A 144,179-nucleotide genomic window follows, 5' to 3' on the forward strand; every position below is an offset into this window, starting at 1 on the left:
TTCCCTTTTAAAAAAAATCGAACTGAAAGGACTGTTGTTTGCTTTCTGGCCCTCGAACACCGAAGCACTGTTGTGCTCCTTAAAATTGTAAATTATGTCTGTTTAAGAAAATGTCAGTGTTTTTTAAAACAGAATAACAGTGCTGGAAAAGACTTGGCTGTGCTATTTGTTACCCAAATTTCATGCAAGAAAAATGATGCATTCATCATTATGAGCGCAGTCAAGGGGCCTAATGACTTGGGCACAATGCCGCTTCAGTTCTTTTAAGGAACATGATGGATTTTTTTTTCTCCACAGCAAGTTATCTGAGTAATGTAAAAGCTCATAAATTGAAATTCAGGGAGACTCTGTCAATAATGCGCTATACTTAACAACAATTAAAACGCAAAACACATCTCATATAATTAAATTGATTTTCTTTTTCCTGCCAGAAACAAGACTTTTTCAGGTGAGGATTGCTCTCGTTGTCTAAAATTGTATTTATTGAGGTGGAGGAGGAAGATATCTGTTGTTCCATTCAGACACCACTTCTTGTGTCTCTAAAATCAGATTCTTAAGGAGGCTGATAAGATGATTTTTGAGTAGAGAGTGTAAACAGCTATGGATAATCTGTGTAATCGGCGACGAATCACTGTGCTGGTAAGCGTATCATTTAGCGACACAGAATTTTAGCCCTGCAAGAGGACTCAGAGGTGTAGGAAGGCAGCAATGGAGGTGTCAGCCAAAGGACCAGGCCTCTGATTTTGATGGGTTCTCTGGATGATTGGGACCCTGAGCAAGGCTCTTTAGCCATGCATTCTCTGGTGTAAAATGGTCATATTTTTCTGTGTCTAAAATATGTTAAGGTCTGTAAAACAAGAGGCTTCCTATTTTACATTAAAAATTGCCTTTTAAGGGTAAATGTAACACCATCCCCCCAAAAGCACGTAGCTCCTTTTTGACCCCTGGATAACTCTACGAAATTGGGATATTTACCTGAACTTTCCTTACTTGGCCTTCGTTCATGTCAAACAGCTGTTGGAATAAATATAAAGGAACTTGCCTGACTTTCTAGTAAGAACCTGGGTTTTTTTTTTTTCCTGGTAGCTTGAAAGCATTATTTAGTGAATTGAGTTTTACCTTTTCCAGCAATGGGAGTGGCTGTTTTTCCATTACCTATTACAGAATTTAGTGGGGCTAGAGATATTAGAAGAGACCCTAGCCATATGGAAATTTCAAAAGAAAGAATGAAAGGAAGGAAGGAAGAAAGGAAGGGAAGAAAGTTTGTTATTTGTTGTTTGCTTTTCTTTTTATTTAATTTCTTAAAAGCCAGAAGTACCCCAGAGGAGAGCAGACAGGGGTTCTGTATGAGTGGGTGGAACATATTTGCTGTGAAATATGATGGAATTTTGACTGAGCTATTTTCCATGAGAATCAAAATGTTCCTGCTCACATCTCGTTTTCACAGCAGTGGCCTTTAAAAAAATGTTGCCTCAGTGACTGGTGGTCAGACGCCATGTGTTGCTTCCTTTGGAAGTAATGGCCCTAGACCGTGACCGGCTACACTCACGCTGTTGGGCAAAAGCACTGGGAGATACACTCCATTTCCGAGCCTGTGGGAGTCAAGTTCCATCTCTTTCCAGTATTTACTGGAGAAATGTCTAATGAGTTAGGGCGTGGGAGAACACTTATCCTAACAGTGCTTCCCTACCAGCAGGGTTAACTGTGTCACTGTGCCTGACTCTCAGCTTTGAGCCTCTGCTTTTGCTATCACTTGGCCCTGGCTGGATGAAGGAGAGTGGTGTGGTAGGTAGAAAATGGACTACAGAGGACCAAGGAGTAATGGCATGGAGCTGAACAAGTTCCTTATCCTCTTTGAGTTCCTACATTCTATATGATGAAAGCAATACCACCTAACCTCAGTAGGACAACTATTTGTAATAATTACATGCATAGGGAAAGGGATGAAATGTAATATAATGAAGTGTAGAAGTGGTTATGTTAGGTAGCAAGATTTAGGTCAATCTGTTTTTCTGGATTTTCTGTAACTTTTGCTACACGTGTGTCTGCACACATGAGCACACCAGTAACAGTAACAACAACAACAAAAGGCCTTTGGGCAGGTCTTTTACTATAGTTGATTCAGAATTTAGTTTTACTCTTCATATGAATCAATAATCTTTAACTTGTAAAATGAAATACATGAAAATAAATATATGCTCTAGCACACTACTTCATGGGTCATTTTGAAATTCAAATTAAATGATTGAGTGAAAGTGTTTAATATCTTCTGGCCTATTTTATAGTTGTTATTTTGAAATCAAATTCCTTTTAAATAGGAATGATAAATATCACCCCTATTCTCTAGTCCCCTTATTCTATCAGAAATGCACTTTGCACACTCATAATGAGTCTATGAGTTCGTTAATAGTTTCCACCTTATATAATGCAGGAAATCATGAATCAGAGAATTCAGCAAGGAAGTCCAGAGCCACACAAATGGAGGTGAGATCCAAATCAGGCTCTCCGACTCCTGAGCCCAAGATCTTATACTCGTTACTTATAGACTCACTGAGTCCAAAAAGTGGAATTAGCTCACTTTGACACCGGCTTAATTATTTTAATTATACGGCCATCTGAAGAATATAGTTTATCACAAATATATAATATATATATATATATATATATGCTTTTTCATCCTTTTGGAAATGGTAAAATTTAGTTTAATTTACTGAACTTTTACTTTTCAAATATCTATTATTGTTGCTGTGTTACAGTGAACCGTATCACTTCTTTTTCAAGATAAAAGATAACCACCTTCTTGACTATAATAACATAAAAAAACTCAGTGATAAATTATATGTAGTAATGATTTAAAGTAATGGTGTGCTTAGGTGTTTGATATTTCACAAACCCCAAAATGTGAACATTATTTTGAGTATCAAATTTGAATTCATTCCGGTGAGAGGTTGTTAATTCAAGCCTTTATTTTGGAAAGGTGAAGATGAATTCATTTGGAGGCTATTTTTTGGTAATTAAAAAGTGTTTTTCTTTTTAACAAAAAAAACCCAGACCTTTATGTTGTTTTAATTACTACTGCAGTTGATAAAAATTCCATGATGTCCCCCTGTGTCCACCATTTTCTCTCTTTAAAATTCACTTTAGGTAGCTGAGGTCCTTTTGGTTTCTTTCACTAGTAGTGGGTCCTGCATTAGAAAACCACCAACTTATTGTAGCCTTTAATAATTACAAAAAGATAACTTTGTCATTATTGACTTCAATCTTATAAAACAGTGAAATCAAGTATAGAACATTTTAAGTAAATTGCTTTTATAAGATTTTTATCTTCAAAATTGACTGTGACTCCATGGTTTGTTGTGATTAATTAAACCACGTTAGATTGAACTTTTCGTCGAATCAACTAAACTTGGTGAATTTATTTTGTTCCAAATTTGAACAAAAGTTTGTTATTATTGGCATAAACTAGATTTTAGGGACAGTAATAAAGACTGGTAAAAGTACTAAACAAGGAAGTATACTATTGTAGCTTTTCAATGTTAGAAATTGAAAGTACCTAAACAAACCAAAAGCAAGTAAACAAACACACAAAAGAAACAAAAGGAAAGAGCTAAATTCAAAGGTATGTAAACAAGCAGTACAATGTACCAGAAAGAACACTAGGTCAAAGTCAGGGGACAGAAGTTCCTATCTCAGCTTTGGAAATGCTTGTGTGGATTTACCTAAGTCTCCCCAGAGCCTTAGTGTCCTTTATGTAAATGGAGTTGATTGGGTCAAAACAGTGGATGGCTTTCTAACAGTTCTGTAGGAAATACTACTAGAAGAGACAATGTAAAGTTCAATTTGGAGTAGGGAGAGTGTTCTCTCTGAAAACCTCTCTATCTATATCTATCTTATATCTATCTATCTATCTATCTATCTATCTATCTATCTATCTATCTATCTATCTCCATCTAGTCCTCTCTAAACAATCACTGAGACAGACTGGCCTGTTCTAATATTATATGATTTAGGATACTCAGTGTAGCGAAATTCACATATCTGGAACAACGTGTAGAACAAAAGGTTGTGATAGTGAAAATGATTCATTAGTCAACAAGTATTTATTAGGTCTCCTACATGATAGAAAACTGGCCTAAAGAAATAGAAACTTGAAGAATAAGTTCTGAATTGGCATTAGGAGACCCAGAATCCAGCTGGGTCCAACACACACCAGCCATGCCACCTAAGGCAACTCAAATTTCTAGAATTAGATAATTCATAATCTGATTCTCCGAACATACATCTTGCCAAATTTTGCTCTGGATTCTAACTGCCCAGTTGGTACTTTCTCTTTTCACAGAACCCTGAGCACACTCATGCTTACTTCTGTAACGTAACTCTGACAATGCTACCTGCCTATTTTAGATTTAATTGTGCGATGCTTTTAGGTTTTACATTTCTGGGAGCTCTTTTTCAGAATATTTTCTTCTCCTGACTTGTGTTTGCTGTGCTGTACTATCGTCAAAACTTCATTTCTTTATTTTCAGTGTGGGGATCTCTGAGCTCCTTACAAATGTAATTTTGGGAGTGTTTGCACCCGCTAGCACTTTTGCATAAGTTATTTCAACAAATCATTCTCCATGGCAGGTAGGATTGAGCATGATGGGATGGAGTCCCAGATTGCCTAACTATGATAAAGAGAGGAAAAGGAAAAAAAAAAAAGTCTGACAAGTGAATGGCCACAGATAGGGAAGACGGGAAACTACCAAATACATCTACAACACAGATTCCCTGATGTTCACAGAGGAATTGAAGTTTCTGTCCTCAAGAAGCTTAAAAATTTTTAAAAAGACAAAGCATGGGGGCCGACCCCGTGGCTGAGTGGTTAAGTTCGCATGCTCTGCTTCGGGGGCCCAGGGTTTCACCAGCTGGGATCCTGGGCCCAGACATGGCACCACTCATCAGGCTATGCTGAAGCGGCATCCCACATGCCACAACTAGAAGGACCCACAACTAAAATATACAACTATGTACTGGGGGGCTTTGGGGAGAAAAAGGAAAAAATAAAATCTTAAAAAGACAAAGCATGGACAAAATGGGACTCTTAAATGATTATACAAGTATGTAGCAGTTCACTCTTGAAATTAGTGGATCATAGAGTACTATGAGGGTTCAAGCTTTGGAGTCATCTTTGCTGGATAATTTGTATATCAGTGGACACCCAAATGTAAAATCAAAAAGATTGCACTGAGCCGACATCATTTTCACATCCTGATTTTTATGAGAAATTATGATAAAATATCAAAATCGCAAATATTCCTATTCCAATTAACAGGATGGAACAACTCACATGGGAAAGATAGCGATGTCAGTCAATGCGTGGGAATGCATCATGGAGTTTAGGTCTCAAAGACAGATAGAAAAAGTGAGTTACCCTAATTCAGGTCGATGGCAGCGGCAGGTCCTGACCTGGCTAGTGGTCCTAGATTTAATCCACTCTCATTTCTGCAGCTTCTGTTAGTTTGTTTTTAATAAAAATGATCACCTCTTACACATTTATATTCAAATAGAGACTCAGCAGTCAATAAATGCACCTATTCATTCAGTCGAGAAAAGCAATCCAATTTTCCCAGTGTATGCACATGTGTTTGTGGTTTGCTAATATTTTTAAAAATCTTTTTAAGAAATACATATGCTATAGCTTCCAGAGTGGAAAATTTTACACAATTCTATAGTGAGGAAGTTTAATTGTAGCCCTTTTACTAATGTTTTTGGAGAAAATATATTTAAAAAAATTTAGATACTGCCTTAGCACCTAGGAACACAAATAAATAAATAAATACTGAATTTAAATCTGTCTCTTCCAGGCTTTTCCAAACAAGAATGTCAGGTCACCAGCTCTTTCTGTGCCTCATCTCGGGCTGTGTTAATTCTCCATAAATACATCCTAGAAAACAGCAAGGCCATACGCCAGTTATGACCTTGCAAATACGCGCCACTTCTCTGCATGCTAGAATATATTTAAAACAGTTTATATTTTCCCTCTGTGTCTCGGTTTTCACAGTTAATAAGGCAGGCATTTCCATGGCTGACTTGCTGTGTTCATGGGTAGTAAATATTCTGATTAGTATTCCAGATACCAAGTTTACCGAAGTTTCTCCAGAATAGAAGGTGCGATAGGCATTAAAGATTTTGCTTCTTGCTGTCTATATTGAAAACATCAGAATGATACTACTTGTATTGTTAAACATGTTATGATTGCTCTGGTAGCTGATGTTTCTAAGGAAATGTCCTTTGAACCAGAGTGTCTTGCGGGATTTTCATGTTAAGTAGAAGCTGGTGGGATTAAAAAAATAATCTCCTAGCATTAATCTCATATTCAAAACTGTAAAGTAAAACCTTGCCTGGCACTGGAGAGAAGCAGGAGATTCATAACATTGACTTAATGTTATGAGTTTCAGTTCTTATGATCTGAATTTCTTTGCTATTCTATCTTACACAGCCAACCTTTTAAAACTCCCACTGAGTGGAAAATAGTTGAAGGTAATGTTGTGTAAGCTGCTGGTAACTTTTTTCAATTATTCTTGTGAAATTAACAGAATCAGTGGAATTTTAGTACAAAATCTACTTAACTTCCTAACTTCTGCTTTCCCAGGGAAAATTGACCCAGTGTTTCCAAAAAGCAAAGCTCCGCCATTTTCCCACACCATTTCTTCATTTTGATTCATCCTTAGTCTTATGGTATTAAGGATGGCACCACAGTAAGTAAGATCAATAAAATTCAGTGAAGCGATCGGAAGGAAAATATAGCTACCACCTAGGGGGCGGTGATTGAAATGGACATGTCCAGAGGAAAAAATAATACCACAATGGGTGGGTCACATGAATTTCTGTGACAACTTCTCAAGATCAGCCAAAAACAATGAAATTAGTTTTTTATTCTAAGTATTATATTCTGCTTAAAAATATGGGATAATTTCACTGTTACACGGGCTTAAAAGTTTATTTGTGAGCCAACAAATTTTATTGTTAATTAGTTTAACTCTTATGTTTTGAGTTGAAAGCACTGTAAACTCCAGTTTGAGAGCACCTGTAACTAAAAGATTATCTGGAAGCTACGCTGACATCCTGTATGCCACTTGAACTATTTGTCAGATCTGATGAAGTTTTTCCCCATTGAGAATTTTCCAGAAAGATACTTATTTAATACAGTCTGCCATACAATGCCTAGCTTATTGGACAGCTAACACCTCCCAGTTATTGTTTAACCATGGGTGCTGGCTTCAGCAATCTTCATGGGTGTTGTTCTGTCTGGATTCTTATCTCAGGCTGGGTTATAGTTGGAAGACTCTAAAACTTCTGGAGAACTACTTACGCAGGACCTTCTCATGACTATAATTTTAGTTTAGATCCAGAGCAGAGAATCAACATGACATTATCTTCTTTTTCCAGAAGTGCAAGAAGTTGAAGAGAAGATAAATTACCATGAAGAAGAAAAGGCACCTTTTATCCTCTTTTTTTGGTGAGAACATTTCAGTTTTACTCTCTTAGCAAATTTTAGTTATACGATAAGGTATTGTCAACTATAGTCACCATGCTTTACATCAGATCCTCAGACCTTGTTCTCATAACTGAAAGCATGTACCCTGTCATCATCCTCTCCACATATCACCACTCCCCCGCCCCTGGCAACCACCATTCTACCCTCTGTTTCTGTGACTTCAACTTTCTTTTCTTTATATTCCACACTTAAGTAATACTGTGAAGTATTTGTCATTCTCTGTCTGGTTTGGCTTATTTCACTTAGCATAATGCCTTCCAATCTCATCTCTGTTGTCACAAATGGCAGAATTTCCTCCTCTTTTTAAGGAAATGCACATTTTTAAAAAGATATGCATCAGTTGGGATGCAATGGCCCAGTGTGCCTTCAAAAAATAAGTACTCTGTTCTCATAGGCAGAATCAGGGCCATTACCTAAGAATTTGTCTTCTTATGCTACACTAAAGAGGAAAGAAATAAAGATAGAAAGGAAGGAAGCAAGGAAGGAAGGAAAGAGAGAAGGAGAAAGGGAGGAAAAAAAGATGAAGAAAAAACATCCCAGAAGAAAGAAAGACAGAGAATAAGCTATTTTGGGGTCTGCCCTTTGGCGTTGTGATTAAGTCGTGTGCTCTGCTTTGGCAGCCGAGGGTTCATGGGATGGATCCCAGGCACAGACCTACATCAACCCACACTGTGGCAGTGTCCCACATGTAAAATAAAGGGAAGATGGACACAGATGTTAGCTCAGGGCCAATCTTCCTCACCAGAAAAAAAAAAAAGAAGCAGCTATTTTTCTGAAAGTTGTCCAAGTAGGTAAATTATAAAAGCAAAATGAAAGTCCAGATCTAGTTATATTTACATAAATTAGCATTTATTGTCCGTTCATTTGTTTGTTCTGTCATTCACTCATTCCGCCAGGCATGTGGAGAGAGCTTATGAGAAGGTGAGAGAAAAGACCCCTGCCATATAAGACAATGGTCTGAAACCACAGAAGAGAGCCTATCGTTAGCAGGCTTGGGAATATTTGACTCTCAGCAAAATGACCTCCACGAAGTGCCATCCACTATCTATTATCTGTACAGCTCTCCTGATGTTTCAGGGACTAATAGATTACGCCTGCTGTATTTAATATTTATAAATTGGTAAATGTCTCAGGCTTTGGACTACAAGCCATACAAGATAGGGCAAAGTATGAAAGAGGGTAGTCAGATTGAGAGAGAAAAGCAAAGAGAGAAACAGAGTCTCAACAGAGCTGTGGTTATTTTCTGTAAGCAACTGGCTCTCAGAAACAACTGACATCCTTAGTCAGATGCTGAGCATGTGACGTGGAAAGGCCCTGGCTGGCACCCTTCACAGAGCCTCGTGCGCCTCCACCGCGCAGGTGTTCTGGCTCCGGAGGCCTGCCAGCCAGCAATCTGATTCTCTGAAGGGATTATGCACAGTTGCCTCTTAGTTAAAACAGGACACTTATGCAAACACAGGATCCACTGTTGTGAATTTGAGTTGTTCTCATTACCTCCCATCCTCTGGTTTGGAAATGAGAGAAGCAGACGTAGGCAGTGCAAGCTTTATGATTCTTGTTTTTCTACTCGTTAAAATTGGCACCCACAGTTTCTATATAGTGACTACGCAACTCTGAAATGATGCATGAAATGTGAAAAAATGGAAACAATTTTTTTCTGAATGCACAGAAATTACAAATGATTCACGCAACAAATGGTGGTAAGTCTCCACTTAGCTTGGGTTAAGAGTTAAGCTGGCAGTGGTGGGTCATCCCAATAAACAGTGGACTGAGTCAAAGGCCAATAGGGACTTATGTCTATCTCCTTCTTTGATGCCACCTAATATGAACCTTCTCCTGCCGGTCTCTTCTTCCAACCCCATCTACCAGTTTTTATGTATCTATCACCTACATTGCTTCCTGACTTTTTGCTTTTACTTTTGCTGTCTGCCCTCTCCAAATATTAAGTCTTTTACTTGTGTGCACTCTTTTCTCCTTTCTATCTTTTTGCTCTCAGGTTCCTTACACTCAGCGGCTGCTCAGGAAGCATGTTGAAGGGAGGCAGAGTGGGAAGGTGGTCATGGAACTTAAATATTTCTTAAAAATATAGACATACCCAGGAGGCAAAGCCACCAAGTATTACCTATCTGTAGGTGCGAGTTCATGTATTCTAAAGAAAGAAAAACTATGCCAGGTCACCATAGTTATGACCATCAACCCATTGTCTGCTGGGCCATACTTGGGAAAGATCACTTTCCTACGCATTCCAGTCTCGCATGTCTGTACCCATAAAGGAGGACCAAGGTTACTCCCAGCTGTCTGTCTTTATCTCCATCTCTCTCTCTCCCACTCAAAAAAAGAGATCAAAATGCAAGAGTGGGAGTTGTATTAGAAGTATAACTTCGAAATTGATTTAAAATAAAATAGGAATTCACACTGCATTTTAAAGGCTATATTTCTCGGTAATTCTGCTGCTTCGATGTATAAATTAGGCTGAGGAAATTGGTTCAAATCCCCATCGCTTCTCTTTGTGAATCATTACTTGATTTTTAATAATTGCTGGGTTTTCCAGGAAAAGTACGGAACTTAACATCAGGATACTGGCAAAGAGTTCTGGCTGTGGCACCAACAGTTGTATGAACTGTCGAAGTTACTTAACCTTTCTAACCTCGTTTTCTTTTTTTTATATGGTAAAAGTGGTACAAATCCCTTTTGAGAATTTTGTGAATCAAATGAGATGGAGTATGTTCAAGACCTTAAAATTAAGCAACTGTGCACAGAGAAGGTTATTATCTGCTCTGTAATGCTAGCCCCTACTTCAATTTCAGATGGCTAAACTGTAGGAATATTGTTTTAACTTCTTCAACATTCATCATATTGACACATAACCAAGTATTTTCAAAGTGAGAATCTAAAATCAATGTAAAGGATCCATTGCACTCTGGATAGGAGCAGGAACTCTGCAGCACGTCTGAGTTTGGATCCCAGCCTTGCTATTTTTTTTTTTTTTTAAGATTTAAGGCTTGCTTTTTTTTTTGGTGAGGAAGATTGGCCCTGAGCAAACATCTGTTGTCAATCTTCCTCTTTTGTTTTTTTCTCCCCAAAGTCCCAGTACGTAGTTATATGCTCTAGTTGTAGGTCCTTCTAGTTCTTCTATGTGGGACTCCCCAACAGCATGGCTTGATGAGCGGTGTGTAGGTCCACGCCCAGGACCCAAACTGGTGAATCCTGGGCCGCCGAAGTGGAGCATGTGAACTTAACCACTACACCACCGGACCTGCCCCCCAGCCTTGCTATTTGACTTTGTTTCCCCATTTGGAAAATGTGCGTAATAAAACTGTCTACACCAGGGGATTGATATGGGGATTTTGTGATGCAGAATGGTGCTTGGCACATGTGATGTGCTCCATAAGCATTTGCTGAAATAAATAAGCTAAAATAAAATGCGCTCAACGCTTTTATTACCACGACTGTTCTCATTAGTATCCTAATCAAGCATGTAAGGCTATAAATATCATTTGATCTTAGAACTTTTTCACAGAGATCAGCAGTGCAAGTTTCTTATGGTTCCAATAAGATATTTGAATTCCTTCTATTCTGGCCTTCTCGTCCCCAACAAACCACTTCCCGTGATTCATTTTTATTGGCAATCAAACATGTACCGCTCTAATGGCATGTAGAATTTAATCAATTAATGGAGTTCAGCAGGCTATTTTCAGTTGCTGTGTCTTGAGAGGTTAATTTTGCAAACACATGAATACTTTGGAAGATTATGGAGTATCCTGAAGGTATAGCACATGCTTAATCTCAGGGGACGAAACAGAGAACGATCAATACCTCAGTGTAATCTTTTCTCTACCAAATGTCCTCGGACAAGATGTTAATTCCCTACTGATTCAGTATGTTTATTTTAAATTTACATTTCCAGGTTGTTTTCAAAAATAATTTTGCAGAACCATGATTCATGTCTCTGGTGATATTTATTATGTATACTGGCTTCTCTCTTTACCAAGTCCACTTCCTTGCTCACATCCCTGGGAATAAACAACTATTTATGACAAAAAATATTTATCATTCAAACATAAAATATTTTGAAAACAACCCCAAAAAACCCCAATGATGGTAACAACAAAAGATTAAAAAGAAATAGGGAAAAATGTGTGTGTGTGTATAGAGATGAGGATAAATGTTAATTAATTCTCACCCATTTTCGTATTATAGAGGCTAGTTTGTACTAATAGTCATAGAGCATGGTTAGAAAAACTGATCTTGTCATAACTAATATCATCTTAAAAATATGCGTTAACTGGGCTGGCCCCATGGCCTAGTGGTTAAGTTCAGCGTGCTCCACTTTGGTGGCCTGGGTTCGCAGCTTTGGATCCAGGGTGTGGACCTACACCACTTGTCAGCCATGCTGTGGTGGTGACCCACATACAAAATAGAGGAAAATTGGCACAGATGTTAGTTCAGGGCCAATCTTCTTCAGCCAAGAAATTAAAAAAAAATAATGATTAACTAATTCATATTAAGAGTTAACTAGTTGGTTATGCTTTAACATTTTCTACATATGACACAAATCCAATTTAATATGTTTCTTTTGCCCTTGAATTCTCAAACTTTTGTCTGTATCAGTATCACTTGGAAGGCTTGATAAACATAGATTTCTGGGCCTGTCCTCAGAATTTCTGGTTTGGTAGGTCTGAGGTGCAGCCCAAGAATTTGTGTTTGGAAAAAGCTTCCCAGTTATGCTGATGCTGCTGGTCTGGGGACCATGCTTTAAAAACCACTGTCCTATTGTTTCCTTGTAACAAAGGTAACTGAATTTTGTTGTGATAGACCGGTAACTTATTTTGCTCCCAGTGAATCACATTGCCCAGGATCAATTCCCTTCCATGAATGTGGGCTGGGCTTGTGACTTGTTTTAAACAACAGAATGAGGCAGAAATGATGCTCTGCCCGTTCTGGACCTGAGCCGTAAGATGGCCTGGCAGCTTTTCCTTCTGTGCTCTTGGAAACCAGCCACTATATAAGAAGTCTAACTACCCTGAGACCTTCGTGTTTGGGACAGTTCAAGATAAGCACGTGAGAATTAACATGAAAGAGGACGGAGGAACCCAGCCAGCAGAGAGAACTAAGGTCCCAGGCAGACAGCCTCAGCTGGGCTCCCAACAGCCAGCTAGCACCAACTTGTCTTACGAGGGAGGCCATTTTAACCCTGCTGGCCATCAGTCAACACTGGGTAAAGCGGAAAAACAGCCAGGTCAACTGCTGATCATGAGAACTAATAAGCTGTTGTTAAGTTTGGGGATGATTTTTTTAGGCAGCAATAGAAAATGAAAACAAAAATGGGAACCTGGAAGAAGAGTGTAGCTGTAACAAAAAGCTGAATCATGTGACGTTAATTGGTTTTGGGATTAGTTAGTAGACAGAAGTCTGAATGGCCTCAAGGAAACTTTTACCGTAGGCCTGGAAAATAGGGAGCAATTTGCTGTTGGTGGCTGGAGAAAATGGGATTGGCAGAAAAATGAGTGAGATGTCCATCTACGGTAAATTGGATGACGAAAGGGATACTGAATAAAATTGTGGATCTGGCTATGGAGATTTCCAGGCAGAATGTTGAAAGTGCAAATTTACTTTTTCCGATAAAGATAGGAAAAATGAGATATACTAAGAAAGAAATTTTAGTTTTCAAGTAAAATTTTAAAAAATATATAAAGGGGCTGGCCTGGTGGCAAAGCAGTTAAGTGTGCATGTTGCACTTCGTCAGCCTAGAGTTTGCCGGTTTGGATCCTGGATGTGGACATGGCACCGCTTAGCAAGCCATGCTGTGGTAGGCGTCCCACATATAAAGTGGAGGAAGATGGGCACAGATGTTATCTCAGGGCCAGTCTTCCTCAGGAAAAAGAGGAGGATTGGCAGCAGATGTTAGCTCAGGGTTAATCTTCCTCTTCTTCTTCAACAGAAAAAAAATATATATGTATATATACATATATATAAAGAAGCCAGGATCTGCTTCATTCAAATATAAAACTATTTTTCATTCTCAACTTTTTAAACTGTCAAATAATTCTCAAAATAATAAGTGGCCTGAGGGCAAAGATCAAATCAGATTGCTACCAGTGAAAAGTGGCATCTGGGTTACAGTCAGATCTTAAGACCCTTTGTCCTTCAAAAGATCCTTCAAAAGATTTGAGGTGATGTTTCCCACACCCTCTCTGCTAGACAATATGGTTTCTGAGAATCTTAAGTGTGGACCACATAGAGCTCCTCAGCTAGAGGAAGGACATCTAAGAATGATAAGACATCGTCCCATAGCCGAAATTAGAGAAATTAGAACTTAGAGAAGAGTTTGTTTTGAAGAGATTCGTTGTTGTGAATTTCATCCTATTTTATAGTAATAGGACGAACTCCAGTAAGATTCATTGGAAATCTACAAAGCCTCTAAGATAGTGGTATTAACAGAAGCACTGACAATTTGGATTAAAAATGACAGACACAGGGGCTGGCCCCGTGGCCGAGTGGTTAAGTTCGCGCGCTCCGCTGCAGGCGGCCCAGTGTTTCGTTGGTTCGAATCCTGGGCGCGGACATGGCACTGCTCATCAGACCACGCTGAGGCAGCGTCCCACATGCCACAACTAGAAGGACCCACAACGAAGAATACACAACTATGTACCGGGGGGCTTTGGGGAGAAAAAGGAAAAAATCAAATCTTAAAAAGGACAGACACAGTTCAAAATTAACAGAAACTTTTGGACCCTCAGCTTTCTACTGACAGGAAATAGGTTGAGAAAGCTACTCTTCTATGAATATGGATTATTTCTTATAGAAAAGGAAGGACAGATTAGAAGGTGGAGTCATGGAGGCGCCATTCCAGACCCTAAGTAAGGAATTTTATGTTTACCCTAATAGATTTCAGAATTTCTTTGGACCACTGGTTACTATGTGTCTCCCATATTTCCTATTTTTGAATGAGAGTGTCTATTATGATTTTCCTGTTCTTGGTTTACAATTGTTTGTTGGGGATATGAGGGATGAATAATTTGTCTCATTTGCTCACAGATCTTCAGATCAAGAGGAGTCCTGCCTGATGAATCTTACCTGCCCCTGGATCTGATTTAGGTGAGGAGAATATGGAATTCAAGCCTAAGACTATGCTACAATGAAATGAAGTTTTATGGGTCATAGGAGGGAGTAAATATATTTGCTTGTGGAAAGGACTTGAATTATTGAGGGCAGAGGACAGATAACCTAACATCAAGAAGAGGCCATGTGAGGAAGAACCAAGGCCCTTGCAGACAGTCCCTGACTTTCTAGCTGACAATTGGCATCAACTTGTCAGACAAGTGAGTGAATCATAATGGAAGTAGACCCTCTAGCCCCAGCTGAGCCACCCCAACTAACACCATGTCAAAGACAATTCAGCCCAAATTGCAGAATTAGGAGCGAATAAATTGTTGTTTTAACCCACCATGCTTTATTATACAGCAAGAAATATTTGATCTCTAGCACAAAGGCAGATTAGGGTCCATCACCCCATCCCTTTCCCCCTTGCCATCTGTATTGCAGACAATCTTGCCTCCTAGTATTCCAATTATCTTTTGCACATTTATGAGATAATTTCCAGATAATATCACCAATTTTCTTTATGCATTCATTTTTCCCCCTCTTCTGCTTTTTCTCATCACTTGTGTAACAATTAGTGGGCACATCTACAGTCACTGATTAACTTTTCTCTGCTTCTATGTACTATATCTGATATTTGACACCTAAATCTTATCCTCACAGAAACCGGTGAAATGGATCCTACTGAGAAGTGCTGGAAGCTGGTAGGGATGGAGTTGAGAAACTTCTCAGCCTCTGAGTTCTTTCTGCTTTCTTTCCTAGACTCAAAGCATGAATGGCACCAGGAGTGATTCTGCAGTACTTTTAAGGTAGAAGGACTTCGGATATCTGTCAAACCGTCTCGAGTCCCAGACAATTTGGAATTTATTTTATTCTCCTTACTTTATTTTCAAGTCTATTAAACTTCCAATTCTCTTTTAAGAGCGAGTGGTTGAATCAGTACTATTTTATCTGGGGGCACTAAATTTTACACCAAGACAGGAATTTTGTTTTGAGCAATTGTAAGTTGCTCAAAGGAGCAAGAGAAATTCTTGACCTTTGGAAAATTCCAGAACTAAATTAACATTCTACTTGCCTTCCAAATATGGCTCTATTTTATCTTCTAATGATAAACTTGAATAACTATTCAATATGAGATATATCTGTAGCATTAAAACTCCCTATGCTCTACTAAATTCAGCATCATTCATTCATTCATAAGTTCACTTATCTATCCATCCACCAAATTTATATGCTGCTTCTTTCTGATTAGCTCTATAATAAATATTGAAACAAACACACAAAATATAGAGTAATTTCCTGAGTCTGATGGATTTTTTTATCCATTCAGCTTCAAGAGACCTAGGAGATGTAGATTATTCTTGAACTTTATCACTGTAAATTTACCAGTTACTAAAGAGTTAGAAAAAAAAGAAGCAGACAAGAAAATAGTATTTCTGATGCATTGTAGAGTTCTTTGCAGGTTTGTTTAATTCTCCATGAATGAATAGATGAAATGACTAAGGGTAATATCATCTGGTTGCTCACTCTAAATCCAGGAAGATCAGAGTCTAGGGAAATTGTATTTTCTAGACTGGGACATGTTCTGCTGAGTTCAAGTCTGTTTTTCTTTCTCTCAATCTCACTTAGAGATTTTCAGATCAGTAAATTGTTCTTCTTTAACTAGAAGTCAAGAATAAGAGAAGAAACATGAAAAAGTATCTTTATTAGGGAAGAAAATACAGAGTTCCTCCAGATAAACACATGAACTCATTTTTCTTTTTTAAGCCCAGAAACTACTAAAGAGTTCTTCCCCCTCAATTTACACTAAACTGTCTCTTAGTGACTCTCAAACTAGAAGGCCAAGTAGAAGCTGGGAATGCAAGAAAAAGACAGGGTATTATAGTTGGAGAGGACCCTGTGTGTTATTAATTGTGAGAAATAAATTCTATTTAATGTTTTTAAATGCAAAAGGCAATAGATATATTTTGGTTATGAACTATTATGAACAAACTATCCTAAAACTTAATGGCTTATAAAACCACCACTCTTTTCTCATTTCTCACGATGGCACAGGGGAATGGTATGTGGCAGTGGCAGTATCCAAATGGATTTTCCACTCTCATGCCTCAGATATGTGTGTGGCTCAGAATGGCTCACCTGGGGTCATATGTCTGGGACTTCCCGTTTCTCTTTCAGGTGGGTTTATCAGTTTTTCTCCAGTAGTCTCAGAGTTTCTGCCCCTTTATCTTATCTTTACACATGGACTCAGTATGTAGTCTCTCGAGCAGGGTAGCCATACTTCTTATATGGAAGCTGGGACTCCCAGAAATTCAAACGTAGGAGCTCCTAGGGGCTGGTCCAGTGGCATAGTAGTTAAATTCTCACACTACTTTGGTGGCCTAGGATTTGTGGGTCTGGATCCCAGGTGTGGACCTACACGCTGCTCATCAAGCCATACTGTGGTGGCATCCATGTACAAAATAGAGAAAGATTGGCTCAGGTGTTAGCTCAGGGCCAATCTTCCTCACAAAAAAAAAAAAAAAAAAAAGAGTAAAAGCTGCTAGGCCTCAAATTGGGACAGCATCGCTTCCAGTGTATTCTGTTGGTTAAAGCAAGTTTCAGGCCCAACCCGGATTTAAGGAGAAGGCACTACACAAAAGTGTGAATACCAGAAGGCATGATCTATTGTGGCACGCCAATGTAACAGAATACAAAGTGCAATTTTTAAACTTTTCAACTGAAGTCACAAGTGTAAAAATAAAGTTGTAAAACAATCATTTGGCTCCTGCAAAATATACAAATAGTAAGAAGGGGCGATCACCATATAATATCTGATGCTAGTCCTCCCAAGGATGGACTAAGTAGGAAAAAAGCGCATTGGAGGAGAAAAGACTATTTCAGTTGTCATCCTGAACATTAATTGTCTGGATTGAAATCATCCTTTTCAATATCAGAGAACAAATGAATTTTACCATACTGCTACGAATTATACTCTAGAAAAATCAGCCTTTGAATGTAGAAATAATCTCTATTTCAGCAATGTGAGTGTTCCTGCAAAATTCTTATGCTTGCTGCTGATTTCTCATAAAAAATTCTAGAATAAAGGGGATGCTGTCCTAACTGGATCTCATGTATTTCAGCTGAGGGCTGCCACCTTCCAGGGGAAGACAGATATCTAAAGCAATCTTGTACATCAGAACACTACCATTTACGTCTTTTGTTCTCCTGTTTTCTTATGTATTGCGCAAAGTCCTACCTAAAAATGAATTAAAGGGCAACTGTCAAGATGATAGCTTAAAAATAATCTTTTCTGCATTGCTTCTTTGATGTTCAATTGCATAGTTTTAAAAGAAGACATGTTTAATCATCTCCTTATCCGATTAATTTACATTATTTCATTGTACGATATTAAAAGAATGACAGGGAAATTCATACTTTTAAAAAAATATATTTGTCTATCTATTGCTCTAGCACTAACTCAGTTTTGCAAATTAATCTTGGAAGAGGTAAGAAGGAACATTGCAGAGAAAAAGAAAAGCCTGAACAGACCTTAAGGTTCATTGGGGAATAATTTGTTTTGTTAGTTTTAAACTATACTTCATATATTATTTTAATCTTTCAAATCTGTGCCTAACCTTCCATGTAGTAAATCTTTTCAGATTCTCTCTATAATCCTACTTTCTATTCTTCCATCACATAGAATGGTATGGACTCAACACACATTTTTATGCAGCTCTGCAGCCGTGCATGAGATGAAATATTTGAATAGCAACTGATGCTGTGTGTGCTTTTCACCCCAGGAGATTTCTTTCAAGAACAAGCGGTGGCCGAGATGACTCTCAGTCTCTATCAGTATTCACACAGCTTTTATTTGTGGCTTCATTCTAATCCTCAAGTCTAAGAATTGGAGCCCTAAACATGCACTCTTTGTTTACATTTCACAAAATGGCCAAGGAAGAGGAAAAGAGCAAAAGAAGAGTGTAGAAATAAGATTTTTAAATATCATTGCTTCCCTGGTGTGAAGAAATTAGATGTGAAACCCTAGGCGAAATTAACATGTACGTGCACGTGTGTGAGTGCATGTGCGTGTAAGTAGCAACCTCTTTGTTGCATAACAATCAATTTCATTCTCAGAAAAGCTTACAGGCAAAAATTCCTATTCTACTTTGATACTTTAATGAGCTAATTCTTTTGAGTTTGTGGCCTTGGTGTGTATGGGTCTATGTCCTCATGATCATTTCTTATTAACGGGAATCTATTTGATTATGTTTCTTTGTTAATAAGGTGACTTTATTATTTGCCTGAAAACCACAAGATGTCACAACCACCTTCCCCACCCCCAACCCCCTTACCACCAGTTTCTCTGCACTCCTCTGAATAATCTAAAGCCCTATTCAGCTTGCAGCCAGATGTGAACAATCATTGCTTGACACGGGGTACAAATAACACCTACTCCAGCCATTACTCTTAAATTGGAGCTCTGCCCTTGATGGAGGCCGGAGATTGCTCTGGCTTTTGTAACTTGCACATGAACAGTAGTAGGCACAGAGTGAGAAGGAGGCCGGGATATTTAGGTTGCATGCTGGAGGCAGATCTGGACTTCTCTCAGATGAGAGGGGTCTGTTTTAAAGCGAAGTGAGGTCATAGGTCACCATTCAACCTGAAGAGCTAAGTGGACTAATGTGTTGGGCAGACACAGACCCGTTAAACCAAACCAAACCAAACCAAACACAAGATGAGAGAGAGTCCAAGTCAACTTTGAAACCTAAATGACCATTTGTTCTCATTCTTCAAAACTTTTCAGGGGGCTTCTAAACCATCCAAGGCTAAAACTGTTTATGGCTCACAGTGTTCGAGAAAATGGAGTTCTGACATCTGACCTTGTGTTAACCAGAGAGACAGAGCAGAAGGAAAGAGTCTGGCCAGGAAAAGCACTATTTCCTTAGCAAGCTGCTCTATTTGATGGTCGTGGTCAGAATTTACCTAGATCCTGAGATTGTGCTTGAAAAATAAAACTAACAACTCTTTTTAATTTCAAGTAGTATCAATTGGCTTGTTTTTGCTGCCTGAGTCTCTCTCTTTTTTAAGTTAGGCTGCAGTCATTTCTTCCTCCTGGATGTCTAGGATTTGTTGTGAAGAATAATAGCACGTTCCATCTGCAGAGAAGGCTCCTGTGGAGTTCATGTTCAAGTCTAAGGCATTAGTTATAAAAATCAGGAATACAGGTAGTCTTCCTTAATGCTTTCTTCCTGAATTATTTCTATTTTATTTACAGTTGCATTTTTCTTAAACATTGTTTCTGACAAAAGTGAGATTGCCCTCTCTTTATAATCTTTGTATTGAATTGATCCTCTCAGAAAAAAACATGAAATGATTGCACCCAACAGGGTAAAAATAAACATGGTCCACAAATTGTGATCAATACCAGTGAAGTTCATGGTTCAATGATTAGAAAAGCAAAGCAAAGGAGGGGCATAATACATTCTTTAGAAGAAACCTAGATTACTTAAGAAGGCATAAAATGCATAGAAATTTTCTCGTGTTAAGAATCATTTAGTGGAGCGACAAGAACTCTCATACATTGCTGGTGGGAGAGTAAATTGGTACAGCCACTTCAGAAAACAGTTTGGCAGTTTCTTCCAAAACTAAACATACTCTTACCTTACAATCCAGCAATCACGCTCCTTGATATTTACCCAAAGGAGTTGAAAACTTGTGTCCACGCAAAAACCTGTACGCAGATGCTTATAGCAGCTTTATTCATAATTCCTAAAACCTAGAAGGAACCAAGACATCCTTTAGTAGGTGAATGGAGAAATAAACTGTGGTACATCCGGATAATGGAATATTATTCAGTGCTAAAAAGAAATGAGCTATCAAACTATGAAAAGACGTGGAAGAATCTTAAATGCATCTTACTAAGTGAAAGAAACCAACCTGAAAAGGCTACATACTGTATGATTACAACTCTAGGACATTCTGGAAAAGGCAAAATTATGGAGACAATAAAAAGATCAGTGGTCGCCAGAGGTGGTGGGTAGCATATCGGGGGAGAGATGAATAGAAAGAGCACAGAGGATTTCTAGGGCAGTAAAAATATTCTGTATGATGTTGTAACGATGGATATATGTCATCATACATTTGTCCAAACCCATAGAATGTACAACATCGAGAGTGAAGTGTACTGTAAACCATGGAGTTTGGGTGATGACGATGTGTCGGTGTAGGTTCATCAGTTGTAACATGTGTACCTCTCTGGGGGGTGATGTTCTCAATGGGGGAAGCTGTGCATGTGTGGGCAGGGGGGTGTATGGGAAATCACTGTACCCTCTCTCAATTTTGTTATAAACTTAACACTGTTCTAAAAAAATGAAGTCTTTAAAAACAATTTTTTTGAAGGGAAAAGTGAGAATTGTAGGAAGAGAAAAATGCTGTCATGTTCATTAAATAGGAAAAGCAAAACTTTGAATGTCAACTCTGGTTCCATTGAGTACTTGCTGCTTCGATGCTGTCTGACATTGTTACTGGTGGTCCAGGTGCAGCCTCAGTAGAAATAACTCAAAGCCTTAATTGAAATTTTTGCCACCTTGGCTCTTAGAGCTGTGAACAGAATCACCCTCCCTCGTTTATTTGGCCTATGGGGAAAATCACCTCTTACAAGTACGCTTTGCGAGAAGGGTACTAGATTTCCTTTGAAAATAATATTTATGTCCCGAACTGTCTAAGAAAGGAAAAGTTGCTGAACATAGAGTAAACGATTTAAAAATTGATCAAATACAGTATTAATATTGAGAATGCTGATCAGAATAAATCTATATGCATGTTAGAAACATTAAAAATAAACTGCCTAATTTTGTTAGTTATATCATATATATTAAAGGACACATAATCTTTCTTTTTTTTTTTTGCTGAGGAAGATTCTCCCTGTGCTAACATCAATGCCAATCTTCCTCTATTTTTTGGTATGTGGGCTGCCAGCACAGCAAGTCTGTTAACAGAGTGATGTAGGTCGGCACCCAGGAATGAAACCCAGGCCGCCAAAGTGGAGCATGCCAAACTTAACCACTAGGCCACCAGGTTGGCCCTAAAGTGCACATATCTTAAATGAAGATCTTAATGAATTTTTACATATTGTATAAACTTCCTTAACCACCACACATATTAAGACATAGAACATTTCCAGCATTCTGGAATGCTTCCACCCCACTCTACAGTCAGCATGTACCCCAACAGGAGCCATGATTCTGTTTTACCTCTTTTTGAATGTCATATAAATGTATGTTTGTACCTGACTTCTCTCATTCATCATTATGTCTGTGGGATTCATCTAGATTATTATGTATATCATTACTTCATTCTTTTTATTGGCGTATAGGATTCTGTTATAGTTCTATACCACAATTTATTGAGTCATTTTACTGTTGATGAATATTTCTTTTTTCCACTATGGGGCTATTATGTGGTCACTATTGGGTACATCCTTTGGAGGACACAAGCATTCCTTTAGGATGGAAACGAACTCAGCAGGAGTTGCAGGTCACAGAATATGTAGATTTCGTAGGTGCTGCCAAATATTTTTCTAAAGTCATGGCACCAGTAGCAGTCCCCCCAACAAATCAAGAGAGTTTTCATTCTTCCCAACACTTTCTATTCTTAATTTCAGCTATTCTGCTCGCTGTTAGTGATATCTCATCTTAATTTGTATTTTTCTGATGAATAATTATATTGAGCATTTTTTCATATGTTTACTGCCCTAACCTTTTTAAAATATAAGATTTGGGAGTTCAGCTTAAAAAGTTACTCAAGAAACTTGTGTATAATGTCAGTTTCTTGGCAGTGAAAAAGAAAATGAGAAACGAGAACTACTGTTTACTTAGTGCTTATCACATTATGAGAACTTTACGTATGCCATCTCAATTAATTCTAACAGCCATGTGTGGCAGATATTTTTAATGGCTGATAAAGTTCGTATATTTATAAACAGAATTCATTCAATTTTCTATTCCTTCTTCTCTTCCTATATCCTGGTATGTCCTATTCTTTCTTTACCCCCAGGTCAGTTGGAAATTACTGTTTTTCCAGATTTATGGAGAATAATGGTTATTATTACTATGACTTCTTGTTGAGGTTTCTTTAACTCATTAACAACCTAGCATAATGTGGGATAGTCTTCTGTATGCCCTTTGGCATTTGAATATTTACAAGAAATCATTGTTACCATCATAATTTAAAAAACTGTAGAGGCCAGCCTGGTGGCATAGTGGTTAAGTTTGTGTGCTCTGTTTCGGTGGCCTGGGGTTTGCCGGCTCAGATCCCAGGCACGGACTTATGCACAGCTTATCAAGCCATGCTGTGGCAGGCGTCCCACATATAAAGTAGAGGAAGATGGGCATGAATGTTAGCTCAGGGCCAGTCTTCCTCAGCGAAAAGGGGAGGATTGGTGGCAGATGTTAGCTCAGGCCTAGTCTTCCTCAAAAAAAAAAGAAAGTGATTTCCATTTTGAAAAAAAAAAAAATCTATCCCTTCCTTCTGGCCAAATGACAGACAAGATCCTTGCCTTCTCAAGTTGTATTATGAGAGGTAATCAAAGACCTGTTTGCTTCATTACTTATTTTCAAAACCTTTTCAGATCCCAGCTTTAAATTAATAAATAGTCTTATCCCCACTCCCGAGGAATCAAATATTTACTCTCTTCTTTTAAGTTTCAGCAATTCTCCCTTATCTAGGATTTTCCTTTTACAAAAACATTCTCATATTTATACCTGGACTCACTGACACCATTAGCCTGCTTAAGAAAAAAGAGACTAGATGCAAAATGTTAACTTGAGAGGAAAACCAATAATTTTCTCAACCTCAGAAACAAATTTATATGGTACCTTAGTAGGGGGTGTTCAAGTTGACTGATGGCTTTAGTGACTTTGTTATTGGGTAAGAAGTTTCCTACAGTCCTACTCTCTTCCTCTCTCCTTACTAGTCCTGCAACCAAAAACAAAACAAAACTGAAAATCAAAAAGGAAGAAAAAAATTCACCGGAAGAAAATAAACTGGCATTTACCTATCTTAAAAAAGACAAAAATATACCTTAAATATTAACTAAGTCCCTTCCGGCATGGTTCTCAAGAATGAAGGTGAAGGTCAAGTGGAAAGGTCAACTCAACATATGAAGTTTATGCTTTAAGCATTTTACATAAGGCTGGGTACATAATAGACACTCATAACGTTTTTTGTTTGATTCGCCTTATTTTTCCTTGTCTAGATACTTATCAATGTCAGTGTTGTCTCAGTATGCCCTCTTGTATTGCACCTAAACAAGAGCCTGAACAGTTTGGTCTTAATTCCTTTTACTGCTAAAAACATCTTCCTTGAAATATCATCATAAACCACTTCAACTTCTGCAACATAGCAGGTCCCGATCAGTTTTTTATGTCTTCATTAAGGATGAATACATTATCCACAAGCGTCAACAGGAGCAAATGCATTAGCTTCTGATCCCTCTTGGATAATGCCAAATGACATGGCATCAGTCTAGCATGCCGTTATTATGCAATTTCTCAAGTTACCTTTATCTACATGTTCCTGTGCAGTATAATGTTCAGTGGTTAGCGCTGTTCATACAATTTCAAATCCACTTTTTGCCACACATTTGAGTAGATTCACACAATTGAGTTGGTTGAGAGATAGCCTATGGATTTGATACAAATGTGCTATCTGTGTTTGGCAATGACAATTCCATATTTGGATAGACAGGAGGGCTGGCTGTCAGCTCTCCACAGGGCTAGCAATTTCTCATGCCTTTTCCCAAGTCTGTTTATTTTGCCCTTAAAGTAACTTTATTAAGTTGATCTCTATTGTAGAATTCCAAAGACTTGGGTTCTTTTTTGGATCAACAATGCTTTTCTAAGAGAGTTCGGAATAATTCAACTCAGTTGCCTTCGTTCTCATCTTATTTGAAAAGATAGAGCTAGACCTTCATTAAGACAGACTGGGGAACTGGGAAACAAACAAACAAACAACCTAGAGGGCAGGAAAAATGTGGGTGAGACAGCAACCAGGTTTTTGGTTGGAGATGCTGCTCAAATTGTGGGGAATGATATTTCTAGGCTGTTATTGTGGATATATGTGAGTGGCTATTCTGAGATTTATGGATAGGCTGGACCGGATGTGTCTGGGTGTGTTGAAGATGTGGCTCCCCAGGAAAAGCAAACAAACCAGGAAAAGGTATGACAGAAATGTGTGACCTTCATTTAGGCGAAGCTTCCTGTATCCTTGTAGATTTGAAGTCCTAATCTATGAAGTTGTGTATATAAAGCCAAGGAAAAGGAAATGTGATTTTCACCGTTCTCTCTTGTTTAACTTTCATTTTCATTATATACAGTGGTGAGCCATGGGATGTTCCCCTGCAGACATGTCTCTCCATGGCAGCAAGTCCACAAGGATGGCTGCAGGCTGCAGAAACCAGAAGGAGGGAACAGAAGAGGAAGAACCATTCGGAATGAAATGCAGTTGGAAGGAGAATGGTCATGGCTCACATCTTATTAGCTTTGATATGACCAAAGGCTTAAAACAAAATACTAAAGTCTTTGAATATTTGAGAATCAATGATTAAAAATGAGAGCAAACCAGCCGGTAAATGATAAATAAATAATATATTGCCCTTCTCCTTGGATCCACAAAGCAGTTCCAATTTTTACTCCAGTCCATATTAGAGTGGTTCTGGAGATCCAGCTAGAAATACTTTCTCATTGTTATTTACTCACTTATTCAACAGATCTTGTTGACTATGTTAATATGTGAAAGTTTCACATTCTTTGAGTGTGAATTGTGAAGCAGGAAGATAGAAATTAAAGTGAAAAGACAAGCAGTGGTCAGATAGGGAAGGCCTGTAATTTCAAGCTAAAGACTTGGGATTTATCCTCTAGGACCTAAAAAAAATAGTAGACACAAAGGGAAATCATTAAAGAGCTGGAAACAGGGAAAATAATTGCGTTTAAGCACTATAAATACTCAACACTCACTTTTCTTTTGCTTTCTGTAATTAGCTTAAGGCCATGGCTCCCAAATTTATCTGCACATTAGAATCATCTTGGGATCTTTGGAAAATTCCAGAGCTCGGACCACATCCCACACCAATAAAATCACAGTCTCGGGGAATGTATGTTGGGAAACCTTGGTTTAGGAATAAAGAAAAAAAAAAGTGAGACTTATTTGGATAAAATTGAATTGGCTTGACATGGGTTGGGCCAATTTGTTTATTTATTTAACATTTGTTTTTTTCATGACTTTTTACTTCCTAATTTTTTTTTTTTTTTTGAGGAAGATTAGCCCTGAGCTAACATCTGCTGCCAATTCTCCTCTTTTTTGCTGAGGAAGACTGGCCCTGAGCTAACATCTGTGCCCATCTTCCTATACTTTATATGTGGGATGCCTACCACAGCATGGCTTTCCAAGCGGTGCCATGTCCGCAACCAGGATCTGAACTGGTGAACCCCAGGCTGCCAAAGTGGAATGAGGGCACTTAACCGCTGTGCCACCGGGCCAGCCCCTACTTCCTAATTTTTAAGGGATAGAGAATGGCATGATGAAACCGAGTCAGGAACTCTCACAGAAATAGAAATCTGTTCAGTTGTGTTTCTACTTAGCTACTTTGTATCCTGCTAGTAGAAGTAAGATCGGGAGACTATAGCCTTGGGTCCATAAATTTCCCTTCATTTCTCCCATAGAATCATGCCCCCATTGTAATATTTCCAATGTAACACAATATATTTGTACAATATTTGTATTTAGAGAACAAATGTATTTATTTTGCCAACAATATGTCTGAGCAGGCATGACCACACAGGTCAGTCACAGGGACACTATTTCCTTGTCATTCAATTCAGATAGGGATCACTTGACACACAAAAAGGACTTTTTTATTATGCCCTGAGTCATACCTCTTTACTTCTACTTTGGGTTCAAACCAGAGCTTTTCTCTTTGGCCTTCCTTGGATGTTGAGGAGGAGGTTTATTTTCCTTTTTAGCGACAAAATGCTATTTAGTTAAAACACACACACAGAAAATGCAATCTATGAACTCTTATTAGTCTAGCTGGTGACCTTAAACGAGAAAGTTCACTTGAGATGCAGTAGAAAGAAGTGGTTCCGAGGCCTGGCCCATGGCTGAGTAGTTAAAGTCCTGTGCACTCTAATTCGGTGGCCCAGGTTCGCGGGTTCAGATCCCGGGTGTGGATTTGCTCTACTTCTTGGCCATGATGTGGAGACACGCTACATACAAAATAGAGGAAGACTGATACAGAGGTTAGCTTAGGGTGAATCTTCCTCACCAAAAAAACCCCAAAAACCAAAAAGAAAGAGAGAGCGATTCTGCACCCCACCTCCAGATTTGGTAAATTTAACATGTTGCTCAGAAATCTGAATTTTAAACAACTGCCCTGATACTTCTGATATGTTGGTCTGCTGTCACTCCTAGAAACACTGACTTTGGCAATTGAGATATAAATAAGGGGGGAAAAGACTGCCTTGTCTATGTTTTGGGTCAAAACAATTTTTCGTGGCTTCCATATTTGTCATAGACCTTGATCTGAATCGGAATGATTTTTCTCCCAACACAAGGCCTACGAAAAACATCCAAGCTGGGTCCCCTTCCGTCTTTTAAACCGTCTCTCCTCCTCTTTTTCTAGCCTTTCACAATGTGTTTGCTTTTTTTTCACCACCCAGACTGTATTTGTTGGAGTTTTGAATTTGCCTCATCCCTTAGTTTTGTCCCCCATCCTTAATCCAGTTTTCTAACTTCTTTCTTCCTTTACTGTCATGGTGCTCAGCCATTAGGGGCTCCACATGGACAGCCCGGCCAATGCAGTCACTAGGGTCAGGAGGGCCTCTCTGGGCTTCCTTATCCCTTCAGGGGCAACTTTGCTCCTCAGCTGGGAGGGTGCAGTGGAATCCATGTTGAACTAGAAACCCCGTGATCTAGTCTTGCTTTCACATTTAGCAACAGGATGCTCTTGACCAAATTCCCCTTCTAAGGTATAGCTGCCTCTTTGGAGAGTTGGAGAAGCTAATACCTGCTCTGCCTTCTTAATGAAGTTATTATGAAAAACACTGAAACTGCTATATGTCAAAAGAATCTGTAGCTCTCGAAAGCCTCGAAAATGTCTCAGGCTGTGCTTCACAAAATTTAGCTTGCATCAGACCCACCTGGAGGGCTTGTTAAAACTCAGCTTCCTGGACCCCAGCCCCAGGATTTGTGATTTAGCAGGTCCAGAGTAGGTCCCAGGGGTTTGCTTTTCTAGTAAGGTTCCAGGTGATGTTGACATTGATGTTGCTGGTCCCAGGATTACACTGAGAATAGTGGTCCAAGGTGGAGTAATAAAACGGTCTAATCTCTCAGTTTACGTATACTTTCTATGGTTCCCTGTGGATGTAAAATCCTGGGATACCATTAGTGAAGTTCAAGCGTGCTAAGAGTAACTTAAAAATTGACCTGGAGTGTAGGTCTTTATAAAGTACCTACTAAGTGGGAGCTAGAAGCATTAGAAAACAGATCTCATATGGGGAAGCTCCACAAATCTCTAAGAAATTTTATTTTAAACCTGTGTTTTCTTGGATAACAAGTTAACTTTCTTTTCTGGGCGATGGAAATGGCCAGTAATATCTTTTAAATGAAGCCGAATATGCCCGATTCGGGCAACTGAGTGGGGGCGTCCCTCCTGTCTTCCTGCCGCCTGCATGTTTAATGCTGCAGGCCTGGGTTACTGTAATGAAGAGGAACGGGACGCTGTCAGCTTCAAAGCAATTTGCTGTGCTGTAAATGGCAAGGCAGAGAGCACACTAGACAATGTTAGCTGGAAAATTAAAATATGCCACGACATAGCTATAAAACTCTTTGCTACCAAGCCAATATCGTTCTGTCTTATGGCTAATGGACCTCACAAAAGGAGGTTAATTAATGAAGCAAACCTGGTGTAAAATGGTCTAAAGGAAATCTGATGGGTTGGGCCAAACTCTGAGGTGCCAAATGAGACTTACATCTACCTACACAGAGAGGGAGCTGGCTGGAAGGCAGTGCAACTCAGAATGCCTGCAGATTTGTCTAAGAATCTGGCTTCCACAGCATATCTATGTGTAGTATGTGTACATGACAAAGCATCCGAACAATCAGGCCCTGAAGGAATGGTGGGTGAGCCTAATTGGTCTTTCCCAAGCAGTTGCGCATAAAGTTAAATTAAAAAGAAAAGATGGGTCAGTTTAAAGCCATTCACATGACTCGGATTAGCTGTCATCGTCTTACAAAGGCCCCAGCTAAGGAATCCTTGCTCACGGTTCCTTTAGGGTACAAGGATGGATCTGGCCAGCAGCGTGGCTCTTGGTTGCCCTCTGCAGGGACAAACATCAGGAGCCTTGTTTGGGGAAAAGACTCAAGAGAATTGCAGGCCTTAGAAAGATATATATGCTTGTGGCAGTAAATTTCAAGGCATGTCTGGCTCTTTAAGGGCCTATCCAGTGTGTGTGACTTAACAGGCAGGCAATATTTTCAGGACCCGAGTTTAGTGCTTCAGATGTACGAGGCGTTTGCTGACTTGGGAGAACGGAGTCATTCGGGTCTGGGACTAGGGGAGAATGATGAGAATTATTTTTCCTCTTTGCCTTTCGTTGGAAGGCTACAGCTTTGTGAAGGTAATCTTAGGCTAAGACAAAGACAAAATGACACACCACACCACACACACACAACTCTTGTTTTTATATATTTAGTACTGAAGTCAGTGGAACTAATGAAAAGCATATTGGTCACAGCAACATGGAAAATCAATTCTCAAGCTCTTTCTTATTCAGGTTTTTGATAGGATATTGCTCTCATCTGATACGTGAGGGTCTCAACGTGATTTTCAAATGGGTTGTTCTTTAGAGTGGAAATGAAGACACTTGCCCCGGGTCACACACAATAATAAAAAGTGACCTCTTTCTTAAAATGGATTCTGTCCACGGCCTTCAATTTCAAGCCTGATAGGGAAGAACGTTTGTAATTCTTTTCTATGAGGCTTTTTCTGGGTAATAGAAATCATCAGCTGAGAAATAAGATATGTGCATTATACATGCATCGATAAATTAATATTGATCAACCGTTGGGATATTTTATGACTTCTTGGTGACCTAATGTTTTGTCATCTCCTCGCATGTTAGCAGGAGTTGAAACCAGTAAACCTGGCTGTGTAAACATGTATTCAAAGACAGATCAAAGACTGCAGTCTCTAGCCTATAGCCCAAGAGCACACAGTTCCTCCAGAAACACTGGCATCAACCTGTCTTTGGGAAGTACATAGAGGGGAGACATTTCAGGAGTAGGGTAGAAATGATTTCTAAACAGAAATCTGCACTTCTGCTGTTTTGCTTTGTTGAAGGGAGATGAAAGCGTGTTTCAGCCATTTTGAGTAAAGATGTGATAATAAGAAATATCTGTGAGGCAAAGGTGACACAAGCATGACGAAGATTGGTAAGATTTCAGAGGAGTAAAAATAAAAGTGATGAGAACTAGGCAAGTAACCACTTTGAGCCTTAGTTTCCTTGGGTAGAGTAATAAATTGGGGTGACATTAACATTTTCGAAGTATATTTCACTGGAACACAATTTTTATTAGATGTAAATACAGATGTCCCAAAAAGCTTCCATCACGAAACAGGTTCGAGAAAGACCTGGTCGGGTGAATGGGACAGTTTGGTTTACTGCTGGATTTTTCACTCTTTCATATTACCAATGAACTGTGGGAGTTTCCAAGAGGTGGCCCAGATATCCTGTTTCCCAAACTTCTAACCACACAAACTTTTTCTCCGCAGTACTATAAAATGCTGATTTTCATTACTGTTAGTGTCTTTTCCAGTTCTAGAGTTATATGAATACGTGTTGAGAAGATAGACTGTAAAAAGAGATAGTTGGGAATGGAAAATAGATACAATTAACCATGTAATTTGGACAACAATGACCTTGTTTGCATTGCCAGAACACTACGGTAAATTGTGGGTAAATTATGATTATTTTTTTCCTTAATTTTCCACACATTGCCTTGCCAGGATAAAGAAACTTAAGGTAGGAAAAAAAAAGTCACTAGTAAGAAGAGAAATGACCAGATATTTACATGGCAATAAAAGAGATCTTTGTGTCAAACTCATAGTAACTGAGCGCTGCCTCAGTAACGTGTTACTGTTTTTAAAGCCAGTACGATATCTGGACATAAAACCAAAGCTCTTCCCTATCTTCCATTTTCCACCCTGGTAATTCACACAATATGCCAACATCACAAAGGCTCACAGAACTGCGTCTATTCTGAACCTTCATAATTAAGAGAGAAAATATGGAGTATTCAAAGGTGAGCCACGAAGATTATTAAAGAGGTGGAAAACACACCCAATTTGAAAAGGTTAAATGAGACGGGATTTTTTTTTTAGCTTGGGGGAAAGTAAGTAGAGATGCCAGTTACTACTGATTTCTATTACGTGAAGTGTTATTAAACAGATGAAGGTGACTATTCTCCATTGTCAGTGAGGAAGGGACAAGAGAAAACATGCTTATGCTATAAGCATGAGGACTTATTTTAGATATGGGGAATGGATTTCTTATTCGATGGTTTGCACCATGATTGCAGTTACGATTTGACTAGATCAAAATGTAGTTTGCAAAAGGTACTTTACCAATGAATAACTAATAATGTTAACCTTTATTAAATTCTTATTATGAGGGGGGCTGGCCCAGTAGTGCAGCGGTTAAGTTCGCAGGTTCTGCTTCTTGGTGGCCCGGGGTTCACTGGTTCAGATCCCGGATGCCGACATGGCACTGCTTGGCAAAAGCCATGCTGTGGTAGGCGTCCCACATATAAAGTAGAGGAATATGGGTATGGATGTTAGCTTAGGGCCAGTCTTCCTCAGCAAAAAGAGGAGGATTGGCAGTAGTTAGCTCAGGGCTAATCTTCCTCAAAAAAAAGAAAAATTCTTATTATGAGCCATGTACCATACTGGGCACTTTATGTACATTGTGTCATTTAATTTTCATATGAACCTTTTGAGAAATGTATTTATATCCCAATTGTATAGATGTGAAACATAAGGCTTATAGATATTAACTACCATGACTATTTTGTGGAGTCATTCAGCAAACCGGGATCTGCCCGACTTCAAAAGCCACACCCCTGAGCACCACAATATACGATTTCCCCACTATCTCCTTGCGTAGGTCAGTTAATATTTCCTTGATTTTGTTCCTCAACAATAATATGTAAAACAGTTTTACTGTAATAAGTAAACCAAAGGAAATTTAAACAAATAACTTATTTTGCCTTTTTTGTTGACACGAGGAAATACATGTGATTTTATTGAAGAAGAACCCACTAGAGCGGTTCCATGAGGTTCTGGGTGTTGCAGAGTAGGTTCCCTGGAATCTTCACTACTGCCTTTCACTCTGCCTTACTTTTACTGATTCTACCATTAAAGACAAGAAGTGGAAGATGGGAACGTGTATCAGAAGCATGGGTCCTGAGCAACAGGGTCTGTACCCAAAGGGCCCTTGGATGCCTTATGAAAATGTATAAGAAGGAGAAGTTGCTCAGAAAGATACTGTATGAAGTCCCTGAAAGTCAGTTTCACCTCCCTGTACAAGACCTAAGTACATTCAAGCTGTACATAATGGTTGCTATGGAAATTTACGCAGGTTTGCGTGGCTATATCTGACTATTTTTGAGAATCTGATTAAAGGTAGGTAAATCAGTCATAAAAAGAGAGAGAAGAGGTGCAACGTTAGAAATGCTATCTAAATCTTCACTATTTCACCATAATTTATTTTTGGAAAGTACTAACCCTTTAAAATGTATGTTTACATAATGTGGACGACGACATTAATGAAGTTTGGAAACTCATGCAGACTTGGGATGGTTATTCACATTTGCTACTACTTTTATTGTTTTCTGATCACCCTCCTGGGAAGAACCCAGCAGGGCTGGAAGGGGGTTTTCCAGGGGCTTGGGCTCAGTGTAAGTTGGGCCACTTTGTACAGTGTACAGGAGTATACTTCATATTCTAGATTGTACTACCTTCCTCATCCTGAAGCTATGCCTTGCATCTGTGGTTGTGGTGCATGGAACCAGGGCAGCATTCTGCCAGAAATACAAGTCAAAGAATTAGGGCAAATAATGCAGAGCATCTTACCAAATCGAATGCAGGGTGCAAGATCAAGCAGCCAGTGCCAAAGAATGTTATGTGAGCATGTTTGAATAAATCTAAAGAAAAAGAGTCTACGGGAATGGTCCAAGAGCATATGCATCAACTGAATTCTTGCCAGACCCGTTTCATCACATCATGTAAAAGAGCTCTGCTCAGCTCTTCAACAGCATTTGAATCTTCATACATCTGATTTCCATTGGCTTACATGTGTTTTTCCTAATTTCCCGTTTATCTTCCCCCTGATCCACTTGGAAGAAAATATCCTGAAAAACGGAATCTACTAATCTAAATTTGCCATTACCTTGCTCATTTGGCAACCAATCTGAGAGGACGCCTGAATTGCTCTTGATCAGTAGTGCAGGTATGCAGATTGAACACCCGAATTATTTCATCAGTGTCTTTAATGTTATCCAGCAGAATTACTAATTATCCCTGATCAGCTGCCTCTTTAATTGTCCTTGTCACTACTGAAAAGTTGCACAGTTTTGAGTCTCTGCCTTCACGCTGGCTACCCTCTCTCTCTCAGCAGAACTGTATTTCATCCCATTTTATTTAATGTAAAAAAGACCCTCAAGCCTAAAGTCCTTCAACTTTGAGACTCTAAATCTGTATCTGCGCGGATCTTACCTCTTTTCTCCAAAGAAGAATGACCCTCATTCTCTCAAATGGATCACTCCACCTGGGCACCGAGTCCCATAACTGCCTTCCCCCTCAGAATCTTTGCTCCAGCAACTAACCTCATCTTTTCCTACATCTTCAACCCTCAAGCTCCATTTCTCTTTCCGGTGGTGTATAAACACGGTGAAATACCACTCATATTTTTAGAAAGAATTCCTTTTCATGGAACTACTCTTTATATCTCTTTCTGTTTTAGCTAAGCTTCCAAAAATTTTTTTATTACGTCCATTCTCTTCTCTTTCATTCTCTTCACCACAGCTCAACATATTCTGTGCTATTTCCTCATCAGCCCCCTCAAACTATTCTCTCTAAGATTATCAACATCTTCCTAGATGCTCAATCCGATGACTACTTATAAAGCTCACCTGACATGATTTCTCTCTAGTGTTTCACACTTCTTCCTTTTTGAAATGTGGTTTCCCTCATTCCATTTTCTCATTTGTTTCCAACAACTCTGCCTGTTCCTTATCAGTCGCTAATTTCAGGTCCTCTTTCTCTGCTTTACTCCTAGATTTTAGAGAATCTCAGAATTCTGTTTTTGGTCTCTTTCCTTCTCCTTTCTTTTTTACAGTGTGCTCAACCATCTTATCCAGTCTCTTGACCTCAATAGCCACAGGGCAAATCATGGCTCCCAAAACACCATCCACACCCTTGTTCTTGCTTCTGAGCTTCAGAAACAGATATCTGAGTGTCTACACAATCACCAATTGGGTATTTCACCCGAATTTCACAATCAATAAGTCATATTTTAAAGTTTAGAATGCTTCTTATATGGGAACAATGAGGTGAAGAGAAGTGGAGAGATATAAGAATATGATCATTCTAAGACCAAAATCAGAAGTTTGAATAAAGAATATAAATTTGAATTTGTGGTGGTTTGATCTAAAATGTTATAAATGAATCAATTATATTGCTACACAAAAGAAAAATAACAACTATGAATGAATTGAGTGCATGCTTGTGCAACACTTACCCATCAGACTCAAGTAAACTGTCGATGCAAGGTCAAAAGGTGGTGGATTCCCACGCTGTGTGAGCATTGGGAGAGTTGAAGGTAGCACTTATTCCCCACTCCTCGTATTTCCACAGAAAAGAGAGAATGCACACTGCACTCTCAGGAGAGAACAGTATGGGATAAATAGTTACTTTCTGTCCCTTAACAACAAATCCAGGTCTGGAAGAAGAGCTGATTTGATTGGTGAATTTTGGAGAAAGAACTGAACCTGGTGGTCTGCTCAGACCTCGCTCTCTCTCTCTGCCTTTTTTCTCCCTCCCTCTCTCTTACATCTGCCTACCTACAAGATGGGCAATGTCCTTCCCTTCCTTCTTCTTGCATCTGCCTGCCTGCAGAAGAGCAAAGTCTTACCTGGGCTGCTCACCTGAAGTTCTGGGGGATAAAGTCTGTTTAGAGGGATTATCAGGAAATCCCTTGAGGCTGTCCAACCCAGGTTATATTATTAATTAAACTGATGTTCTGAACTCCATATGTTTGATTTACATAGGACTATTATTTTTAAAGTTTGGAAAGAGAAGAAAGGAGTTTTGTTTATTTGTTTTCAAAATGCCAACACATTAGTAATGATTAAACGTGATCAGATGTCCTTAAACTTGTGGCATTGGAAATTTCTCAAGATACATTTCTCTTTAACCTCATTGAATCATAAACATTGATTCTTTGTTTTGATTCTCTAAAAAAGAATAATCTTCTAAATTCATTCATATGGGCTAGGTAAAATTTTTGTTGTGTTCCACATATTTATTATATCTTTTTGAAAGGATATATAATCATGTAAGGTATTACATGATAATTAAATGAAAAGACTCAAAATATTCAGCATTGTTCCATGGAAGGAGAATATTATCTATCATTGAAAGATTTTGAAAATTAGTATCTTTGATGTAACATAAACATTAATATGTATGGAAAAGACATCCTATGTTCATGGATTGGAAGACAAGATTATTATGATGGCAATACTCTCCAAGCAATCTATGGATTTAGTGGAATTCCTATCAAAATCGCAATGACCTTTTCTGCAGAAATGGAAAAGCTGATCCTAAAATTCATATAGAATTACAAGGGACCCTGAAGAGCCTAAACAATTTTGACCAAAGTTGGGAAACACACTTTCTGATTTTAAAACTTGCTATAAAGCTCTAGTAATAAAAAAAATGTAGTACTGGCATAAGGATAGACATATACATCAATGGAATAGAGTTGAGAATCAGAAATAAGCTCATATATCTATGGTCAATTAACTTTTTTTGTTTGTTTTGGTTTTTTTGCTGAGGAAGATTTGGCCTGAGCTAACATCTGTTGCCAATCTTCCTATACTTTTTATGTGGGTCACTGCTACAGCATAACCACTGACAAGCGGTGTAGGTCCATGCCTGGGAACCGAACCCACACCGCCAAAGTGGAGCATGCTGAACTTAACCACTAGGCCATGGGGCTGGCCCCCATGGTAAATGGATTTGTGATAAGGTTTCTGAGACCATTAAATGGGGAAAGAATAGTCTCTTTAACAAATGGTACTGGATACACACATGCAAAAAAATGAAGTTGAACCCTTACCTCATACCATATACATAAACTAACTCAAAATTGATTTAAGACCTTAAAAGTTAGAACTATACATCTCAGAGAAAAACATAAGGGGAAATCTTCACGACCTTATATTTGGCAATGGCTTCTTAGATATGATATTAAAAGCACAAGCAACAAAAGAAAAAGTGGATAAATTGAACTCCTTGAAAATTAATTTTTTTGTACATTAAGAGACACTATTAAGAGAATGAAAACACAAGCCACAGAATGGAGGAAAATATTTGCAAATCATATATCTGACAAGCATCTAGTATCCAGACTATATAAAGAACTCTGAAAACTCAATGACAAAAAGAAACAACGCGAGGACAAAATAGGCAGAGGGCTTAGGCATTTCTTCCCTAGGGAAGATGTACAAATGCCCAATTAGCTGGCGAAAAGATGCTCAACATTCATCATTAGAGAAATGCAAATCAAAACCAAATGAGATGCCACTTCACATCTGCTGAGTTGACTAGAATTAAAAAGAAGGCAAATAACAAGTATGGGTGATGATGTGGAGAAATTGGAATCCTGGTGTATTGCTGGTGGGAATGTGAAATTGTGCAACTGCTGTGGAAAACAGTTTGGTAGTTCCTCAAAAAGATAAACATAGAATTACCATGTGAGCCAACAATTCCCCTCCAAGGTATGTACAATAAAGAATTAAATAGATGTGTTCAAACAAGAAGGTGCACACAAATGTCAGCAGCAGCACTATTCACAATAGTCAAAAGGTGGAAACAATCTAAATGTCCGTCAGCAATGAATGGATAAACAACTTGTGGTATATCCATGCAATGGGATATTATTCAGCCATGAAAGAGAATTAAACTGATATATCTACAACATGGATGAACCTTGAAAATATTATGCTAACTGAAAGAAGCCAGACATGAGGCCACATACTGTATAATTTCATTTATATTAAATATCCAGAATAGGCAAATTGATAGAGACAGAAAGCTCATTAGTGGTTGCTAGGGGTTGTGGGGGGCGGGGAGGATGGAGATTCAATGGATATGGGTTTTCCTTTGTGGGATGATAAAAATATTCTGAAACTAGATAGTGATGATGGTTTCACAACATTCAATGCCATTGAACTTACCCTTTTAAACGGGTAAAATGCTCAATTTTATGTTATGTATGTTTTACTACAATAAAAAAATTGTGTGTGGACAGGATTTGATGATTCATATAATTAGAAAGAATGATAACTTTTTTTGTCTGGTTAAGGAAATATAATGAAAAGATGCTCAATCATTCTTAGGTAACACTGAACTCTTCACATTCTTGTTTCTTTTGCATGCTATAGTATACTAGTTGTTTTACAAACAGCTCCGGAAATGGGAGGGACCTAGAGTAGAGAAAATAAATATGTGTTCAAGTTTTACATCTTGAAATCACAGAAAAGACATTACAATATTGGAAAAAGTATGAATTGTCAGACTGTCTTTGAAGTGCACATGTTTAGCTAACTATTGTTTCAATACTTATGTTCTATTGTTGAAATGAAATCTTTAGTGATTTCCTAGGGCAAGGATTATGTATGTAAGCTTTGGAAGAAGGAGAGAAAAGGAGCTATTCAGAAACATATGTACAGTTTTAAAATATAGATTTACAAGCACAAGTGTTTTTGTATACATGAAAGACATCTTCTATGAAATGAACTTTTCATTTTCTTGTAAAGGAAGGCTTAAATGTTTCATTCCTTGTAAAACACATTGAGAAAACATTTGTTTCTGACTGACTGTTGATTAATTCCTGCATAACATGCTGACTATTTTTAGGGGAAGAAACTTTTTTAATGAACAAATTGAGTTCGTATTAATTAGGCTTCATCAGTGTGGCTTGCCCTCTCATCCAATTCTGCTCTTTTAAATTTCCCCAACTGCAGGTTCCCAATTACTAACTCCATCTTGTAAACACACAAGATGTCATATCTCAGCTGCTGTCATGAATGGAGTCTTTAGGAAAATTCTACTCTTGCAGAGATGTTTTTAATATTCCCGTTTCTACTTAGTGGACATAAAGGCTTGAGTTTTTACATGGAAGTAAGCTCTGTTCATCTGTTTAGATACCATTTATAAAAGAGAGGTGGGAAGCAAAGACTGCTTATCAGATTTACCTGATATAAATATCTATATTTTAATTGAAGATATCAGATGAACCTAGTGCAGATATCAATATTTAACAACACAATTTTTATATAGATGATAGAATGAAATATGCTCATATAGTATAGTATATGGCATATATATATTGAATACAGTGTATATATTTAATGAGGTGGAAAAAAAGATCTGATTCCTCTGTACTTTTGGGCAAACAGGAGGATTGTCCTAGTAATGGCCGTATTGTAATGGCCTTGCTTTAGCCAAGGAAATTTGAATGAACATGACATCTAGATGGAAGCATTTGAGAATGAGTGGGCAATTCTTCATCAGCCCTTTCCACTATGGTGCCAATCAGAAACGTTTTAGCTGGTGGAGTCTTCATCATCATGAGTTCTCATTTGAGGACAACATGGAACTGAGTTTCCACTGAACCAAAATGAACACGTTGTGTAAGTGAGTTTTAAACCATTAAGACCCAGGAATCGTTTGTTACAGCAGCATAGCCTCGCTTACACCAATACAATATATTATAGACTTAGGTTTAGCAGCATGTACCGTGTGATACATAACATGTAATATGTATGAGTTTATAAATGTACATGAAGTGCTATGATATATAATAATATATACATATTCCTATATTGTTCTTTCAATAGTAATTTTCTTCTCTCCAAGAAACTGGTGTAACCCTGTACTAGATTAGGGATGTGTTTACTCTGGTTCTTGTCTATATTCTCTTCTTTTGTCATCAAGTTCAGGACAATTCACAGCTCTATTTCTGTGCAGTCGATTCGACACTAATCAAAACGAGACATATTATTTCTTGGTATAAAAGCTGACATATGTATTACGGAGTGTTCTCATTAAGTCTGAAATTTTGGAAATTTAAATCTATAAATTATATCTTCAATAATCTATTTACATTACACTAGCTATTTTCTGTTTCTAATTAGTATTTTGGAAATTGAAAAATTCTGAAAATATGGCTCTGCTTGTGTTTCTAAAAGTCAGATGAAGATGCTTCCTAAAAGTCAGATGAACGATGCTTCACGTGATCTTTTTGCTGTCTCCTTAGGGTTTTCCTGTCTTCTTGGGATTTTTGCTGAAAGTTTCATTGTCATAGAACCCTGCAGTTTTCTTTCATTGAAACATCAAAGTAGTAATTATATATTTATATGTGCAATCTTTTTTTAATTGTCTCTTTCAAGAATTAGGCTGTCACTTGTAGAACTATCTGCTTTGTTTACTCCTTTGTCCCACAGAGGCCAGAACCAGGCCTGCCACGTAGTAGGTTATTAATAACTATTTAATGATAAATGACTGAAAGAACTTTCCAAAGTTGATTTCTTCTCAGCTGTGTATTGTTTTTTCTCCTCCCAGGACCACTTTTATTTACATGAGACTTTAGTGAAAAACCTACAGAAGAAAAAATTGCATGGTTAGTATAAATAAGGCCTCTGTTTTCCCTCCCTCCATCCCACCTGATTTCATCTGGTATATGATAGCAACGTAATTGAAGCATGCATGTGGTTCTGAATACAAATCACATAAGACCATGTAAACCACTTCATTTTGTAACTTTTTTATGATTGTGATTTATGGCAGAGGTGGTGAGACTGGGTGTCAGGAGGGAGTGTTACATTCGTAATTAGAAAGGGAAACAGATGTTGAAGGCTTCGTTTTAAATGATATTTCCATTTTAATAGTCCTTATTGCTCACTGATCATTTTCTGTTTCACCTATTGAAATCCTCCCTGAAAAGATCTGGGTCTCTAGACAATGCTCACCACGTGAGGGCTTCAGAGGAGCGGAGCACTGAAAAATTTTTGATTCATTACACTTATAAAACAAAACTCCCATAGATCCCATGTGTAAGGTCACAGAAACAGAAACAAATTAAAAAATTCTTTTTTTCTTTTTGGAGCCCCAACATTGGATGTATAATCATGTTTACACACTAACTTTTTGACTCTTAAGTTATTACAGAATTTACCCAGCTTATTATCTTGACCAACATCCACTTTGTCCAGCTGATCAAAGGAGAGAAGAGAGAAACCTGTGTCCTAAATCAACCTGACCCCGTTCAAAGGTAAACATTGCTGGGGTAATCCAGTCTGTTTCAGCACACGGAGTTATGCGATGAAAATACCATTTTTGCTCTCCCCACAGAGTCCCCCAAACAGAGCATGGGGCACACAGGCTGATCTGATGGGGCCTGAGCAGCTTTGGTGTACTTCTCTTTTGCTGACGCTGACACTTGGGCAGTGAAAGGATGATCCTGTTGATTTTAGTTCAGTTAGGATTTCTAAGTGAATGGTGTCATTGAATGGAAATTGATATGAAAATAGGGGAAATTTCAGAAATAACTTTAGGCCTATTCATCTCTCCCTCTGCTTCCTTCATGCTGCTCCCATCCCCAGCTTGAATATGGGGCAGTGTCGACATGTCTACCTGAAATTGGAAAGAACTTGAGTGACTACAAATATGTCTAAGTGGAGAGGCTGGAGAACAAGCAGATGCCTGTCTTACCACCTAGAATACATCATGAGGGCAGGCACTGTGTCTATTCTGTTTGTCACTATATCTGCAGTGCCTAATACAGTAACAGGTAGACGGTAGGTGTTCAGTACTTAATTAAGGATTATTAGGCCATCTAACACGTCGGTGACGTTACTCAGTAATAAATGGTCTTTTGCTAGTTGTGAGCAGTGAGTGAAGTAGACCCAGATTTTAGACTCAATAAAGCATTAAAAACGTCTAGATGCAAATCTGCGGGCAAGCTTCTCTTGCCTTAAGGAAGAAACACTTTTTTTGTCTGGTTTCATCAAAGGAAATGATTGTCCACATCTGAACCTGAAGGAGCCAGTCTGCTCCTCCTTCAAACAGAACGCTGTTCTTAGGAAAGAATAAACACCAGCCAGTGAGCAAATGGAGCCATATATGAGATAGGAACTTCAGGTAATGAATTACAGAGATGCCTTGAACAAATCTGCTTTGATGTGATATTCGAGTGCTGGTGGCAATAAGATGTTGGCTAAGCCCGTTTGATAAAGCACATGGAAAGACAAACTTAACCTTCTAGCATAAGAGCCTGTATAAATGCGTGTGTGTGTGCACATCACTCTTTGATCAGTTAATGGAATCCCCACTAAAACACATTTTCACCCCCAAATGGTTGTTAGTCAAGTTTCACCTTTTGCTTTGCATTCTTTCACAATGCCCCTTGACTTCACGGAGTCACTCTCCATTCTACTTCAAAGAGAGGTGTATGTTTATTTTCCCTACTGTGCACTGAAAAAGAAGAATAAAAAGCTTTCAAAGGGAGCATTGCAAATTTGCCTAGAATGTATATCATTGTGTAGAAGAATGACTGTGGACAAGAGCAGACCTGTAAACTCTCAGTCTTTTAAAGGGAGATGTTCTCAATTAGAGACACATCCCAAGCTCTATATCTTTCCATAGGGATGTGTATTGCTCTTCCTCTGAGTAAGGGGACATTTACCAGGTGACACATCAACTTTCAATTAATCAGCACTCCAATTTTTTAGAAAATGAGGGCTTCATTTTATTTCTATAAATAAACTTGAAGAATAAATCCCTAGTACATCGATGACTCAATGCCATAAACAAAATATTTCAGTGCCAACTACATGAAGTCAGTTTCAAACTTGAGAATATATCAAGGCTTCCTCAAATTAGGGTACTGATCTCATTCTTCCCAAGTACTGTCACTGTCACTTTATTTATATTTAGACGCTGTAATTGTAACTTGTGAATAGCTAACAAGAGTAAAGGATCCAGCATAAGAGTGTGGGGTGTTGTTGGAAGATGGTAAAGCTCAAGGTCTTAGTTTCCATATCCTTATCTTTGAATTAATAGAATGCAGATCAAAAAAGAGGCAGAGTGACTTGTCACTGGGGTTCTGAGGAAAAGCCCCTGCTTTTATCTATCACTTACGAAGAAAAAGCACAACTGAGTTATTGTTTAGAGATTTTTTTACTCTTCTTATTCCTATACGGTCATCTGAATTTTTAAAATAGATTTGGACAGGCAGTGTCATTTTTGCATGAGACAATCTGGTGTCTGTCTTGTTTGTCTCACCTGGTGGATCAAGGTCTCTCCATTAGCACCCACACCGCTGTGCAGGGTACAGTGTGTGGCGGCTGGGCATCTGCAGGTGATGGCTTCCAGGTGTTAGCCTACAGGAAATCGCTGAAGGTCGATGAAAACGTCAGAGCTCTAGACATTCAGCTGCAAAAGCTTTGCAGGCAAGGTCATGGTTTGGGTCCTTGTAGCAGAAACCCAAGAGAAACTCTGAAAGTACTGCCCGCATTGTCCCAGAAGGAGAACTGACAGAGTTTGCTCCACTGCAGAAATACAGTTCACACACATAAAATGCCCGCTGCTCCCCAAGGCAAAAAGTAGAGTTTCAAGCGCGAGTTTGAAGGAAAATAAAAACTACCTCTTGAGTGTTGCCTGAGAGCATCAGGTAAATGAGTCTTTTCTAAGAGAAGGCCCCTTTGTCTTTTGGCAAGTCAGCATTTATTCCTTCATGCTCAGTGACAAGAAGTTTCCCCCTTCCAAAATCCAAGCCATCTGTGCTATTAGCAACATAATCAATCCTAGCCAATAAATCACCCCACCCAATGTTCTTGACAACAGAAATTCTGTAGTATGTTAAAATATTATAATAAATGACAGCATAGTATGATCTATGAGGCCTCTTAGTGTTATCCACTTCATCCAGCTGGGAAAATTATGACCTCCAAAATCTCCATAATTTTGAGCACTTATGTTTGTTGAACAGACTTCTAAAAATGCATCAATTTTGTGGGACTTTAAAACCACTCACCCATGGAAGAAGGCCTCAGCTTTTCTTGAAAGAAGACATTGGGATCAAAATGTCTTTTTAATTCTTTCTATGGCCAAGCAGTCACAGAGTTAACAAAAATCAACAACTGGGAAGCTAGTTAATCATGCCAAATGGTATCTTTTAGCAGAAAATAAAAAGTATTTTTGGCATGGCTCATATCGTATATAGTTCTATTTCTTGAGGTCATGTTTTACAAATGAGATATGCTGTCCTTTACTATGAGACTATATATAGTAGCTTGCAAAAATTAAGCCATTAATATCCTCAGTCTCCTTACGGCAAACTAGCTGGGAGAATTCTATTTAAAAAATCCGGAATCAATGTACTGCATCCCCAACCCCCACAATGGCCACGATGATAATGTGTCTTGTGCAAAATGGCACCACATGACTCGTTATGAACCTTCTTGATTATTTCTTCACCAGGCAACTTTTCTTGAAAACTCACCAAACTTCTGTAATAAAAATAACGTATGGTGATACCCAAACCCAGAAATGATATCCTATGTACACTTATGAAAAACCCTAAGGAGACTAGAGGATTAACTCTTATCAGTAATAGAGGAGATATGAAATATTTAAAGGGAGATATAAATAGGAACCTGTAAGCCATCACTAGGCACATAATATTATAGATGGCTTGAAAATTTGTTTTAGTCCAACTCTGGTATTTCCCCTGCCATGGTGACAGAGTGTCAATTATGTTGTACAGGTATGTTGCGTCAGGAAAATATTATTCAAGAGAGAGCTAAAGTCCAACTAGTGTGAAAGATGTTGAAATAACAAACTATTTGGGGAGAAAATTTCAAAACTATAAAATATAGCACAGGTGGTAAAACTGAGAGGAAGCTGTGTTCTTCTGCAAGACTAGTAGATATTTACATACTGAAATCAATATAATTCGTATGTCATATATTATTTATTGTCTAAGTATACACAAATACTTAGCGATATCTACACAGAAAGTCATTCTGACAATCCAGAGCTCTGAAATACATTACATCATTCTAGAGATTTTTCTCTTGAGTGACAAACTGTCTAACTTTTAAAATATCTTCAAAGGATGTTTCTCAGAATAGTCCTGCTTTACTCCAGCATCCTTCATCACTTGTCAATCAATAAATCATTCATTCAATCAATCAATCAATCAATCAGAACTAGGTATTCTCATAAACAATCACTCCAGGACTTTTTCATTTCGTCAACCAGTGAAATTAAAAAAAATACAAATTGAGAATTGACACATATTATATTTTAACATCAAAAAAGAAACAGGGATATATTTCAGATTAAAATATCATCCTTTCCAAGAATGAAGAGCTGGGACCTTACGTTGAGATGTATGTTTACCCATGCACGCACACAGAGTTAGCAGGTCCTGGTGGTCTAGAGGTTAAGATGTGGCGCTGCCACTGCCCGGGATTGTTTCCTCCTGGGGAACCACACCACAGGTTTATTGGGACACACCTAGACCCACCCCTTATGTCTGAGGATGCTGGTGTCTTACTTCAGTGTAGAGTCGAGTAGTCGTGATGACCTTCAGAGATCAAACTATTTACCTTCTGGCCCTTTATACCAAGCATTTGCTGATTTCCGCCTTAGAGTTCTTTTTTACCCTTTCTGTTACTTAGTTAACAACTTCATATCTAGTTCACTGTTTCTTAAGAAATATTAAATTCTCTTTGTTCAAATAACTGGGTGACATTTCTGTTTTCAAACTGATACAATGTGAAACATTTGCAAATTAACAAGAAATTGGCAAGTAAGAGGACTGCAAAAGAGACACTGGAAGGAGGTAAACAGAAAACAATCATAGTTGAAAAGGACCTCCTGAAAGAAGCCAGCAAGTCGCCAGACTCTGGAATTACCATGTTCCTAAATGCTAAAGAAAACAAAATGGAAAGTTTTGTACCAAGGAGAAATGATAAACGGTCAGGAGAAACTTTTTAATTGTATTTACTAAAATCAGATAATCCTGCAACAAGAATATTTATGAACAATGCCATTGCCTTGGAGACAGACACCAACAACAGATCAAAAGAACAACTTTAAAATCAAACAATATTTTAATGAAAATGAACTATGAGTTTATTTAGCATTTCCCTTCACTCTGCTCTAATAATTTTAAATAGATCTCATCAAAGTTGAAAATATGGGCTCAGATTACATCTCCATACAATTTTATGTTCCTTTTCTTTCTATGGCCCTTTTTTTGCTTACAAAAAAATAAATAAAAAGCTGTGTAAGGATGAGAAAAGAAATGTAGGTGTCTACTCATTAGTTTTATTCCATCTTTTGACAGGAACCCATTAAGGATATAACTAGTGGGAATAGAATTTCAACGTGATATTCCATTAGGCAACTTACTTTTGGCTGCTTATTAAGAAGTGTTGTGTAATGTACTGTTTTAATGACTGAATCAGGTTTTTCCTACCTAGTACACAAGGAAAGCTTTCTTGGCTTTCAAAAGTAAATGTCAGTCACTATAGAGAGATCACAGTTTTTCTGCCGTCTCTGGAGATTTTATTAGCAACATTTCTTTTTATCAGAAGTCACTTTTGTAAGACATCAAAACCTTATTAATATTCTTAGCCTTTCAATATTAGAAAAGCCAGCTAGCTCATGAAGATTTTCCACCAGAATTTGTGGTTAAGTCTTCTATACTTTCTAACAGGATTTTACTTTATATGTACACACACACACAGAAAAGCACACATAATATACACACACACATACTTCTCAATGAAAAACAATTTTTCCCTTTTTATTCTGACGTTTCTTAACACACGCTCAATGTAAATTGGTAACTGCTTTGTATTTGAACCCTGACATAGTCTTTAATTAGGAAAAAATATATATGTGTGATAGAAATTTGCATTGAAAGGAAGTGTAACAACTGGAGGAAGCTTTGAACATGCCCTTGGTACTCAGACAATTGAAAAATGATCTGATTTAATGACAGTAAAATCCCAGAGAAAATATTTCTTATGGTATCCTTTTGTATCAAGGCTGCCTCTCTATCAAGGGTTGGACAAATATGGATGGTGGCCCAAATCTGGCCCACTGCCTGCTTTTGTAAATAAAGTTTTATTGGAACACAGCTAGGCCCATTTGTTTACATACTGTCTGTGGCTGCTTTCGCATTGTAAGAACAAATTTGAATAGTTGTAACAGAGACTAATAAGGCTTTCAAAGACTAAAATATTTACTATCTTGCCTTTTGCAGAAAGTTAGCTAACCCTGAACTATACAAATCCAGTATTTCTGATTATATTATTTGACCTCAAACTTTATCTGCCTTCTTTCATTAGTCGTCAAAGAATCAAAGGTTGGAAAATGTGAATTTATGCCTTCCCAAGTCTCAGCATTTCTAAAATGAGCACATTACCTTTGGAGTTCCAATACCTTTGGAATTTATTCCATTTCTGATTTTCTTCTGCTGCCTGTCTTGACGTCTAAGTAGACTCATTTCCTCCTTCTCTCTCATCATCCATATTCCTTGACGAGCAAGTCTTTCCCCTTCCACTCCTCGTGCACCTTCCTCTTCTCTCTATTCAAACTGGTACAATTTCAATTCCTTTTCTAGATTATTGTAGTAGCATCTACTACCCTCTCCTCCATGCTTTACCATCTTCAATCCATCCCCCTCATTATAAATAGAACAATATTTCCAGAATGCAAATTGAACCTGTCACTCTTTTTATACAATCCCTTTATTGCTTTTCATCATCTCTAAGAGTAGTTCTTAACCTTGTTCTCAAAGCACATTGATACGAGAAGAGCTGTTCTATTTTTGTTTTATCTAGATAAATAGATAGATAGAGCTCACTGGAATTAACTGAATTTTGAGATTATTTTTTGATAAACAAGAAAGGATTCTAGGTTATCCTTCTGTTTATCTTCACTCCTTGGTATTCAGAAGTGTTTCTTAAGCAAGAGAAAATGAGACAGGTTGTAGTTAGGTCACCTGAAATTATGCATTATAATGGATATGCCCATGGAAGGATGGGGCCCATGGGAATTCTTCTTATGAGAATTGGTGATCTATAGGAGAAGGCCCAGAATCTTAGCATGTAATGGACCCAGGACAACTTTCTCCATGGAATCTCCCATCAATTCATCACAAAGTCCTTCTACCTGTGATGATGATCTATCCCTGGTTCCTTTATCATCCTTTTGTCTTCATTACCTCTCTATACTTGACATGCTGCCTCCTCAGCCTACGATACTCCTTCTCATCTTGATGTTTGATGCACTCCTATTTATCCTTCAAGACTTGGCTTAAATAATCGCTATTCAAGAGCAGTCTTTTCTGGTCTCTCCAGCCAGAGTTATACATCTCTTTCCCTGTTCTCCCCAAATGACTGCTCTGATGACTGCCAGATGTTCCCCTTACAACCTGTGTGCACGATATTCAATTATTATATTGTCTTCCCTCTAGAGGACCTTAACTATGTTTTTTTCCTTTCTTCTTTACATCTACAGTGCCTGGGACCCTGTGATATAGTGGGTGCCAAAGAACTGCTTGTTAAACAAATGGATCTCTTACACTATTTTAAAAAATCAGAGAAAATATTCATGATTATTTCTGCAACTGTGCCCTAGTGTCTCCTCGCAAGGAGTAAAACAGGGAAGAAGCTTCACTCAGACCCAAGAGTTCTGAGTTGGTTGGATGCTTTTTCTTTGAAAGCATTGATAGGTGAATAACCTTAACTCAAACAAACGAATTCTCAAACGATATGATTTCAGTCTTCGGACGGGGACGTTTTTTGGGATAATGGCATTCCTGGCGTCATTGGCATTGAACTGTATCTTCCACCGACTGGGAAGTCCCTGCCCTCTATTCTGTATGGATAGAGTGGCAAATAGAGGGAGAGTCCTGGAGAACCCCATAAGATTACATGGCTGTATTTATATGAACTCCAAAGTGCAGTAGACACCAGATATCAACAGAAAAGTTTTTCAGGAAGAGTTTGAGATGTTGTCTAAAATAAAACACACCACCTCCATCTTTTTAATCATGCACACACCAGCTGCTGAAAATATAATGCTTAAAAAGCATATAACCAGTCTCAAGCCAGTATTTTGAACTTTCAGGAATTTTTTAAAAATCAGAAGTTTTGTTTCTCTATATAATTGTGAAGTCAACCAATTAATAATGAAAATTCCAGACAAGCAGGTTACATCTTGCAGTGTGATATAGCTACCTTTATGCATTTTTTAATTGAATTGACCAGCTATATTTTTCTCCTGAAGTCAGAGTTTAATTAGAGCTCACGGTCTAGTAACAAGAAAATAGCTGATTTTCACCCTGGAGTCACTGTCTGAAAAAAGGAGGGGAAATCCGTTATAGAAATAGTTTAAGAAATTTACCATGAGATAATTCAATCTGAACATGAATTCTTTCTTGTGAGTGAGAAGTTGATTTCTGGATTTTCAATAATGGCACAGGAAATAATTAAACTTGATCAGTGACAAGAATACTGTGAAACTGGCAATGTTAATGGGACTATTTTGCCCTCAAAAGTTCCCCTGAAAACAGAGGGTAATGCCATTAGTGCTGAATTTGCCCACCTGTAGCAAAATCATTTCCTTAGGGCAGAGTAAATGTGAATAGAAACCACAGTGTGATGAAGAAAAAGGCTGGGATGATTTATGTGTGTGGTCTGGCTTGAAAGTGGGTGGCAGAGGTAAGGGAAAAAAAATTAATGACCTTTCCAGGGCTCTTTCATTCCTCTAATTCTATAGAAAGAGCTGTGTTTCGCGGAACTAGAGTGATAAAATGAGGGCTGAAGGAAAGCATAACAGGGATTATTATTAAAATGTTCTCCCAGAGACAGATGACGAATACAAGACAGTACCATGATTTTCATTGGAATGGCATAGATAGTATGTGTTGACAGTTGGATAGGGGAAAAACAGGATAAGGAAAGTCAAATTCTAGGAGCATTTGCCAAAATCCAACAGTTGTAAAAAAAACCCAAATAAGTAAATCTTCTTTATTTTATTTAACTTTAGTCACTTAGTGCTTACTATGTATTAGACACTCTTCTAAGTGCTTTATGAATATCAACTCATAAAATCTCCACAATGATCCTACATGGTACTATTGTTACCTTCATTTTACTGGAGCCCAGAGAGATTAATTAACTTCTATAGAGGCACACAGCTAGTCAGCAGTGAGGCCAGGATTCAAACCAAGGCAGCCTGACTCCTGCTTTTAACCCCATGGATAGCGGACTTCTCCAGAGAGGAAAGGAGTAAGACAACCCCAGGCATGCACAGCATCACTTGTGCACGGTGCTGATATTAACTAAAGAAGCGCCAGATTAACTTTTATAGCGCTAGAGCTTGAAGTTCCTCCTCACTTCCTTCACTGGCCATCCACCACTGATTCTTCTCCAGGGCAAAGAAATAAAGGAAAAAAGGAAAAGAGAAGCAACGGCAAAGTGATCCAGACAATCTGGTGAAATTGCCCTTGACTGAGGCATTATTTATTAGCACAGTGACTCTACTAACAGTGTTGAAAAGAGAATTGCTTTAAATAATTTTCACATTTCATGAAGAAATATTTCTCCAATTTTTTTTTTTTGAGATGCCAACTGTGACTGCCCTTAAACCTTTATCTTACCAAAGGTCCAAGGAAAAGAGAGCTGATTTTCACCCTTTGGCTACGTCTGTATATCATTAAAATATTGTATGGCTCTCCTAACTATCTTATCTGTTCACAGGGCTGCAAAATTCTCTGCTATATAGACCAAGTCAACTTCTTTCAAATCAACTGGAATGGATGGAGCATTTGCTGTGTGTGGGTGGGGCAGAAACCTATATGATTTCACCAATATTCTCTTGGCCACAAACCAAGTGATTTCTTTGCCAGTGACTTAGATAACCCTCTTCCCTGTCCTCTTGCAGCTTCTCTAACATTTTATAAATGAGTTTTAGGAAACTGAACTGACTAATTTAACATACGATTGACTCTGTTCCAGGGCCTCCTTTGAACTTGAAAGATGATTGACTCCTATTGTCTCAGGCAAGTTTCCAGCAAGTCACATTTTTGAGCCAGTCTAGTCTCTATAGTCAGCTAGTCTTGTACTCAGCAACACCAAGTGTTGGTATGGTTCTCGTTCCTTGTCCCTGTAGATACTTCAACACTCAGATCAGCAACCTGTTGGATACATTGTATAGCAAAGCCACTGAAACATGAGGCAAAATAGACAGCAATCTCTGCTACACAGAATTCTAGCTCCTATTGCAAAGTCAAATGATTCTCAAGCAAGGCCTAGGACAAGTACCTTGTAAAGGAAGATGACTGCTCTGTCGGTTTCATTAGGTAAGGAGTACCAGTCAAAACTCATGCCTTCAATTCACTATTAAAATACACTTCTTCAAGGGCCAGGTAAAAGGACATTTTCTATGATGTCTTGCCTCGTCATGCCATTCTGGAATGATCTGTACTCTGTCATGAGTGATGCAAACCAACTGCTATAAGGGTGTAGTTATTGCATGCTAAATTTTATAGCCTGCCAGTGTGTATCAGATTCCCCTCTGAGAGCCAGCCCTGATGGCCTAGTGGTTAAAGTTCGGTATGCTCTGCTTTAGCAGCCTGGGTTCGGTTTGTGGGTGTGGAACAACAGCCAACACCACTTGTCTGTCAGTAGCCATGCTGTGGCAGCAGCTCACATAGACGAACTAGAAGAATCTACAACTAGAACATGCAACGGTGTACTGGGGCTTTGGAGAGGAAAAAAAGAAGATTGGCAACAGATGTTAGCTCAGGATGAATCTTTCCCAGAAAAAAACAAAAAATTCCCCTGAGTTTATAAACTCTGAGAGGACAAGTAAAATATTGAATATAACTTACATATTAAGCCCAGTGCCTATTACATAAAAGACCTAAATACATATTTATCAAATGCCTGATTGATCTACAAAGCTTGTCCTACTTCCAGGTATGTTTTTTGGCCCATAAGTGTACTGACATGCTCAGTGGCAATATTTAAGCTGTTTCCCTGGGTCAGACCAATGAACCATCTTGCCTGCTTCTGTCATTTGTAAAATAAGATATTTAAGGAGTATAAAGTTATAAACAGCTACGAAGGCTGTCTCTTGCTTATGACTCAGAGAAAATCACATCTTTAATAGTAGAGAAGATGCTCCAGGAGAGTTAGGTATCCTCTATTACCGCTCCTTTGTGACTCTAAAGAATTAAACCAAAGGTATTGAGAAATAAACCTTTCAGATCATTAAAGACATAATTTTAAAAGACACTAGAAATTTCTAGTATTTCCAAATCTCTCTGCCTCTCTCCCTCTCTCTCTTTGTTAATGTGGTTAATCATCTCCCAGCTGCATGGTGTAGTGCGAAAAAAGTGATCCTTAATGCTAACAGATCTGAATTTCCATTCCAATTCTCTCACTTGCTAGCTGTCTGAACTTAGGTAAGCTGCTTAATCAGGGGCTTAGATTTTATATCTGTAAATTTGGTATAAAAATGATTCATTAGCATGGATATTATAAGGAATAGATAATATATGTCTGATAATTTCTTCATATTACCTAACACATAGAAATGCAAAAGCCGTCAATTTGCCTTCCCTTTTTAGTTGTAAATGGCAAGTAGAAGCCCTACTCTGTAAAAAACAGTGGGGGTCTGATTTAAACAATGTGGCCATTCTGGAAAACCTGTCCCTAAAGAGAGCAAATTCAAGAGACCCAAGGACTGGAGCCAGCCCACTGTTGGCTCGTCCCTCTCACCTTTATTTTCTTATCTTTGATAATTGAGAGACCATGGTATTTGTCCTCAAAGGCAGGAAGTTTGTACATCTGCTGTACTTTGCACCCGGTCTTTATTGGATTATGCAGCATTAGCTAAATAAACAAGAACTTATCAAACACATCCTCCCCATTGAGTGCAAAGCCAACTGAGTCAGAATGTCATTTCTTTGTAGTTTGACACACCTTCAGGGAGATCAAATACAGAACCACCTTCCAGCTGCAGGTCCCTAAATAGGGCTGACTCTTAGGGTGTGGCCAATTGTGTGGTGTCTGAAAGACTCTTTGTTGAGTCAAATCTCTTACAGGCTGATGAAGGAATTAATGAAAATGAATGATCCGACACCTGCTCAGTTAGCAACAGTAAAAATATTTTAAATATATTTTTATATATTGATATTTATTACTACATAATTATATACTATATAATTTAAAATATAAGGTATAATATATAATAGCATCTATTTGATTATATAAATTATAAACAATTGTATATTAACATAGATTTTAAAGTGTCTACATGTTTATACACACATACACACATACATACTTTTGAGTAATATATATCCTGGTAAATTGGATGATAATACTTAGGAAGATCCAGTGTGGTAGTGTGGTTCGCCAGTAAAATATCTGCTTACACAATACTTCCCTATCTCAGAACACAAGTTTTGATTTTTCTTCTTCTTAACCTTTCTTCTTTCAGTCTATCATCAAGTTTTGAGGATTCTGTCTGTAAAATGTATCTCGTCAACGTGACCAGCACCTCGGTCAAGAAGCCTTAATTTCCCACCTAGTGCATCGCAGTAAATTTCCAGGGAGGTTACTTGCTTCCATGCTTGATTCTCTTCAGTCTATTCTCCACTTGTAAAATGACCTTTCCAAAAGTAAACCAGTTCAGAATAAGCAGGTCACAGGTTGCTTGACTCAAGTTAGGGAATTCACCATCCTCCAACAGAAACGTAAGTCCTCCAATATCTCAATGTCTCATATGCCCGAAGCAGAGGTGGGCCAAAACCCGGCCCTTCCTCACCATTTAAGGCTGACTCAACACACTGGAGGGGACACTTACAAATATAGCCAAGAAACATTTTCATCTCCACAAAAGCATCCTCACCATCATCAGCTGTCACTCTCCATCCTTCCTTATATGATCACTAATCTACTGTCTGTCTGTATATATTCTGTCTCCTATTTTGGGCACTTTATATAAATTGGATCCTATAATATGTGGTCTTTTGTGATTGATTTCTCTTACTTACTCTAATGTTTTCAAGGTTCATCCATGTTGTGGCCTGTATCAGTACTTCATTCCTTTTTATTGCCAAATAATATTCCATTGCCTGGGTATACCACATTTTATTTGTCCATTCTTCAGTTGATGGACATTTGGATTATTTCTACTTTTCAGCTATTACAAATAATGCTGCTATGAACATTCGTGTACAAGTTTTTCTGTGAACGCATGTTTTCATTTCTCTTGGGTGTATACCCAAGTGCAATTGCTGGGTCACATGGTGACTTTATGTTTAAATTTTAAGTAATGGTCAATTTTTTCCAAAGTGACTGCACCAGTTTACTTTCCCATCAGCAGTGTTATGAGGGTTCCAGTTTCTTCACATCTTAACCAATACTTGTTACTGACTGTCTAGTGGGTGTAATGCGGTATCTCTTTATAAGCTTCCCCTTCTTGCAAGGGAACAAACATTAAATAACTATCATTTGTTTTGCCACATGCAACCCAAATTGTCAACAATAACAATAGGTTAGTGGGTGAATTCTGCAGCAGATACTAGGGAAAAAAGACTCCTAGTTATGGTTGGTGGTTTTCCATTGAAGGAATATACGACGTGAAGAACTGAAATGACTAAATGGAAGGCACCTTATATTTTTGCCTGTTCTTTACAAATATTAAGAAGGAGCTCTTCAGCAGAGCCTGATGGATGGATAAATCCTTGTGTTCTTCTTGGTATGTACCTAGAACCTCGGGTCCTCATTATGAAAAGAATGAGTCACGTAAGGTCAGAAAGCAAAGCAACTTCTTTAATTCCTTCTCCCTTATTATACTCAGGAAAGCTGCAAATTTCGTGGACCACTGTGAAATCAACAGATAAAGATGCATGGAACTAAACCATTCCAGAGGAAATGTTCATAGCAATAGGCTGAGGTGAAGACTTCTGCTCAAAAACCATTGCAACTCTTGCATCACGGGTTTCATATTAGGCTAGGGTTGATAGTTGTCAGCAACGCCAACAATTTGACATGTTGCTCCACCTATGGACAATGTTATGCATGACAGGCTCTTTCAACAAAGAGCTGAATTAGTGGTGTCCACTTAAATTAGGGCATAATTCAAATCTCTTATTGAACCACTACTCAATGCAATTACCCAACGCCGGTAATTCCTCAGAGGATCCCATTCTTTGAATCTTCAAGAATAACCAAAATAGGCTTAGATCAATGGATAACACAGAGACAGTGAGTATTCTAGCTAGGCCACATTGGAATGTGTCTCAACATCTAGATGTGACACTTAGTAGACCCATATTTGAAATGGCCCACCACTCTTTCTTAGTCAATATCTTCTGGTGACAAGAAATCCACTCACAATTGTACCACTGAGGGAGGATATTATAATAATACAAAAAATATTGGAACTAAATTATATATGTCAGTTGTCATGGGAACTTAATATGAGAAGACGCTAGAACAACTAATTTTCTTGCCTTGTTTCCGTACTGCATATTTTGCTGTCTCCCTGCTCATTGGAGTTCTGATGTTTTCTTTCCACTCTGCATCTTCTATCCTCTCTCAATATGCAAGTGGGAAGAGACATTGATCCATGTGCAGACCAAAGGGAAGCCTACTGAAGTGTTAAACTGGGGGCAATGGACACTGAGAAGGAATCCAAGGACAAGAACTGCTAATAGTCTGATTAAGAGATAGAGTGAGCTACAACAGGGCCAGTTCTAGAGCAAAGTTACACAAGTATAGAAAGTCTATGGGGTTTTCCTTTCACATGTCGTCTGGTATGTTGTACTGAACCAGGAGTCAAGTCTTAAAGAGACTAATGTAACCCTAGAGATGCTTTCTCACTTTCAGATTTGACATTACTATTTAGGCATAAGTATTCTCGGCCTTTATGAAATCGCTGGATGTCACTTTTAAGTATTGGAGTGGAAATACATGACATCCCTCTTAACTTTTACGAAAATATGAGACTCTTCTGTAGCATAAAAAGATATTGTTTATCTAAGTGGGAAATGAGAGAGATTTAACCTAAATGAATACATATCTTTGCAGTTTTATTTAACGTTAAGATTCTATATGAGACAGAACTAAATGCTTTCTTCAGAATTAGAGCTCTTCTTGAGGGGGTGGATTCACTCAAGATACACATTAATACTCTCGAAACACATTGCCTGTCACTTCTTACTGCTTGCCGCTTAATTAAAAGGGATGTCAGACACTTCTGAAAAGGTTCTGGTAAATTGTCAAATTCAACAAAAGAAAGAAATTTTAGATAAAAAGCACCTTATGTAAATTATGCCTTCCTCCTAGCCCCATTTCTTTCTTTCTTTTAACCACTGTTACCATCATTTTAGGTGACTTTTGTCTGGCATTTGAAAATGAAATGCAATTCTCTTATTTGCTCCTTGGCGAGATTCCCTGAAATGTTCTGTTAAGTGTTTTCAATTATATACCAGTCCCAACAGGATCTCAGTAAGAGGTTTTAAAAAGATGTTTTATCTAGTACGTTATATTTTGCAGTTTGAATGCTATACAAGCTGCAATAAATATAGATAAAATAAGCAATGTTAAAAAATCTTATAGCTATAAATCAATAAATTTGTATACGGCTGGACAAGTATTCCAAAAAGTTTAAGATTTTAAAGGGTCGTTGCAAACACTTGCGTTAGAAATATCAACAAATTTGTAAGCAAGTAAATTGTAAAACATTAAAACTAAAATTACCACTGTAACAACTGGGCTTATGGTATTATTTGGCTATATGTATTTATTTGAAGTTACACAGAAAATAAGTTGCTTATTGGCATTTAACTTGTTAAAGTTATAAGTAGAAAACAAATTCTTACATAACTGGGGACCAATGTTATTTGGTGGAAATTGCACTAGAATAAGAAAGGGAAATCTTGGATCTTCGTGTAAGCTTCACAATTTTCTAAGATGTATGGACTCACAGAGTATTTAAGCATTCTGTTCTTCAATTTTTCCATCTTTTAAATGGGGATAGCAATATGTATCCTGCCTGTCTTATGGAAGTGTAGGAATATTTAAATGAGAAAGTGGATGCCAAAGGCTTTGTAAATTGTAATGTGCTGCATAAATGCAAAGCATCGTCATCATTTTCTCTTCCAGTTGTGATAGATCCATTTCCACTTTTTAACAAATGATAGATTTAAAACATCAGCATCTTCAGCTTTTTTCCAACTCTCTTTGTTACTAAAGTAAACAAAGGAGAATCCTATCAGTGTCTGATTTGGTTGGTTGTGATATTTTTAATTTGTTGTCATCTTTTAATGACTTCATAATGTATTTAGAGACTTATGACCGAAATAAAATAAGTGGGGAATGGAAACAAAAGGCTGATAATAGAAATCTAAGACTGAATTATGATATTTAGCATGAAATGAAGTAGAAAAGTGAAGAGTTTTGTAATTGCATGTCTATTTTAGTGATTCTTGAGATGTTTATAATATTAAGGCACAGTTATAGACTATTTAATAGAAACGTAAGTGAAAGTTACAAATGAACTTTTAGAAACTAAAATCAAGAATTTACAAATTATTACCGTAATTTGGAAAAACGTAAACGATCCAAACAAATCGACCTTTGTCAAATGCCTATTTTGATAGATTAACTAAACTGGGTGTGTTATTGCTGGGAAAACACTCTGCTTGGTTTATTTACAAAAAAAAAAAAAAAGGTAGACTCGTTTGTGATTTGCCATCAGGATAAATGCTGTAATAAGTAATTGTTCTCTGAGCAGTAGCTTCTCAAAAGTGTCATTTCATTCCTTTTTGCATGTTTCACAAATTTGAATATTCCCAAAAGACAGTAGTACGCCTTCAGCATGAATAAGATGATTATAGGATGACAGAATTTTTCTTGAGAGCCATTTCAAGAGTCATTATATATACTTTGTCAACTTGCAGTTGGATGCCAGATGCATTAGGCTATGAGACTACTATTTAAAATAAAACAAAATAAGATAATTATGGAAATTGACCAATTGCAAACTGAAAAGAGAAGTCTGCATGTTATGTTTTTAAAAATTTATTTTTGCATCCAAGAGCATGTGACTTAAGCTTCATGGCTATACCCAAGGAGTTTTCAGTTCTCCTTCAGGTCTCTCACTGATTTCCAAGTTATGAACACTGGGCAGCTACGATGCAATATTCAGGTTCAATCCTGCATAGGTCCCAATAATCAGGCCGTGATCTTTTTCCCCCCAGCTGGCTGTAATGAACAGAAAACTAATACTTACAATTTTCTGCTGTCCCATATTAATGGGGAAATTTCTTGAGGTATCATTAGAAAACTATGCCTGAGGACAGTCTGCTCTTTTGGAAAAAAAAAGTTAACTAACTGACTTGCATTTAGTGTTCAAGCTGTCCATAGACACAAACATTTTATCGCTTTGCACAATAAAATGGAATCATCAGGTGACAATGGATGTCTATCAATTATTTTTCGATGAACAGAAATGAAGCAGAACATTCTATACATATGATGTAACTCCCAAATCTGTTTGAAAGTGGCAAAAGAGATGGAGAATGTTGTTGATTATTTATTTGTTTGTTTATTTATTTATTTATTTATCCTTCTATGAGTTCTGGGCTGCCCATCTGCACTGCTTAGGTTTGGAACTAGAGATCTGGCAAAGCATGAAGATTATTTATTTATTCAACAAATCCTATATACCAGGCTCTGTTCTACACACAAGTGGCATTGGAGTTCATGAGCTAGTCAGAGTGCCAGAAGTCCCTGTTCTGATGGGTTTTATATTCTAGTATAATTGTACTAGAGAAAGCCTTCTCTGAAAAGGTGACTTTTGAGCTGAGTCTTGACCAGTGAGAAAGAAGAGCTGCTGGGCAGAGAGATCAGTAAGTACAAAGCCGAGAGGGAGGAAATGAGGTTGGTACATTTGAGGAACTGAAGGAAAACCAATATGGCCAAAGTTTAAGAGTAAAGGGGATAGTGCTATAAGATGAGGTCAGAGAGAAATTAGCATTAGTCTAGTTGTTTGTGTGAAACACAGTTTTTTTTCACTTTAAAAGTATAAGGGAAAATGTAGTCAAAATAAAATGCAACCGACAATTTTTGCCATCACTAGGATGTTCCCAGCATGCTTTGACTAGCTAGCCTGACATTACCAGCAGATGACAACAGCTATTGTATTAGTATCGCTCTGCCTCTTAGACAGTGCTCTGCCAGATGATTTATGAAATTAAAGGAAGGAAAGGTCACCTGATCTACAGGCCAAAGCTATTGCAGAAATTCTGACGTGAAGAGATATTAAAAATTTTATGTTCTTTCATATAGGAGAAATAAATGGTACCTGGAAATTCTGAGGATTTTCTTCTTAAGGAGAAATTACTCCATTCATCTAGATAATTTTCTATATTTGAAACAGAGTGTGAACCATCAATCTGTTCAGCATTTTTGTCCAGTTCTCTCTCTTAGGTAGAACAGGCTTCTGATTATGACATCATATGTTTCAAATATTCTAAAATAGTAAATGTTGCCAAACAACTTTTAGAACAAAATTTTTAACCTAGACTTTGAGAGTTGAGTGAAGCCTTTTAAAATGGTATGTCTAATTTTGTATATACCGATGTATATATGAGTGTAAGATACCTGAGTAGAGTGATTTTTGTATATACCGATGTATATATGAGTGTAAGATACCTGAGTAGAGTGAGCTATCAAGTCCGGTAGATTCTGGAGCCATGTTACTAGCGTTTAAAATCCCAGCTCTGCTGTTTATTAGTGTGTGACATTTGACAAGTTACTTATCTGTGCCTCTATCTCTTCATTTGAAAAATGGATATAATAGTATTACCTATCTGATAGAACTGTGTTGGTGTTTAAATAATTCAATGAGTAACCAGGATACAGCACAACGCCTAGAACATTATCAACTCTTCTTATGGTATGAATTTTTCTGGGAAGAGGGTGCATGCAAAACCCTCTCATCCCTCATCCCAAATAAAGTTAAGAACAATTGTCTGAATGCTTCAGGACAGATTATTTTTTAAAGTGGCATTAGGATAACATGTCGAGGTAATTAAAATATCAGTTTGTGCATGCTATTTCCTCTCTGAGGGTATACTCATTGTTCTGATCTTGTTTCAGAACCACTAAAGTTAACATCTTACTTTCTTTTATTATTAATTTCTCTCAGTGTCATATTAAAGATTTTATTCCAGTAAAAATAGTAAGAACTACTTAGCTTTGAAACCTCCTTCCAATATGGAATTATCTATCATGAAGGAGAAAAAATTATTGTTAGTTTAAATAGACTTTAGAAATAATCTTCAGTTAAAGCAATTATGGCTCCAAAAGAAAAAAAACTCTCTGTTTTTTCTTTAATAGCTCTCTCTCTTGAACTCCCCTCTGATAATCTTTGGCTAATTCTAATTAGCCACTCCCCACCAATGGTAACTGCCAGACTTGTGTACGTCAATGGTTGGTACACGCTGGAGAGAGGGTTTTCTAAAACTCTAAAGAGAGAAGTGTTCCTCTGAGTTGAATTTTCTTTCTCTCTTTGACACTTCCAGTGATGCCCAGGACCATGGCAGGGGTCATGAGTGTTTCCTAAGCCTTTGTGACCTGTCTCATTCCTGTTGAGTTGTGTCGTTGGGATAAAGCTAAAGAGTGCCTGCCTTGGTGCATGCAATAGGCAAAGTTTCATAGAAAAATAATGCAGTAAGTGTGGTCAGCTCTCAACAGTCATCTTTCAAAGTCTGTTGAACATATAACACAGCTGAAATAAAACTTGTGTGTGTATCTTTGTGTGCATCCTACAACAAAAGTCAGAAAACTACTTAAAATCAAATATGAAATACAATATTTAAATCATAGCCAGACTTAAAGAAGCATTTGTATGCTAGTCTATGAGTCTAACATTTATTCATTTCATTTCCTATGAATGAAGGCATTCTGTTATTGAAATCATCAACTTACTAATGAATGTTTAGGACACAAACTCTTTGTAAGCAGGATGAGGTCTTAATACAAATCTACATTTCTAGCAGGTACTTTCAGTGCTCTCTCTCCTTCCCTATGCCCAAATAGCCACCTCTCTTTTCTATATTGTTTTGGCTTCTGGCAAATCTTCCCATGGGTACATCACTTCATCTCTGATTAGTCTGACTGACAAAGTCTGGGACAACATCTGATCAATTTATCTACGTAGCATTGAATTAAGGCTAATATCAATAGGACTTCAAGCAACAGGATGAAGCCAATTCGGTATTGATTTCTACCATGAACCACAGTCCTGGGCCTGGACCCAACCAGCTGAACAATTCCCACAAACCATCAGAGTCTAACTTAGAAATCCAGATAGCTTTCTCCCTAAGTTTCTGCATTAACCTTTCCTTTAGATCCAAGGCAATAGTCTAGGTACAGTGGGATGCATGAGTGATTACACAGACTCTGCCTTCACCTGCAAGGAGGGAGTCTAGGCATCATTTATAAAAAGGCTGGTCAGTGGGTTGAGGCTAATCTGGATTCCTTCCAGGGCCAAGGTCATATCAGTGATCAATTTAACTAAAGTCAGCGAAAGACAGATTTTGTACTCACTTTTGCAAATGGATGACTCACATTGTAGTTGTGGGAAGGGAGGTAAATTAATGTCTGGCTTCTACACATGACATATAATCCTGAGGCCACACACGGCGGCTCTGGAACAAAAGTGTTGTTTACAATTGTTGGGGTGCCCCATATGGGACCCACATCATTCAGGGGACATGGGTTGACTGAGCCACCAAAGTAGTCTCCCAGATAACTAGTAAGCCTTAGGATTCCTGGTTCTATTCAAATAATTGAGTCTAGTCCTTCTTTGTTGAAAGCAGTCAGTCCAATCTGTTCTGTTTATCCACCTCACCACTCAGGCGGCATTCATCTGCCCCATGGGATGGCTGAGAATGATGAGGTGGGGCACAGGGAGACATCTGGAGGTGTTTGGCACAGGAGGAGCAGGAACTGAGGCCATTTGCTTTTTCCAATAGACTCTCCACGAGGTTAAAAGGAACCCCACTCAGACGACGGTCAAAATCTTCTGGTAGGGGATGAAAGACCCATAAGTCAACTAAATTTGAGGGACGTGCAACAGTTTGGAAGAGGCATATCAGGGCATCTTCCTTCATATTCTGAAAGATGAAAGACTGCTAATGGCTCTCTGTTCCCTTACCTCCCAGATCTGAGGGGTTCTCCTCCATGTTCCTGGGTTGTTGCTCTCCATCTATTGCCACAGAATTGGAGTGTTCCATTCCAGGGGCTGTAACATCCATCTTTTTTCTGATTATCTTCAAACTCTAACCCAAATCTTTCATCTGGAAGGTTCCTGATGAAAAGGGACAAAGGCAGCTTTATAAAACTTAACCAGGATAAAGTTTGAATCTCCTAGGCCCTTTTTGGCCAGGCTTCCACTTGGAGAATGTGTCAACCAGGCTGAGCTGGTGTTGCTCTTTGGGGAAAGAGACACACATTATGCCCAGGATGGTCAAGGAAGAAAATTATCTGAATTTTCAAAATAAGTCTATATAATCTCCAACCACTTTCATCCTGATCATTACCCAAGAAGCGGCCAAGAGAGGATGATCCCTTTCTGGGGACAGTTATATTCAGTGACCAAATTGCCTTACTACTGTGTAGGTTTCCAGGATGTGATGAGGGAGAAACAGAAAACTTTTCAAGTCAGTTTTTTTTTTTTTTTGCTGAGGAAGATTAGCCCTGAGCTAACATCTGTGCCAATCTTCCTCTATTTCATATGTGGGTTGTTGCCACAGCATGACTGATTAGTGGTAAAAGTCCATGCCTGGGATCCAAACCCACAAACCCAGACCGCTGAAGTGGAGTGCACCAATCTTAACCGCTATGCCATGGAGCCGGCCATTCAAATCAATTTTTGAGGAGGCTTTTACAATACTCAGTACTACCTGCAAACAGTAGATGCCTGTAAATAGTGGAGAGCATTGAAAGTCCATCATACACTTTGACTAGTAGCCCCAACGTTGAGTTGCTTTTTTGGTAAAAGGTGCATGGTTATCAGATTGTAAATGGCCCAGAAAGCCTAAAACACAACACACATTAGTTTCAGCAACCACAGTGGTGTAACTGAAGCTGACTAATTGGACTGGAACAGCAACATCGTAATCTGAAAAAGTGTCAACAGTGATGAAGCACCACTGATAGCCTTTAGGGGATCAAAGTCCAACCATAACCACTCTGCCTGGAGTGGGTATGAACAACCACTCACGGGATTTAGCCTCTATCACTGCAAGACAGAGGGGTCAACTTCCTGTAGTCACACATTTGGCGTCCAATGGTGGCCTCTGCATCAGAAATATAGGGTTCCTTACTTTGTGCTCAGTCTTCAGTGGTGACTGCATGTCATATCTGGTACCATGATGGGTCCAGGCTGCAATGGAGGCAATCTGAGGGTACAGGATTGATCAGCAGCTTGATTCCAGTTGATCTCTTCAGAGAATGGGACCTGTAGAGTTAGCAGCTTTTCATCAGTTGCAGAGAAGGGGATTAAATTTCTCTCGGAGGAATACCTGCCATATTTTCACAAAAAGCAAAGATGCCTCTGTGCGAGACCACTTATGTCTTTGAATACACCATTTCATTTGATGATCAAGGATCTTTGGCCATTACCACCTTGTTGGTCATGGAGTCTAAGTTGATCAAATCCCAAATGGGAATAAATAGTAGACTGGAGAGTCAAAAGACCATGATGGATCAGACATTCAGTTTCAACAGGACCCAGCAGCAAACCGAGAGTTGCTTTTTAAAAGCAATGTACCTGGTACACATGCTCTCAAGGGGCAACCTCCAGATGGAAACTGTATTTCTTTTCCAAAGGCTCCATTAGGAAAATTCATCAGTCACAGAGACCAGCTTCTTAAAGAGGTCATTAGGACCGTGGGGCCTCAAAGGTGGAGAGTATGCTACAGATAGCTGGACAGCTTCGAGTGCAGAGTGTTTGTTTGGTTCCCACTCAAAGAATGCTAATTTTGGGGTCAGCCAATATAAAGGACCAAGTAGAATGCACAAGTGAGGAATATACTGTGTAAAGGTTCCAATAAGATGCTGGCCGGCTCTATGGTGGTGAAGAGAGAAGACTTTGATTGCTGAAAGGATTGAACATTGTGATCCAACCATGTAACCTTGATATATTTTATGTAGTGAGTAGTCTCCTAAGTTTTTATAATAGTTGGCAGAGGTGTGATAACACTGTGTAGTCAAGACCATTGAGACTTCAGCTTCTGGCTTGCCTCCTAACAGGACAATATGTATGTAAAGAAAACTTTGGGAATCAGAGGATACAGGCATTTGAGCCAACCACTGGTGGCAAATGGCAGGCAAGTTTGTCCCACTCTGCTCTTCCAATCAGAAAGCTCTCCTTTGACACTTATGGGAGAAGGCTATAAAAGCATATAACTCATCAGTTATAACATTAAGATGTAGAAACAACAAAAAAGTACATTGAATTGGCACAAAGGACACACTCATAAGATTGCATTAACCTCTCAACTTCTCTGTAAACCGTTCTCAAACCACGTCAGGTAAATCCAGATCCCTCAGGGACCAGGTTAGATGGTGATTATGATTTTGGTGCCCCTATCCTGTGGATTCATAAAACCTTGAGTTTTCGCCCTGTGCAGAGTTCCCCAGCATACTCAGAATCATAGCATCTTTAATCCTCCTCATGGACAGGGAAAACTTGGCCCAACTCCTAATTATTTTTTTCCTTAAAGAACTAAGGTCAGGGAGCAGAGGAGAAAGTGATCGGGAGATACCGATGGAGAAAAAGCTCTCTGCCAGAAAGCAAGGCACAGTGGCTTCTCATGGCTCACTAAATGAACTTCTAATGCTTCCTGTCCACCCAAAGCCAAATATGAGTTTTGGGGACCACTTGACCCTCCCCTCTCCAGCTTGGAGTTAGCCTGCTACAGTTTTATGAATGTTGGCAGAAGACATGAGATTTCTGGGTCAGAGACAAAGAACTTTATTATTCATGACACAGCAGGCAGCATGAGCTTAATGTTCTCATCAATTTCTCATGCCCCTAGAGTCTCACAGGAGTAACTCAGAGGGGCGTAGGTGGATGCTGTGCTCACAGTGGATTTGTGTCACAGCTGAGGGACTCTGAGTAGGAAACCCCAATCTATTATAAAGGGCTGCAAGCAAAGCTGTGCAACCTTTGCTGCAGAGAGAGACATTATCTTTGTTATACTAGACAGGAAACAAAGTTATTCCCTGCTCCAAAAGGAAGACAGAGTCTCTGTCTTTTAAGGCTATTCTCTGTACAAACATCCTTGGAAAAATAGACCACAACGAAGGGCTGTCAGTGACGCTGATGGCAAGATGTGCAGATATGGGAGTGACTCATGGAGAACTGTCTCCCTACATACCTAATTCATCATGCTGTTGGGATGATTAAATGAGATAAGATGGCTTATAAAGCATTTAATGAATATTGGTTATCATTATTATGTTGTTATAATTCTTATAGAGGAAGGCTTATTTTTTTAATTAGAGTTAATTTACTTTAAAGACATTAATTTATTAAATTTTATAGTCTTCTGTGTAAGAAAAATACAACTATATACACATGTAATATTTTGAAAGCCAAAAGAACTATGTATGCCTAGAGAATGTAAAAATGATATTCAAGTTTTAGTATGCTGAAGATTCTAAAGATAGTATATATGAATAAAAAACAGTTCCTGAACTCTTATACTAAGTGGGTTTATGAATTTTAATATGGTTAGATTTTTCCACAGTTATAACAGTTCTAATTGAATGCTCTAAGTTAATAAACAGATAATTAATACATTATTAGCAAACGGTTTGCTTAAGAAAGCAGATAATTTTTGCATTTTTTCTAGAGCCCTAAGCGGTGGTGTTTACTGTCTTACGTGTATCTATAAATCTCTTTTATACATTATAAACTCCTGGTTTTTCAAAGTTGGGCAAATATTTGTCTAGACCATCTGCTTCTCCCTATCTTTAACCTAGTCATACAGCTTGGTCACAGGACTTAAGGTTTGCAGAAATTTTAGTGGGGAAAATAGTACCTGTTTTTGAAGTACCACACGTTAAGTGAGTCTTAAATTATTTATTTTTGTTTTCATTATGCAAAATTTTAAACACATACAAAAGTAGAGAAAATAGTAAAATGAACTTGGTTTACCTGTTGCCCAACTTCGATAATTATCTATTCACAGTCCATCTTGCTTCATCTCTACTCCCATGCAATATGACTCTTCCCCCCAAAATTATTATTATTAATTTTTTGGAGGAAGATTAGCCCTGAGCTAACATCTGCTGCCAATTCTCCTCTTTTTTGCTGAGGAAGACTGGCCCTGAGCTCACATCTGTTCCCATCTTCCTCCACTTTATATGCGGGACGCCTGCCACAGCATGGCTTCACAAGCAGTGCGCAGATCTGCACCCGGGATCTGAACCAGCGAACCCCAGGCCACTGAAGCAGAATGTGTGAACTTAACCACTGTGCCATCAGGCCGGCCGCCCGAAATTATTTTGAAGTTAATCCCAGATGGAATATTAATTACATCTGTAAATATTTCAGTAAATTTATCTAATATTTAGGAACTGATTTTTAGAGGCAAAGCCATAATACCTCATTCACATTTAAAATTTAATAATTTCATAACATCACCAAATATCTGGTTATGTTTGCATTTCTCCATTTATTTTATAATTTAGTTTTTATTAAAGTTTAATGTTTAATTTGTTAATTAATTAACAGATAAATTGAATTAGGATTCAAATAAGGCTCCTACATACATATATATGTGTCTTCGGCCTCTTTTAATCTATTTGGCTCTACGTGGCAACTCTTTTTGCTGAAGAATCCAGATCATTTGTCCTGTGGCGTTTTCCATATCCTGGATTTTCCTGATTTTATCCATATGGCTTCTTTGGCCATATTCTCTGTCCCTTGCATCTCCTAGATCTAAAGAACTGATAAGATTCAAGTTCAGTTTGGCTTTTTATTTGTTTGGTTATTTTGATGAGACAACATCAAAGGTGACATTGTGTAGGAGGTGATGTTATCAACCACTGATGATCAGTGTCAAATCCATTCTTTCCTAAGGACTTACAACATGGAGATAGTCTAAATTTATTATTTCTATAAAAAGAAGCTTCCTCTCATCAACAATTTGGTTCTCCTGTGGTATCGCTTATAAAGGAAAGGCGGGGTAATTGCTTGCATCTTTCCCTTTATTTACCAGTTCACATAATGATGAACTGGTTTCTAAGCATCCAAAGGGACCAATTAAGTTTTTTCCTTTTTTTCTGTATCATTATAAACTCGCAAATTTAAGCATGTTTGATTTTCTAGCAAAGGCAGATTTTTATCTTTACTGATGGTTAAATTATTCCATTTTTGGGCTGCTGAGATTTTATCCAGATTGACTACTAAGTCTTGTGATAAAGAAGTGTCTTCTTTTCTCGTGGAATAAGTTATCCATGCTCATTTTGTGTATTTCCTGCCTCGGATCTAGAATCAGCCATTTCTCCAAGAAGTCTCATATCCTTTTATGGGAAATAATATTTATAGTCCACAATCATGACATTTTTAAGGGGAGATAACATGCACTCTGGATAGAGCAATCCTGGAGACCACTAAAATACTGAATTATGTCTGATACCGGACAAAGGAAAACAAGAGGAAAAGACGTCAGAAAAATGTCTGCTTTTCTTCTTTATCCACCAGGTTGTAATACTCACTGTCTCCAAAAAGCAAAAGAAAGAGTTAAGCCAAATTACATCCTTTGTTTCAGAGAGGAGAGCATAGTAGTTACTGTTTGCCTAAGCACACGTTTATACCCTTAGGATTTTTATTAAGTGAAAAATTCTTAGTATTGCTCTCAAATAGCCCCTTTAAAACTGGATTTGCTTTAAGAAGATGTTTAAAAAACCAGGCATGGTTTCCCATTGATGTGACTGATTTAATAATGTTCCTCTTCATTTTGTTTATGCAGCCTTATTTGAACTGCTGGTTCTAGCCTGTTTTAAGCTTGATACCATAATTTGGTCTATTTCTGTGGGTAGGAAATTAAGCCAAGAGCTGAAGAGAGCAGAGATGTATGTTATCGTCTGGGCTCCCAGTGCTGGGGCAGCTCTGCATTTGGTGACCTGCAATCACAGAGCTCGTGGATGTGTAGCTCCCGGCTCACATGTGCATTTCGATGAGGCTCCCATGACAAATCTAATGGAAGGCTCTGGCTAGCTGATGCGTATCTGGCCTCTTGCCCCCATTTAACACACAATGCATTCCTCATTCCACATACCATAGTCTCTTTATGGATTCTGTTCAGCCTAACTCAGAAAATAAGATATATTTTTGGCTTGTTTAATAAAACTGGACACATAGGAAAAGGAGGGAAAGAATTGCTCAAACTCTCAGCCATGTTTTAGCATACAGATGGTAACTATAGGAGGTGTTACTTGCAAAAACAAAATGAGTTGATCAGGAAGATTTGCTTGAGTGAATTTTGATTTTGTTTCCAGCAGACCTCCTCACATGGCATTGTTTATGCAAATAGGCCCTCTTTTCAGAAACCGTCTGGCTTCAGAAAACCCCTGTCAGTTGAGCATAAAAGAGAAGTTGTACAGCAGCAGTTAGCAGACCTGAAAGGCTGGCTGAATGGAGCAATGGATGCAATATGCAGGCCGGCAGGCCGGCAACAGAGCAGCCATTCTTCTCCGAGTCCCAGTGGCGTGTAGAGAGGCAGCAGACCCCAGAGGAAGACAGAAAAGGCCTGGAGAAAAGGGCAGGCCCTCTTCTCCAGAGAAAAAGCAAAACCTCAACGCACAGTAGCCCAGGATCTTATACACGAGCATACTGAAAAGACAAAAACAGATTTCCTTCTTTTTACTATATTTTTCGTGGCTCTGATATATGGAAATATTTTTTTCTCTCTTTCTTTCCACCTTTTACTTCTCTTAGATAAGATTGAGGGAAAGGAAGAAATAATGTTATTTACTGGCTTCCAAAAACTGAAACAAGCTTTTACTTCCATTTCCTTTTTCTTTGTATCCTGACTACCATTCTTTATAGGAACAAATGAGTAAATTTTATTAATATTGATGGCAGGGGTGAAATGGGAAATCTGAGGGTTTTTCCTTGGTAATCTATATTTTCCTGGATAGTGTACTGGGCACAAAAAGTGGAAATCTCCATTTCATTGCAGTTTGCTTGTATTTACATGTGTTTATAGGCATAGATAGGTAGATAGAGCTGTCCATATGTATATAGTATGTACATCATTCAGGGGTTGTTCTAAAAATATAAATATTGCACTAAGAACAATGACTTTATAAATCAAACATTTTGACTCCCATAAAGGATCATTTTATTTTGTTTTTCACTTTGTGAATAACACAGATTTTCCCAGAGAATTTTGTTGAAAAGTAAGAAGCATAAAATCAAAGGTGATTAAGGCACCTCTTATCAATGGATTGCATTTAATTTTCCCTTGTATCATTTATTATAACTTTATTTAGAAAAAGCTCAGATTTTCCTTTTACCGTAGGAATGAATTTTCTTTATTAATTGAACACATCAATATATGCAATGATATAGATTGTGTAGTGTAATATAATTGTTTATAAATACAGAAAACATTCACATTGCAATAATGAATACATGCTTTTTTAATTTAACATAGGATAGTGTTTATTGAATCTATTCTGGCCATGACTTTCAGAACATTATTTATTTTTTAAACTAGCGTACAAAGCCATCCATTCTGATCAAGGATAAAATAAAAAATAAAACTCCAGGCCAAGGATACATAAGGGGAATGAATAATGTATTTTTAATTGTAATGGTTCTGCCTCTCTTGCTTCTGCTGCCTTTAGGTGATGAACAAGTCCGGGAAGTCATTTTTAAGGGCATTGTGATCACAACCAAGAACATCAAAAAGCTTTGTCTTGGTGGAGTTTGGAAATCGCTGGTCATTATGCCCACTTAGAAGCAGATCCTTTGAGCTGCACAAACTAAAAAAAGCAAAGAAAGAAGAGAGTGACATCATCTGCGTTTCGTGGGCCTGCCCTCCTTTGGAAATATTATTGCCTTTGGTCTCCTTCATCGCCCACAAGAACAACAGCAGACATTTCAGGGGGAAAGTTGGGGGCTCTTAGCAAAGGGTTATTTTCCATCTGTCATCAGTTTGGATTTTGCATATCAATAAAAAATTAATAAACTAATTTCAGGCATATATGACACGGCTAATGTGGAAGGCCTATTGTTAGGAGAGAAATAGTATATTCTTATCAGTGGATTTAAACAGCTATTCATCATTTCTAAAGGGCAATTATTTGGAATCCATTAAACTGGAATTCATAATACCCCTGCATACTGAATTTTAAATAGAAATCTGTATTTAGATGAAGGAATACATTAGTATAAGTCATTAGAGCACTGAAAATCCATGACTTGTTCATTTTTCACTTCTTTTGCAGATAATATGAAGCACCAGGGATGTTGGTCCTTTAATAAAACCAAACAAAAAGGAAACTATGCACTCCACAGTAGCATTGCTATGGATAACGATGCTTGCTTTCGTTCTTTTTTTATCTTCGTGTTCCAGTTTTTCTAATTATTACACATAAAATGAATCATCTCATGGAAAAATCTTCAGTAATCAGTAGAAAACTCCTGACTCAAAAGTGGTGGCACCTTTCTGCAGCTGTGACTTCCTTCGCTACACTGGGCATCTATATCCTGAAAGTTATTTCTTAAGACAGCATATCAAAGCTAAGGAGATACATGTGTGAACAATTGCACAGTTTCAAACAAGGTACAGGGAGCTCAGTTTCAATGAATGAAAATTGAAATTATAAAACCTTTAAAAATAAATTTAGGCCCAATAATTTTAAATAATATGAAAATATTCGTTATTATATTTGTTTTAACACATGGGTCAGGAACATTTATAGTTATTAGATGTATGTATGCAAAAGTGCTGCCTTTATTGCTGTGAAGGGATGGAAGAAAGCTTGGTTGCCAGACATCTGACCTAGTCAAGCAATACATTTTACATTATCAATTTGCTTAACCCCACCTTTTTGGACACAAACCATGCAAAATAAATTATAGTCCAGCCTGTGTTAGAATAAATGCCAACTCTGAATTAGCGTGGACTGATAGAAATTTTTCTGTGTGACGTCTCTACTATATTCTCCCAGGTTGGACTTCTGTTAACATTTATGTGTTAGTTATTTATATTGACTCCCTTAGTAAATCTATTTGGTAAAAGCGAAAATTATAAACCCACAGCTGAGAAAGATGAAGATAAGGAAGAGCTCACTAACCTGGACTATTCTCAACAAGCCTTTACTAAGCTTCCCCGCTCCTCGCAACACACACACCCATTCCTCCATTACATGAAAATCTTCATGAGAAAACCTAATGGAAAAGCAGCTAAGATAATAGTCATACGCTCCATGTGTGTTGATGTGCGCTGGCAATAAATCAGATTTCTAAAAAAACACAGCATATGGCCCTGTGACTTGCAGCCTTGTCTGGAATGGTGTGAACGCAGCCTGTTCCAGCATCCATATTATTAACATTTTTCTTGACAAGAAACTAGGTTTTAAACACGTGCACAAGCACGTACAACTGCTTATATGTGCGTGTACACAGAAGCAGGTACACACTGTGTTCACATACCTTGTGTCAGATCAAATCATACGCTAGTAAACATGTAAGCTGGGTAACAGTGATTCACGGGCAACAATTACTGAAGTTCAAAGGACCACAAGCCATAGCGCTGCTGTGTGAAGTCTTGGGTAATATATAGTCATAGTAAAGTGAACAGCAATGTGCTTATCCAGGCAAAGACGACAGGAATCCAGCCAGGTGCTGGAGTTTGTGTTTGTGGCTGCTTTGGGCTTTTTCTAGATGCACTTTTATGGTGTTCATTTGTTTTTTTTTTTAACCTGAATACGTAAATTTAGCCTCACTTTCTTAATTCACAAAATAAAATTAAGCTTTTGCTGAGCAACATTTAAAGGTGCATTAAACTATATTTTATGCATATTGTATATAAATGTACATGTCATATATCATATAATATACTGTCTACATTATATACATAAGTTTGTGTGTATGTGTGTATCATGTGGTGAGCGGATGACTAATAGCTGCTCCTGTAGGGAGCCTTGTTTTAGTTTGCTAGGCTGCTGTAACAAAATACCACAAAGCCAGAGGCTTAAACAACGGAAATTTATCGTCTCACAATTTTGGAGGCTAGAAGTCCAAGATCAAAGCGTCAGCAAGGTTGGTTTCTTCTGAGGGTGGTGAGGGAGAATCCGTTCCAGGCCTCTCCTCTACTTTCTGGTGGTTTGGTGGCTGTCTTTGGCTTGCCAAGTTCCTTGACTTATAGGCACATTAGCCTGTTCTCTGCTTTCGTGTTCACATGATGTTCTCCCTGTGCACATATGTGTGTCCAAATTTCCCCTTCTTATAAGAACAACCAATCAATTGGATTAAGGTCCCACCATCCTCCAGTATGACTTTGTTCTAACTGAACTAATTCGTCTACAATGATCCTATTTCCAAATAAGTCCACACTCTGAGATACTAGGGGTTAGGACTTGAACACGAATTTTCAACACACCATACAGTTCAACCCATAACAGAGCCTATAGATGCAGCCAAGGAGAAGACCCTTTGTGAACCAAGTTTAATTAACGTCTTTGAGAGGGGTTGCCTTCACTAAGCTAAGCTCTCTATCATCATTCCCATTCTCAAGAGTGGAATGATGTCCAGGTGGGCTAGATCCAATGCTGCCTTGCCCAACACATGGAAATATACTTCCCTTGACCAGTAGTTTTCCAAGTATTTCTTAGAGCCAAGAAATCCACAAATCATAGTCTAGATACAGCTCAGGAATACAATGAAATGAGGCTTAGAGATCTAAATTCTGGTGTGAGTTTTGGAGTAGAAAAGATGGAAACCATCAGGTTAAATCGTTACTCTGATGCCCTAATAAAGACTTCTTGAATTCTGAGAAATGAGGAGAACCCAGACCATCAGGGCAATCCCTCTCTGGCGTAATCGCCAAGAAGCCCATTTGGATCTAACAAGAATTACAATTTTTCCAAATGAATTATGTTAATATTTCATAGGTAACTTGTTTTGAAAATTTATACTAATAATATTACTAGAGTTGAAAGTGTTCAACCAGTAATATCTTACTATAAAATAATTAGAATAGAAGGCGTACCTCTTAAAGCTTGCTCAGTTCAGTAGTATTGATGGAATTTGATGATTTTTCACCAACTCAGAATTCATGGGGCTACATATCTTGTAAGTTTTGCTTAATTTGCATCTGTCTTATTTTACCAGAAATACAAAGTTTTATCATTCGATTTCTAATGTTAAAGATACAAAATTTTATGCAAATGAGAATGCAAAGAGGATTGCACATGATTTATACTTAATAAATGTTTATGAAATGAGTTTTGAAATTTTGTGCAATGTGCATTAGAAAGCAGAAAATGACGGATGGTCCTTTGGAGGATATGATTTTTAAAAACACAGTTCTTTGGGGGGCTGGCCCCGTGGCCGAGTGGTTAAGTTCTCGCGCTCCGCTGCAGGCGGGCCCAGTGTTTCGTTGGTTCGAATCCTGGGCGTGGACATGGCACTGCTCATCAGACCACGCTGAGGCAGCGTCCCACATGCCACAGCTAGAAGAACCCACAACGAAGAATACACAACTATGTACCGGGGGGCTTTGGGGAGAAAAAGGAAAAAATAAAATCTTAAAAAAAAAAAAAAAAAAAAAAAAAAACACAGTTCTTTGGGAGAGGTGAACAGCAGTGTGGGAGAAGCTACAAGAGAAATCAAGGAAAAATTTAGACAAAAAATTAAAACATCATTGAAGTGACTAGAACAGATTTAATCTGAGAAGATCTTTTGCTCGCTGATTGGAATATAGAATATCTGCTTTATCTAAAAGGCAGGAAGATTAGATTGTGTCTATCTACGTAACTAGTGGAATATAAAGGACAGAGCACAAACTCCGAATGAATTCCAAAATAGCAGAGTTTGAAGGAGCATGTTAAATACTGTTTAGAAGTAAAGCAAGAGTGTCCAGTAAATTATCATATCATCTATAGTGCTCTTTTTCCTTGTGTTGGAATTTTGTTCTTTACATCTGGCAATGCTGTAGTTACTAAAATTAACGTTATTTAATTAAACTATAATATAGTTGTAGTTTTGATAATCTTGTAGCCCTAAGACCTTGTACTGTGAATGTGACCTTGTTTGGAAATAGAGTCTTTGTAGATGTAATTAAATTAAGGAGAGGTCATCAGGGTGGGTCCTAATCCCATATAACTGATGTCTTTATAAGAAGAGGAAAATGCCATGTGAAGAAAGAGACACAGGGAGAATGCCCTGCTTGCGATTACACAGGCAGAGATTGGAGAGATGTAGCTGCAAGCTAAGGAATGCCAAGATTGATGGTCACCGCCAGAAGCTAGGAGGAGCCAAGGAAGAGTCTTAGTGGGAGCATGGCTCTGCTGACCACCTTGATTTTGGCCTCTAGCCTCCACAACAGTGAGAGAATAAATCTCTGGGGTTTTTGTTGTTGTTGTTGTTGAAGAAAATTCACCCTCAGCTAACACCTGTGCCAATCTTCCTCTATTTTTCGTGTGGGCCCCTGCCACAGCATGGCCACCAACGAGTGGTATAGGTCCACACCTGAGAACAGAACCTGGGCTGCCAAAGTGGAGTGTGGTGAACTTAGCCACTAAGCCATGGGGCTGGCCCATTCTCTTGTTTTAAGCTACTCAGTTTGTGGTACCTTGTTACAGCAGTCCTAGGAGACTAGTATCTTGGGTTCTGGGTAGTTAGCATTTTGCCTGGCTAGCTAATGTTTGTTATGGAAACTACATAGCTACAGAAATCAAATTGCAAAAGCCTTGAAAGCAAGTATATGCTTTCTTCGTTTTTGGTCCCACTTTGAAAATATGCATTTGTCTACATACACATGTTTTAATCCGTTGCGTAATAAGTAATTTCTTTAGTGGCTAAGGCTATGCCAACAAAAGGAGTATGCCTGCTTAGCTTATGTATGGTACAATTCAGTAAAGGGGTCAGGTTTGCATAGTCTGAGTCTGGAGAATATTCAGGAATGATTTGTATGTTCTTTTAAGTAGATACCAAAATTGGACTTATGTAAACTAAGTAAATAAGCCATGTCGCTTCACACTTCAACCTCTTTCTGGTCTTCCTCTCTAAATTATTACTAACTCTTCTTCCAAATCCAGGCAGCCCTGCCCTCATGCTGCTCTTTGGATGCACAAAGCTTCTCATGGTGTCTACTCAAGCCTGTCCTCCCGGGAAGTGCTCTTTTCTACCTTCCCATTAAGGGCCAAAGCATCTGGATTGAAATGCCTGTTTTCTGGGTGCCTGAGACTTATCTCAGCTGGGTGGAGGCAACTTGATTAAATCAGTTCACTTTAAGGAATTAATGGCACCTTATTTGATTTTCCCAAGGATATTTGCATTTTGAAAGAGGGAAATTATTAACATAAATTAGTCTTTTATTAATAGAAATTTAGACAGCATGCAAAACAAAGAATTCCATGGTGTAAGAAGAGATTTTGAAGGAGATGGTCTTCCATTATTCATTAAATTCATTAAATTCTAGATAATAGCTTACCCTAACATTTTGGACAGGCGACCACGTTTTCTAGTTCTGATCTCTTGTGGGCACATAAAGGGAGACTGTGTTATGAAGCTTTAGACAATTTAAAATGATTGTTTAGATTCATATTTAATGTTCATGGAATTTTTAGGGTAAAGATATTTTTAGGGTTTGCAAAAGTTCACCCAGGTTTAAATTTTGAAGTCATATTACAGGAAAATATTGAGCTAATGAGCTAACTTTATAGTGTGCCAACAAACTCTATGGGAAATTAAATGACAAAGCACTTATAAGTCATCTGGCACAGTGCCTGACCTTCATTTATTCAGGTATACTTATTGTGTGTGTATTATGTCCCAAACACATGGTACATGATCAATAAAAGTTGTTTTATTTCCTTTGTTTGTTGACAAATACACACACAAAATATGCAATAATATGTCATTGTAAAGATGGAAACACCCATAATCAATTATGTCCAGGAAAATACCACGTATTTGCCAACTAGATTGTTATTATTTCTTTTTGCCATACCACTTCCAGTTTTGTATATGATTTCCCTTATATACAATGTATGGTTTATATTATCAAGTTAATCTTAGAGATATTTGAACTACATTAAGCTTCACATGAAGCAAGAGGCAGCTGTCACGTGATGGTGTTTGGGCTAAGCCAGCACTGCTAATGACTTAGAAGAATTTTAATAATTTTTCAACACAGAAAATTTTCACTTTAAATATACTATAACGGAAAATTATTTTTTATTCTTTTTATTAATGAAATATATGCATGGTATATAAATTGAAAAAATCTATTTCTTAAGTTTTTGGAGCAATGACGTTAAATTTTTAAAAACAAAATTTCTTCTGATGAGCTAACTCAGATTTAGGAAGTTGCTTTTTTCCATTCCATGTGAGAACATTTCAGGAGCTGGCACTGTCTTCCTTCTCAAATAAGGTGTGATATACAAAGATAAAGAGTGTTTAAGGTCACAGCTGAGATTTACCCTTAAGCTTCTATCAATAATTAAGCTCTGAAAACCTTCTAGGTAACAATTCTTTTTGTTTTCAAAGGTTAATTGCAGAGTTTTTCTGTGTATTTCTAATCATTGAGCAAATATTCCATTAGCAAATTAGTTAGCTAGCTCAATGTATCTGATTATTTGTGTCTGTTTGCTAGCTGTAAAAACCCCTCAGAAGTCCATTTTTGACATCTAGACACATATAATGTGTCTATATGCTGGTATTATGTGGCTTTGAATATGGCTTGTACTACACAAAAAAGTTACATGATTCAACGAAAGAATACCACATCGTGTCTTTATTTTTTCAGTTTGTCCATCTCTCCTTGCTGTCTTATCTTTTGTATATTAATTTAAAAATAAGGTAATCAGTAATGCTGATCACGCAGAATCTGTTAGATCAGTCAGAAACTTCTCTCGTTTTCTCTGGACTGTTCAGTCTAGGCTAACATCGGTCAACTATGATTTGGATTGACCTTAGTCAAATCACTTCACCTATTTAGGTCTTAGGCTTCTCATCTATAAAATAAGGGGGTAGAACTCAAGATGTTTTTCTGATTTAATGTCCAGTGATTCCATTGCCTGAATTGTTGTGCCTGGCAATGCTGCCGCATCCACAGGAGCACTATAGATGCTCTCCCTCACGGGATGGGTATCATTTGGGCCCATGTTCAGGCAGTGATGAAATCCTAGCAGAGACTAGTGTAGAAAACTCACAGGGCATGACATTGGGGATAGCCGACAGGGGGCTAAAGATGGCTCTGAAAGTTTGCCTTCGGCAACCAAAAAAGCTGTAAAATGTTTGGGACTATTTCTGATCTTTTTCTGAGCAGGCCTTGAGGAGCCAGGGTAAAGAAACAGTTACTTCCCTAAAAACGTCCTCTCTAGGCTCACGCTGGTTTGAACTACACACTTCAGGTTGCTAATTAGACATGCAAGCTTAGATGACCTGATTGAATTTTAATTGTCTCCATTTATTAGTGAAGCTAATGACTGGATTTTTACTTTGCTGCATTTTACATAAAGATGTTTGTTCAAATCAAACTGGTGTCTTTGTATGTGTGTGTGTGTGTGTGCGCGCGCGTGTGAATTTCTTGAGTCAACAAATTTTTGGTGAGTACTTACTGTGTATCATAAACTATGTTAGGTAGGTCAGGGGCGGGGCTTCATACTATTACCAAAGGAGGGCTTGACTCTCCCCAGGATTTGTTGATTTCATACTTGCAACGGAGAGAAAGGTATCAATTCTGAAACGCAGCTGTGAGGTCCAAAATATATTAAACCTATGACAGTGCTTGTCTCTGTGTTTCTATCTCATGTTTGTGTTCTTTATGAATAGAGAGGTGTTTTCAGTTCACCTCGTAATTTCTAAGCATGAGTATCCTGGTCTCACCTATTAAGCCAAGGTAACCACATTAATAAAGCTAAACTATAACAGGTAAAACTTTGAGATTTATAGATGGAGAGTGTTAGTATGATTGAAGACTCAACCATACTGTTATTATTTTCTGTTTCTTGATACATTTCTGATGACACTTACCAAACATTCAAACTGTCCTCTCTGGAAGTCTTACCTGATCGTCACAGGAAGTTGGTGGTACTCTAGTTTTTGCTTTTTATTATTTTAGCTTCGGTGTTTTCTCTGGTTTTCACTTGGTGAATCTGAACATAGATATATTCCAAAAGGATTTTTTTTTTAGATCAATTGTCCATCTATGATATAAGCTCAATGAACAACTAACAAATGTCGGCTCTGGAAAGCTATTAGGAGCACCTGCACTTAGGAAGACAACACGTTTTAATAAAAACTATTCTTTCACTGTCTAAATCCTGCTTTCTCAAGCAAAGCATAGTGGTATATAAGAACCTAGATGGAAAATTGAGAAATTAATACCTCGTACCAGAACATTCCTCTCTGGACTGATCTTTACCCTAAAAGCTCAGGAATCATATGCTGTTTCTTGTTACTCTTACGAAGAGGCAGTCTCATTAAAGTTATTTTCTGCCAGATGACTGTGTTTCAAGCTTAACCTAAAATTCTGAAGTGAGTGAGACATAAGACCAAGGTCACCACACTTTTGAGTGGGCCATTCCATGAGATTAATCCTTATAGACGTGAATATTTACATAAATAACTCCATTTCCATCAATTATTCTAATTTTTACCTACTGAAACGAGGCTCACTGTATTTATTCTAGATCTCCCACTGGGCAATGTGAAGTAGTGCATCATAAGCTGTATGAAGCCATGATATAAATTTGGTTTATGCTCCTGGCACAATGAATTTACTGAAAGATTTTGGAGAGAAAATAAATGTATCGATCTCTTAAGCATATAAAGTATTGTTGTATTAAATATGCCTATATATGTAATAGAGAAAGTACTCATTTAAAGTTTCGAGGTAAAAGAGACATGAATGATATTTCCTACAATGGAAGCCCTTGAGTTTAATTCGTTAGCCATTATCTCCCTCTCTCATCTCTCTGGGCACATATATGTATTTTTTCCTTTGACATTAGGAGTTCTAAAAGGGAAAAGTTTGGGGTCGGCCCGGTGGCACAGCGGTTAAGTTTTCATGTTCCGCTTCTCAATGGCCCAGGGTTCAACGGTTCGGATCCCGGTGCGGACATGGCACTGCTTGGCACGCCATGCTGTGGTAGGCGTCCCCCATATAAAGCAGAGGAAGATGGGCACGGATGTTAGCTCAGAGCCGGGTTTCCTCAGGAAAAAAAGAGGAGGATTGGCAGTAGTTAACTCAGGGCTAATCTTCCTCAAAAAAAATAAATAAATAAATAAAAGGGAAAAGTTTGAAGAGTCTTATTCTAAGCAATGTGTGTGTGAATGGGGGCAGGGGCAGGCCGTAATAGGCACAGCACGGCATAGTCTCTCTTTTTCCTTCTCTGGTCATATTAAGATTTATCTACTCAAACCAAATAATGTTCTGCTCTCCACTGACTTGTTTGAGGGTAACCTCGAGCTATATTATCAATGTAAATACAGGAAATAGAAATGGCAGGGAGGGACAACATTATATAGTTTTAAAATATATGAATGCTGACAGATCTCCTTTTTTTTTAATCTAAAAAGCTTCACCGAGCCCAAAACTTAACATGGAATGATCTGGAAGAATGTTTACCTTGGCAGGTGACAGTTTAATGTGTACGTTCTCTTGCTCTGTAGTTTTCTCCTACTTGCAACATACTTGCTTACTTAAATGTTAGTCATTTGGATATGCTTTGTAACTATTCAGCTCAGAAGCATCCTCTTGCTGCTTGACACCCAGAGGCCATGGGAACCTCTACCTATTTCTCAGTTATTGCGAGCAATTACTATCGCCAGTATCGCCCTTCTAGTTTTTAGAACAGTCCCTATCTTGTTGTTAATTATTCTGATAGGTTCATACCTCATGTGTCCAAATCTTGTGTGTTATATCTTTTAGATATATGTATAATGTACATAATATACATAAAATATATAATATATATAACATTATGTTGTATTTTATGTATCATATCTATATAATATATTTATTAAGTGGGTGCCCAAATCATTGCATAATGTCTGTATTGCCCATGGGATACCTTCAATAGGGAGGTAATGATCAGAATTCCCAATAACATACAAGTTAGAAATACATCCAGTTTGCAAACTCTATTCCAGAAAGCAATATTTCTTCAAGGGCATTGATAGAAATCTCTTGAAAAATGAGTACTATGGAAAATTAATTTGAGATGTGCTAAGTAAAAGCATTCTTTTTTTTTTTCCTTTTTCTCCCCAAAGCTTGATGAGCAGTGTCATGTCCGCGCCCAGAATTCGAACCAACGAAACACTGGGCCGCCTGCAGCGGAGCGCGCCAACTTAACCACTCGGCCACGGGGCCAGCCCCAAGTAAAAGCATTTTGAAAACATTTATTACAGAACCTTTTAGAGTCTTTTGTATGTAATGTGTGCTATGGCTATTTAAAATGAGGATATGACATACTGAAGTTGCTAACCTTATTTAAAAATGGTAGGCCATCTCCAGTTCAGTATCTTGATTGGTGGACTAGAATTTGATAGGGTACATTACAGGAAACAGCAGATACTTGGGAAACACTAGAGGGTCGAGTTTTACACTTTGTAGCTAAAGATACTGTAAAAGCACTTTTGTCAGTAACGTTTTAACTTCTGGTCCTGAGTAACTGTTTCACATTTTGACATTCTCCTAGGAAACTCCAGTTTCTTGTGTTAAGAAACTGCAGTGTTAACTCAGTGTTTAGAAGTCAGCTTCTCTAACAATTAGTCAAGATAATTAAGGGAAGTTGTACAGCTTATCAAATAAAGTATTTATTGGCCACTGAATAAGTGTTATTACAAGGAGATATATAGATGGAACCAACCAATATTCTCATGGTATTGCCTCCAGGGACTCTGGGTCAAAGAAAATTGTGAGAATATTTCTCTGGCTGTAGCCCTGAGAGGAAATATATCTGGAATTCTAGTCTCTTTCAAAGTATTACCCACCGGATCCCCACACATACAATTTTGAGAGTACAGAGAATTAGTCCACATATTTTTAACAAATTAGTCCTCCAAACTCCCTTATAGAAAATCTCATCTTCCTCCTTCTTTGTTCTCTTTAAATATTTATGTTTCTCTGACCTCATAATATTTTGCAGGCTACAGGAATGTGATATACCATGGGTTCTGATAATGAATAGTGTTCCATGAGGATGCACATGGGCTCATTATTACTCAAGTTACCATAGTTGTCCACCTGCCATTGGCACCTACTCCCATTGCAACAGAGCCCTGAGCACTCAACTAACACTGTAGGAATTACCAGGTTCCCATGTATCTATGAAGGTCTTGGCTGCAGTAAATGTTACCATGGTGTGCTTGGTGAGGATGCTCCCATGTCCAGGGAATGTTTTCATGTTGTACCAAAATCTCTATGGGCCAGAGGCAAGCTTTGTTGTTCAGAGCCCTCAATATTCTAAACTCATCTCCTCTCTCAACTATGTTAAAGGGATGCTAAAGCAATACTCCCACCTGCTTTCAATATCTTATGGAGTATTTAAAATACCTCTCTTTCAGTTTTCACTTTCAATCTCTTCTCACTCTAGGTCTCAGATTGTGAGGGCTGAGCTAGAAGACAAATCTGAGAGATAAATACTGTAAATGTAATTAACTCCCACTCACCTCCTCCCATATGATTGGAGGCATAGTTCCTACATACAACTTTTCTGTTGGAATCTACTTTCCTTTGAAATAATTTATTTTCCAGTTGGTTCCTTGGGCTGCCACATACTTTGATGATTGCTAAATGTGCTCCACAAGTCTTTGAGACATATCCAGATAATTTATAGTCTTGGAAATATAATACAGATGGAAAATATTTTGTTTAAATATTAAAGTGTGTTGTATCCTGTAATTTTTTTTCTCTACTTCCAGTTGAATTAAATAGTGCGACCCATCTAAGGTAGGAATGCAGGGTTGAAAACAGAAGACTCTTAAAGATGGTTTCTTTACCTGACCTTTGTAAGTCTAAACTCAAAGAAGGGAATTTACTGGATATGTTGGTAAGGGAGGGGCATGATGCCCTTGATGGGAGAAAGGTTGGAAATAGACAAAGAAAGATTCTCCAAGCTAAAGAAAAGGATAGTGGTTTCTGAGCTCCATGAGGACTTGGGATTTAAGAATCACTTTCTCATAACACAAGGTGTTGGTTGAATTCCAGGAAAACAGCTAAACAGAACTTTTGTTATTGGAACTCCCAGCCGTGGAAACATCTCTTATCATAAGCGACATAGGAGCTTCTAGATTTCAAAGACTAGGTAAGCATGAATAATAGTCTTCCACGGGTAACTAGGGAAGAACAAGGACTGGACTACCCAAGTGTTTGTTTCCATTGAAGATCTCTGGGTGACTGAATAATCATGAGGAAGGGAGCCCCAATATTTCGACCAGAGTCGAATTTCCCATCAATCTGGATAATGGGAGCTTGCAGTTGAACTTAATTGTATCTAAAGGAAGCACAAATCTGAAGTAAGACTGGAACCTGAAAGAAGAATCTAATTAACTTCAGAATGTAATCAAGAAAATGAATTAGAATCTTCGACCTCATGAAATTTACATTTGATGACTTAAAACACCTAACTTACCTCTTCTAACAACGCAAAGCAGTATGTGTTAAACGCTAAAATGAGTACACAGTATAAGAATTTTAAAATTTCAAAGCAGAACATACATTTGAGCATAACGTGAGAAATCTTCCAAGAAAATAAGTGACTTCCCCTGGGCCATAAATAGGGGGCAAGTGTGGATTGCAGAAAGAAAGAGGACCATTTCCAAGTAGTCAAACAGTATGAGCAAGACTGTGGTCAGGAAAGAGATTCATGTTTTCAGGGGAGAGTGAAGAGAGTAGCCTGACTACTAGGTACAAATGAGAGGATGGGGAAGCAAATCCACTAAGGAAAGTGTTAGGATATAAGGTCAGACCTTGCCGTCACATGTTAAACCACACTCCTCAAACCTACCTAGGACCAGAGACTACTCAGTTCAGCATTGGGATGAATTAAATGGATGAGCTAACAATCAACATTCCCTTTTATACTTTGCTGTATAGACAAAATCCGTATAAGTAACAGATATTATTTATAAAGTAAGTACGATGTGCTAGGCTTTGCACTAGATGACTTACCTCTATTCTTTCTAATCCTCATGATAAATAGGCACAGGAGGTATTAGTGTCTCCATTTTACAGATGAGAAAACAGGCACTGAAAAAGATCAATGACTCGCTTTAAATCAAACAGACTGTAAGTGCTAAGCTATGAGCTATGAATCATGGCCAGCTCCATCTCTAGCAAAAGCTTGTACATTTTATTTTAACTACACCATATTATCTCTAACATTAAAATATTTTTAAAACATGTAAACAATTCAATAGATGAATTCTTGCATTCTTGGAGAACATATAACTAAAATAAATAATTAATTGCAAGTAAATAGATGGCTGTTTATTATTTCTTTCAGCTAGAATGTCATGTTTCAGGAATTTTAAGAATAAGAAGAAATGAAGCTCTCTGTTGATTTAGAGCAATGCCTTATAATCAGGTGGAAGATGCATGAAATTTACATCTATTAACAAAGCCAAATAAAATCAGAAGAGAGTTAAATTTCACCGAGCAGAGTCACAGATTATTTTTTATTTTATTTAATATCATTATCAAAGGGGTAGAAATCAGCTATCCCTCCAATGCAAATAACAGGAAAAATAATAGGACATGACTGTAGTGGATTGAATGGTGGATGCCCAAAATATATGTCCACCCAAATTCTGTGAATGTTTCTTACTTGGGCAGTGAGAAGAGAGTCTTTGTAGACATAATTAAGATAATTGAGATGAGATCATCCTGGATTAGCGTGGGCCCTAGCTCCAATGACAAGTGTCCTTATAAGAGAAGAGAAGGAGAGAAGACAGGACACAGAGGAGAAGGCATGTGAAGGAGGCAGAGATTGGAGTGATGCTACCACAAGCCAAGGGACCCCTGGAGCCACCTGAAGCTGGAAGAGGCATTGAACTGATTCTCCATCGAAGCATCTAGAAGGCATCAACCCTTGATTTTGGATTCTGGTCTCTAGAACTCTGAGAGCACAAATTTCTGTTGTTTTGAGTCATTTGGTTTGTTATAATTCATTATGGAAGCCCTAAACACAATGACAATATTCAGTTTAAGCCACGAGTGTATTTGAGTTAAAAACATTCTCTTTTCTGCATGGAATGATTCTAGCCCCTCACCAAATTGAATAGTTTCCTCATGGACAAAACAAATAAAGACATCAAACAAAACAAAGAAAATGACATTGAGTGGTATACTGAGAGTGGGACTCTGTCTGCTTCTAGAAGGTTTAGTTAACTGAATTTTCTTGTAAGCAAGAATGGACACTATGAGGAAGTACCAGAGTTGCTGGAATTCACTCTTTTCTGGTCATCAGAGGATTTTGTCCACTGTATATGAAGCTTTATCTGAAGAACAAGTCACCATATGCTTGAAAGTGCAAATATGTATATTTATCTATTTCTAAGCTCAGAATTTAGGCATTCATAGATCTCATTTTTCTTCAACTTAAACCAAAAAATACATTTATATGATGTGAGTAGTGCCCTCATGCTCATGTGAAATGAATATTTGATGATTCAGTTATAAATCACACACAAAAACCCCACAAATAAAGCATTTATTGTAAATTTAGTTACTCATATGATTTATTTTGTTTTTGAGACCAATACTTTAATAGTTTTTTTAATCATAGAAACACTTGATTATGTGACCACCATAAAAAAGAATTAGTATTCTCATAAATAATAGTGCCTACATTTAGAAATAGAAAATTACCAAATTCTGGAGCTCATCCTTCAGTGCTGTATTTGCAGACTATAAATCCCTCTAAGGGACACACGAGCCTTTTAATTATTTTACCCATTTGTTGGAAGGTTTTCTCCCCCTTGATTTAAAACATGATGGTACATATAGCAGCCTTCTAAATCCAAAACTCAAATAATATATTTTCATATTCACAATATAAAATAACTTATCTCCTCCCAACTCTTCTCTACTTTTATGCTCTAAAAATACTTACTTGACTCAAAGTCCACTCAATCCATGAAGCTTCTGTCACCCTGATCAGAAATCAATGTTCTCTTAAGCACGTTTTATTGTTACATTACTTTAAAAAATTTACCATGTGCTGTCATATGTTGTAGTGATTGACTGCTGGTATATTGCTCCCCTATGAAGGTAAAAGCTAGTTAAGCAGAGGTAGCAAGTCACTTTCACTTGACAGCCCACATCAATGGCTGGCAGTGATGCCCAAGGAGCCATGTTGAGAAGGATCCGAAGGCCATACTCTGGCTCAGCGGGAAAAATACAAACAATATCCTCTCCAAATAGGGAGGTTTGCCACACCTGTGAGAGCTTTTGCTCTTTCTGTCCTTAAAGGTAGGACCACATTGCGTTTATCCGTCTAGTCAAAACCAGCCTAGCACTGGGGCATATGTTTATTTCCTATGGACCTCCTTAAGTCCATCAGAACTTCCCCAAAATTGGCCACACATACGTGATCTCTTGTTCCTGGAATTCTAGGCTCCTCTTCCTTCAGTTGGCTTCAAACCTCCTTATTTCAGCTCCCTCAAGTCCCTTATTTGTTTGCATTATGGTTCCTTTTCTTGATTTATACTTCTTTGGATTAATAACTGGTTTCAGATTATCTATTATGAAAAAAACTTCCAAATGGATTTTTCCTTATTTCTCAAACTGTGGTTACAAGCACAGTGGCCATCTCCAGTCCCATCTCAGACATGGGAGAGGTCAGCGACCCGTATCTTTCCACAGGCTGAGCTCTACCACCCAAACATGCTTAGGGAGGAAGAGATCTTGAACATACCAGGCTACGCATAAATAGTGCTCCACAGACTTTTTTAACCAGCTGATTTCAAAAGGCATATATACATATCATAGGGACCCATACACCACACAAAAGCTACCCGCTTTTTGTGAAAAATGTAATGCATTATAATTGAGCTCTCATATAAAGTTAATGAAAACATTGGATCATCCACCTGTTACATTTTAAGTGAAATATTTGGTACTGAGAAAACATTGAAAGGACTTTGTAATCCGTGGTTTTGAAAAACACTTAGGTATACTGTTTCAAGGAACATTTTGACCACGAGAGTAAAAAGGCTTGAATTTTTTTCTGCTTTTATGTTTTGTTTTGATGACAGTATTTGTTTGTTTGTTTGTTTGTTTTTGGTAGCAGAATGCATTTTTTGAATAAATTTACCAAGTAAGTCAAAGGAAAAAAAGATCTTTGTACAGATTCAAGATGTTCATGATTAAAAAAGGATAATAAAGTGTTTACCTTTTGTTTTGTTTTGGTTTTATCTTTTCACGGTCTTTCATAGGTGATATTACATCTGCATTGTGTTTGCAACCACCAGGATTTGTTGGTTGAGATGAAAATAACCCGTTCATGAGGTTTAGGGTCTTTTGCAGGGCATCATATGCCCTAGGATTGGGTCTTAACACCACATGGCAGGTTGAATGTCTGTCAGTTTGTGGGAAGCTGTGGGAGTGAAAGGGCTAGGAATGAGTTCTCTAAACAAGTGGGGTGATTTTTTGTGTATATATAAACACACACACACACATATATAATATACATATATACACACAAACTACATATATATACATTCACATTTGCACATACACACATGTATATGTATATATGCACACACACACTTCTATGTATATATATATTATATAAAGGTTAGCAAGGCAGGGGAAGACAGTTAGGTGTTATAGTTTCATGCATCCAGGTAAGAGAGTCATAATAGAAAAAATTAGTTAAATCAGGAAAGTGTGGGGAGATAAATTATACTCTGTCAGGAAAAACATTTAAAGTCTAGGGTACTCAGCTTCGTCAAATGGAGAGAGAGAGCTCCTATCCCATGAGATTTAGACAGACAAGAATTCTAGAGTCCAGTGGGGTAGAATTAAAGGTTGACTCAAGGAGAAGTGGTTCATAACTCTTAAGAGATTAAGACACAAAGGTCTTAGCCTTAGCCTAAGCCAAGAAACCAGGTGAGACACGGTCAGGACCTAGGTTTTGTATTTTGTAAAAGAATCACGGCACCAACAAGGGCGGTAAAGGGAAGGAAGTCATGCTGGAAGGAAGGCTCGTGCCTCTTTCTATAGCTATCGCTCATGGGGAGTGGCAGTAGTGACAGGGGAAGAAACACCACAAGGCCAGTGTTGGACCCTTCAGGAGTGCCTGTGAAGCGCCATCTCCCTAATCCCCATACAGCCATGTTAGAGCACAGGCTTTCAATCACACGCAGATGTGAATTTTGACTTTGCTCCTTACTCGCTGTTAAACTAGACCAGATAACTAATCCTTCTGAATGACAGTTTCCTAAAACATAAACGGTGGCTAATACTTCAGTGTTATTATGAGTATTGATTGACACAATGTATGTAGTACTTAGCAAAGTGCCTGGCCTATAATAAACAATCCCCCAAACAAGAATAAAACCACCAACTATCTAAATATTATTACTACTCTAGATGGGAAAGTGAGGATCAGCGATTTTAGGTGACTCACCAAGTCCCAAGTAGTAAATGGTGGGCTGGGATTCATAATCAGATTTACCTAACTCCATGACCTGTACCTTTTCAACTAAATCACACTGAAGGTGGGTATAATTCAGGCCAAATTCAGAGGACATAGGGAAGAATGAGTTCATCCACAGCGATATCAATGAGAAAACCTCCCTAAACGTGATCTGCTATAGTTTTATGTCAAGACGGACAATAAAAAAAACCTCAGTAACTTCTAAAGTGTACTTGATTTAGATATTCAAGTGACCTGAAATAGTCATTGCAGCACGTGGTGCTACTCTTGTGAAAATAATACTATATATGCTTTGGACAATATGAGCAGCTAAGTGCTTTTCTCTGGTTCACACAATGAGATAGGGTCCACACAAACATCTTGAAACAGCTTTCACAGGACCCCCATCAAGACTTACCACTGGAGCTTCTCAATCTTTTGTATATGTTTTAAAAATCTGCCTTCCACATTTTTTTCCTTACCTGCTGCCACTTGCTCCTTTCTGACACAATGTGCCCGTCACTAAAGGAGCATATGGACTCTGAAGGCAGGCAGTGATGAGAGAATGACACATTCTTCAAGCTATGCCCAATAGCCATCAGGATACGGTTCTCCGGAGTGTTTACGGAATTACCAGCTTCCACCTAGAGCCTAGTGTTTGCCTATTTGCTCAAGTACCAATCACTCCAGTGGCAGCAAAAGGAGTTTTCTGTGTAAAACTACAACAAGGAGGCAGGTCCTGTAGCTCTTTTAGATTCTCCCTTTGATTTATGAAGAGAGAAAAATAAGACAATACGAAAAATGCTATGCTAGTCAGAAACCAGTGAAGTGAGATCAAGAGTAACACTCTGTTCCGATCAGGGGAAGGTCAGAACTAATCCTCTCTCTCACCCTCATTTTGAGACCGTCGGAGTACAGTTTTCAAGGGAATGATGAATGGGGAGTTGTCTTAGCTTGCTAGGTGCAGTAGATCTCATTTATTTTATTTTACAAGTCATTTGGCACAATGGTAATAATGGCAATGAAATTGGATTCTTGCTACTTACAAAGGCCTTCTACTTTGTGCATAAATACCTTGGTCCATGCATTCACTTGTCAGGGGAAGGCCATTATCCAGTTACCACCTCTAGTTACAGTAACTTTAATTTAGCAATTTTAGTGGCACAATCAGGTTCATGCATAAGCAGGATAAGAATTTGCCTACACAGTGCTTTTGAAAATGATCTCTTTTCCCTGACTATCTTATCTACCTATGTGTAAAAGAAGCAGAGATCTTTTTCTTAAGGAACCGTTTCTTTCTTTTAAAATTCTATGTCCTTATATATCTTTTAAAAAGCAAATATTCTGCTGTCATAAGCCATTTACTCATTGATTGAACTGTATTATCTCCTCCAGGACAACTGGCAAACATTTTAAGTAACATGAAAGAAGTGTGTATGTCTGATTATTCTCTGTACCAGACACCACACTCAGCACATTTGTATGCATATACACTTAATACATGATGGTAGATAAAAATAAGTACCTGATTTCAGCATACCAGGGAAAAAGTAAATTGCAAAATTCCAGGTACTATTGGATAAGAAATCTTGATGGCAGATAAAGGAAGAATAATTAGAGAGAATATAGGGACAATGGAGGCGTCATCAAAGACTGGAGGGTGAAGAAGAAATGTGTCTCGGGTCTGGATGGGGCAGGAATGAAGGTCCCCAAAAGGAAACTCAGAGGCTTAGGAAGGAAATGTAGGGAAAACATCCAACACAAAATTCACAGCTCTGCCTTAGAGTGATCCTGACAGGAAAATTTATAAAATCCTGCAAACTGAAGTTTTCTTAGCAATCAACTCCACATTGACTATTTCAACCACAATTCTCTCTTCTCTAACCTGATCCCACTGAGGTATAGTTAATTTGGATTATTTTCAAAAGGATCCCTTCTAAGTTTCCTGACGAAATATGCTGAGCACATTTTGTCCCCTTGAAGTCAATGTGCTTTCCATGGTTCATTAAATCACGGTGTCTCGAGCATAATTCAACTCCATCCTCATGGCCACCTTAGAGGTAGGCCATGTATTACTAAAACATCACTCCCTTGACTATTGTTGAATTTGATAAAGTTCTATTTTCTTAAAATAAAAGATATTCCAAAAATCAGTTTGCTCAGCTTAGATCTGGTGCTTCTAAGGTACTATCTAGCTTTAGGATCTTCAACTTATTTAACAATACTCGTTTAAAGAGTGTTTAAACACAACTTTTAATCTATCCACCCACACATACACACAAAAGAGAATTTAAGGTACTCCCACTTGCCACTGATAACTCTGATGAGTTAATATTCCCAAAGTTGACTATTGTTAATATTTGGGACAGTCAAAATGTATTTGCCTTGAAGGCGTTGAACCACAGTAGGAGCCAGTTGAATGGGGCTTCTTGGCTTTCTGCTCAGGTAGCTCTATGCTCTATCTTCAAAACATGGCAGTTTAGAGACACAAGACACCTATTAACACCCAGGTGCCTTGAAATCGTGAGAGGCCAGAACACCAAAAAGCTGAGGCTTCAAATGGATATCATGGAAAGAATGTTTACAGGTAAAAATGTTTACAGTTGCTATATACAATCTACATGCTTGCAGAATTTAGAGATTATTTTTTTTCTTTCCAGACTGAACTCATGATTTCACCTCTTATGTTGTTCCATATATTTATTACCCTCGTATTGAGAGCTCTATCATACTATATCTTTTGGTTGAAATAACATACCTTGTTTTATCACCAACAAAGGTCTATCAGAAAAGGGAAAATTGTGTTTCAAAAGCTGCACATAACCTGGTCCATCCGTTCAGTATCCATGTGTTGAATGTGTACTACATGCCATGCAGTACTCTGGGTGTTGGTAAAAAAGAAGGGCAAAGTCCTTGAGCCAAAGGAGTTTACATGCTATTGGAGGAAGAAAGATATTAAGGAACTGTACCAATAAACAAACGAAATAATTTTAGAGTGGGATAACGCTAAAAAGAAACAAATCAGGATGCCAGGATAGAGAGAGATGGGGGGAGTGGTAAAACACAGTGTCTTTGAAGACAAGTTGCCCTTTGAGTAGAGGTCTAATGATGGGAAGAAGTGCACCCTAAGGTCTTGGGTAGTAACTCTCCACTCCCATAGAATAGGAAGGGTGGAAATGAGCAGTCATCATCAATGGAAGAAGCCCATTGTGGCTATAATGGGTTGAATGAGAAGGAAAGTGGTAGGAGATGAGTGGGAGAGAAGGGAGAGGGATGGCGAGGTAAAACAAGTACAGCCTTGTGGGAATTTGGATTTATTCTAATGATGTAATTTAGATTTTCAAAAGATCACTCTGGCTGCTGTGTGGTCAGCCCTAATCCATTTGGGCTGCTTTAACAGAATACCATATACTGCGTGAATTGTAAACAACTGAAATTTTTTTCTCACAGTTCTTGAGGTTGGTAAATCTAAGATCAAGGAGTCAGCAGACTTGGCGACTGATGAAGACCTACTTTCTGGTTCATAGACAGCTGTCTTTGCCCTGTGTTCTCACATGGCTTAAGGAGGCAGGGAGTTCTCTGGGGTCTCTTTTATAAGCCACTAATCCCGTTTATGAAGGTTCCACTCTCATGACCTAATTACTTCCCAAAGGTCCCACCTCTTAATACCATCATATTGAGGGTTAAGATTTCAACACATGAATTTTGGGGAGACATAAACTTTTAGTCCATTGCGTGGTCTTAGGAAATCAAGGGCAGAATCAGGGGGACTAGTTAATTTACTTCCTAAGTCTTTACAGTTTTGAGTGTTGCTTCTTAATTCTTCTTCTTTGATGCACGAATTGCTCTGGCTCTCTGCTACTCTATGTAGAGAAAGGGAGGCCAGCCTGGTTCTTATAGGGTTTATGTTGAGGTGACAGGGAAAGAAGAAGTTCTCCCAGGTGTAATTCACATGAGCTTTGTGCATGATTTCCAGACAAGAATAACTGTCAGATCACAGACTTTTTGTTTGTATTTCTTATCTTCTAAGGCAGGGTGTAGACATAACATGAGAGTCAGAGTCAAGTTTAGAGTCTGCTCTCCACCACTTACTAGTTGCATGATTTTTGGAATGTTAATTAACATACCTAGAGCTCATGTTCCTCTTCAAAGAGAATATACCAGTGCGTAGGATCAAGAGAGACAACACATGTGACAGTACTTTACAAATTTTAAAGCACTATGTAAATGTTATGTATTTTGATAAATGAGTACCTGGGTTGACCTGGATATTTCACAGCATTGAGATGAAAGTATATTAAGGTGCATTGTCATACACAAAATTGGGCCTTTGGGCTGAACTTCCACTGCTATTCTGGAATACCTCCCACACCCCAAAGTCAAGGCGAAGCAGGAATTGGAAAGGGAAGGAGATAACGGTCACATTAAAATAAAAAGTTGGAAAGGAGATCTGAAGTTTCCTGTAGTTCAGGGATGGGCCAACTTTTTCTGTGAAGGGCCAGAAAGTAAATATATTAAGCTTTGCTGGCCATAGTGTCTCTACGGCAAACACTCATCTCTACTGTCACAGCATGGAAGCAGCAAGACTTTGGAGTGTGGCTGTGTTTCAATATAACTTTATTTGTGGACAATGAAATTTGAATTTCATATAATTTTACCGAGGCAAAAAAACATTCTCCTTTTAATTTTTTTCCAACCATTTAAAAATGTAAAAATTGTTTTTATCTTGTGGGCCATACAAAAATAGGTGGTAGTCACAGTTTGAGGCTCGAGGCCACAGTTTGCCAACTCCTAATATAGCCCATTCCTCTCTCTCCTCAATTAACAGTGAGGGACACCCCAAACCGACTAGCTGCTAATTTATCTGTTAGGAATACTTGAGAAGATATGATAATTAGAACTTTGCAGTGAGAGAACATCATTCAAAAAGCAACTAATAAAAAAGGACTCTATTTCTACAGAGAATTTTAAAAAGACTTTAATTAAATGAAGACGTTGACTTACAAATTCTGTCCCCCAGCAAATGCAGATTTATATTGGACCTCTACTGATAAGAACGTCCGTCTAGATTAAGAAGTTTGCTAATTGACACATGTAAGTTTATAAAAGATAAATAGAGCTTCATTTGTAGAACACATAGGTTGTGTTGTTATGCACAGACAGACCAAGTTCGCTGTTGCTAAGAATCCTGTCAGATTAAATCAACCTGCAAATATATAATTGTGACATCTTGTTCTCATTGGTACAATGCGTGCCACTGTAGTCATTATCTCAAAGCTCTTTCACTGCAAGGAGCATCAGTGTTTAATTATATTCTTTTATGAGACCTCATTTGTAGACATCATCCTCTTTCAGAGTTGGCTTTGCTCAGAAAAAGCAGGTCATTATTTTCAAGACTGTCCCCAGTAGTACCGAACACTAGGCTTCTCAGCAGTGTCCTTTTAAATAGAGCATCTTGTGGAACCAAAACCCCATGTTCTTGCCTCGAATTCTTAGCTATAAGTTGACAGATGAACTTATTTCTCAATTCCTACAGGCCCTCACTGTCCTCAGAAAGACCCAGAGAGGATGAAAGGTTTGTAGTCTGTTTTATCTACCGGGGGCGTCATATTCTTCATAACCAGTGGGGGGAAACAATATTTTATGTCCATATTTCAGATAAGAAGCTAAAATGATGAATAATTTGAGAATAATTTCTATGACTCTCTGGGAGGAAAAGGATTTCAGCTAGCACACGAAATGAGGGTTGTTAAAGACTGGGGTGGGCAAACTATGGCCCATGGACCAAATGCCTGTTTTAGTAAATACATTTCTATTAGAACACAGTCGTGTTCATTTGTTTATGTCTTGTCCATGGCTGCTTTCTTGCTACAAAGGCAGAGTTGAGTAGCTTGCAACAGACACCTATGGCCTGCAAAGTCTAAAATACTTACTGGTCCTTCATAGAAACCCTTGTTGACTCTTGGGAAAGACTGTTGAAATCACAAAGTTAAAAATATAAATGCATTTGAGTTAGCATTTTTTGACAACACTCAAGGATTTTTCCAGAATTAAGTCTAGCATGCTATTTTCAAATTAAAATGAGACATGGTGTCTAAAGTGCTCTTGCTCCCCTTTCTTGATCTGAAATAACAGTATCTAATAACGAGTAGGATGCATCCTACCGGTATCTCAAAGAAGACTCAAGTAATTTTCTTTCTGGGTATAGTCACTCGTGTGTGTGTGTTTGTGTGTATGTGTGTGTCTGTTTAATAGAAATGAAAATTTATGAGTTGTTAATTTTAAATAGAAATAGTAGGTGTACACTCGTGCTATCAAATATAACATACCCAATGTGCATGGATCTGCCACATCTATAAGCATCAAGCTTGGGAGGAGACGATGCTTCAAAAATAAGAAATTCCTTAGATGCTTTAAGGGGAACTAGTACCTTTCCTTTACGTGGGACTTCTTACTTTCCTCGAATCACTTTAGAGTAGAAATTGTAGTATCTTCTGCCCTTGTCCATATCTCCAAAAGTGGTGTGAGGGCCCGTTCAGAAGAAGGATTTAGTGGCTGCTGATGAACGTATGTTATAGGTATTCTGCAAGTTAGCTAACTGCTTTATCCTTTCGGAGATGGTCAACACCTACTGCAATACACTTAGAGAAAATAGTCTGGTTCAATGGAAGGTCGCGTTCAGCAAAAAACTACAGATCATCTCTAACTAAATTCAGATACAACTGTTTCTTTTTACTGTCCCCAAATTCTTTTTACATGCATACATTGTTAAAGCGTACCACCTACACACTCTCTCCAAGTCAGCACAGTTGGAAAACAGAACTTCATTTGGCAGTTATTGAAAAGCTGCTTTTAGGACTGCATACATGGGAGAATTTTACAGTTCAACAAATGTGGTTCTATTTCTAAAAAGAAACTTTTCTTAACTAGAATCCATTCACCAACGCAAAACATTGTGGTCAAATAGAGCACAAGGAAACAAAGGAATATATAAGCATCTTTTAGAAATTTTGATTTTTATGATGTCTTTTTCTTTTGAAATTCCAAAAGTCCTCCAAATGCCCATCACCTAACCCAGTCAATACTTACCATTAATTAGGATTTACTTATAAAGGTCTTCTGTTAAGCGAACAAGGGCTCATTTTGTGTAACGGCAGCTTGATTTTCCTTCTTTTGACATCTGTTAAAAATGAGCTATGATATCATCAATCATATTAACTCTGTGGTATTGTGTTATTCCTTGGGTGTTCCCAGATTTCACTTGGCAACTTTTTCTAGAATTCAAACCATAAACACGTCCTCCAGAGACTGTAGTGAGAGGTATAGATAAAAATCCAGGGGACTTGAACTGATTAAAAACCAAAAATAAAAAGCAAAAAAAACAAACAAACATACTTTTGCAGTCCCTCTTTCCCCAACCTACAAAAGTAATTCTTCACCATAATTTCCTACAAATAGAAGAAACTAGTAGAAACACTAGAACTTGAAAATCTAAAGAAATATAAGCTTAATTACCCAAAACTGAAGAAGAAAGAAATTTGGGGAACAATATTAAATTTATTCTAAAATGATGCAAAATAGTATAAGAAAATATGGATCATCAAAAATTTTAGCAAAATGTAATAATTTGCACAACGACTAAAATAATAATTAAGCATAGGATTTTATCACTTTAAGAATAATGAAGTATTTTATTGACAATTTCTACTAGTATTTCATTTATACAACAAAGAATGACAAATAAAATAGTTTTGTTTAAAACAAGGAACTTAGAAAAATATTAGTGCATTTCACATACTTAGGTTATTTCTATTTCTCTTTTTGGATATCTATACACAACCCAAGAGTTTGGAATCCAACTTTCAATTAAATGTCAAAGTGTTGTGTGTGTTTTTAAGAGTTACTTAATGCTTATTTGGATTATAAACAACAAAATAACATAAGGAGCACTTTGTCATAATAATTTATCTATACATTGGATTTAAATTTGGCTGAGTGATTTTCATTTCAGTTTAGATTAAATAAGCATAACTTTTCTGATTACTCTTTGCAAGGTAAGCGCTCTGAGAGACTTCACCAAGAGCTTTGTGAGGAAACTAGCTAGTTTTCACCCCAGTTATTTCTCATTCTTCTTGTGCAACATGCAGCTATGCTAGCAATTATGCACAGCTATATGACTGACTAATGGCCAATTGAATGTGTGTGGGTAGAAGTCATGTGCACCATTTCCAGGCTTGGACCATTGCAATTCTCTATATCCCTTTCTCTTTCATGGCGACCTTGGAAGCTATCTGTGGAACATGGTGAAGCCACAAGGTGGAACCGGAAGAGCTATCTAGCAAACAGGAGCACCTAATTGGAACTTTAAGTGAGCAAGTAATAGACGACCCATACTTGGGAGGTTATTTATTAGAACAGCTAAGGTTACCTTTGGTGAATACAAGCTTGAGATAATTTAGATGAGATTCAGAATTATTTTATAAGTCTGGGTACAAACAGGTCTATGGAAAAGTTGGATCAAAGTTATTTATCAATAATTTCCACAAAGTAGCTCAAGTCATAATGAAAAGTCCATTTTCCTATGATCTGATAGCCAGCTTTGATGTAAGGAATTTGAAACACTTGAGAATAAAAATAACAAAGAAATAAAACAAAGCCCAATGAGTGACTTACATTACCAGCTACATCACCTTTCCATGGTGGAAATATGTTGGGAGAAATTCCAGTTATTTACAGGCTCTACTTATACGTGAATCTCCGAATCTTGCTGAAATTTACTTCTTATGTTCAGACCACAGGAAGAAATTGACTTCCAAAGGAGTAATTTCCAATTCTATATAACTTTCGCATCACACTTAATCCCTGGTATAATTGGCCTTCGTTACTTAATTGAAGGTAGTGACTATGGTGAGGAAGGAAGAAAAGAATCACAAATATTCAAGTTGACTCAAGTTCCGTGATCCAGCCCACTATTCTTCTGTTCATGGAAAAATACACCTTCCTGGACATACCAGAATCCTTTTTTTTCCCCTGCAAACACCCAGGAAATAGTTACAGAAAGAAGTAAAAGTCATACAAAGCAACCTTAGCAAATTTAGGTTGTCATGTGCAAAAGGTAACAGTGATATATGATACCCCAAAATCCCTTTGGTGCATCCAAATTGGAACTATCCTATGTAGTTGATAACTTTTGGGGTGACGCTCAACTGATTGCCTGCCGACCCTGGGAATGCCCTTCCCATTCAAAAGAGGTTTGTTTCCAGGACTCATATATGGACATTGTGACCACTTCTGACCACAGTGCATTGGATCAGTTAGGCAGATAATATTCTCCCTCCAGGAATTCTGGGATTTAGATGTAGCAATAGCAGTAAGTCTGGAGTGCAACTAGACATGGTGGTATGTAAACCGTAGTGTGCAAATGGAAAGTAGTTCCAGTCTTCAAAGGAGAATGATTTAGGCCCAGAGATGAGAGAATCTGAGCAGGAGAGAAAGAAAGATTCAGAGGCAGAGACAGAGAATGAATGAATGAATGAGAGAGAACCTAGATTACTAGTGGCTTTCATCTTCCTGGCTATAAACTCACCTCTGGAAGATGTTTACCTTCTGAATTATTCCAGAATAAATGTGAAAATGAATGGCACATGCAAGACTCCCCAGTACAGGCCTGTTCTCACTGGTAATAAATTATGCCTTCGATAAGTCTTTCTTTTTTAACTTCCCCTCCTCAACATTCATAATATTTTTTCCTTTGCTTTACTAATTTTTCAGTAAATCATTTCCTACTTATCTGTAAAGATTTGGATCAAGTATCACCTCCTCTATGAACTTTTATCAAATTCTGCTAGACAAAGTTAGTCCTTTCTGCACCTGTGTTTTCACAGGAAATTCCACATTCCTGAGTTATAACTATGTGCTTATGCAGCTCTCATTCTTCAAACTGGGAGTACTTGTGGGTAGAAATGTAGTGTACTTTTCTTTGAATCTCTAGCATCTAGTAGTGTCTGGCACATAGTAGGTCTCAATAAATGTTCATTAAATGAATGAATCAACGCAGCTAATTTAGTTTACTTCTGCCACGATGTCTTAAAACACCAAGATACTCCTAAAAATGCTGTGTACACCCTCAATATTTTGAAGTGAACCTTTCCCTTCTAAGGAATACTCTGCCTCCTTGCCCTCTGTCCACACTCACCTTGAAACATGATCTTTCTAGAATACTTACTATTTTATGATTAACGTAGTTTTCAGGAGAAGTGACTGAATCCTACCTATAGCTAGGGTTCATTAGCAAGCAAGGCTTTTACATTCCAAAAATCACTCCTAGAATGAGTTTATGCTTCAAGAAATTATATAAAGAAATAAATTAAGAAAAGCTTCAAAAATTACTATGATTTAGATTTATTAACAGGAAGCAGTCTATTTTATTGTTCAAACTAACAAGATATGATACCATGAAGCATCAAACTGATTTGAAGAAAAATATGGATTACAATATAGATTTTTGGTGAGGAAGATGGGCCTGAGCTAACATCTGTGCCTATCTTCCTCTAGTTTGTATGTGGGATGCCACCACAGTATGGCTTGATGAGCAGTGTGTTGGTCCGTGCCCAGGATCTGAACCTGCGATCTTTGGGCTACTGAAGCATAACACGATAACTTAACCACCACACCACTGGCTGGTCCTACAGAATCTTTTTAGAGAGCCAGATAAGCCTAAAACATCTTATCAGAATAATCAGTGAAAAAACTTGTATATCCTAAGTCTCAGCAATGCTACCTCTCTATCCTATTGGACTCAAGATTTCTAGTCTCACTACTATTGATTAATCCAGGGAATAGATACTTAGCTAAAATCCATGTGTAGCATGCTACAGGGCTTTTGTTTTCTTCTTGTTTCAAAGAGGCATGAGCTATTGGATCACCAGATTTTTAAATATCTACAGAGGAGAACAGGAAAAATAAAAGCAAAGGGATTTTTTTCTGCATGTATGTGTCTTTCTGTTTGTTTCTCTCTTGTGTACATGTATGCAAAATGACATGCATAATATATGCATATATATACACTCAAGTGTATATATACGTATGTATTTGTATATGTGTATGTATATATAAATCTGAAAGAGTTCTGATTTTTTTCCTTCAACCTTTCATAAGGTGAAGTTTCATCAAACCGTATCATGTGACTCTCCAGGAACCTCACTGAACGGGTCTGACTCATCGTCTGGGAATTTGAAACAGGCATGTGCTTCCATGAGAGTTAATACTTAAAAACACACATACACACAAACTGGCAGGGAAAGAGAGAGAGAAAGAAAAAAAAAAACGCAAGTGAAACTTTTGCTTGGCACAAACACTCGGGTCAGACATTGGCCACTCAATATTTCACAGTTAATTACCAGGTGGAACTACCTTCAGAGTGAAGGTGGTGGCTCAGTGCTCAGGGCACAGAGGCAGTAAATCTACAGTTTATCTTGTTAAGTCAGCCTGGTTGGATTGAGCAGAGACAGGAACTGCCCCTGAAATCTTTGACCCTGATTCCCCTGAGATATGGAGCTTTCCGCAGAACCGAGGGCTGTGTCTGCCCACTAGTGGTCAGATGGCAGAGCTGGTACCCAGACATTCCCCAGAGGATTTTATGCCAAGTTCTATCTGGGTCTGTGTGGGGATGGCAATGGTCACCCAACTTGATTTTTAAGCAGAAGATTTTGGGATCAACTCAGCTCTGTCGGAGAAGTTGGAAAGAACAACATAGGCCAAGTCAACTTCAAGCAGATGTTTCTATTTCCAAAAGTTACTTAACACTCTTATTGATGACAAGCAAGCTTCGCAACAGGAACTAAGATTTCAAATCTATTACCAAAGGATCAGTTGTGTCAATAACACCTAGGACAAACTAACAACTTTCTTCTCTTTCTTCCCAGATCTTCATAGAACACAGCACACGGATGTTTTCCTGTTTGAAAATCACTGACTGTTCTTTCATTGCCATGGAATGAATTTGAAAACCCTTAGATTGAAATTAAAATTCTTCCACTAATCGGTCCTAACCTATATTTTTATCACTATCTCCGTTACCCCTAAAAGAAATCTATGTTCTAGCTAAACTCAATTAAACACTGTTCTCAGTAGAGATTTTACAGTTTGTCCTCAACGCTTGGTGTGTGACTGCCCGCTTGAAATATCTGTCATGTTCTAATATCCACCTATACAAACATTACCTTTGATTCAAAGTCAAATCCAACATCATCACTAAACTCTAAAATTCCTACCTCAGCCTGTACTAATTTTGTGGGACTTGTTAAAGCTTACTTTCACTGTCGCGTTTGTATCTCAATTACTAGATAAATGCCTTCTCAATAGAAATTATGTTTTGTTCTCTTTTTCACCCACATAATGTTTAACAAAGTTATTTTCCTTATAATAAGGTATCTACAAATATTTGTTGAAAATAAGACACAGAAATAAATCAGTGGTTTAATTTCCAAGTCAAGACTCAAATCTAGAAAGAGTTTCTTGTGGTCCAAGGCCATGTGACAACGCTACCCATTTATGGGGTTAGTTTCCTCTATTCACCTCTGAGAATTTCAAGGTTACATTATGGGTGGGAGGCCATTGGGTAGTGTATTGACTCCCTGGTGAGGTATAAATTTTCTGCGACCTTCACATGAGTGTTAGAGTTTATGATAGGCAAATTGTCTCAATTTTAACACCTTTTAAAATAAAAATCTGATCCTATGAATATGGTTGGAAAACTTAAACACGTTTTATAAATAGCATATCTGTTATAAATGTTAATAAATATTTTTCCTTAAATTTGTAACTCTTAGTTCCTCTAAACACTCTAATTTGTGTCTCAAATACTAATTCAAAGAGTGCTTTGGTTTACTCATGCACTCACTTAACTCTTTTTGGTTTTAAATTTTTTCCTATAGTTTACCTTTGGTCTCATTTTCACAATTGTTCAAGATACATAACCTGTCAACTGTTCCTCATTCTAGTACTTTCCTTTCCTAGTTTTTAAAAAAAACTAAGTCATTTCAAAACCATTTTGCTTTTCTCTTCAAATTTTCTCCTTAAAATGAGTTTGCCTCTCTCATCGCAATGTAAAGAATTATTCTAAGAAAAAACCCATTATTTGCTTCTTTCCAAATATAAGGTGGTGTACTTCTACTTCTTTGCTTGTTTCCTTTTCCTTCTTTCTTTTGTGAAATCTCTTTTTAATTACCTGTATAATATAGCTATTCCTTTTTCTTAAAATCGATTCACTCCAGATCCAACCATTGTAATCTGCCTAAAACTGAAGTTGTCCCAAACAATTCCACTAGATCCAAGATGTTCTGTCAGTTTCTTCAGGAACTATACCTTGAGATAATTTAAAGTTTCAAAATCCAAATTGGAACAAAAGAATAAAAAAGTTCCCTAAGTTTAATGATACAGCCTCCAAATAAATTAACTGGAAATTACATCAGAAGGAATGAATTAATTAAATAATCAAGCCAGGAACTCCAAGAATTGAGCCATTGCATTTTTAGTCTCTTCTCTCTAAAATATCATCAGAAATCATACTTCAGACATGAAAAAAGAGATGCCACTGATAGATAGGGAATAGTTGATAAAGTAATATGGAGGTGAAGGATCTTTTGAAGAATTTATCATTTTTTTGTTGTAAAATAGTGTTTTCAAAAATATTGCAATTTCTCCTTTCATTCAACAAAACACTTACTGAGCATTTTTTATGTTTCAGGCCATGTGGAAGGCATTTGTAGAAACATGGGGGACAGATGCTCCAGAATATCTGTCATCAGTTCTAGCCACAAATCTTTGCAGATCGACGGATGGTTTATGTGGATCTTTGTTATAATATCAACTATGACCACGCAGATAGCCAACTACTGCATACTATTTTCTAAATTATTTCTTTTTATCTACTTACTTACTGATCAGACCCATCGTTCATGGAAATATGAGATCGTCATTGAGAAAACCAAAAATCTTTGAATAATTGTCATGTTTCTGTGTCATCCATTACCCCTCTTAGGAAGAAGATAGAGTTAATTAGAAAAAAACAAAATAAAAAAGGTATTTAAAAAACCCAGAAATGAGTTAAGAAAAAAAACGCTAGCATAATAAATTTCCGTGATATAAATGCATAAAAATATATGATCTCTTTAGGGCATGGGTGGCTTAGGAAAGTGGGCACAATTTGAAGGCTACCATCTTTCAGAAATATTTTATGAAGCTGTCTATCTTAATAGGATGGAATAAAAAATAATAAAGTACCTGTGCAGAGATTTTCCTTAAGGCATTTATTTCTCCAATCCACAAATTAAATAATAAGGCGACACAAAAGGAAAGAGTGTGTGACAGATCAAGGCTGGCACAGATGAGTATAATACCTCAGAGCAGGAGGTTAAGGTAAAAATTCGACCTTATTTTTATATATAGGCCAGAGCAGTAGGGTTCCATTGTCTCCCAGGCTGTATACTTTCCCTTTTAAATAAATTCTTATATAAGATTTTTGGCGCACATGTAGACACAGCTACATGCCATGACAACCGTGGAACAAAATTTCAATTTTTCATGATACTTATTTTATTTTGTCACATGAAATAGACTTCCAGAGAAGCGCTAGAGGAGTTTTAAATTTATTCTCCTGTTGATTTTGTTGACAGTGAGAATTTCTTCACTACATGGAGAAAATCATGGAATTATAAAGTTGGAAGAGAATTTACTTATCATTTAATATAACTCTCTATTTTGCAAATGAGGAAATTGGGGAGCAGCGTTTCAATGACTTTCTCAGGGTCACATAGCTACCTATAAAAAATCATAGGAGAACAGATTTCTTTTAGGTTACAATATAATATGCTTTCTATAACACCACGTTTGCTCCCTGATATTTTAGTGGTAATGATGTTTGATTTAGTATTTGGTGTGAAAGGTTTGATGTGATGTTCTTTGATAACGCATTGATTACTATAACATAAGACCTATGGCTTCTAGATCAAGTTCAATCACAAATTGTACCAAATCTTCTTTAGCAGTTGATGGTTCCTGGGATAAAGGGAAGTTGGTGTAGGTTAAAGAGACGGGCAGAGGCTACAGTGCCTGCCTTCGCTCAAGCTGCTGTAACGAATTACCGCAGACTGGGTGGTTTAGACAGCAAAAATTTATTTCTCATAGTTCTAGAGGCTGGAAGCCCAAGATCAAGGTGCCAGTTGCTTTGATTCCCGGTGAGAACACTCCTTCTGGTTTGCAGATAGGCATCTTTGTGTATTTTCACACGGCTGAGAGAGAGAAAGATCTCGGCTCTTCCTCTTTTGATAAGGAGCCTAATTCTATCATGAGGGCCCCATCCTCATGTCCTCATCTAACCTCAATTACTTCCCAAAGGCAGCACCTCCAGATATCGTCACCTTGGGGATTAGGGTTACAATATATGAAGTTTGAGAAGGACACACACATTCCTTCCATAATAATGCACATAGAAGAAAATTTCCAGCACAGGCCAAATTCAGGTGCATAAAAGATACAGGAAAATGCGTAATGTTACAAAAGTATTGTGAATGGTTACAAAATTCATATATTCCTTTAAAAACACTTCCAATATTCTACCACTAAGCACAAATGGCCCTGGGTTGGTAGTGGATAAGAGAACTTTCTCTTCTCTCTTGTCAAAACTTTTAAATTCATACTTTTCGGATGTACAATTTCTAAAAAAATAATTCCTATTTACTCTTTTTTCTGAGGGTGTGAAAGTAATCCATGGTATCTGCAAATGTGTTGAGATCCTGAAAAGAAAGAAGGAAATAAAAATCATTATAATCTCATCACCCAAAGATAAACAAATTCCAATGTTAAATATTTCTAAGATTTTTGGATATGCATAGCATATATTTATTCTTTTTTTCAGAAGGCAAAATCATTCTCAGAGAATTCAACTTAAATAAGTGTTTTATGTTAATTTCATTAACATTTCTTTGTGCAAGGAGTAACATTATAGAAGGATACTACTCTACAGAAACATTTCAAGTCTAGTGTTGAGATGAAGGCAACATGTTTTGCTTTAGAACAGAAATGGGAAACGTCAGACATACTTATAGCAGTGTACTTCATTTTAAACTGCTGTTGACCAGTCACTCCCAGACTTAAGCTTAATGGCCACTTTTTCAAAGTTTACTGGATAGATCTTCACCAGTCAAGACCTTTTCTCCACGCTGGTTATTAATGAAGTTTGTCAGTAGCAATGTGCCTAGCGTATTTATATGAGCTGCTCAGCTCTGAAAGCATCCTGGAAGATAGATGCTCCCACACATCCTTCCTTAGGCAGCCAGAAGACTTCCATTAGCTTAGATACAGTCATTTCACCTCACATAATCTTTGTAAGCCTTAGAATACCTTTATATCAGACAGACTACAATTCGCTTCAGGTATACAAATGAGACACTTTTCAAAGAGTACAATCTAATTGAAACTGTCTGGAATGTCTTTATTCTAGACAGCTTCTATTATAATATCTATTTTTACACACACTTTATATTTTCCCACTTTCAAAGTGATTAAGGTTTGAAGCATGAAGTAAAATCATACCTTTTGTATTTTTAATGTTTTGGGCAATTCTAATGGTCAATCCTTACATGGTCTTAAGTCTTAAAATGGCCAATTCTTAATATTTCATAAAAAGAACGTGAAAACAAAATGAAAATTTGAGAACATATATTTTCTGTCTCTTTAAACGGATAACGTAGAGGAACAAAGGACAGGTTCATGAAGTTCTGAACATTAAAACATGCATTTTTTTAAGAACATAAAAAGATTCCTTTTTTTCCCTCTTCGACATGGTTTTCTTCAGCTTTTACTTTTTTGTGTGGGTGAGGAAGATTCACCCTGGGCTAACATCCACTGCCAATTTTCCTCTTTTTGCTTAAGGAAGACTGTTGCTGAGCTAACATCTGTGCCAATCTTCTTCTATTTTATGTGGGATGCTGCCATAGCATGGCATGACGAGCGGTGCCAGGTCCTTACCCGGGATCCGAACCTGCAAACCCCAGGCCATCCAAGTGGAGTGTGTGAAATTAACCACGATGCCACGGGGTTGGCTCCCAGCTTTTACTTTTAAAAATGTTAATCTAGCTCCTTCCTCATTTCCATTATATATTTAAGGCAGCTTGCTAAAATCACAAAGCATCAATATTTTTTGGACATAGTACCATGTGAGTCTAAACTTCAGAATAGTATAGTGCAGCCTTCAGAATCAAGTTTCATTAGCAATTTGCAGTCCTTTCTTGTTCTTGTTAACACTTTCAACTTAACATCATTGATTCTAGGTCATTTCTCACTTTCCCTTGAAACAGTCAATTCCTTCTCTTTCCTCCAAGCTCACTTCTCCTTACAGCCCATCACCTCAAATGGTTTAATTCTTTGTTGTTGTTGTTTGATACTGATTATTTATTATACAAGTAACACATGAATAAGTCATCCCTGTGAAAGATTCAAACAGTACAGACTCACATAGAATAAATGGTACAAATCACACTCTCATCAAACACACTCTCAATTTCCTCAGCAGCGATCATCCCTGTTAATAATCCCAAATGAGGGCTAGCCCCGTGGCTGAGTGGTTAAGTTCTCATGCTCCGCTTCGGCGGCCCAGGGTTTCCCCGGTTCGAATCCTGGGTACAGACATGGCCAACAAGCCACGCTGAGGCGGCGTCCCACCTGCCACAACTAGAAGGACCCACAACTAAAAATAGACAGCTGGGCACGGGGAGCTTTGGGGAGAAAAAGGAAAAATAAAAATCTTTAAAAAAATAAAAGAAATCCTCAGTGAGACTTCTTGTCTTTTTTCCATTCATATTTGAATGCAAATATCACATTAAACATAAATAAAACCATAGAATGTGCATCCTTCTGTGACATGTTTTTTCATTTAACAATCAGCTTTAGAGTTTGGTCCTGATTATTACATGGGCTCATCTCTTTCTTTTTAATTTTTGCATAGTATTTCATGACATTTGATACTTTCTATTTTATTTAAAACTCTCCTTTTATGCGTATTTAGTTCTTTGATACTTTTTCAACAGTTAAATAATACACAGCAATACCAATGCACATATATGTTTATGCAGATATATTTCTTTGGGATAGATTATTTGCAATCAAATTGCTGACCAAAACATGTCTATTGCTCTCAGACTATTTTGCATACCCACTGCCATTATATGACTCCACCCGTTTAAAAAAAATCTTAGCCCACACAGAATATTAATGCTGGCATTAGTCAAAGTTCAGTCAGGATAATAGAAGTCATGCCAGTTTTTCAAAAGAGAGTACAGTATAAATGGTTAAACAGATACTGGAGAACTGAAAAGACAAAATAAATAAGAAGTGTAAGTCACTGCAGGAAACAGCTACCACTCCTTTTTAACTGTGGGGAAATGAAAGGAAGGAGTTGAGATTATTATCAGGAGTATGTGGACCCAACAGTACTGGGACCCAAACTGTTCTGGAGGGGGGACCTACCCAGTTGGTGTTGGGACAGAAAAATCCCAGAGGATGATGATTGAAGAGCTTGAATGTCCCGAGAAAAACTGGAAACTGGAACTAACTGCTATTTTCAGGGTGAGGAATGTGAGTTGAAGCAAGGTTGAAAGGTACAGGGAGCGGAACAGGAAGAAGCACATAAATCTGGGAACAGCAGCTTCACCAAAGGAGGGTCCTCAGAATCTAATTCACAAATGACGTCAAACGGACTGGATCACTGAGGGAGGTGCTGGAGCGGTCTGAGCCCTATACAGTCTCAAAATGAAGAAACGGAAGCTCTCTTTCAGTGCAAAGACCAACATGGAGAAAGTTCTAGGAATTTAATTTAATTTGAGAAAGCCAGAGACAATGGGAGAAAAGAGATGATCAAGATGAGTTCTGCTAACTTTTTCCATAAAGCGCCAGCTAGTCAATATTTTAGTCTTTGCTAGCCAGGCAGTCCCTGTCATAACGACTCAAATCTGCCATTGCAGCCTGAAAGCCATCAAAGGCAATAGGAAAGCCAATGCCTGGGGCTGCGTTCCAACGAAAGTTTATTTACCAAAACAAATGTGGGCCAGATTTGGTCCTGGGTAAATGAGTTGGAAGAGAACAGGTGAGATAGTTCTCAGAAAGTTTAAAGCCATATTTTTATTAATTTTTAAATCAACAACAACAAAAAGAGATCTAAAGCAATAATTCTACAATTTCTCTTGGCCTACTATTCCCTCCTAAAAGTATAGAAAAACTCATCTCCCTTAAAGGAAAAGAAAGAAAAGAGAAAAACTCAACAGAAAAAGGTTTGTGATCAAATCCTATAAAAATTTATTTTAAGACAATGAGAATAAAGTACAGAATAATACATCTTTAGATAAGGAAATCCCACAGAAAGATATGTCTTGTAGACTATAACCTAATTTTTTTTTTTTTTTTTTGAGGAAGATTAGCCCTGAGCTAACTACTGCCAGTCCTCCTCTTTTTTTGCTGAGGAAGCCTGGCCCTGAGCTAACATCAAGCCCATCTTCCTCTACTTTACACGTGGGACGCCTACCACAGCATGGCATGCCAAGTGGTGCCGTGTCCTCACCCGGGATCCGAACCGGAGAACCCTGGGCTGCCAAGAAGTGGAACGTGCGAACTTAGCTGCTGTGCCACTGGGCTGGCCCCACTAATATTTTTAAATGAGATCAAAATATTACAAATTTTAAATATATTTCTTTGATCTTATTTTAAAATATTAGGTTATAGTTTTCCAGGCATATCTTTCTGTGGGATTTCATTGTCTAGAGGCTTATTGTGGTAATGGTTTCACAGAAGTCTACTTATCTCCAAACTGATTAAGTTGCATACGTTGAATATATACAGCTTTTTGTATATCAACCGTCCCTCAATAAAGTGATTGTAAAAGAAATGGAAAAAGCAAAAACGTAAAAAGCTATAAAAGTAAACCTCAGAATTAGAAAAATTCAGAAATTAGATGCTTGAAAAGGGGAAATTTGAAAACATGTGATAGAACCCAAGAACAGGATCAGAAATTAAAGGAGAAACTTGTGAAATAAATGCTAAGTTAAAGCAGTATAAGAGAGAATAAACACAACGGTAACTCCTCAGGAAAAACAGAAAGGACATTTTTAAAAGTTAAGAAGACTTTTAGAGAAAGTGACAGAGATACAAAATATGTGGGGGGAAAAAAGACATATGTATAATTAGTGTTTCTAAAAAAAACAACAACAGAAAAAGCACTATAATAGAATGAACACTAAAAGTAAGATTCACAAAAATGTTCTAGTCATGAAATCAATCTAAAAATACATACTGAAATACACATTATACGTTATACATCATAGAAAATGGAGTCAAAATTGCCAATACCAACATATAGATGAGAGTATTATTAGACTTTAAAAGAAAAGAAAAAAAATATTTGGGCACGTAGGCACAAAGAAGACTAAGTCATTTATAAAATAAGCAAAACCATATTGTCATCATGCTTTATATCACATGTCAAAGAAGTAACACGTTTAAGATACTCAAGAGAAGAAAATGTGAGCTAGGATTTTACGTCCAGTCAAAACGACCTTCAATTCTAAAGGTCATAGACAGACTGTTATGAATGTTGAAGAAGTGAGGGGATTTTGTTCCTTGTGTCCTTCCTAAGGAATCTCCTAGAAAACAAGCTGCAAGAACTGAAATAATTGGAGAGGCAAGAGCCAAAGGACTTGTGGATTTTCGAATTGTGGAGTACTAAGGACAAAGAGAAATTCTTAAAAAAACATTACAAAGGAAAACTATTTAAGCAATACTCAGACTACCAGCTGAATTATCATCAGCAGCAATGGATTCCAGAAGACCATGGAATAATGTATGCAATGTGCTAAGGGGAAGTAACTGTCAACCATGAATTCTACCCTAAGGGAAAATAACTTTTAAGAATAACACCAAAATAAAGGCATTTTTAGGCAAACAAAGCCCATGAGAGTAATCACCAAAAGATCCTAACTAAAGAATTTTCTAAAGGCAGAAATAAATGAATCCAGATGGGTAGTCTGAGATGTAAGAAGGAATGAAGATCAAAGAAAATAGTAAATTGTGTGAGTAAATATCAACAAATATAGTTAAACATTAATTGTATAATGCAATGATAATACTATCTGGGTAAAAATATATTTTTGTAACTCCAGATTATAATAAAACAGTGGATGAAAATAGCAACTTTGCCATGGAAATTTGAGAGTGAAATGGGAGGGATCACTTTAGGCATTTAAGAATAATTGTGATATGCGTGTTCCTTTTATCATTGTTTGTATACATGGTACATATTTTATAAAATTATTTTATATATATCTTTTGTATATTAATAAGAACAAATTTTGGGGTAAAACTTCTGTAACTGTCAAAGGCTGGTTCAAATCAATAATGACATTCTTTAGAAGTATTACTGGAGTCATTTCTTTTTTAAACTATTGTTAAATTTGTTAGCTATAATATGCTTAATAAGCCAGTATGATTTTTTTTAAAAAACATCCTGATGTGTTTCATGCTGTCCAAACTACGTGTAAGAAAGAAAAAAGTGGGGGCTGGCCCCTTGGCCAAGCAGTAAAGTTCAAGCTTTCTGCTTCCAAGGCCCAGGGTTTGCCGGTTTGGATCCTGGGCACGGACCTATACACTGCTCATCAAGACATGCTGTGGTGGCAACCCACATAGAAGAATTAGAATGACCTACAACTAGGACATACAAGGAGGTCATGGGGCTTTGGGGAGAAAAAAACAGCAGAAAGAGAAAGATTGGCAACAGATGTTAGCCCAGGGCCAAACTTCCTCACCAAAAAATAAAAGCATACTCAAAAACCTTTAAAAAAAAAAAAGATGTTTAGCGTTAGTAGACAAACATTCTTAAAAAAAAGCATATTTAAAAAAAGATGTTTAGTGTTAGTAGACAAAAATTCATTAACAAAAAGAAAGGAAAAAGCAATTTTATCTTTCTTTTCTTCTGGAAGTCACAGTTGGCTTAAAACTAAAGTCAAAGTGATATAGAGTGTTAACTACCTTCCTTATTAGCTATGCAATCTCTCCAGCTAATTTCTACCCTTTCTTTTCTATATACTAAGATAATTATAGTCATTAGTATTACGTGGTGGTAAAGATACTATTGCTATCAGTTTCACATGAGCGTTCTCATGGTACCTAAAGTGAGAAAATGCAAGTTTGTCCTCAGAGAGCTCTAGTGTAGTGATGTGTTAAGTCAGGGAATGGCATGAGAAGGGAGGAGCGGAGACAATGAAAGAAAGAAAGAGCTGGGAAGCTTTAAATGTAAATTAACGTTAATCATGAAAAACACTGATTAAAGCGTAATGATGTAAAAGTTAATCTAGCTACTATGCAATTAACTCAAAATTACCACCATATATTGTATGTGTAATCACATCCCAAGAACATATTACATTTAAAAAAATGAAACCACTTTAACAGGATGCTTATGGTAGCCTGTCAACAGATAACTATACCAATTTGATAATTAACTTTTTAAGGCTAGTTCACATTTTGTGTTCCTAATTAATGCTTACTTAATTTTTGATACATTTTATATTAGGTTAAATGCCAATTAAATGCTGTGCAAACTCTAGGAGTGGAAAAAATCTCTAAACCTCAAAAACCATGTGATTTTTATCATTAAATTGCTCAATAGAAATCAACTAAGAATACCACTTTCTCACTAACACCCTGATAAATTTACCCTTGAATAAAATTACTAAAAAATAAAATGCAATGGCTATGATGACTTAGAAAATTCAAGTGACCATAATGAACATCATGATGATAGCTCCTAATTACATAGGCACTTGTGAAAGTTTCTTAAGGTAACTTGCACAAAACCCCATAATAATCTCTGTGAAGTCCTATCAGATGTACTTAATTATTTCTTCATCTGCAAAGGAAAGTGGTAGAGCCCAGGGTTGAAATCTTCATTTCCTTTGCTACTTTCCGGAAGTTTCATTTGCCTTTCACATTAAAGTCTTCAATCCACGGGAATTGATTTTTGTATGAGGTACAGGTCGAGATTCATCTTTTAAAATATGGATGTTCAATTTGCCCAGCACCATAAAATCCCAAATGCTCTGCAATGGTAATATTGTCATAATTTAAGGGTCTACTTGTATCTTTGATTTTGGGGGGAACTAATTACTCTGTTGCATTTTTCTATTTAGTAATCTGGCATTAATACCACACTATTTAATTAGGATAACACTACACTAACTCTTGATACCTTATTGAAAAGGTTCTTCAAGGATATCTCAGATATTCTTAGCACTCTCAATTTTAATACACATTTTAGAATTGTTTCCCAATTTGTATACAAAAGATATTTCTGGGATCTTTATTGGGATCACATTGACTCTTTAAGTCAATTTGTAAATGAACGACATTGTTACAATATTAAGCTTTGTAATGCATAAGAAGAGGATTACTTTCATTTATTTATGTATTCATTCATTTCTTCCCATAAAGTCTTAGTTTTGTGTATAGAGGTCTTTTAAATATTTTGTTACCTTTATTTCTATGTTTTTGATAATTTTGGTACTTTTGTAAATCATACTTTTTTTAATTAGCTTTTTAAATCTACTTGTTGCTATTGTTTCGAAAATCAATTGAGTTTTGTATAATGAACTTGTATCCAGCAACTTTGCTAAATTCTAATTAATAACTAGAATTGTTAATTATTATAATTTATCTGTAGAGTTTTTGCAATTTTCTACTAATACAATCATATCATCTGCAAATAAGGATAGTGTTATTGATTTTTTTGACTCTATAAAATTAAATAGACAATATTGAATAAGTAGATGCTCTTGGGCATCCTTGTCTCATTTCCAATCTCAGAGATATAAATGTAAATATTTTACTGTTAATATGGAGTTTTTAATAGGTTTTATCAGATAGGTTATGCTTCCGTTTAAATTTAACAGAAACTTCAAGATGTTTTTCAAAGTGGTTTTGCCAATTTATACTTCTTCAGTGTGTAAGAGTTGTCATTCCATCACATCCTTGAGAATGTTGGTATTGACAGTCTTTATCTAGTTTGCTAACAGTTTAACCATGGGTATTGATTCTTAGCAGATCATTTTTTTCTGCATCTATTAAGATGATAATGTATCTCTTCTCCTTTATTTCACCAGTCTGATTAACTCCAATGATTAATTTTCAAATGTTAAATCAACTTTTCACTTTTGAAATAAGCCAAAATTTAACATGATGTATTATCCTTTTAAATATATTGCTGAATTTTCTTTGTTAACACTGTGTTTGTGATGATTTCATCTATGTTACTCAGTAAGATTTCCCCAAATTTTCCTTTCCATGGTTTTGTTGTCAGGTTTTGATTTAAAGGCGATGCTGGACTCTTAAAGCAAAATGAGAAAAGTTTTTTCTTTTTCTATTTCTTGGAAGAGTTTGTGTAGTTTTGGTGTTAACCTTTCTATAAATATTTACTAGAATTCATTGGGAAAACCTTATGTGCCTAGAGTTTTCTTTTGGAAAAAGTTTGTAAATAAAGACCAAAAATTTTTTAATAGTTATTTGGATTTTCTATTTCTCTTTACATCAGTTTGACAAGTTGTTCTTTCGAGGACTTTTCTGTTTCATCTAAATTTTCAAATTTATTGACATGGAATTTTCCATTATATCTTACTATGATATTTGAAAAATTGTAGGTTTTCTGGTAATGTCAGCCTAATCTGACATTGGTCATTTGTACATTTTTCTCATATATGCATGTGTGTGTACACACACACACAAACACACCTGTCACACCAGGGGTTTACCAATTTTAACTAGATTTTAAAGAGACAACAATGCCTGGTTGTTTCTCTCCATTGTATTTTTTAAAAACTATTTTATTAATCCCTGCCCTTTTATATTTCCTCCCTTTTACTCTTTTGGGTTTAATTGCACATTTTTTCCTAATTCCTGTAACGGATGTTTATTTAATTGGTTTTTCTGTCTCTCTTCATTTTCAATTACATGAATTTAAGGCTATGTGTTTCCCTATAATCACTGCTTTAGCTACATCCCATTTTGAATGTTCATTCAGTTCAAAATAATTCCTTTTTCTGTGTTTTTTTTTTTCCTCTCCTTCCCAAAGTCCCCCAGTATGTAGTTATAGATTCTAGTTGTAGGTCCTTCTAGTTCTTCTGTGTGGGATGCTGCCTAAGCATGGCTTGATGAGCAGTGCTAGGTCCATGCCCAAGATCCAGACCAGTGAAACCCTGGGCTACGGAAGCAGAGCACGTAAATGTAACCACTTGGCCATGGGGCCAGCCCTCAAAATAATTTCTAATTTCCATTATGATTTATTGTTTGACACATGGTTTATTGAAAAGTGCATTGTTCAATTTTCAAATACTTGGAATTTCAAAAATTCTCTGTATGCTATTGATTTGTAACTAAATTCCACAGTGATCAGGGAGCATAACTGTTTGATTTCAATACTTTGTTGTTTTCAATACAACTGTTTGATTTCAATAATTGTTGAGACTTGCTTTATGGATCAGTATGTGAATCGTTTTTGTAATGCTCCATGTATGTTTTCAATTGTGAGTGTAGAATTCTGTACAGGCTTTATATTTCTTTAGCTATGTTATTTAGTGCATAACATTTAGAATTTCTGTATTTCTTGATAAATTAAAACTTTTATTATTTTGAAATGTTCTCTTTGTCTGAAATAATGCTGTTTGCCTTAAAGTCCATTTTGTTTGACATTATGTCTACATTGGCTTCCTTTAAGATAGTTTTTATGTGTTTGAGTCTCCCTTCATTTTATTTATTTATTTGTTTGTTTGGTGAGGGAGATTGGTCCTGAGCTATCTGTTGCCAATCTTCCTCTTTTTGCTTGAGGAAGATTGTCGCTGACCTAAGAAGTGTGCCAGTCTTCCTCTAGTTTACATGGGATGGCTCCACAGTGTGGCTGACGATGGGTGTTAGGCCTGTGCCCAGGATCCAAAACTGTGAAACTGAGGCCGCAGAGGTGCAGCATGCAAACTTAACATTCCACCACCAGGCCAGCCCCATCACTTCATTTCAGTTTCAGAATTTCTTATATTTTATATGTATCTCTGGTAAGCAACATAGAATTAGGTTTTGTTTGTTTTTAGTCAAGTCTGATTCTAATTTACTTTTTAACATATCACAATTTAGCTTTCATATCACAACATTAAATCATCTTGGCCCAATGGCAACTATGTCACCCAAGCTAACACATACTCCTCAATTCATATTTTCCGTGTCTATTTCATTTGATGTTGCCGATCCCTTGCATCTTGAAATTCCCTCCTTTTTGGCTTCAAATACATCACATTCCTCTGGTTCTTCTCTATGCCTTCAACAGTTCTTCCAGCTGTTCTTAGAATCTCCTTCTTGTGCCCATCCTCTGAACACTATGGTTTTCTAACTGTTCTGTTTTCAGTCCATTCCTCTTCTCATTCAACTCACTCTGTTGTGCGGTTTTTATATTGTGCTCATTATCTTCTCTCTGATGCTGGCAACTCCTAAGCATCTATCTTTATTTCTGATCTGCTTCCTGAGCTTTAGACTTACCAATCTTACAACCTAGACTTACAAGACTTACAAATCTTAAAATCCACTTGGACGTCCCGTAGGCATTTTATACTTGTGTGTCCATAATTATAATCGTTATCCTCTCCTTCATCAGGACTTCTGATTTGATTTGATGAGACAATAAATATATTCACAAGTAAAACAACAAATAGTCACTTCAGGCTCTGTTATCTTATCTTTGGTTATTGAGCCATAGAACCCTTTGTACAAGTAAATTCTTGCATGGAAGCCCAGGGTGTAAATCAGAGAAAATAGAGTGGTTCTTTTTCAATATGTTGCAGTGTGCGTGTTCTTTGGGGTTGGGGCCTGTAGCTGTGGAGTATGGATTCCCAATTTTTGGCTTCCTCTCTGCTATTGATCATGGTGACAACCATAAAAGTGCAGTTGTACAATCATTTACTTACACCTCTTCCCACTCGGACATCAACATGTGATGGTCCAATTATAGCAACTGCTTCAATTTCCTATCTCATAAACATACCAAGTTGTTTCTCACTTAAATCGTGTTTCTTACATATTTCTGTTTCCTTGTAATGCCATTCCATTCCTCAATTGGTAATTTCTTTGTGTTCTTTAAAATTCAACTGAAGCATAGTTTCCGATAGGAATTCTGAGTCCTGTGTCATCATCTAAACATCTCTCAGTATGTTCCAGAAGAGCTTGTGGAAACATCTAAGTCATCTTTCAAATCACATTAAAATTAGGCTCAAAATTCCTCAAAGACAAGGCACACTCTTATTCTTTGTTTTATCTCTGGTGCTTAGCAGAGTGCAAGGCACATGGGAGATATCAATAAATGCTTGTTGAAATGTTGAACTAAATTGCCTTGTAGTATATCAAAAGCCAATGTAAGAAAATTGAATATTTTGTAAAATCACCTTATAAATTACAAAGGCTTTCAATTCAATTTTTATAATTTGATCTCCACAAGAATTTCATAAAAAAGAAGCATAACTATTATTTATCTAATTTTACACTTCAAAGAAAGGAAGCTAAGAAATGCAGAATTTCACAACCACATATCTAGCTAAAAGTAAAACCAGATAGAGCTAAAAACTATATCTTCAGAATATGAAAATCCTCATTTCTTGAAATCCAACAAATTTTTATTCACTATAGGATTATCAAGGGTTTTTTGGTCTCAAGTTGTATCATTTTTACCTTCACAACAATTCCTTGGAGTTTTCATGAAGTGTCAGTGTTTCAACAGTATCTGCAGAAGGGAACTGATTGTGACTACAATAGCCCTATTGTTTTAATATAACATTTTAGCTTTGCATATTCTTTAAATTTTCAAAATGCTTCATTTTCCCTCCTCAAGAACTCCCCATGTGTATATTAACAGGGCCCATAGCAACCTGACTTTGGTTTTATAGAATTTATTTTCCTCAATACCCAATTTCAGCTACCAGTATCACATGGGGACTTTTTCCTGGACGTCCCTCTCTCTCACTCCATGTAGAGTTGGACCTGCTTGGAGCCCTTATATTCTTAGACTTTTCCTTACACGTGTTGGATAATCTTTTTAGTCTCTGCCTTCTTTTGAAGTGCCTGCATGTCTGTCTCTTGACTTATGTTTCTTCTACTCTACACAAGTCGCAATTTCCTCTAAAGATTAAGATAACACTTGTCTGATCTCCCCATAGGTGTTGCCTCTATATTTAAATTGAAATATTTTACCTTGTTTTATTTTTTTTCTTGCTGTTCTTAGAGCATGTGCATTTATCTCAAGTGGTCAAATAATTCATGTGAATAAAAGGAGAATACTTGACCTCATTTAAATTCTAGGCATGGGATTCCAGATGGTCACAATTATTGCTGTGGGAAATTTTGCCCTAGAATTTTTTTGAAAAATGGTTTATCACAGCCCAGATTTGTCATCAACTTTCATGGGAATCACAAGTTTTCTGCTATATGAAACATTTGGCCTGTTTTTAAGCCAAAAATCTGGTGCACTGTAGGTATTTTTATTTATATAAATTACCTAAGATTATTATTTTATGCATATTTTCAGGGTGAAACATAGAAATTTCCACGGATTTTAATAATATTGAGTTATAACTTGATAAATAGATCACTTCAAATAAATTTAAATTGATTTAAATCTCCTGATCTTTCTCTTAGCTATCCTCATGCCACTATCTCAAAAAAAAAATCACTAAGAAGTAACATCTTTATTAATTACTGTTGAATGCTGAGAATATGTTGTAAGGTACTTATTTCTTTGCCAGCCAGACATTCTTCTAATCTTCGTTTCAGCTAAAATAAACTACACTGGAGCAGGGACTTGTCTTAATGAACATAATACTCCCAGTAACTAGAATATTCTCTGCCATGCAATCAGCATTCATAAAAGCTTCTAAAAACAATAAAATCTTAGCTTCCCAGGAAAAATTAAGAAAAACAATATTGGAAAGATCTTAAGAGGGTTATCTACTAAAAGGTTTATCATAAAATTTCATTTCCATTGTTACTATAACAAATGGACTAAGTTGATGGGGAAGATGGAAGGAGAAAGGAGATATTTTAGATAGGTTCAGATTGTCCATTCCCTATCAAATAATGGAACGAATATTGTGTATATATATGTGTAAATACCTATATATTTCTTGAGATGGGGAGTCAAGTTAAGCTGTTTTAAATAAAAATATGAGTGGTTTTAATTTTTTTGACAATTGATCTGAAACTTTTGGCCTTTTTGACTGGCTGCATATAGTAATAGTTAAGGTTAAAGGACAATTAAGCATGTCCTTTGTGAATAATGATGGATGCTTTTATCATAGCTCTTTGTATCCCCAGAGGGTCATATTCAGGATATTAAAAGAAAACTCATAACTTTTGTCACCTCATAAACCTGGTTTAAATCCTTTCTATATCCCTTGCTAGTTGAGGGAACTTAACCAACTTACATAACCTCTTTGTAGATCTGCTGAAAAATAGGTAAATAAGACCAACCTAAATGGATTTGAGTTGATACACAAGTGGACAAAAGTAGACATGTCAACTTATCCCATGGGAAAAATACTCTGTTCAATAAATGGTCAATAAACATGTGTTGTAAAGAATGTAATCAGAAAGTGTCCCAATGGCTTCTCTCCATTGTCCCCAAATGCATTGTCACTATGCATACGTGTAAGTTTCATGCTTGCATATGACACCAAAATTGATGTCTGCATATCATGCAAAAGATAGACACATTTTATTGGCCTTTTATCTCGTCCTCATTTTATGTAAAACCAACCTATACTAATAACTTCTGGTCACATATTTTCTGTTAGTTAATGGAATCCAAAAAAGATTGAATTTGCACATGAAGACAATATAATTAAAGATAATGAAGTTACTATAGGGTTATTATTCAAGCAGAATCATTCCAAATAGATTGACAAGGGAAATGAGTGAAGGAAAAAGATGAGAACAATGACTTTAAGAGTGAAAAGGGTGTTATCTAATATATTTTATGAGTATTCATATGGAGTTTTCACTACAACATTTTTACTTTTAGTTCCATGTCCTGGTTTATTTCTAATACAAAAAGTCCAAAATAGCCTATAGATCCTTTTCTTCTATTTTGCAGATAATTCTATATGTCGACTTGGTACACCTTGAGTCTGGATGGGTAGGATTTGCACAAGAAATGCCAGAATAAGAATCGCCATTGTTAGCATCTTCAACAATTATAAAAACTGGGCTTTGACATCTCAGCCCTTATCCCAGAAAGACTATGAGCTACGTGTTGGGAAGAAATAGTGAGGCAGATTCATGTATCTGTGTGTGGGAGGAAGTCTTTTTATTAATAAACAGGACTTTAGTCTCTAGGGCCCATTTCCCCAGCAGTCAATTGACTTAGAAAAATAAAATGTCATTTAATTGGCAGGAAAATTGCTTAAATTCTGTGTGACAAACTCAAAGAAACACATTTTGTAGATGGAAAAGGAAAGAGAAAAGGATATAAATTAAATGTTAATTATGAAGATGATTAAAATTTAATAATGTACAAAATTCATCTAGCTCCTTAGTAATTGAAACAAAATTATATAAATTTGGGATATGTAATCACAATCAAACTAATACTATAAACTTAAAAAAATAAATTGCTTAAAATTGATGCTTAGGTTCCATTGTGTTGACAGCTATCTACTAAATCTGTAGAGAATGCTAATTTGATAGGAATGACTTGCATTTAAAAGTCAGTTCAGATTTTAGGTTAATTGGCATCCACTTAACTTGTGAAGTCCACCTTGTTAAATATAAATTTTTTAAAAATTAATGCCAATGGAAGTGAGAAAACGGTTTGACACAAGGCAGCAAGTAACTATATAAAGCCGAAATTTAAGATTCTAGAAGTTGGGAAAGATGCAAACTCCTTTACTTGCCCTTGAATTTACAAATCAATCATATGTCAAAATGAAATGTAGGAAAATAACATGCCGAATAGTATAACAGAGAAATCAGAAAATCCAGAAGAAATCAAAGTACAAACATTAAAACAGAAAAGAATGAAATAAATGGAAAAAAGCCAGATACTCTTAAAAAAGCCTTGTGCTTCTTTGTAGCCTAAATTAATACTTGAAATTTTTATTTTTCAGCATCTTTGAAGATTCTTTCATCTTTTATCAAACGTGTTTTTGTTAAGATTGTTATATTACATAGTTAAGTACATTCTAAACTAGAGGTTTATGTTAGTGAAAAGCTGTAGTATTCATGTTTTATAATGACATGCCTCTTCTCTCCCTCTTTATTTTCTGGGTCTTTCATTGTTCAGCTCATCATATGCTTGTTCATGGTCTCTTGTATTTGAAGCACTAAAGTGATTACTGGGCAGATGCATCTCTTAATTCAAACATCTTTATAGCTATGAATGGGAAAGTTTAACGTTACTAGAGGACTTCTCCTGTTGACAGTTTCTCAAGGACAAATAAGGACAAATGCAAGTACGTCTAAATCAGGAGAGATGATTTGGAGCCAAGAATAACCTTGGCAGAGGATGTCCGAGGGAGCACAGGATAGTAAAATATGGAATGCAGATGGAGTTTAAGGGTCCAAAAGTGATGGGTTTTTATCCATTTTAATGTTGCCTTAGGGCCATGAGGTTGGACGTAGTTATAGACTTTGTGAAATGGACAGATTTGAAATGAGTAAGACACGGTTCTGTTCCCTAAGGACTCTCGATGTAGTGGTAGACATGTGATCACTCTTGTCTTGTTTAGTGTACTCTTAAGACTGTACATTCAAGCTCCAGGCTGTGTGAGGATAGATCCTAGCTCAGCAATTTGCTCTGTTTAACTTTGTGTAAATCACTTAAATTTTCTGTCATCAGTTTCCTCATATTTAAAAAATGGCAAAGATGGCAATTGAGAACCTGAGAGTACAAAAAAAGCCATCTTCTATGACCAAGAAAGAAAGAGAATAGAACTCTGAAAATGCAATTTCAACTTGAAAGAGCTCAAAAAAATGCATTCACTAAATAATAATATAAAAGCATATACATAGCACAGAGAAAAGTACAACACTCAGGGTTAATATCTCTGAAAAGCTCTCAGATCTAAAAGAAAAAAATACACCTACAAAGGAATGAGAACAAAGCTGGCATGACGAGTCTCATTAGCCACTTGGCAACATGGCAAGTGGTGGGATCTGGAGGAAGGGTGTCATCTTAGTCACTAAGGGAAATTTATCTTCAAATTAAAATTCTATATCCAGGCAAAATGTTAGTCAAATGTGATAGTAAAGTTATTCCTAGATATTCTTAGATATGCAATATCTCCTCACATATCCTTTTACAAGACATGTATTAAGGATCTTCTCTAGAAAAATAAGGGAGGAAATCAAGAAATAGAAATCCATGGGAAAGAAATGGTACAGGGCAAAACAAACAATATAATTTAATCAATCAAAAAATGTCTATAGTAGGTGGGGGAACAGGGTAGGAAAAGTTTAGAAAAAAGGAAATATAGAATGCAAGGGCTGGTATACATCTATATAACTATAACTATATCTTATACAGATATTCAGATTTACAAAGTAAAACCATATAATTAGAGTAATACAAGCAGAAAGACGTTTAATAAAATTTAATGCCCAGTTTTGATAAAAAATTTTTTATCAAACCAGGAAAAACGTAAAAATTCTTTAATCTGATACAGGACATCTCCCAAGAATTCTAGCACACATAGTTTGTAATAATGGGGAATGATAGAAACATTCCCTTTAACATCATGCAAAGGCAATAAAGCCTAGAGTCACCTATTTTTCAGGGTATAAACACTGAAGAAGAAAAGAAAAAGAATAATGTGTTAGAAAGAAAGAAAACAACATTTCATTACTCACTGGAGATTTCACTATTTTAAAAAAAGAATATACAGGCAGATTATCAAAATTAATAAGAATTGCCAAGTTCATAAAGCAGAAAACACAGGAGATGCAAGAAAGAAGAGAAAAAATATCACAGAAATTAGGAAATCTTAATTCACTTCTCCTAGTATGTGGCAGAAGAAGTAGACAAGTAAAGGAATAGAAGATTTATATCATGTAATTAATAAGGTTCCCATGATTGATATATTAAATTCTGCACTTTGCCATAGAGAATACATGTTCAAGGTCTCACGGAACCATCATAAAAATTTGCCATACATTATGTCATGTGGAAAATCTTAATACATTTCAAAAAGTATGGAAGACAACTGTCTTAGCCAGTCGGGGTTGCTATAACAAAACAACATAGGCTGGGGACTTAAACAACAGGCCTTTATTTCTCACAGTCTGGAGGCAAGGAAGTCCAAGATCAAGGTGCCAGCCAATTTGACTCCTGGCGAGAGCTCTCTTCTTGGCTTACAGAGGGCTATCTTCTCTGAGTCCTCTTACGGTGGACTGAGAGCAAGCTCTCTGGTCTCTTCTTACAAGGGCACTAATCCCACCATGAGGACCCCACCCTCATGACCTCATCTAACCTAAATATCTCTTTCTCAAAGGCCCCACTTCCAAACACCATCACACTGGAAGTTAGAGTTTCAACATATAAATTTTGGTTACAAACATTCAGTCCATAACAAGAGCATTTTCTAATCACAATGCAAGGAAACTAAACATTAATAGCAAGGCTTAAAAACATTTACCTAATCGTGAGAAAATGTAAACATTCTCCTTTAAATAATTCTTGAGTGAAAGGAAATTCCAGCTGGATATGCAGAATATTGAGAATATATAGATAATGAAAAAAGTACCTTTAAGAACCTGTGACCTACAGCCAAAGACCACACTCAAAGATAAATGTGTAGTATTTAAATACATCAGTAAAAAATAAGTTAAGTATCTGAATGGAAAATTTAGAAAAAGAAAAAATGATCCAAATGAAAGAATAAAAGGAGACGAAAGGAAGGAATAAGTTGATAAAAGTAGATATAAATAGGTTAGAAAACAAAAAATTAGTTAAATAGAAAAGTTAATAATGTTTTGGAAAAGAGATACACACTCAGCTAACCTAGTTAAGAAATAAACAGGGGCCGGCCCCGTGGCTGAGTGGTTAAGTTCACACGCTCTGCTTTGGCCGCCCAGGGTTTCTCTGGTTCGGATCCTGGGCGTGGACATGGAACTTCTCATCAGACCACGCTGAGGTGGCGTCCCACATAGCACAACTAGAAGACCCACAACTAAAAATACACAACTATGTACCGGGGGGCTTTGGGGAGAAAATGGAAAAATAAAATCTTTAAAAAAAAAAGAAATAAACAGATGATGATGGGTGGGGAGGTGAGAGAAGGAATGGAAATGCACCGTCAACCACAGAAGAATTTTTATGTAGAAATAACCATCAAATCTAAAGATATTTAAGAAACAGTCATGAGCCAACCTTTTTCAAACCTTTTATTATTATTTAAAAACTTTATTAAAATGGATTCAGTCTCAGAAGTAGTAAACAGAACAATTTCCATTGAAGATTTCTACAGAAGATAGGAAAACCTGTCAAGAAGCTAGCTTCTCGAATATCCTAGGCCAGAATGGTTTCGTTTTGAATTCTACCAAAACTTTTAAGAGCCATGATGGCAGTGCCATTTAAACTGGTCCAGAGAATACGAAAAGAAGTAAAGCTTCTAAACTTTTTTTGTCATTTACTAGATCTAAGAAAAAAATCTTATCTCCGTACATGCTCAAAAAAAGATTTGAAAAATTCCAAAAATCATTTTTGGTTTAAAAACACGTAACTATTTCTGAACATGTTAAATTAAATGCCCATCTCAGCAGAAAACAATCAGCCTTAGACGTGATAGGAAATAGTAGACTTAGTAACAGTAAAGTCAGGAACAGGGCACGCTATAGTAAGAGGCTAACATTCCACTTTGTTCTGAGGTACCAGCTTCTGGGCTATTTGAAACTACTGTGAGAATATAGCTACAGGAATAGGGGTAATAAATTAGGATACACCATTTATTAGATTAAATAGTAGTTCATATACACAATTGGCATTCAGTTAAAGGCTATAATGAGAAATAGACCTCATTTTTTTTTTTTAAAGATTTTATTTTTTCCTTTTTCTCCCCAAAGCCCCCCGGTACATAGTTGTATATTCTTCGTTGTGGGTCCTTCTAGTTGTGGCATGTGGGACGCTGCCTCAGCGTGGTCTGATGAGCAGTGCCATGTCCGCGCCCAGGATTCGAACCAACGAAACACTGGGCCGCCTGCAGCAGAGTGCGCGAACTCAACCACTCGGCCACGGGGCCAGCCCCGAGACCTCATTTTTAATTGCAATAAAAAAGATAAAATTCTTAGGAATAAATTGAAAAAGTAGTATGGAAGATCTGTATGAGTAGCACAAAAGAGACTTGAAAAAGTGAGAAGACACTATGTTCCAGTATTGGCAGATGGAGTGTGGTAAGGATATATCAGGTCTTGATAAGTTTTTTATGAAATTAAGGTGATTCTAGTAAAATGCTACTAGAATTTTTTTAAAACTAGCAAATTCCTTAAAAGTTGTAGAATTTCAGGGAATCAGTGGGGAAAAAAAAAAGAGAAACAGTGGGAAGTGGAGGCCAGCCTTACCAGAGATGAAAATATAATATAAAGCATTAATAATTAAAACAGTGTGGTAATGATGCCCGGTTAGACATGCCAAAGAAACAGAAACACTGGAAAGAAACTCTGATGCCTCAGGCTCAATTTTGCAGAATAAAATTCAGAGAGCATCTCAAATCAGTGTGGAAAAGATGAACTAACAAGAAATGAGTGATGACCAGATTCAGAACTCCTACTTGTACTTGGATGAATTCCCAATGAATCAAATGTTTAAAAGAAAAAATGAAGCAATAAACTTACTGGAAGAAAACAAGGAATAATTTGTTATAAACTTGGAGTAGAAAAGACCTTTACGCTATGACTCAAAATCCACAAACCATTAAGGAAAAAATTGATAAATCTGAATACTTAAACACTAAAACAAAAAGTTTCCAGATGGCAAACTACAACAACAACAAAACATCTCAACCTGTCCGTGTAGTAAAGAAATAATGACAAAGATAAACTAGTGAAACTTTTCACAGCCCACATCACGGACAAAATTCAACAATTTTTCCCAATGTATCAAAAGCTCCTAGAAATTGTAAAACAAATTTCACTAGTCCAATAGAAAACTGAGCAAAGTATATATAGAGAGATTTTAAGAGAAAAAACCTGGATGTTTAACTTATTCACAATAAGCGAAATGTGGATGAGATGCCAATTTTCACGTATCACACTAGCAAAAGTGCAGAAATTAAATAACGTATTCTGTTGACAAGGCCAGAGAGTCAGGGATTCCCATATGTTTCCGGTAGAAGTACAAATTCTTACAAACCTGACAGAGGGCAATTTGGTTATATCTGTCAATATTAAAACATACACATTTCACATATGTGAAATTATATACACAAAGCAATTTTGCAGCACTGTTTCTAATAATGAAAGATTGGAAACAACTTAATATTCATCTGTAGTGAACAAGTTAAATGAGTTGTGATATGTTCCATATAATAGAAAACAGTTGAAAATAAAAATGAAGAATCTCTTTCTATAGACGTAGAAATATCTGCTGAGAATATTGTTGAGTGAAGATGCTAGGAACAGAACAGTGTATACAGTATGCTAGCTTCTGCTGGGTGACAGGCAAGGAAGAAAAATAAGAATACATTTGAATTTGCTTATAAGTTCAGAAATAAATGTTGGAAGGATGCACAGGAAACAATTACAATGTCTGTCTGAGAGCAGGGATGGGAAAGCAGGGTCTGCTCCGAAGTTAAACAGGGGTAAGAAGGCGATAGTCACTTAAATGTATAAATCACGTAAATGTACTATTCAAAAAGTTAAAAGAAACTGAGTACAGTAATATACATGTGATAAATGTTATAACTGAGGTACAGCAAGTGCCAGGGAAACGGTGATGAGGGGCTATTTAATTATGTCCAGCTGTTAGGAAAGTTTTCAGAGAGAAAACCCTAATAGTATTGATACTGGGTCTAGAATGTTGAGTAGAAACTCACCAGGGAAACAGAGTGGCAATGCATTTCAGTCATTCAAGCTGAACGAAAACCGTATGTAGACATGCTGAGGTTGGTGAGGCCTGAAGGTTTTCCAGCCTGACACTGTCCATGAATCCTGGTGAATAGGTGGTCCTCAGTCTCCCCATAATGAAGCAAGTAGAAAGTCTACTTGACTTTAGAAATATCAGTCTTCTATGAGTGCATTTCTTTTCCTCGTGAGATGAGTATCAAAATAAGACAAGATCCGAAAAAAAAGTTAGATCTTTGTTTGTAGACAAATTATAATGTTAGTGCATCAATGTCCAGATTTTGTCTACAGAATTAACATAAATGAGAAATTTAAGGCTGAGCAATCTTTATTTTCCCACTTTGTCCCCTTTGTGATGATTTGCAAGCATTTGACAAACGATGGTGTCAGGTCCAAACATGGAATCATCTTCCACTTCTCACCCTCTTTCAAATTCCACACATAACATCGCAACCACTCCCACCCACCCGCTTTCTGAAATCTTCTTATCACACTCTCTACCTTTGCACATCCCCATTGTCATTATCTTACTTTGCTAGCTCAATAGCTCCCATCCAGACCCTTCTCTCATTTTTCTCATCCAGATGAATAATTTCCTAATGCATTTCCCTTTTATAGGTTTCTTCATCCTCCAAATTGATGACACTGTCATAGGAAATTGTAAGGAAGGTTGATGAAGTTACTAGGCTTAGGTCTTTTCCTGAGGCATCCAGTGACTTATTGAGGCTCTTTCTGAATTCTCTTCCAGGACACATTTTTTTCTCAATTGACTGCTACACCAGTGGCCAATAATGCCTCATTAACTTGAACTCTACTGTTCAAAACGTGTTAAACTCAGAAAGAAGTAGACATAAAATTCCCTTTGTCCTCCTTATATAGAATTTTTTACCAAGCAAATTAGCAGAATCATCAAGTATGCCTGGATAATTTCTAGGCTATTTCAGAGAACAAATTGTTTTCAAGCATTGGTAGGCAGTGTAGAAGAATCTATTTACATTTAAATTATTTGCTAATTGCAAATCATTATTAGCTCTTAACGAAGGAAAGTCACGTAAAGACAACTACTAGGCAACACTTTGTTAGACTTGTTCTAATTATGGAAACTGGAGAACAATAAAACCAAGGTTAAAAATAGTTCATAATCTGTATTTCTTCTCATCAATTCAAATACACCTGCCCTCATTTCCACCAGGCCAAATGCTTGTGGTTTTATTGGACCTGCAAAATATCTTGGTACAAAATAATGCCTGTAAGAGGAAGGCTGATAAATTGTCTGACTTCAAGAAATCAGATCCCTCAAGGTTACTACCCAACGAGACTCTTTCCCTGGATTTTTTAAAGCCTATACTCAAAGGGCTAGAACAACACAATCCCAAAAAAGACAGCTGCGGGGGAAGCAAGGAGAAGCATTTGTTTTCACTTTGAAAACATGAGCCCACTGCCAACAGGTTTTGGGCTCCCGTACAAGTCTTTCCAGAACTACACAAAGATTTCAGAACAGAAGAGAAACAATGGCCCAAATTACCTTTGATTTAGCACATAGTTCTCCAAGTCTGGACGGACAAAATCAAAATAGATGTCTCATCATCTACCATCGAGGTGGAACAGAGCTCTGCTCCAGTCCTGTAATCCTATATAGGAGCGATATTAGCCCAACTGGTTTCATTGGAGGACAGCAGGGTCTCAGGTTCCATGTCATGGAAAAAACATAGGAGTCAAATTCTGGTTCTGACATACTTAATCCCTCCTGGGGCATGAATCGTGCTTTCCTTATAGAATTGGTGGAGAACTATGAGAGCTGATTCTTTATTTAAGTGGTTTGCAAACTGTGTAGTACTCTCTAGAAGTAGATGAGATCATTACCAGCTGCCAGTGGACACTATTAAACACATAGACCATGAAGGACAAGCTAATTGAAAGGACTGGGAAATTATCTTCTCAAGTGGTTGAATAAAGACATGACAAGATATTTCTTAAAAAGAGAACATAATTTGTGCTCTGTAAACATGTTACATGAAAATTGTACACATGTCACTTATCAAAGACAGCATTTTCGCTAGTATATAAACTTGGATGGTGTGAGAGAGTAAGATGGATGAAGGAAGAACGCACAGAGGTAAGTGACTCCCAATGTTTAGTTTCCGTGTAGAGTGGCGGGTTCATAGGTCTTTAATATACTAGGAAAAGAAACAATCAAACAAATAACACTATGCATGGCCCAATAAAAATCTGTCATAAATGAGGAATTAGGATCCATGCAATTCTGTGCACCTGATGGGCCCTTAAAATATGTTAGCAAATATTTAAGAAAGGCATTTTTACTCTTATTAACTAACTTTCAACTAAGCTCAACAAAGTCATTAGTGTCTGTCAACTGTCAATAAGGCATTTGAATTTCTTGAACACTTTGATTCCTCTGCTAGAGATCCCATGCTTCTTCTCTATGACCGCCAGACAGACTAGCAGTTGTAATAAGCTAACAGATACAAGGTCTTCACAATGGTGCTAGGAGCATAAACCCATCTAATGACTGTTCTAACTGTTCTGTGTCTGAAGACATTGGTCCCTATTTGGTTCGTCATTCTCAAAAATAAAATACTCTGTGAATTCAGTCACTTTGATCAAGAAAAACTCTTTAATGAAGTAATGAGTTAAGCCAATTGTTTTAAGTAATTTAGCAAAACAACCACTTGAATGACCAAGTTAAAAAATATTTTTTTTTATTAGATTTTGCTAGAGTGGGTATTGTGCTATTTAGCCTACTGGTGACTATCAGCCAAATATTAACACCATGCATTCATGTGCCTCAATTATGGACATTGCTGTTTTGTAAGAAACACAGGTGAGAGAATAGTCTCTCTTACCCAACAGAGTTCTCATAACCTCTCTCAATATACCCTTCTTGACTTTTGGCTGCCCAGTTCAGACAACATTCTTAAGGCTTGTGGGTACTTCTATTCTCCCCCCTTTTTTTTGCCACAGACCACCTCAAAAAGCATCAAAAGCATGACCCTCAAAACAGTTGGGAGTCTGGTTCAATTTGAGAGGTAACAAAATTATTTTTATTTGAGTCATCTATGCCAAGTACTCAGGCAAATTCTAAAGCATTCCTTTATATCAACTTCTGTAATTTTTTGTAATGTATAATGTTAATCTCATTCCAACAATTGGTTGGGATGATAACAGACAATTTTTAGGACACTGCTTGATTGAAATATTATGAAATAGGCACTGGAAGCTAGGAAGAAACATGAAACAAAGAACAAATACACCCTCTGGTTGTCGGTAGACCAGCTAAGCAGAAGAGGGACACTAACTCTCTGACTGTTTTCTTACACCTGAGCCAAGATTGAAAGCTGGTCCTAGAGTATTCAGCTGAGCTGTCAAGCCTAGTGCTTGACTGAACTGAGAGTTAAAAATGCCCTGCCAAAGGTTTCCTGAAGGAAGAAAAAAGAATGCCTATGATATTTCCTTCTTGGAGCTTTGTAATGCACAAACTCATGAAAAGCTCTGTGAAATCGACATAAAGAAACCTGATAAATTTTATTTGCTCCAGAATTTTTCCAAACACATTTGAAATGGAATCCTGACTTTGAGAAACACATATTGAATTACCCTGAAACTACTTTTTGTTGGAATGCATTTTGGGAAATATTGGCTTATACACAGCTAATTGAAATTCCTTAGTATGATAATAAGAAGGTGTGAGAGAAGCACTCAATACGGGAAAATGGAGGGGTAAATAGCAGCACGTGGACAGCCTGCAGAAGCTATTGGTGAGAGAAACAATTTGTAAAACAGGACCATTATTTTTGCTGAAGAACAAACAGTTGTTCTAATACTTGGAAATTCCATATGTGTAAAAATATGTGATGATTTTCAGAAATCACCAGAAATGCAGGATTCTATAAATAGAGCAGGATTTTAAAAAAACATGAAATGCTATTCTCTATTTTTACAGAAAGTTTATCTAAAAATATCCTTGGAGAGTTGATTCAGAGAGAAATATTCCTCTCTTCCTCATTAAAAGCAAGTATAAGTAGTAACATTTCTATTTTGTGCCCCCACAACCATTCTGTGGGGTTCATATGGCCCACTCCTCCTGTCTGACTAACATATCCTCTTTGGGCAGCATGGTCCATAGTAAGGGAGAGTAGAGGAAGTGTGTTCTGATCCCAGAAGGAATGCTGGGAGCATCAAGGAGAATGTCAAGCACTTCATTTTACACTCTCTGTAAATCTTGCATATTTAGTAAGCCACTGAATAGAATGCAAACAAAGGGGTAGATGGTTAGCATATTTTTGGAGTAGTTGTTTCTTTCCAAAGCAGAGATTTAATGTCAAGCTTCTTCTTGGAATTTAAGAAAAAAATGAAACTGATGGGAAAATGTGTCCTGTTGTGTAAAAGTTATAAACATGTAACATTACAAATGTTATCTATGAATCACAAAACAATGTACCAAATAACAATTGCTTATTTATTCTTTTGCCTAAGATTTATTTTCCTGAAATATGAGTACTGGTTGGAAGAGTTATGAAAGAGAGAGAGTGATTTCTCTTTATTAATTTACAGTAATCACTTTCCATGAGAAAAGCATTCAAATTCTAACTCAGAGATGGAACAACCGCGAAGATCATCCTCCTCGGAAGCAAAGCTTCGATGTGTTTAATGACAAAGGGTCTATGTCTGCCACACAACCAAAAATGATCTGAATGTCTATTGCAAGGGATACCTTCTCCACAAACTTTCTGACACTGAAAGTTCTCTATCTGGAATCAAATAAAAAATATAAAAATTATATATTTATAAATACATAATATTTTTTATAAATCATAAAATTTGTCATATGTATTCATAGTGCTATATGCTTTCATAAAATAAATAAATAATAAAATATTAGCTATCACTAACACTAAAACGACTTAGCGCAGGCAACATTGACAGATGGTAAACGCACACTGGGTGAAAATCAGATGATAATATAATCATACTTACAAATCAATGCACAGACTTCCCCTCAACTCCTGCAGCCCTGATAATCTTGCTTCTGCTGTCTCTCCAAAGCAAGCATTCCATATATCATAGTGCAATTCCCCCTTTTTTCAACGCTCTTTTATTTGCGTACCTGTTGGATTGTATTATTTGAAAATTACAAAGGAAAACTTTGTTCCTTGAAACATGTTGATTTTATGAGATAAGAATGACTTGCTAAGTTGCATTAGGATTTAATGGTCAACTGAGCATTCCCATAAGGGAATCTGCACTATGTTCTGATTATACATTGGAGTTCAAAGGTGGTGGCAGCAACAGTATTGGGGATCCTTAAGACTCTGGGCATTGCTTTACAAGTGATTATACTTATGGTAATATAGTTGGAAAACCAAAAGTTTTGGATAGTGTAGGTCTGAGCAAGCGGTCTAGGAGTATATAATCACACTATGACTTTTCTGAGATATGTGAGCTATCTTAGCCTGAAGCTAAAAATCCTGTGTAGCTACAGGTCATGATCTTCCACATATTTTCCATCCAAACAATATCTTCTCAAAAGATACATTGGAAATGACAATCACTCCTAAATGCCCTTCCAGCTATGATTCTACTTGCCTTCTGTCACCATAATGGGAATTTTCTTGCCCAAACACATCCTTCTTCTCAAATACATATCTGTTGCTTAGTGGTTAAGAACCCATCCTTAGAATACTTGAGTTGGAGACATGACTTCTTTACAAAATAATTCTTTGGAAAGTTATTTTTCCTCTCTAAAACTATTTCTTCATCCGTAAAACATGAATAAAAGTATTATCTACTTTATGAGGGTTGAAGAAAAGAAAATTCATTCAAATTATTGAGCACATACTGGCATATAGAAAATAATAAAAAAAATGTTAGCTGAAATAGTGATCTAAACTGGATTTGGCAAAAATGTGACAATAATTGCGCTGGCAGAAATGGACTGGTTCCATGTCCTCAGATTGAGCTGGATCCAGTTCTGTACCAACTAAGAAGGCCATAAGATCCTTTCAAAGGAAAGAGATGAACAAGAGAAACTTTAATATTTTATTTCTATTTTATAATTTTATGTTTTATAATTAAATATTTATAATATAAATATTTTATAATTAAAGGAATGGAAAAGGGCCTTTCTTCCAGCTTGATTTTGCATCCTGCCCATGTGTATGTAATCTTTGCCCTGACTCACTACCTACTTTCTGGGATGCTGGGCAGAGAGAATGCCAGGACCGTAGGGAATGTACCAAAGCCACTGAGGTCACTTTATAAACAGACTGTGTTTAAAGGAGGTTTTAAGAGATCCTAGGAAATGTGAAACTCATTGAGGTTCTGCCCAGGGAAAAGACACCCCTACTCCCTAACTCTCCCTTGCTCAATCCATGGAAAAAGATTTAATCAGACAAGTTGCTGAGTTTAAGGTCAAATTGAAATTCTTTTACCACCTCTTTTCATTTTGTCCAAGCCAAACATTTCACTGGCTCTAATGCAGAAAGCATAGAAGTTTATCCTTACTTGCCCTAGAAACCCTATGATTTTCATCTTAAATAACCACTCTCTGTGCAGAACCTTTTAACCCACTATCGAGTGAGGTTTCACTGGATTTGCTCTCCTCTGATTTGTCTCAATTTGTACCATTTTAATTTATAGAGACACAAGCCAGTGCATTTACTTTTGCTTAGCTACCATAACCAGCCATCATACTCCACCAACAAGGTTTCTTTCCAGCTAAAACCTCAGTTTTCACCTACTCTTTGTAGCACAAGTCCCGTAAATTTGTCTATAAAGATGGCCTCAATTTTCTTTTCTTTCATTTCCTCTTTAACCTATGCTGATTAGGCCTTTGAACAAATCAACTAATACTCACTCATGTAAAAGTCACCAGTGACTTCCATCTTACAAAATCCAATGGTCATAAACATAAAATCTATACCTATAAAAATTCTAGAAGAAACATAAGGGAAAATTTTTGTGAACTTGGGTTAGATAGGCAAAAACTTCTAAGACATGACAGGAAAAGCTGAATTCATGAAAAAAATAATATACTGACTTCGTCAAACTTAGAAACTTCTGCTCTTTGTAAAATACTGTTAAGAGAATGAAAAGACAAGCCACGGACTGGGAGAAAAAATTTGCAAAGCACATATTTGATAAAAGACTGGTATGCAGAATACATAAAGAACGTTCATAACACTCACAGGGAAATAAACAACCCAGTTAAAAATGGGCAAATGATTTGAAGAGATAATTCAACAAATAAGATGATAGCAATGGCAGATATGTACATGAAAAGATGCTCAATACCACTAGTCATTGGGGAAATGAAAATTAAAACCACAATGATATATCACCTTTTAGAATAGCTAAAATTAAAAGAAAGAAAAAAACAACATATGGAGCAAATGGAACTCTCAGATTTCTGGTAGGAATAAAAAGCGGTTCAACGACTTTGGAAAATAGCTTAGATGTTTTTTATAAAGTTAAACATACAATTACCATACAGCCCAGCATTCCTCCTCTTAGGTGTTTACCCAAATGAAACGAAAACCTATGCTCACACACACAAAAATTCTATGTGAATATTTAGAGTGGATTGATTTTTAATCTCCAAAAACTGGAACCAATCTTGAACAGGAGAATGAATAAACAAATTTTGGTTTATGCGTAAAATGAAATACTACTCAACAGTAAATAGGAAGGAACGACTGATACATGTAATAACATGATGAATCTCAAATGCTTTATGCTAAAGGAAAGCAGTCAGATTAAAAAAGCTACCTATTGCATAATTCCATATGTATGACATACTTGCAAAATTAGAGGGGAGAAACAAGTCTGTGGACAGGTATTGGGGAGGGGTTTACTATAAAGAGGCACTAGGGGATTTGGGGTTCTGTGTCATGAACAGGGTGATGATAACACGGCTGTATGTTTCTCAAAACTTACAGAACTGTCCACTAAAATGGCTGACTTTTACTGTGTGTGAATTATACCTTATTAAAAAAATAGGAAAAGAAAATCCATGAATAATTATCTCATAACCATCTACAATAACCGATTATCATTCAGAAATTAATCCAGTGACCCATTCTAAGTCCACACTCTCAGCAGCATTTAACAGAGGTGATAATTTCTTCCCTTCCTGAATCACTTTTTTTTTTTAATTTTAACTTCACAGATAACACACTTTCCTTGTTTTCCTTTTTCACTGGCTTCTCCTCCACAATCTCGTTTGCTGGTTTATAATCTTCTGACCTCATGGGTTGCTGCTGTCCCCTTCACTCACTCTGCTCTAGGTACGCTAGCCTCCTTGTTCTTCCAACCAGCCAAGCACCTTCCCTCCTCAGGGCCTTTGCACTTGCTAATTATTAACATAGAACACTCCTCTTTGCCAGATTCATTCTCTATTTTCAGGTTTCTCTTCAACTCTCATATCCTGAAGGAGGTCTCCCCTGGGCACCCGATCTAAAATAGCTGCCTGCCTCACACCTTAAGTCTCTCTGTGGTCCCTTTCACTGAATAATCTGTTTTATATAGCGCTTACCTGGAATAATCTGTTTTATATAGCGCTTACCTGGAATTATCTTTGTTTATCATCTGTCTCCCATATGGACACGTAAATTTCAGGAAAGCAGGGGCTTTATCTGGTTCCCTGCTGTTTATCTGCGGCATAGGATAGGGCCCAGCACACAGTAGACTCTCAGTACACACACACACACACACACACACACACACACACACATCTTCTTTCCTTTACTACTTGCAATAGAATTATCCCCCGCCCCTTCACTCATCCATAAAGTAAAATTAATAATAGATTGAAACATATGAAATTGTGAATTTGTCAGTATTTGACAATTTTAGAACTACAAAGCGGTAATTGGTTCAAATTAACACCATTATATTTTTAAAAACAAAATAAAAAGACATGAATGTGCCAATGACATGTATAAAATAAGGTGTTAGGAGAGGTCAAACATCACAAACAGAATATTTTTACATATAAATGAAAACTGGGACTGCCACCGTGATGTCCCTACCTTTCTGGGCAAGTTTGTAAGCCAGTAGAGAGTGACAGGATACCTGTTTCCTGAGTGATAAGAAGAAATGAACGGATTTTACACTGACAGATTGTTAATCCATTACCTGGCAACCACAACATCAGAGAACAAGCCCCATTTTCAAAAACCCGTGTTCTCTCTTGAAGTCTTATTTAAGTAATATCTGTGCAATCCATGAATGAAGCCCCACCAGAGACATGTATAAAAATCATAATGGCATTCACTGACAGATGTTAGCTCTTTCCCTGCTAATCCAGGGAAAGGATTTTTTCATTTTTCTTTCCAGTACAACAACTATTATTAAATTTAAGAAGTGCCAGAAACTAATACTTTTTTTCCATTTTCTTACAACTGAAACACATAATCCCATGGTATTTGCACATTATACTTAACTACAAATGGTTATCAACAGCGTAAATCTTACACTAGTATGCTAGCTTCAATAAGGTCTATTTGTTCTTTCAACCTTTAATACTGCACATGGTTAAATACCGAATAATCTTTATTTTTCAATATTTTCAGCTGCTTTTACCTTTATAAGTTTTCTTCCTCAAAGTTTTCCCAGCAGCTTTGTAAGTATAATAGATCTAGTGGTGTCAAAAGCCCGTCAACTGGAGACTTGATGGCATTGACATCCATATTGTGGGTTCGCCAATTGAGCATAAGACAAGAGATTTCCTTCCTTATTCCTTTTCTTATTTTCTCCCATTGGCTAATGTCATTTATAAGTAAGTGCATTCTTTGAGCATATTTAAAACCTGATGTTTATGCTTTTGAAAAATATGACAATAGTTGTTTACCCTTCTGATAACTCAGTTTATATACATAATCATTGAATTCTGCTGTTCAATCAATGAGACAAATGGTCCTCCCGTTAGGAAGATGTGCAAACACTCTTGCTTATTAATTAGTTAGACACTGGATGAACAAAGAATTATTAATAGCAAGAGAATCAATGTTAAAGGATAGTAACATCTTTGCCTGTGAAAGCAAGTCAGAGGTTCCCTGAATATAATAGTGAATACCTAAAGTTTCATCTCATATGACTGTTTTTACTAGACAGTTTCAAAAAATCCTAATGAAATGAGTACATTGTTTTAAAATTTTACCATGAAGAAATTGGTAAAGACTAACAAAGGAAAGAACATATTTTCAAATTAATGTTAATTAATTTGAAGTTTATAAAGTTAGTCTGGTTATATTTTTATAAAACAGTTTTCTATGATAACACATATAGCACATTCATATATGTGTGTGTTTGCGTGTGTGTGTGTACATATTGGTAAGGAGAGAGACACGTAAAGGGTAGTACCATGGTCTAAAGACCAATATCCAACAGTAAGGGGGGAATAAGATGATGGTGTCTGTTGGACAAAAAGCAGTGCAGACATCATCATATCTGCCCCTTATTATCTGACACTGGAAGATGTTTGACTAAACTTAGCATATGTGGGCACTTGAGAGGAGTAGATATTTTAACTCACAGATTTATTTTCCTTATCTTTTCAAACTACATAGGTTTTGTTGAATAAAGATGTTCCCAAAAAGCAGGATGGTTTAATAAAATAAATGTTATTAACGACATATTCGTAAAAGAGGGAAAGATAAAAAATTTAAAGTGCATTTTGAGGCAACTAATAGATCTTTATTGCACATTCCAGTTCCCATTTTGGGAGGGATCTCTGTATGAAACAAAGATACTACTTCATGCTCTCTAGATCTAATTATCGTACACCTTTCCTGATTCTTAAATCTACTAAGGTTTGGTTCTATCTAACAATAGTTCTCAATGCTGACTGAATATTAACATCACCTGAGAAGCTTTTAAATACAATGCATGGTTACACTCTTCTACAGAGCTATTAAATCAGAATTTCTGAGGGGTGAGACCCAGGAAGTAGTATTTTTTTAAATATCCATTTTAATTGTGGTAGAATACGCATACAGAGGACTGCAACAATCATGAATGTGTAGCCTAAGGAATTATCACAAAATGAACACACCTGTAGTCAACACTCCTTTAAAACGAACATCACCAGTGTCCTAGAAACCTCACTTATACTCCCTCCTAAGTAGTCATTAGTCCTTTCTAAAAGTTCCTCAGCAGATTCTAATGTAAAGCCCAGGATGAGAGCCACTCTATTACCTGCTAATTGTTTTCTGTACTAATTTCTCTGTTTTGAGTTGTAAGGAATGGGAAAGGAATAGTTACTAAACATATATCTATGCTAGTGATTGCACAAACATGATCTTATTCTATCTTTAAAATAACCATTTAGAATAGTTAGCATTTCATCCTTTTGTACAAACGAGGAAGTAGAGGCTAAAAGAGATGGTATAATTTGTGAAAATGGTACCATTAAAGTGAGGACACTGGAATGTAAACCCAGGTCGGCATGCTTCTTAAAAGTGGAATCGGACAGACTTGGGTTTGAATACCAGCTCTACACTTCCTAAATGTGTGACCTTGAGTCAACTCCTTCAATTTTCTTATCAATAAATGGAAATCACATGTTATCTAACTCATCCAACCGCTGCACGAATTACATGTAAATGACTTGGCACAGTGCCTTGTAACTATTATTATGGCTGGTGTTGATCTTCTATCTGACTCCAGATCCAATTTTTCCCGTTATCCCAAACGTTTCTTCTAAAAAGCCAAAAGTGAAGGAGCCCAGCTCATGACTTCTTGTCAGTTCTTAGTGCTGTGATTATTTAACATATTCTATGAGGAGAAGGTCAACACAATGCATACACAACAGTGTGTCCCAAAATTCTGAAAACACAGGGGAAACAGTATACTTATTGTATCTTTATCAGATTAACAATTAGACGCATTGATTTAAATTTAGAGGGACTTCATCTGAAAAGGTGTCCAGATATTGAAGAAAAAACATATTAAAATATTAATCAGAAATGAAACTAACATGCTGTTTTATAATAAATTTATCCTACCTTTCTTCCCTTTTATGGAATGAAGATAGATGATAGATCAATAGATCAATCAATAGATAGATAGATGATAGATAGATAGATAGATAGATATAAAGAGATATATGTCTATACCTTTATAAATAGGTAAGGAAACTAGTTAATTAAAACAAATCATGGGTATTTCCTCTGCTGGTCCCCTGAGACTGAGCCTATCCACCTACAGAAGCTTTAGCAAGTGTAAAGATACTCCAGATGAGGAAACTAACATTACATCATTGTTGTCCTTTCAGGTTAGCAAACAAAGGCTGGATACAACAAATTCTGTAAGTCTGAGCCAGATACCTTTGCCTTACTCAATACAATGTTGGGGAATTTCCACCACAGTCCCGAGATGTGCCCTATGAACAAGCTACTCCCTAATTAGACTGGTTACCTCACTTGACCTATTCTTACTGCTAACCATGTGATTCTCCTACGAAAAAAGAAAAGAAAGAAATGAGAGTGGCTAATGATCTTATCTGACATGTATTTACCCTTCTGCTTTGTGATGTGAAGAGATATAGATGAAGAGCTTCCTTAAAAATGTCACGAGTTGGACTTGTGCTGTAGGAATTCCATAATTCACCACCTATTTATGGAAAGAGCTGTGACAAAGCATTTGCAGAGCTGTTTTAGATCTGACACTGACACTTAAGTTGGTCAAGTCCTTTAGGCTTTCGCTGCCTCATGTGTAAAATTTCTGTCACTTCAGTTTCCCTTTGTGATTTGACTTTGGAAGGATGAGGACGATAACTGAGATGTCACAGGGCTTTATTGTTGTTGTTTTTCACTAGTTTGTCTTCAAAATTTTAGGTTTATGTCTATGTTAAAGCAGGAATTTCCTAAACAAGACAGTCAGAGACCAGCCAAGTAATCACAAACTCACTGTAACATGATGGTGTTGGTTCATCTTAGAGGCAGTGGTGTCTACTCACATGGAGCTTTCAGCAAGTTTCAATTCTGACTCATTTCCCTTGAACTTACTCATCTTTCTAGTTCTTACTTTTTGATCATTTTAACCTAGTAGATTAAATCCGAGAAAACTGTGGTCAGCCTGTGGCCGAGTGGTTAAGTTTGCACACTCTGCTTCTGTGGCCCAGGGTTTTACCGGTTTGGATTCTGGGCATGGACATGACACCGCTCATCAGGCCATGCTGAGGTGATGTCCCACATAGCACAACCAGAGGCACTCACAACTAGAATATACAACTACGTACTGGGGGACTTTCGGGAGAAGAAGAAGAAAAAGAAACAGAAGATTGGCAACAGTCGTTAGCTCAGGTGCCAATCTCCAAAAAAAAAAAAAATCCCAGAAAAATTTGTTTTAACATCAAGTATTTATTCTTTTTTTTTTTCCTTTTTCTCCCAAAGTCCCCAGGTACATAGTTGTGTATTTTTAGTTGTGGGTCCTTCTAGTTGTGGTATGTGGGATGCTGCCTCAGCGTGGCTCGATGAGCAGTGCCATGTCTGCACCCAGGATTCGAACTGATGAAACCCTGGGCCGCCTGCAGTGGAGCCCGTGAACTTAACCACTCAGCCATGGAGCTGGCCCCCAAGTATTTATTCTTAATATTATATATTTTTAAATGATATTTTTTATTAAATATAGACTAAAGTCTCAGGCATGAGCAATTGACAAAACTTTATCAAACAGGAGTTTACAGGACTAATGAAAACTTTCTATTTGAATCATTCTATTATATTTTCAGAACACAACCAAATTGTACTAAACTATGAAAAAAATTCCTCTTTAGAGAATTTTACATCAAACATGATGATGAAAAGAAAAACAGAGAGTAGAAGTTGTATAGAAAGGACCAAGTGGTTTTCAAACATAAACTGTTAGTATCTAGTTGCTGCTATTTCAGAAGCACAATTTAGGGGCTGGCCCAGTGGTGTAGTGGTTAAGTTTGTGCTCTCCCCTTTGGCAGCCTGGGGTTCACAGGTTCAGATCACTACACACTGCTCATCAAGCCGTGCTGTGGTAGTGTTCCACATAAAATAGAGGAAGATTGGCACAGAGGTTAGCTCAGCGATAATCTTCCTCTAGCAAAAAGTAGAAGATTAGCAACAGATGTTAGCTCAGAGCCAATCTTCCTCACAAAGAAAAAAAAAATTTTAAAAGCATAATTTGACTAATTCCATATAAAAATGTGATAATAGATAAAAGTTTTAGCATAATAACAATATATTCAATCATTTTAGTAATAAAATTTATAGAGTAACTCTGTTAGGCATATTTTGGATGTAATTTAAGACATAACCTTGCTCTGTTTTGGTACACTTCAGTTACTAGGGTATATATCTGTATATTAAATAAAGGTCAAGTTGATGGTGAGCCATTTGAAAACCAGATGACCATCCTGACCTTTGGAGGTAGAAAATCTGTCACCACTTGGAAAAAACAAAGTTTACCAAAGTTAATTTCACATATTAGCCTAAAGCAGGCTTTCTGTACTGAGGCACTTTTGACATTTTGGACTGGAGAATTATTTGTTGTCGAGGGCTGTCCTGTGCATTGTACGATGTTTATCTGCTTCCCCAAACTCTACCCGCTAAGTGACAATAGCAGCCACTCATTTGTGGCAATCAAAAAAGCCTCCAGACATTGCCAAATGTCTTCTGGGGGGTGAAATGACCCCAGTTGAGAACCAATTTTCTAATGTTTCATCCCTTCTCAATAATTTTATGATGGAGCTTATATGTCAAATTCAGCAATAATATAACTCCCTCTTAAAGATTCACATTCAGTACCAGAACATTGATGATTCTGAAAAGTCTTATTGTGAAGAAACCAATTTACTTTTGTTTAATTTAACATTTCCCAAATACTTTGACTGTTGAATCATCTGTATCTCAGTAATCGCTATTATAAATTTCCGCACTTTGTTACGAAACACACTGAAAAATCCTGGTGAAATTGAATGTTTACACAAGTGCTTGATTCACTTAGAAGAAATTCTGAAAGCTTCAGAGTTCTTACTAAATGTGTTATGTATGTATATACCTTTAAGTTAAAAAAAAAAATCTTTACTTAAGTAATGATAATAGCCACAATATAAACCATAGTGAACTAACAAGGTTTTTATAGCACATAAAGGTTTACAAAATTGCTTGGCAGGGGTGAAATAATAGAAAATATATATATTGGTCTCTGCCCCTGGTTCTTGGCACAGAACTCCTAAAACCCTTGTAATTTCCTAAGTGATAAGAGCATGAGGAACAACTTTTGTTCCAATATTTGGTCTTTGACTCTTGTTCCTGACACAGAGCTCCTAATTCCTTGGGATTTCCTGGGATATAAGAATGTCTTTTGTTCTAATGAGGCAACTCTTGGTGGGCTCCTGGATAGTCAGGGTGTGGGCTGCTCATCAGAAAGACCACGTTGTGATTAGAAGCTTGGAACTTTCAGCCCTACCCTCCATTCTCAAGGAAAGGGAGAGGGGCTGGACGTTGAGCTGATGACCCATCATGCCTAAGTGATGAGGCCTCCTAAAAATCTCAATCATATACTGGTTTGTAGAGCTTCCAGAGTGGTGAACACAAGGAGGTTCTGGGACAGTGAATTGGCAGAGAGAGCACGGAAGCTCTGCATCCCTTCTCACATGCCTTGCTCTAGGTATCTCTTAATTTGGCTATTTATCTGTATCCTTTTTTATATCTTTTATAATAAACCAGTAAGTGTAACTAAGTGTTTCCCTGGGTTCCTTGAGCTATTCTAGAAAATTATTGAACCCAAGGAGGAGGTTGTGAGAACCCTGATTATACTCAGTCAGAAGTACAGATGGCAACCTGGGACTTGTGATTGGCGTATGCAATGGGGGAAATCTTGTGGGATTGAGCACTTAACTTAAGGAATTTGATGCTACCTCCAGGAAGATTGTTTCAGAATTGAATTGAATTATAGGACTCCCAGCTGGTGTCACCGAGAATTGCTTGATGTGTGGAAAACCCACACACCCAGTGTCAGAAGTGAAGTGTGGGAGTAGTGTGAGAGTACAGGAGAAACACACAAGGAGTGTTTCTTCCTTTTACAGTAGGCATTCATTATTTACTTTTCAAAACATAGATATTAGTATTACTCTTGTTTTATGAGTGAAAAAATAGAGTCTTAAGAACATAAAGTGACTTGCCCAAGGTCTTACAACTTCGAGATGAGGAGAGGAAAGCCAAACCATATTCTCAGATTCCACACTTCTGGTTGCCTTCTTGCCCATCATAGTACATATTGTAAGAGTAGCCATTTCATCATACCACCACCCCTCTCCCACTGCATGCAATTAGGATGGGATCACCCTCCTTTGCCCCATCTCCAAGGGTGATTAGCTTCATCAACTCAGCTTAAACTCATCCAATATTCACAAAGACTGGTTCAGAGATAGGCACCTAATCTAGGCCTAAACTACTTATAGTATGGCATCTGAATGACTTCTAGGAGTCCACACTTGACCTAAGTTGGTCTAGTCAGAGAGGAGTCTAAGACTTCAATGCAATAATTAGAGGGAAAGAAAGCCTTTTGGTCAGGTCAAGGAGATGGTCAGGTAAGCAGGTGTGAGGCCTTTGACTGCTGGAGCTTTTTTGCTGCCATGTGAAAAACTCACCTGCATAGAGAGCCAACACATGGAGGACAGACCCAGAACATTCCAGAGGAAGAGATGCAGAGCCCCATTCAAACCTCCTAAAGCCAGATCTGCCATTTACTGTTTTCAGTCACCCAATATTTCCTTTATTGTTTTGCCCACTTGTATTTGGGTTTCTGTCAATTGCAATAGAAACCATTAGTAATACACCTGAAATGGAAATAGTAATAAATGACATGTCATTTCAGAAGTTAGCTATCATAGTAGAAACAAGACAGTTGATTTGAAATTGTTTTATAAATTTGAAACCACCATGTATTTATTATTACAACTTCTAACTTAGGTATGTCTGAGCTGGATTGCTTTAATTACAAACTCTAAAATAGAATGAAAACAAATACCAGGTGATATGGTCAGACAGGATTAGTATGGTAACTCTAAAGGAATGCTACGGACAACTAGCTGACTGCCAGGCGTAAAAAAAAATCCAGGGAGAATAGCATGGGTGTGTTTTCCTAAAAGAAGACAAGTCAGGGTGAGCAAAGAATTCAGTATGTAACACAGTGTAATGGTATTTAGGAAATTCGTCTGAAAGCAGTAAGAAAAATAAAATATCAATTGCATTATTTTTGACAAAATAAATGAACGATCCTGCTTAATTATTTAATTTATTGTGGAGAAGTTGGAACTGAGGAAAAAGATTAAAATCAGTCCAAATATTTCTCAAGTTTCTCCATAAATAGATTCTTATAAGAATTGTTTCTCTTTCAATTCCATATCTAACATCAGTTCATGCAAGAGACACATTTCTTTATTCTTTCTACAGCTAAGTTACTCTAATTTGGTTAGCTTTATGTTTTTGAAGTTGAGACACACTCTGAGGAGTTGATGATAACAAATGCTTCTGTAAATATTGTCACATACCAGTGCCATGCAAAGAAATGCCCAAGGTGTCATTGGATGAAGCTCAGAGTGAATTGTTAACTCTCAACTTGGAGAAGCTATGAAATAACAGCTACCAGAAGCTAAGACAATAATTGGGCTCTAAACAATTCTGAACCCCTCTTTATTGTCTTAGGTAGTAGCTTCCACCCACAAGGAAAAAAAAAATCAATGTCAAGTAAAGGGGAAGAGGATCTATTGACATGGCCACCTTCTAAGGGAGTCTCAAGGAGAAAGATTCCTGGACGTACAATACATCTACAGCAACAATTTGGGGTTCTTTATTGTATACCTTGCTGTGCCAACAATATGACACAAATACTTTCTACATGCCTACTTTGACAGTCTTGTGAAAAGAATAGTCTCTTTACCTTTTACTTCACATTTTTTTCTCTACCTAATTTCTCTGCTTACTCATGGTTTCTGTTACCTCATAACCGTCAAAGGCCATTATTGTCTTTCCAGGCTGATTTCTACAACATTTAAATTTGGTTCCTGCAGCTAAATGACTCATTCCCAAAGAATTTTCTAGTTCAAGAGAATCTCACTTACTGAGCTTATCTTTTGTGAGCCATGCCACATCACAGTTTCCTCATCAGTTTTTAGACTGAGTGCCCCTTGGTATGGTGTCCCACCTCGTGGTCCAGTGGAATGGCTAAGGAAGTGAAAAACTGTGCAATAAGATTTTTTTGAGGCAGTTTATCCTGGTAAGGAATGTATCTACAGTGAACAAGGTACTTGACATGTCTAATGTAGCTTAGCTCTTGGTAACCAGTAGAGCAAACTGCCTATATCCCACTTATACAATCTTAAAGTTGCCCCCACCTAACACATTCCATCTGTCACAAGCCTTGTAAATACACCCATATCTTGCAAATAGAATGCTATTAATGTTGCATCAAGTCCATCTACTGCCTCTAGAGGCAAGGTCAAAAGGTCATTCCAAAAACTGCTTGATCATCTCGGAGTCTCCTGGGTAATGGTCAAGACCATTGATACAAAGCTTTGAAATCAGACTGTGAAATTTGGCTCTGATATTTAATTTCCGGGCAGTTATCTTAATCTGTTTATTCCTCAGTCTTCTGATCTATAAAGTAAGTATGCTTCTCATTTACCCTGTAGGACTTTGGGGAGGATTAACTAAACCAATGTATCTAAAGTACTTCAAAGAGTACTTGGAACATGGAATCTTAGAAATTTTAAATATTTAATTTGAATGTTTAAATAGTACCATTGAAATCCATTCAGTTTTTGTCTCCTCTCTGCATCTGTAACTTACACAATTAAACATCACTAAACAACTGATATAAAATAGTAGTAAAAACATAGAACAGTCATAATGGCTAACTTATGAAAGAGAGAAATGAGAAGAAACCTTCTTCTCAGTACCTAGAGCTATGTACCATTCATTTGTTCTGGTCTTAAGCATGTCTTTCATTTTCTAGAATAGTTCACTAACCTTGAACCAAGTGGCTCCCATGGTTTATACTATAAGGCCATTTAATTTTGGATGGCAAGATATTTACCAGGAGTAACTCCTAGGATATTAGCTTGCTGCCTAACTTCTTTCATAGTGAAGAGTCCTGATACTCATATTCTTCAGAAATCACAGATTGGGACTTTATCAGCTGCATCATAGCCACTGTAATGCACTAAGTAATTCTAATCACCCCACCATTTCCACTTGCTTATGCCTGATTTGTGGTACAAATTTATGTTTTACTTAAAGTCTTTTTGTTACAAGTAAACAAACTCATTAAAGTGGCCTCAACAAAAGGAAAACTTTTCTTAAGAATATATGTGGGGGCCAGCCCTGTGGCCTATGGTTAAGTTTGGTCTGCTCCACTTTGGCAGCCAGGGTTTGGTTCCTGGGCATGGACCCACACCACTCATCGGTGCCCATGCTGTGGCAGTGACCCACATACTAAACAGAGGAAGATTAGCACAGATGTTAGCTCAGTGCAAATCTTCATCAGCAAAACAAAGAACAAAAACAAAACAAAGAAAAGGAATATATGTGGTCCAGATCTGGAACAAGAGTGTTGAGAGGAATTGAAGCAGCTCAAGGAGCCAGGTTTTCTATATTTATCTCTCAGGGTAAATGGGATTCTGTACTTTAATGCTTGTTTTTTTCTGAGTTTTTACTCGTTTATAGCTTCAATTTGCCATATTCCCTACCTCAAGACCCCAACACTGCCTCACAGCTTCTTTCTCTTTGCCTCTTTTGACCTTCAGCAATGACTACCAATTGCTTGATTTTCTATGTGATTCTCAATTAAAATCGCATAGAAAGTGAATTGTGTTGGCCTAGATTATTATATCATAGGTTCTGTATAGCTACTAGGTTGACTGCCCTTGGTCAATACCCACTCCTCCAATCATTTACAGAAGGAGGGGAGGAGATTTCACTGTTTTGCACCGGGCTGCCTCTTCCTCAGGGGTTGTGGACAGGGACATTTC

The 144,179-nt window shown here is 37.2% G+C and overlaps 3 long non-coding RNA genes across 3 annotated transcripts; 1 reads left to right on the forward strand and 2 right to left on the reverse strand.

Moving 5' to 3' along the window:
- Positions 1 to 38,219: 38,219 nt before the first annotated feature.
- On the reverse strand, positions 38,220 to 58,568 carry LOC139077538 (uncharacterized). Its single transcript, XR_011530163.1, has 4 exons — positions 58,437 to 58,568; positions 42,309 to 42,406; positions 41,401 to 41,498; positions 38,220 to 39,623 (listed from the first exon to the last, which is right to left on the reverse strand). It is a non-coding gene; the product is annotated as an uncharacterized lncRNA (long non-coding RNA).
- Positions 58,569 to 58,585: 17 nt separating this feature from the next.
- LOC139077539 (uncharacterized) lies at positions 58,586 to 69,366 on the forward strand. Its single transcript, XR_011530164.1, has 2 exons — positions 58,586 to 58,688; positions 69,008 to 69,366. It is a non-coding gene; the product is annotated as an uncharacterized lncRNA (long non-coding RNA).
- Positions 68,682 to 87,729, reverse strand: LOC139077278 (uncharacterized). The gene is made up of 3 exons (XR_011529648.1): positions 87,466 to 87,729; positions 82,513 to 82,590; positions 68,682 to 69,145 (listed from the first exon to the last, which is right to left on the reverse strand). It is a non-coding gene; the product is annotated as an uncharacterized lncRNA (long non-coding RNA).
- Positions 87,730 to 144,179: the final 56,450 nt, after the last annotated feature.

This window comes from Equus przewalskii, chromosome 19, assembly GCF_037783145.1.
Source record: "Equus przewalskii isolate Varuska chromosome 19, EquPr2, whole genome shotgun sequence".
Lineage (NCBI taxonomy): Eukaryota > Metazoa > Chordata > Mammalia > Perissodactyla > Equidae > Equus > Equus przewalskii.